We start from the raw sequence: 108,650 nt of genomic DNA, 5'->3' as shown, positions 1-108,650 counted from the left end.
TTAGTTAAATTTCAAGTTCAAGTTCTAAGTTTACTTCAATTCTAAGTTCAAGTTCATGTTCAAATTCTAAGTTCAACTTCAATAATAATTCAAACAAACCCCAACATTAAAATTTTCATTTCACAATCAACAAACACAAACTAACAATCAAATAATCCCTAATTCAAACTAACCATCAAAACCCTAAATCATTCACTTACTAACTAACAATCAATCAAACTAACAATCAATAAAAAAACTAATTCATTACACTAATTTCAAGTTCAAGTTCTAAGTTCAAGTTCTAATTTCAAGTTCAAGTTCTAATTCTAAGTTCAAGTTCTAAGTTCAAGTTCAATTTAATTTCAAGTTCAAGTTCTAATTCTAAGTTCAAGTTCTAAGTTCAAATTCTAATTTCAAGTTCAAGTTCTAAGTTCAAGTTCTAATTTCAAGTTCTAAGTTCAAGTTCAATTTCTAATTTCAAGTTCTTGTTCTAATTCTAAGTTCAAGTTCTAATTTCAAGTTCTAAGTTCAAGTTCAATTTCTAATTTCAAGTTCTAAGTTCAAGTTCAATTTCTAATTTCAAGTTCAAGTTCTAATTCTAAGTTCAAGTTCTAAGTTCAAGTTCAATTTCTAATTTCAAGTTCTAAGTTCAAGTTCAATTTCTAATTTCAAGTTCAAGTTCTAATTCTAAGTTCAAGTTCTAATTCTAAGTTCAAGTTCAAGTTCAAGTTCAAGTTCTAAGTTCAAGTTCTAATTTCAAGTTCAAGTTCTAAGTTCAAGTTCAAGTTCAAGTTTCAAGTTCTAATTCAAGTTCAAGTTCTAATTTCAAGTTCAAGTTCTAAGTTTAACTTCAAATTCTAAGTTCAAGTTCATGTTCAAATTCTAAGTTCAACTTCAATAATAATTCAAACTAGTCCTAAATTCCAAAATTCAAACTAGTCTTAAAATCACAAATTCAAACTAGTGCTAAAATCCCAAAATCTAACTAGTGCTAAAATCCTAAATTCAAACAACTCCTTAAATACCCTAATTCAATCTAATCATACAATTCCAAAATCAAACTAATTAACTCAAGAAATACCGAATTTCAAACAAATCCTAAGATACCCTAATTCAAACAAACCCCAACATTAAAATTTTCATTTCACAATCAACAAACACAAACTAACAATCAAATAATCCCTAATTCAAACTAACCATCAAAAACCCTTAAATCATTCACTTACTAACTAAAAATCAATCAAACTAACAATCAATAAAAAAACCTAATTCAATACACTAATTAACAAATTCAATACTCAAATTTCAAGTTCTAAGTTCAAGTTCAATTTCTAGGTTCAAGTTCAAGTTCTAATTTCAACATCAAGTTCTAAGTTTAACTTCAAATTCTAAGTTCAAGTTCAATGTCACGCCCCGAGCCAACACCCTGGGCGGGATCGGCACTCGGAGACCATTTCTGGCCCCAAGCGAACCCTTGGCCTGGCTTTCTTAACTCAGCGAAACCTAACTCAACAGAAAACTCAATGCAAACGCAATTACAAAACAACTTAACTTATAAATCTGGCCACAATGGCAACTCGAGTCTCAAAATAGAATATTTACATATATACATACAAAGATGAGAGACTCAAAACTAACTGACTGATTGTCTGTCTATGAAGCCTCTAAAGTACTGAGATGGATGTTGGGACAGACCCACAACATCCTAATAAAACAAAAACTAAGAACAAATAATCGAGTCCTCCGGAAAGCAAGGAGGCTCACCACTGACTCTGAGTGCTCAGCTGGATCAACGACGTGCAGGATGCTGATCCGGGGTACCTGTATCTGCATCGTCATAAGATGCAGGCCAACTGGCATCAGTACATGAATGTACGAGTATGCAGCTGGAAAACTAAGCAACAAAGGCTAGAAGGAAATCTGGAAGAAACTGAATAGCTTACCTGGCTCAACTCAACCTGACTGACTTCTTTCAATATAAGGCAATTTAAAACAAGTGCGATATAAAGAAAGACTGCTTTAAAACATGCTATAACTCTGTGTGTATACAAAGATACAATAAGCCTGAAATGTATATAGAAATACAATGAACTGATGTATATAAAAATACAATAATCTTGTGTATGAAAATACAATAACTGCTGTGGGAGTTTCTCTAACCGACAACCATCACATAAGAGCTATAGTGATGATACAGCATCGACCTCACGCTGCCAGAGCATCTTATACCCGGCCAAAGGTATAAGACCTGAACTGCCTAATGGATCCACTAGTCTAATCTGAAAAGGATTCATCTAAAAAGTATGATCCTTTTCTACCCATGGTGGCTAACATGGTTCTATGGGGGCTGTGGGTTCTTTGAACGCTCCCCCAATTCGGTGCTCGATACTACTCCCAAAAATGTACTGGCTCTTATGTTTTTAAAACATATTTTTCCTGCTGATATGAGATAATTACTCAAAAACTAGCCCGAAGGCTCTTTTGGAAATCTCAGTTTCCAACCTTGTTTAAATGTAAAAACATTTCTTTAAAACTTCTTTGGGAATACATAGTTCCCTAATAACTTTGAGAAATGAACTCAACTTTATTTTACTTACTTGAACTCTATACTCTTTACTCGACTTGAAACTTGAGCCTTAGAATGAAGTTAAAACGTTCAATAAAGACTCTTGAACAACTCTAAAGACTTGCTTGGACTTACTTCTTAACTTGCTTAACTTGACTCTAACTTCACTTGACTTTGATCCAAACTCGCCTCGAATTGAATCATGGATTCAAGGTATATGATCGCATGTTTATAGATGAGTTCGGGAGGTTAAATGTACATTAGAGTGTTGGAAACAACTAGGAAACATAGGTAAAATACCTAGGAACATGCATGAGAAAGTGTGGAAAGAAAGGGAGAACATGGCGTCCTTGGCGCTCTGCAAGGCGCGGAGCACCAGCCCTGGAAGCTCAGAAGGCACCTGCTGGCGCTCTGAGAGGCGCGCCGCCCCAAGGGCTGGACTTCAGAGTCCCCTTTGGGGCGCGCTGGCAGGCGTGACGCGCCAGACCATTCCCAGAAAACCCGACTTTTATCCCTCTTTTCTTCCACTCTAAACCTCTCTAATCTCAATGGATTCAACCCCAAACACTGAGGATCATAAAACCTCTCAATATACAAGAGATTCAACTCAAATACACAACCAAATCATGTCCCACCACCAACAATAACTTCAACAACACAATCAAAAACTTCAACAACACAACCCAACAACTTCAACAACATATCCAATCTTTCTCAATAATAATGAGTTTGGTGTGTGGGGGAAAGGATCAACCCACACTAAGAACTCACATACCTTGATAGGGATCTCCCCCGACGAAAATCCATGCTGATCTTGACGAATCTTTGCTTGATCTTCCCTTTCTCCTCTTCTTCTCCTCTTATTCTCTTCTTCTCTTCATTCAAGCCCTAGCTTTCTCTCTTTTAAAATGGGATAAAATGATCCAAAATCAGCCTAACACACAATATAATCCCAAAATAAAAACTAGGGAAAAGACCAAAATGCCCTTAAAATTTCCGGACGGATCCCTGCCAACTTCCCAACTTTCAAAGGGCATAACTCACTCATACGAACTTGGAATCGAGTAATGACGCCATATCTTCAAAACGAACACTACAGCCTCTAACTCTAAGTCATGGGTTGGGTAGTTCTTCTCATGAACCTTAAAACTGTCTGGAGGCATAAGCTATAACTTTGTCATTCTGCATTAAGACACAACCCAAACAAACTCTAGATGCATCACAATACACCACAAAACCTTGAGTACCTTCTGGTAGCGTCAAAATTGGAGCTGTAATCAATCTCTTTTCAATTCCTGAAAGCTTTTTTTCACAAGCTTCAGACCATTGAAATTTCACTGTTTTCTAAGTCAACTTAGTCAAAGGAGATGCAATAGACGAGAACCCCTCAACAAACCTTCTATAATAGCCAGCCAAACTCAAGAAACTCATCATTTCAGTTGGAGATGTGGTCTAGGCCAATTCTGCACTGCCTCAATTTTCCGAGTATCAACTTTAATTCCATCACCGGACACAATGTGGCCTAGGAACGCCATTGACTTAAGCCAAAACTCACACTTAGAGAACTTGGCATACAACTCCTTATCTTTCAAAGTCTGAAGAACTGTTCTGAGATGACTAGCATGATTTTCTTCATTCCTTGAATAGACTAGTATATCATCAATAAAGACAATAACAAACATATCTAAATAAGGTTTGAAGACTTTATTCATCAAGTCCATAAAAGTTGCCGGTGCACTGGTCAAACCAAAAGACATGACTAAAAACTCATAATGACCGTACCTGGTCCTGAAAGCTGTCTTTGGAATATCACACTCCCTTACTCTTAACTGATGATAGCCTGATCTAAGGTCAATCTTTGAGAAGCAGGTGGCACCCTAAAGCTTATCGAAAAGATCATCAATCCTCGAAAGAGGGTACTTGTTCTTGATGGTAACCTTATTCAACTGGAGGTAATCTATGCACATCCTAAGGGAACCATCTTTCTTCCTCACAAACAAGACCGGAGCACCCCAAGGTGAGACACTCGGTCGAATGAAACCTTTTTCTAGGAGATCTTTCAACTGCTCTTTCAACTCTGTCAACTCTGCTGGTGCCATTCTATATGGCGGAATAGAGATAGGACGAGTATCTGGAATGAGATCTATGCCGAAATCTATTTCTCTCTCAGGAGGAATTCCGGATAGATCATCAAGGAAAACTTCTGGAAACTCTCTTACTATAGGAACTGACTTAAAATGAGGTATCTCAACACTAGAGTCATGAACTCGGACTAAGTGATAGACACAACCCTTCGAAACTAAACTTTTTTGCCTTAAGGTACGAATTGAAACGACCCTTAGGCACTGCTGAACTACTACTCCACTCTAAGACTGGCTCATTCGGAAACTGAAACTTGACCACTCGAGTTCTACAGTCTAACGATGCATAACAGGCATGAAGCCAATTCATACCTAGAATGACATCAAAATCTATCATGTCTAACTCAACCAAATCAGCCATGGTACTCTTGTGATCGATAGAAACAGGACAATCACAATAGACTCTTTCTGCCAGAATAGACTCCCCAACAGGTGTAGAAACACAAAAGGGATCACAAAGTCTTTCAGGAATAACATCAAACTTATTTGCAACATAAGGAGTTACAAAAGATAAACTTGCTCCTGGATCTAGCAAAGCATACACATCAAAAGCAAAGACTTTGATCATACCAGTGACAACATTCGGAGAATTCTCTTGCTCATGGCGACTGGTGATTGCATAAAGGCGGTTTGCTCCTCCGTCGGTACTAGAAGTAGCTCATCTAGGTGTCGTCATGTCTAGTGGAACAACTGAAGAGGATTGTGCTCTATTGCCCCCATTACCCTGCCTATTATTTGGACACTGTCGCATGAAATGTCCATTCTGACCACACCTGAAACAACCAATGGAGCCCTCTCGACAAATACCTGAGTGGTTCCTACCACACTTGGCGCAGGCAGGAGGCTTACTACTCCCTTGCGCCACACTACCCAAAGATTGTGCTGGACTAGCCCTGAAGTCCTTCAAATTCTGAACATTAAATTCACCTCTGTATCTAGGTGCAGGTGCTCTAGCAGATGATGGAGCGGGTCCCTTTTGCCTTTGCTGAAAGGAGGAACGGTTTGAATTACCTATCTACTGCTCGGACTCGTTCCCGGTGTTAGTTCTCTTATTTCTGAACTCTTCTCTGTCCCTCAGCTTCTCTTCCTCAACCTGCTGCACATAAACTATCAACATTGATATGTCCATGTCCCCGATAAGCATTGCAGCCCTACCTTCCTTGCTCGACAACCGAGACAGCCCAGCAACAAACAAGCTCATTATATTCCTCATGTCCGCAACCATCTCCGGAGCATAGCGGGATAATTGTGTGAACTTCAAACTGTACTCATGAACACTCAAAGACTCCTGCTTAAGTGTGAGGAACTCACGTACCTTGGCCTCTCTCAATTCTCGAGAAAAGAAATGCCCTAAGAAAGCTTCCTCAAAACCGGCCCAACTCGCAGGTGGTGCATTCTTAACTCTGCCCCCTTTCCACTGGTCGAACCAAGCTCTAGCAACATCCTTCAATTGATATGCAGCTAGTTCAACCCGCACAATATCTGCCACATGCATCACGTCAAAAATCTTCTTCAACTCTTCAATGAAATCCTCTAGATCCTCAGTAGTACTCAAACCCATGAAACTCGGAGGATTCATCCCCAAGAACTCACGAATTCTTGAATTGTCAGCTCCTTCATGTCGAGCTCCCCTTTGCTGACCCATCTAATTAGCTACAGCTTGACTCAACATCCTAATTGCCTCTCTAAACTCGGCATTAGAAACTTCCCCTTGATCTTACACTCCCGGGGCATAAGGTAACTCTTGCTCATCAGCATAACGTCTAGGAAGACACCCTCTACCAACTCTTCGTGGAGGCACGGCTATCTGAAAACACGCGCAAGCACGGATTAGAAAGAAACTTTTTAGAGATCAACTCTAACGCATGAAATGAGTGTGAAAGAAATGAGAAATCTTCCTAAATGTTACAGCCTCCCAATTATAGATGTGGCGCACTTCACACCGATAACTAGAACTCTACAGACACGGCTTCATAGACTCCCTAGGACTCTTGAACTATGTGCTCTAATACCAAGTTTGTCACTCCCCGAGTCAACACCCTAGGCGGGACCGGCACTCGGAGACCATTGCTGGCCCCAAGCGAACCCTTGACCTGGCTTTCTTAACTCAGCGGAAACCTACTTCATGCAAAGCAAAGTCATAAGACAACTTAACTGATACAAATCTGGCCATAAAGGCACCTTGGGTCTCAAAATAGAGTATTTACATATATACATAGATAAGAGACTCAAAACTAGCTGACTGACTTCTATGAAGCCTCTAAACAACTGAGATAGATGTTGGGACAGACCCCGCAACACCCTAATAAAACATAACTAAGAACACAAAATAATTGAGTCCTCCAGAATGCAAGGAGGCTTCCACTGACTCTGGAGTGCTCAGTTGGATCAACGACGTGCAGGATACTGATCTGGGGTACCTGTATCTGCATCGTAATGAGATGCAGGTCAACTGGCATCAGTACATGGAATGTACGAGTATGCGAGTTGGAAAACTAAGCAACATAGGCTGGAAGGAAAATCTGGAAGAAACTGAATAGCTTACCTGGCTCAACTCAACCTGACTGACTGCTTTCAATATAAGGCAATTTAAAACAAGTGCGATATAAAGAAAGACTGCTTTAAACATGTTATAAACTCTGAGTCTATACAAAGATACAATAAGCCTGAGATGTATATAGAAATACGATGATCTGATGTATATAAAAATACAATAATTTATGTGTATGAAGATACAATAACTGCTGTGGGAGTTTCTCTAACCGACAACCATCACATGAGAGCTATAGTGATGATACAGCGATCGACCTCACGCTGCCAGAGCATCTTATACCCGGCCAAAGGTATAAGACCTGAACTGCCTAATGGATCCACTAGTCTAATCTGAAAAGGATTCATCTAAAAAGTATGATCCCTTTCTACCCATGGTGGCTAACATGGTACTATGGGGGCTGTGGGTTCTTTGAATGCTCCCCCAATTCGGTGCTCGATAATACTCCCAATAATGTACTGGCTCTTATGTTTTTAAAACATATGTTTTCTTGCTGATATGAGATAATTACTCAAAAAAAAAAACTATCCCGAAGGCTCTTTGGAAATCTCAGTTTCCAACCTTGTTTAAATGTAAAGACATTTCTTTAAAACTTCTTTGGGAATACATAGTTCCCTAATAACTTTGAGAAATGAACTCAACTTTAAACTCTTTACTCAACTTGAAACTTGAGACTCTTTACTTAGCTTGAAACTCTAAGCTCTTTGCTTGACTTGACACTTAAGTCTAAAAATGAAGTTAAAACGTTCAATAAAGACTCTTGAACAACTTTACAACTTGCTTGACTTGCTTAACTTCTAAGCTTAACTCTTAACTTCTAACTTCACTTGACTTCTAACTAACTCTCCTTGAATTGGAAATTTGGATTCAAGGTGTTTGATCACATGTTACGGATGAGTTCTTGACTTTTAGAAGTACCTTGGAGTGTTGGAAACAACTAGGAAACATAGGTATAATACCTAGGAACATGTATGAAAAAGTGGGGAATGAAGGTAACGGGAAGGATTAGCGTCCTTGGCGCTCTAAAAGGCACGGGGAGCCAGCCCTCAACTTCAAAGGGGATTGCTGTGCACTCTGCCAGGCACCAGCCCTCAACTTCAAAGGGGACTGCTGGGTACTCTGCACTCTGCCAGGGGCCAGCCCTCAACTTCAAAGGGGACTGTTGGGCACTCTGCACTCTGTCAGGCGTTAGCCCTTAACTTCAATGATTTCAGTCCCAATCACTTAGAAACATAAAACCCCTCAACATACAATAGATTCAACTCAAGAACACAACCGAAAACATATCCCTCATCAACAAGAACTTCAACAACACAACCAACAACTTCAACAACCAAAATAAATCTTTTCTCGGAATTAAAAACGAGTTGGTGTGTGGGGGTATGAACCAACCAACACTAAGGATCATAAAATCCCTCAACATACAAGAGATTCAACTCAAAAACACAACCAAATCATGTCCAAAATCAACAAGGGACTTCAACAACACAATTAACAATATCAACAACACAACCAACAACTCCAAACAACACAACCAATCTTTTCTCAATAATAAAACGAGTTGGTGTGTGGGGGAAAGAATCAACCCATCACTATGAACTCACATACCTATTAGGGATCACCCCCGACAATTTCCACAACGATCTTTGACGGAAACTCCTTGATCTCCTCTTCTTCTTCTCTTCTTTCTCTCTTCTTCTCTTCTTCACTCAAGAACCCTAACTCTTACTCTTTTAAAATGGAATAAAAATGATCCACAATCATCCTAACACAACAATATAACCTCAAAAGAAATGATTTGTGAAAAGACCAAAATGCCCTTAAATTTTCGGACGGACTCCCTGCCAACTTCCAAACTTTCAAAGGGAATAACTCGCTCATACGAACTCGGAATCGAGCAAACTCTGTGGCGTTGGAAAGATCGTTCTAAGGGATTTCCAAACATAACTGGAACTACTCATGGCTCATCCTGAGCTAGGAGTTATGACTGCTCAAAGTTGGCCAAAAACTCACTGATTTCCACACTTTGCCAAATTTCCAGATTCTGAACTTTTTCCAAAAATGACTAATTCAAATTTCAAGCTTTTCCATAGTTATTTCAAATTACCGGATGTTACAACTATTTTGTTCATCGTCTACAACCAATACTCTTGTTGTCTTACACTTCTATTCGTTTGTGGTAAATTTCAAAGTGAGCCCGGGAGTTCCCCCAAACACTTCAGCAGGGCTTCTAACATCAAAGGAAGCCTTCATGAAGCGGTCAAGGGAACTCTAGGGAATACCTTCATAGATTATATATACGTGAATCATTGTGTTCATCATCTACAACCAATATTCTTGCACATTCTATTCGTTTGTGTAAATTTCAAAGTGAGCCCTGGAGTTCCCCCAAACACTTCAACAAGGCTTTTCAAACAACAATGTAAACCCTAATGAAGCGGTCAAGGGAACTCTAGGGAACACCTTGATAAACTTAAAAACCATTTTTGTTCATCATCTCCAACTAGTTAGTAGTATAATCTTGCATTTCTACTTGTTTGTTTGATGTTGTTACAACATACATTCCTATTTATAACATTGTTTTGCTAAGAAAATTCCATGCCAAATGTGAAAGTGGGGTTTAAACTAAGATATGGGGTGACACTATATTGAATGTGGCTACAAATATGGGTAATATTAAAGTTTCAGAATATATCAGGAAAAAAGTAATTCCTTCTTGTCTTTTCATCTCATATTGTACTTTTTCTCTTCTACTTTTCATCTCTTCAAGTTTGGGTAATGGCTTCACTTGCTAATTCTTATACCAAAGTTTTAACTTATGATTTTAAAATTTTGTTTAACTTGGTAGTTTTTCATTTGTATTTTCTTTAATTCGATTATTATTATCTAATTTTTCAGAATTTTTTTATATATATCAAATTTCTTTTAAATACATTTAAAGAAATATACAAATTCACATCGTAATTGACTTTTGTGCGATGGAAGGGTGTATATTTTTATAAAGATATTCCAGATATCTTGTCCAATTTGCTTTATGATTGATAAAATAAAAAAGTGTCAACAAAAAAGATATAACGTTCATCAGTCAATTTTATTTGTGCATAAAGTGTTCTCTCTTTATTTTTGTAACTAATAGATTAGACATGTAATTAGATCAGAGAATTCTTCTACATCTTTTGTAAATTGTTGAAAAGGATAGAAAGAATATTAGATGACCATTTATATTTATATTTGCCTTCACTTGGATAATAATGAAGACCAGGTTCAATTTTTAAATCTCAAGGAGTATATTCTTAGCATTATGAGCCTAATTGCTTGTTCCAAGAAATATTTCTTGTATTCATAATTACTCCTCCGTTAAATTTGCACGTTTCTTAAGAAATAATGATTAATATAAGTATTTTATATACTTAATGTTCATATTAATTGGCGTTTAGTTTTAATTTAAATTTACTAGGGAAATGATTAATGGGAAAACTACTTTATTAGACACACATTCTATACCATATATACTAAACTAGGGTACATAGCCGCGCTTTGCGCAAGGGTTAAAAGATATGTGTTAGAATATTTTTTCTTGTAGATTAATTCTATCATTGTATTTTCCGACCGTATCATTATCTCTTTATTTGAAATGATACATGCTCTATTAAAAAATTACTTTATTTCCATTGCACTGAATGGAGAATTGTTAGTATGTTTTGATGGTCCTCCTTGCTTTTTATTAAGATGCCAAAGAGATTGAACTTTTATATTGTAATATCTATCATAAATACTTTTGTGAATGTGTTTGAAATGTTTTTCAATGTAAAATAACAGTTAAAATATAAAGAAATACATCAACAACGTCCTATCATTTGTTATTAGATTGATTTTTAGAAAATATATTCTCTAATAAATTTTGTATATGTCTTTTAGATTTTGAAGTTATTTAATTATTATGAGTTATAGTACATTTTACGTATATGTTACTTTTTCTATCCCAAACTATGTGACATTAGTAGAATTTTGAGAGTTGATCAAATTTTTTGTATGCCCTTTAAATTTTGAAGTTGCTAATTATTGTGTGATTTGTAGTACGTTTCATGTTATTTCAAATAATATATGTTATTTCCTCTATCCTAATTTATATGGCACTAATAGATTTTGAGCTTCAACCAAATTTTATAGATGTCTTTATAATATTTTAGGGTTTAATTACCTCTTTTTGATTTTTAATCCATTAATATGTTTTCTTCACAATTATCAGTAGAGCTACCTTTCAGTGTTGATGGTTTAGCAACATACCCTTAAAAGATCATACCAATGAAAGCTTCCTCTTATTGCTTATTGTGCGTATTATTATGTAAAAAGTATTCTAATTAATTCTACTAAAGATTCACTAATTGAATGCTGAGAGAAATTAATTAATGTGAGAAAAGTACTGAAAGAAAGGCTTAATCCTACTCCATCCGTCCAATAATTATTGTCTATTATACTATTTTGGAATGTCCTACAATACTTGTCCACTTTATGAAATCAATGGATAGTTTACCCCTTATCATTAATTATAGTCATTTTTCAATTATATTTTTTAATACATTATATTTATTATATTTAAAGAATGATATAGTAATATTACTTTTTTATTTATAATTTCTTAAAAAATGTATAAAGTCAATATTGGAGAAATATTATTGGAGAGAGAATAGTTGATATCAGTCACCAAAACAATACAACTAAGTAGTAATAAGTGGGGCCCATGTTTTCAGAAAGTTGTGCGAATTATTTGTAGTTTTAAGGGGACAAATTAGTCCAATAGATACAAAAAATGAAATGCAGTTGCACTACTCCTTTAACTAATCAATTGAATTACATTTTTCATGTGAAATTACAAAAGTAACATCTGAGGATTTTTTTGTCAATTCTCATAAACGGGAAGTTCCTCACATTCACTCTTATTAATAGTAGTAATATAATAATTTTCAAAGTTAAATTAGATTGTATTAATTTGATATTTTAAACAAAAAATTTAAATATGCAAAATCTATACAAAAAGTACTATAAATTGTAATTTTTTGCATATGAATATGATGAAAAAACACATTGTAAAATATTAGTTAAAATTCTTATAGTTTGACTCTAAAAAGGAAATCATAACAATTAAAAGTGTATAGAGAGAGTAATAAATAGGTAATTAAATTTCAAGAAGTTTAAAATAAAAGGTTGAAAAAAAGAATAAGATGGACAACATATATTGAAAATTGAAAACATATAAATAATAAATGGCCCCAAATGAGGTCTAACTTTTCGGCTAATAAAGTAGTAGGTAATTTTAGGTAATTAATGGTGTTAAATTGTCCAATAATATAAATTTTAAAGGTACAACCATAAAAAAAGAATGTACAACACTATCTAAGCACATATCATCCAACACTTGCATGTGCTAAGTAGTAGATATTTTCACTTATTATATATAGTAATATAAATTTTTTGTCTAAGTTTTCATTATTCCCATGTGATCCTGATGTGGCCTAACAACAACTTGACATAAACTTTCTTGCCTTATTATTAGTCTTATTTAAAGTTATTTACCGTATTTTAACTAAGTAATCTTAGTTAGTTATCAAAGTGATAAATATAAATCTGGTCAAATCATAAGAAATCAAATCATAAATACACAAAAAGTGTGGGCGAGATCTCATTATGTAATTCAATCCTTTAAAATTTTCAAGTAAATTTCATTTAGACATTTAGATTATAATTTATTATAATTGAGCATGTACATAATAAAATATTGGTAAAACTACATAAATGGGCTATAAAACTCAAAATAATTACAAGTTCATACCCCAATCTAAAGTGATTCAAGAAATACCCATTCTCTCAAAAAAAAAATATTATAGCACATACCCCTCATTCAATAAGGTTGATAATTTTAACTTAACTGATACTAAATCAGTATCATATACTATGTTGGTATCATTACGGTGGAAAGTTTAAATAAAAATAATATGATTTTTAATAGTGTTATTAATTAAAGGGAACTCTAGGGAACACCATTTTTTTTGTTAATAAGATACTAATATTATGTTAAAATTCGGTCGTACAAGGTAGAGGCATGGTACTCATGCTATTACAGAGTTGTGGCGTGGGTGATAACCCAATATTGATGACGGGGGAGGAGGTAGGGAATAACTAGTATTTGTACAATCAGTCGTACTTACAGAGGCAACAGACTGCCTAGCAAAACATCCATTTACACTTATAGGGGCTTTAGTCAGTCTAACAAAATGAGTTCCAGCTATGTCTGCCTGCAACCTGTCCAAAATAAACACCGGTGGAACTTTGTAGCACAAAAAGGAATTTGGTTGAGTTAAGTTAGTCCCCTCATTTGCTAGTGCATCCGCCACTTGATTAGTTTCTCTAAAGTGGTGCTGGATTGGGGGGATCCCCAGCTCCATCAGTAGCTCCCTGCATTCAGATACCAAATTTGAGTAAGTAGGATGATCATGTATAATCAGGGTAATGATGTCCTTGCAATCAGTGTTGATTTCAAGTGGGATCAGATTGCGTTTGGATGCGATTTGGAGTCCTTGTAATAGAGCAGTTGGTTCTGCTTTGATAGGATTTGTAGTATAGATATTGCCCATGTATCTGACTATCCATTCACCTTGCTTACATCTAAAAACTCCCCATGTTCCCCCTTTACCAATATCACCTATTGATGACCCATCTATGTTTAGTTTGAAGCCTTTGTTGGGTGGTTCCCATTTTATGTGGGTGCTGATTTGGACCTTATTTCTTACTGGAAGATCTGTTAAGGAAAGAAATTCCATGGCGTGGAATATGGTGGTGTTTATGTTAATTTGCGCTCTTTTGTTGTTATGATGATTGTCATTTCGTGTTCGCCAAATATTCCAAATGAAGAAGGGGTAGGCATCACCCCATTTCAAGGATGATTTTCTAAATGACACCTCTAACTCTGTAAGTCTGATTAGCCAATCTCCATATCTATGTTGTATAATTTGATTTATATCGTTTATTGCTCCAATTTCTGTCCACATTTTCCTGACATTCTTACATTCAAGAAATATATGGAAGTTTGTTTCTGGGGAGCTAGTTACAGATTGGATATGATCTGTCTATATCTATCCCTAAGGTATTTAGATAGTTTCTTGTAGGGATTCTATTGTGTTGGTTTAACCAGATGAAGTATTTGATCTTATTGGGACAGTTTTGCTCCCATATCCGTTCTCGAACCATTCACTAAGATCGATGTTTGACTGGTTGAGATACATTACATTATTAACTTGATTATAGATTCTGGGAAGTTAAAATAGTGGAGGGTATATCTAAGAAAGGACCATTCAATTTTGTCAAATGCCTTTTCTAGGTCCAATTTAAGTATGAGATTAGTTTTCTTCCCTTTCATTTTCCTAAAGTGAGTGATCAATTCTTGTATAATGACAGCATTGTCTATTGCTTGCCTATTTTTAAGGAAGCTGGATTGGCAGGGCCCTATTAGCTTGTCCATTAGGGGTCGAAGTCTCTGGGCAATGATTTTGGTGATAATTTTGCAAGTTGTATTACATAAGCTTATGGGCCTGAATTCTTTGAATCTATTTGCATTTTTTTGTTTTTGGAATAAGGCATATGTGGGTCATGTTTATTTCCATAGGAATTTTGCCTTCTTTGAAGAAATCCATACAGAGTCTAATCGTTGATTCGCCTACTATTTCCCAGTACTTTTGGAAGAATAACGGGTGAAGTCCATCCGACCCTGGTGCTTTGAGGGGCCGGAAGCTATACACGATGTGTTTAATCTCCTCAAGTGTTGGAATGTTCCCTAGATGTGAGAGCTCCAACCCATTCGAGGAACACCCATGTGTATGTATTTTCCAGGATGATGATATTTGTTTTGTATAAGATAATTCCTTGAAGTGCATATGAATTAAGGCCAATATCTCAGACTGGTTGTATGACCATTCCTCATCATCATTCTGGAGTGCTATTATTCTATTCCTACGTCTTCTATTGAGGGTTGTTGTATGAAAGAACCTAGTATTCGAGTCCTCGTCATTGAGCCAATTTACCCTTGATTTTAATTTCCAAAATCTTCCTATATTTGGAGTATTTTATTGTATTCTTTTACTAGTTGTTGTTCAAGGGCTATAAGGAAATTACTATGGTGGTAATTGGTGATCCTTGAATTCCTTCTATTCTTTTTAGTAATTTCCTTTTTTTATAAAATATGTTACCAAAGGATGAATATGTTGATTACCTTTGAAGCCCATATCAATTAGTTCATAACTATTTGCCAGAATTCTTGTGAACGTGCCTGATTAATGGCTCTTCCTCCTTTTTTTTCAAAAGAGTGCAGGACTTCATTAAAGTCACCACCCAAAAGCCAGCTGCCATCAAAATTATCTTTAATGGTTTTGAGATTTTTGCATAGAATTGTACGGGAATCTCTATACGTACTAGCATATATACAACTAAAGAGCCAAGAATCATTTATTGTGCGTACCTTCACCATTGCATGTATTTCTTGCCCAGTAGTGGTCGTGTCATCTAGCTCCAGTATAGTGTCGTCCCATAAAACTGCTAAGCCTCCAGAATTCCCATTTGCAGGAACTTGAATCATGTTATTGAAGGTAAAGTCATCAAGTATAGTTTGGTGATCTTGCATTTTAGTTTCAACAAGCGCAACTAGAGGGGGTTTATGCCAGTCTAAGAGAGCCCTAAAACTTCTCCTAAAGTCTTCCCTATTATATCCCCTATAGTTCCAAATTATTATATTCATTGATCAGATTAGGAGGGTGGTGAGGGGTTCAGATTCATCCCTCGCCTCCTCAGGGATGGGTTCATTATTACTACGTAATTCCCTGCCCTTGTATTTTGGAGAATACGAATATCTAGAGAGCTTCTTCATAGATTTGGTGGACAGATGAGTATGTGTTTTTTTTTTAATCTGTATTTGAATACCATAACTTTTTCGTCTTTTACTACTGTTATTTCCGTACGTGTTTCCCTCATTTGTTCTACTGGTTCTGGGGCGTGGGTGGCATAGATAGTATGCCCCCCTAGGGTCACTGGATGGGTGTGTAGAGGAGTGGCTAATGAAGGATTCTAATTTTTATAATTAATTATTTTCTTTAATTCGACTATTATTATACGATTTTTCAAAAAAAATTATATATGTCAAATTTCTTTTAAATATATTTAAAGAATCATATACAAATTCACATTGCGATTTTTAAATACTTTGACTCTTGTACGGCGGAGGGGGTATACATTTTTATAAAGATATTCTAGATATCTTGTCCAATTTACTTTATGATTTATTAATTAAAATAAAAAGGTGTCAAAAAAATATAATATTTATGCATGGAATGTTCTCTCTTTATTTTGGTAGCTAAAAGATCAGAGAATCCTTCTAGATCTTTTGTAAATTGTTAAAAATGGTGTGTGTGTCGTGGGGGGGAGGGGGAGGGGAAAGGGGGGTGTTAAAAAGAACAGAAAGAATATTAGAAGACCATTTATATTTATATATATATGGCTTCACTTGAATAACAATGCAGGCCAGGTTCAATATTTCTTGTATTCATAATTACTCCTCCGTTCGTATTTAGTTTGGACTTTGCACACCTTTTAAAAAATAATGTTTAATATGAGTATTTTACATAATATTTATATTAATGGATGTTTTTAATTTAGATCTACTCGGAAAATGATTACCGGAAAAATTACTTTATTAGACATACATCCATACCATATATACTAAATTTTACCAATATATTCAAATAATTATATATCTTACCATTTTAATTAAGAGTTTTCTATCAAAAATTGAGGAAGATACACCTAGATACATGTATTTGTACTACTAGATACACTAAAATAGGGATAGGGCGAGTAAGATGGGGAGGGAGGCAAACTACATAGTCATGTATCTCAGATACATGTGAAGTATACTAGATACATATATATGTATGTATCTGGTGTGATTCGCATGTATCTGGGATACCAGATATATATGAGAGTATTGCGAGATGGGAGGAAGGCGAACAAAATTTTTCTATGTATTTTAGATACATGCAAAATCCACTTGAGTATTTATAGACATATTACAGTGTGTCTAGAATAGTGATAACTAACTATGCTTTGATAAGATCATCCCACGTGATTTAAAGTTGAAGTTATATCTTTGTACAAATTTTCATAAATAAACATTGATTTAAAATCAAAATTTGAAATCAGGCTTCCAAATTATATGCCTACTTAAGATAGTAACTAATATCCTTCCTGACAGTAAAAGTAAAATGTTTCATTTATCAATCCAATAAATTCAAATGAAAAAGGGGACTTAGACTTACCGTAAAATTTTATTTCAACAATTAACTTAGGATCCTCCATTATCGTTAGGAGTACAAGTTGGGCAACCTATGTTCCTATCAAACAATTTTTTCATACAATTTAAGTGAAACATATGTTTGCATGACATCTTTATAATTGAGGATCCTCCAAATATATCTTCTTCACATATTTTGCAATTCTTAGTTGAAATAGTTTTTTCCATGACATTACTATCATTTTCATTTATTTGCTTGTATATGTGTGACATATTAATCTTCACACCAAGTCCCAAGATATAACGATCATCAACGAGCACAGAACAATGGCTATATTTATGTGCCAATTCGATCAACTCATCAACAATCACTTTGAATTCGAAGATCAATGGAACTTGACAATTTCTTAACTGGTCGTGTATGGCCGGCTTGATGAGTCTTTTCTGGATTCTTGAAATCTTGAGATTCCATAGTGAAATATGTTGAGATTGGTGACATTCATGTTTGTATTGTTTACCAGAAATATCATACAAAAGATGTCCGATTTCGCAAATAAATTGAATTACTACTAATTCAAATGCAAAATAATGATCGAAATTTATGGGGGGGGGGGGGGGGGGGGGGGGAGGGGGTTTCTGGCCACCCTAAGGTGTAATACAAATTGGATTCTTCATAAGCAAAAATCTTCATGGTAAATTAATTAACTTGACTAAATATTATTAGATGGGTTAGGAATTTATAGATATTTCAATCCTAAACTTTCTCTGAAAAAGGATTTAAGTGTTTTACTATAATTAAACTTCGTTTAGTAATAGTTAACATGTACGTTTTCCAACTTGGTATTGTAGTTAACAAATTTAAGGTTATTCTATGTTGAAACAAAAGGTGTGAATAGAAAATGAAAAGTTGTGACTTTTCGAAAGGTTGTGACTTTTTCGAAGGGTTGTGATTTTTTCGAAAAAGTTGTGACTTTTCCAAAGGATTGTGAATTTTTCAAAAGATTGTGGCATTTTGGATAAGGCACAATAAACACTTATTCACACTACCTTTTGTTGCCTATAAAGAGAGGAGTTTCTCTCTTTTTTTACTAAGGAAAATCTGAACTAATTCTTATAAATCTTCTGCATAACAAAATGTATTTTTCCAATTCTAAAAAGGTAAAATGGGCTTTAGATGATGCAATGTTTCCTAAGTAAGTGTTAGAAGTTGAATGAGAATATCATGCAACTAATTATATTGTACTTAATTATCACTCATTATTATTATCAAATTATAAGTAAAAATGAACGGCAAAAAAAAAAACTTACTATTTATGGAATTCAAAATATGCTTTAGTTTTAAGTCACAACTGGGGTTATAATATATGAGGAAGAATTATATGTTCAAGTGTGAGGCAATTTTAAAATAGAAAATATTCTTATGATTAATGCTGTTAAATATTCACGCTAAGTTCATTTTGTTGCCATGATTACTAGAAACAAAAATAGTTAGATCCAAAATAATCCTACACGTTTATTTTGTTGTCATGATTACTAAAAACAAAAATAGTTTATTTAAAATATTAAGATAGAATTAATTATTTATTTTATTTTAACTTTTTCCTCTGATAAATGTGGAGAGTGTGGTGAAAGGAAGAGTGATGGTAATTGAGATTAAATAATATTTTTTCTCTTAAATTTTCACTTGTTCACTATATAAAAAATAATTTTTAAAATTTATTTATTTTAGCAAATATTTTTTATTTTACCTTAACGTTAACTACTTCTTGTTCATCTTTTATTTTGAGCTAGTTGACAGTAGCGTTTACCAAACATTTGTTTGGGGAAGAATGGTCTTTAAGGTTTCATTAAAGTCGATGTACGATAAAGTAAGAAAAACTAAAAATATGTACAAATTTAGGGGTCTACCACTTGCATTTCATAAAGTGGTCAAGGAAACTTTGGGGAATACCTTGATTGAGATATATACGTGAATTATTGTGCTCATCATCTCTAGCCAATACTCTTGCACTTCTACATGTTTTTGCAATTTTCAAAGTGAACCCGAGAGTTCCCCCAAACACTTCAGCAGGGCTTCTAACAACAAAGCAAGCCCTCATGAAGCGGTTAAGGAAACTCTAGGGAACACTTTGATAGATTTATACGTGAACTATTGTGTTCATTGTCTACAACCAATACTCTTGTTGTCTTGCACTTCTATTCGTTTGTTGTAAATTTCAAAGTGAGCCCGGGAGTTCCCCCAAACACTTCAGCAAGGCTTCTAACATCAAAGTAAGCCCTCATGAAGTGGTCAAGGGAACTCTAGGGAACACCTTGATAGATTATACGTGAACCATTTGTGTTCATCATCTACAATCAATACTCTTGCACTTCTATTCATTTGTGTAAATTTCAAAGTGAGCCCCGGAGTTCCCCCAAACACTTCAACAGGGTTTGTCAAACAACAATGTAAACCCTAATGAAGCGGTCAAGGGAACTCTAGGGAACACCTTGATAGACTTAAAATACATTTTTGTTCATCATCTCCAACTAGTTAGTAGTATATATACTCTTGCATTTCTACTTGTTTGTTTGATGCTGTTAAAACATACATTCCTATTTATAACATTGTTTTGCTTAAAATTTCCATGCCAAATGTGAAAGTGGGGTTTGAACTAAGATATGGGGTGACACTATATTGAATGTGGCTGCAAATATGGGTAATATTAAAGTTTGAGAATATATCAGGAAAAAAGTAATTCCTTCTTGTCTTTTCATCTCATATTGTACTTTTTCTCTTTTTCTTTTCATGTCTTCAAGTTTGGGTAATGGCTTCACTTGCTAATTCTTATACCAAAGTTTTAACTTAGTTTTTCATTTGTACTATTTTATTTCGACTATTATTTTTAAATTTTTCAGAATTATTTTATACATGTCAAATTTCTTTTAAATGCATTTAAAGAAATATACAAATTCACATCGTGATTTTTAAATACTTTGACTCTTGTGCGACGGAGGGGGTGTATATTTTTATAAAGATATTCCAAATATCTTGTCCAATTTACTTTATGGTTGATAAAATAAAAAAGTGTCAACAAAAAAAATATAACGTTCATGATTCAATTTTATTTGTTCATGAAATGTTCTCTCTTTATTTTGGTAATTAAAAGCTTAGACGTGTAATTAGATAAAAGAATTCTTCTACATCTTTTGTAAATTGTTGAAAAGAATAGAAAGAATATTAGATGACCATTTATATTTATATTTGCCTTCACTTGGATAACAATGAAGACCAGGTTCAATATTTAAATCTCAAGGAGTATATTCTTAGCATTATGAGCCTAATTGTTTGTTCCAAGGAATATTTCTTGTATTCATAATTACTCCTCCGTTAACTTTTCACGTTTATTAAGAAATAATGATTAATATATTTTGTATAATATTCATATTAATTGGTAGTTAATTTTAATTTAGCTCTACTAGGGAAATGATTACTGGAAAAACTACTTTATTAGACACACATTTTATAGCATATATACTAAATTCTACTTACACTTTCAAAAATAATTATGTATTCTACTAATTATTAGGAGTTTTCTATCAAAAATTGAGAAAGATCCCTAGATAAATACATGTATTTTACTACACTGAAATAGAGAAAAAGTCGAGCGAGATTAGTTGGTCCAATAAATAAATAATAGGCGTCCACTTGATGTATGTAATAGTACTAATCCGCTAAACATCACTAGTAGGCATTCTACGATCACTACAACAAACGCAATTTTTAGCGATAATAAATAGACACATTAATAAAAAGTCCTAAAATCTTTACCGGCATTAGCTAAATTCAATGTCGCTAAAGGCTTTAGGAACATATATAAAAGGTGTTAATTGCCGCTAAAAATATCTATTTAGCGGCAATTGAACTATTGCCGTTAATTAATTGTCACTAAATATTATTTTTGATGCAGTGAATACCACTTCCCTATAATAATGTATTTACGCATATATAACTAAGTAATATATTTACTCTGCTGTTTGATAAGATCATTCCACGTGATTTAAAGTTGAATCTTTGTACAAATTTCTTAAACAAACACTGATTCAAAAAAACTTGAAATTAGGCTTTCGAATCCTATAATTAATTAAACGCCTACTTAACAATTCAAGAGGTAAAAAATGCATTTTTGGTAGATTGAACCTAGTCAAACTTTTTAAAAAAAAATTACACATGTGGAAGGCGTGTGTGTACAAACATAATAACTTGGGTGGTTGAAGGTGCCACGTCAGCATAAAAGTGTACAAAAATATATTTTTTTTAAAATGAGTTCGGAGATAATAGGACCCTAGTTAAGTTTAGATGTGTCTCTAAAATTTTGATCATAGTCTAGAGGTACTTATTTCTTATCTTATCAATCTAACAACCGATACAATTTAAAAAAAAAAAAAAAACTTAACACAAGTATAATCACCGGTAAAAGTAAAATGTTTCATTTATCAATCCAATAAATTCAAATGAAAAAGGGCACTTAGACTTACCATAAAATTTTATTTAGACAATTAACTTAGGATTCTCCATCATTGATAGGAGTACAAGTTGGGCAACCTATGTTCCTATCAAACAATTTTTTCATACAATTTAGGTGAAACATATGTTTGCATGACATCTTTATAATTGAGGATCCTCCAAATATATCCTCTTCACATATTTGGCAACTCTTAGTTGAAATAGTTTGTGCCATGACATTACTATCATTCTCATTTATTTGATTGTATATGTGTGACATATTAATCTTAACACCAAGTCCCAACACGTTACGATCATCAACGAGCACAGAACAATGGCTATATTTATGTGCCAATTCGATCAACTCATCAACGATCACTTTGAATTCGAAGATCAATGGAACTTGACAATTTCTTAACTGGTCGTGTATGGCTTGATAAGTCTTTTCTGGATTCTTGAAATCTTGAGACTCCATAGTGAAACATGTTGAGATTGGTGGACATTCGTATTTGTATTGTTTACCAGAAATATCATACAAAAGATGTCTGATTTCACAAATAAATTGAATTACTACTAATTCAAATTCAAAAGAATGATTGAAATTTATGGAGGGGTTTTCTGGCGACCCTAAGGTGTAATACAAATTGGATTCTTCATAAGCAATAATCTCCATGGTAAATTAATTAACTTGACTAAATAATGTTAGATGGGTTAGGAATTTATAGATATTTGAATCCTAAACTTTCTCTGAGAAGGATTTACTATAATTATTAAACCTAATAATTAAACTTGGTTTAGTAATAGTTAACATACATGCATGTACGTTTTCTGACTTGGTATTGTAGTTAACAAATTTAAGATTATTCTATGTTGAGATTGCTGGGTTTATAAGATGTGAATGGAAAATGAAGATTTGTGACTTTATGAAGAGTTATGGCTTTTTTGAAGAGTTGTGACTTTTTGAAAGGTTTGTGGCTTTTATGAAGAGTTGCGACTTTTTGAAAGGTTTGTGGCTTTTCTGAAGAGTTGCGACTTTTTGAAAGGTTTGTGCTTTTCTGAAGAGTTGCGACTTTTTGAAAGGTTTGTGCTTTTCTGAAGAGTTGCGACTTTTTGAAAAGTTGTGTAACTTTTCCGAAGGATTGTGAATTTCCAAAGGGTTGTGACCTTTCAGATAAGGTACAGCAAGCACATGTTACACTACCATTTGTTGTCTATAAATAGAGGAGTTTCCTCTATTTTTTAATCACGAAATTTCTGAACTTCTTCTTCTTCACAACAAAATTTAGTATTATAGTGTACTTTGGTCCCGTTGATGACACCATTGATTTTGGTGTTGATGCATTGGTGAGTAAAATCGCTTTATCCTGAGAGGATATATTCCTTTAATCTCGAATATTTGAGGGGATAATTTCTTTAAGGACACATTACACATTGGCTCAATTTTCTTCTACTTTTCAATATTAATTTCTGTTTTTGTTACGAGATTCTGTTTTCCTTGCTAGTTTCTTTTTAAAATAGTTTTTATCGCTGTGTTTTGTCAAAATAAAATTCTCCTCCTAATGCAGAATGTTTCTTTTATTTTCTTTTTATTATATTTTAAAAAGAACATCCTCCGTATAAAAAAAAATTAAAAAGAACTTTTTTTCCTATATTTATGGACAAGATCATAATATGTTTGCTAAGAATGTGGGATATCCAAATATGAACTTGAAAAAAATAGAGAGAAGAGAAATGAAGAAGAGCCGGATTCACAACCAATGTCATAAGTCCAATAAATTAGTAACCAATACTCATAACAATCCATCTAACAAAAAATACAAATAAAAAAAAACATATATATATGTACAATCAATAGTAAAAATAAAATGTTTTATTTATCAAACCAATAAACTCAAATAAAAAAAAAAGGCACCTAAACCTAATTAGGGTTTCCATTATTGATAGGAGTACAAGTAGGGCAACCAATATTCCTATCTAACCAATTTTTCATACATTTGAAATGAAACCTATGTTTACATGACAAATTAATAATTGAAGATCCTCTAAAAATGTCTTCACATAAATTGCAACTCTTATTAGGAATATTTTTTGCTAAAAAGTTCCTATCATAATTCTCCTTTATTTGCTTGTACTTGTGCAACATATTAATCTTAACACCAAGTTTCAACATGTAACGATCATCAACGAGCACAGAACGATGGATATATTTATGTGCCAATTCGATCAACTCATCAACCATCACTTTACACTCGAAGACCGGAAATTGACATTTTTTTAACTCGTTGTATATGGCTAGACAAGTCTTTTCTGGATCCTTGAAATCTTGAGATTCCATTGTGATAGACGTTGAGATTCGAGGACGTTTACGACTTGTCTTGCTTTTACCTGAAAGATTACGCCAAATATGTTCAGTTTTGCAAATCAACAAAATTTTGATTAATTCTAACGTAGGACGACGATTTTGGGAATTTTTGGAATTTTTGGGTTTTGTTTTAGACCATCCAAAGGAGTAATGCAAATTAGACTCTTCATAAACAAAAGTCTCCATGGTAAATTAATTAACTTGATAAAAGATTGTTAAGTGGTTTAGGAATTTATAGATGTTTTAATCCTAAATTTTCTCTGAAAAGGATTAGGTGTTTTACTATAATTAAACGTACTTAAATTTGGTTTAGTAATAGTTATCGCTTATCATGTACGTTTTCTGACTTTTAAAATATAATTATGATATAATTTTAAGCTAATTTTTTAAGAAATAAAATGTACTCATTTAAGTTATTTTATTGACCGGCCCCACTTAAACCGACCTGCTGCTAAAATTATATATTCAGAGATCTTGTATTTATTAGTGATTGAAAAAGGGTAGTTTTGTTTTTTGTGAAAGAAATTAACATTTAGATCTATGTTAATTAGTTAATAGTAATTCGTAACCTTATATAATTAGCCTACTATCATAGGTTAAACTTCTTTTAAAAAGTTAATGTAGTAACTAAGCCTTCTTAAACACCAAATAATCATAGTGTTTTTTGTTTAGTTTAGATGGTACAAAATAAATCATAGTGCTTTCATCTCTTATGTGTAAAAATAAATTTTTCTCATAAAAAGGACATAAAATTAATTGCAACAACACTACAAGAAAACGAAATCATTCTAAAAGTGGGGGAAGTATGCCTTACTTGCTAAATCCCGAGGCTTGCTCAAGTGGTTGAGCTCCTTCACCAGATCAATAGGTTAACCATTCAAATCATGTTGAAGGGTAAGTAAGAACACTATAACTCGTTTGTATTAGTATTTTTGCATAATCAAACATTTCAAAGCAAACATTAACTTAACATACAAATAGATTTTGCCTCAAAACACACATTCTATATCAACTCAACAGACAACATGCCTAGAACTTAACAAGACAACCCTATATCTAAAGTTTAGCAGGTACAAACTCTTGCAATATTTCCCAAGCAAAATGAAAAGACAACAAAAGGCACACCATCTATCTATATCTTATAATTTAGTTCCTTTCTAACATCAAAAGTAGGAATATGAACATAATGAAGTTTTGTTCTGTCAGTGATCGATCCCCGGGTACTACTTTCCTGCTACATCTGAGATTCTTGCAGAGTTACCGCTTCCATTCTGCTCGAGTCATCTTATCTGAAATGATAAAGGCAAAAGTTACATGCGTAACGTCAAGTAGATGCATTGTATATGGGTTCACAAGACATACATTAATCTCTTGATAGAACCTAGGACCAAATATGAAATATTTTTGGTTAGGCAATTTTTCTATCGTTTGAAATTAATGCACAAGTAGTTCACTTCATACTCCACAGTGAACTACTTCTCTGTTTCAGAACTCTGTGTCTAATCAAACTAAGACAAAACATATTGAAATGGACGAAGAGAATGAGTTGGCACTTAAATACTCACCAGTACCATCCCTTGAAGATGATAAAGATCTATCGATCTTGATTCCTTCTTTGGCACTAGCTTGGACCAGCCTCTGTACCCGTGGTGATGGTGATGAACTCAGCTTTCCATTCATAGGGGACGGCAAAGAATGACGTCTGGTTACGGCATTCTTCTCAGCCACATCTTGCCCAAACCTTGGTGAGGCTTGCTCTTTCAGCTTAGCTTTAGCAGACTTGGTTGGAGCCATGTAGCTGGGCACCTTTCTTGTCGTTGGCGTAGTTGGCATACTTGCATCGACATCATGCTTTGCAGGTAAAGAAACTCTTCTGTTAACCTTGTTGCTCTCATTCCCCTCATTATTATCATGGTTAGTACAAGAATCCTCATTTGCAACAGGAGTATCATCCTCTTGGTTATCAGTGATTGGTTTTTGATCCGCAGCATCAGTAGTTGATTTGTGAAGAGTATCAGATACAGAAAGGATATCCAAACGAGAGATAGTATCATCCACCACTAGCGTTTCTTGAGATGGGGCCACATTAGTAGAATTTTCAACTATCCCTTCTGAATTTTGCAATGGTTCATCAGATGTCATGCTTGATAATTTGTCATGACTTTGCCTTTTTCGCTCGGTATCAACCTCAGACTGAATTGGTTTTTCCAATATAGGGCTGGACATTTTCTTTACACTATGTTTCACCTTCTTAATCTCACTTCCAGGATTCTGAAGAACAGAGTTTACCAGATGACTTGATTTCTTCTTTTCTGACCCTGAAGAAGTGGAATGATTTGAACCGTTCTGCATTTTTCTAGAATGTACTTTCCTCACACTGTGCTTTGACATAGCAATGTCTGCTTCAACATTTTGATGTTTTTTTCTTGAAAGTGTTTCCGATTTAGGTTGTGGTTGCCAAATCTGTGATATAGTCCAACGGACTAGCCATTCCTGACTAGAATTTGGTTCCTCTGGACCATAATGGAGGTGTAGAGGCATTACAGTAGGTGATGAAGCAAGTAGCTGAAATATACCATATGAAAAGATTGTTCAATCAGTGGATCGGTCAACTATAGTAACAATAACCAAGTAAAAACGAGAAAAGTTGGTTCTTTCAAATTCAAATGAGACATTCTTTTGCACTTAATGCCTCAAAATCTAAAAAATACTAATTTTAGCAGTAAGGGGAGTTTTCATGTATGCAAAACTTCAATATCTGGGTATCAGCTTTTGGTTATTTAGGGATAACCACTTGTCTTATGGGCATATTCTTCCCTCTAGGTCCAGACAATGCAGGAACAGTACGGAAAAAAAAGTAAGAAAAAATGGCGAGAAGTTAGATGTGTACCTTTGTAGTGAATTCATTCCTGGATAGCTCCCGTGCTAGTTTGGATGCATTAGTTCTCTGATAATCCAATTGTTTAGCATCCTAATGATGAAAGGTACCATAAAAAACTATAAGCCATTGAGCAAGTCAAGACTCATAGCAGAACAGTTATAAAAAATGGTACATTGAACACCCTTGGCAGCAAATAGTCTAAGAAACTTGGATTCCTAAACGTTGTAATTTCAAATCACAATAAGCCTTGATACCATTAAGTCAATTTGGCTGTGTTGGAGGATAGCTCACAAGGTGTGAGCCCCTCATCCTTCACCTTAGATAGTACCCCCTCGCACTTCCTTTTCAGTGAGTCCCGAAAAGAATGACATTTTTATATTAAGTGACAAAATAATTTTAAAATTTACATTTTAGCCTTGATGAAATGATTTATAGCTACAGAAATTTCTCAGGCTCGTTTAGACACAAATTTCAAGAGTCTTTCTTTCAAACACCTTCACATAAATTGGGGCATAAGGAGTAGTAAATTTTAAAAAGTCAATTTGATAGTTTACCTGTTTTTCAAGTCCTTGTTTGGTTATCAATTCACAACCAATACTGGAACGTCTAATAATCTGGCCACGGATATGTGCTTGAAGTTTGACAATGCCATGTATACAGTATAATGTAGCAACAGCCTGCCTTCTGACCAGATGGCCACGTACTGCAGCTTGTAGCCTTATGGTCCCCTTGAGCCTGAGAAATGCTCGGCGAGCCTTCAGAGAGACCATATCAGCATTAGTACAGGTTAAATGTTCAAGTTAAATTAGATATCAGCCCATTGTCATAGAAAATTTTCTTAAACATCAAAGGTAGCAAGATCATGTCAGAGGTAAGTAGTCAAGTCCTTTCATAACACTCAAATCATTTGCAAAATTAAGGAAACACATGAACAGAGAAAAGGTTAAACTATCAGTCACATAAAGTCTAAAATGCATCCATCGGGAAAGCACTATTCAAAGCCCTTTGGTGAACATTATGAAGAAAACCATTAAGACCTTCAAGGGTTGCAAGAATCCAAATGTTATCAACACGTAGATTCAAAGTGACTTTGGAGCCACTTTGTTGGTAGTATAAGAGCTTGCTGATGATAGTCATTTTCCAAGATTTATGTCTCAGAAGAGATCGTTTTCTAGCAATTCTAATGTAGCATAACTTCCCTTCTTAGGAAGTTGTTTACATCTTTACAATATAGTCTTGTAAAATTTTCAGAATTCTTCTGGCATTCTGCACCTTTGTGCAAAAGAATAGTTTATATAGACAAACCCTACTAAACAAACATGGACAATTGCATGTCTTGTTTAGGTTAAACTATGAGAAAAACTAGCAGATGCTACAACTTCCAGTCTCTTAACATCTAACACTTGTCAGTTGTCTCTAACCATTTTAACAGAAAATCAAGACCTATTCATATATGTTGCTGAAAGAACAAAACAAATAAAATCAGCACGTACATTCATTAACCACAAGAAACGAGCATAGTAGAGTTAAAAGCTGTGAAAGTAACTTGCTGCCACAATATTGAAGTGGAAGGGGAAGACATCGAAAGGTAGAAGACAAAGCTTGCCGAAAACAAACATAATTCCTCAAATTGTAATAAAGAACACAAAAAAAACCAAAAATATTTTAAGACACCAGTAAATCTATATAGTAAAGTAATTACCAGATAACCCCTAACAATAGCTTGTGCCTTCGTAGCAGCTTGCTCAAGCCTCATTTTCTCAGTATCCTCGGGTAAGGTAAGACAAGTATTTTGTTCGTCTCCATCTCGCTCGATAGAAGGGAGAATCACCTCATCAGTGACCTCTCCTTTCTCAAAGTTCAAGTCTTCTTTTATTCCACCAGAATTACCAGCAACTGGTTCAGATATCAATGGCAGATGGACAGACGAACCGGACAATGCCGCATTGGTGGAAATTACAGATGCTTTCTCATTTGAAGATTTCTTTAAAGAAAGAAACAGAGATTAAAATAACTTATTAGAAATAATATGAATAAAATAAACCCCACACGGGAAAGAAGGATAAGCAGAATGAACAAGTAATGCTTGTGGAAAATTGTTCTCAAAGAAACATATCCTTTACAAGTTGCCCTGTTCAAGTTTGTTGCATTGTGATGATAATACTGTTTTCGTGGCCACCTAGTGGGATTTCACTGGGTATGTTGTTGTTGTTGTTGTTGTTGTTGTGGCCAGCGACCATAGGTATTGACATTAGGGCAGAAGACAAGGTTCATTTTCATGAATGTTATTCACCAAAGTAATTAGACAGCTCGCCTTATGGCTTGCCTCAAAAGAATGTCCACTTCCCCAAAAAGTACTACCATGGGTTACGGCCTTACGCCATGCAAAGGTTCTACAGGCAACAATTTTTATTTTTATAGTTCTTGATGAGATGAGGAAAATTCTAATGGCAACAATTTTACATTTCTCAGTATAAACCTTACCCAATTCTATTTCAGAAGGAGCAAAAAGTTAGCTACTAACTTGTGAATCCACTAAACAATAAAGTAGTAGCAATTTCGCACTAACAAAAGTACAAAACTAGCTTTTAACTCTTGACAAACCAAAGTGAAATATGGACAAATCCACTTTACTATAAAGCAGGCAGATAATAAGCAAAAGGCAGAACCAGAGGGATAATTCAATTCAATACAAAATTGGATCGTATCTCCTACCTTTGATGTGCCAGATTTGGAAGACTTTTTCCCTGGCAGCAATGACCTGAGCCACTTTCCAGGAGATTTTCCCATAGTAATAAGTTTGATGCCCACAACGTAAGAACCTTGTGAATAATAAGTTTGGAAGGTTCAAAAGAGCTCTATATCAAATAAGCACATGCAAACTTGCTGCAGTAAGTAGCCATTGAGGTAATATAAGCCATTGATGGGGTTAAAATGTTTATCTATGTGTTCTTTTTTCCAAAACTAAAGCACAATTGTGATTCTGCATATATAAAAGTGAAGTTGCATAACAAAAGTCTAAAGATCCGACAAAAAGCCTACCATCAGTGATCAATTTAGTGGATTAAAAGAGATTGTATGGTCAAAATGAATGTGGTAAAATAAAGATGATTGATTGCCAATATAACCTTTTCTTTTCAAGGATCTAGAGCCTAAAGCCTAATTGGTTTATCAACATGCCAACAAATAAAAGAAGAGAAGCAACAACTACGCCTCAGTACCCAACAAACTCTCACTTACTATGTTTCTCCAATTAAATTCATCTCAAACCAACAATATACAAAATAAAATAAATAAATAAAAAATAGTATCAGTTCTCTATATATTTTATCTAAAAGACTCTTAGAAAGCATAGGACATTAAGTAAGCATAGTAACATGACTAAAACATACATAGACATCTTTTCATCCACTGTGGCCTATCTTTCTCTAAGCATGCATGGATTCCAAGAGATTCAGGTTTTCCAGACAACTTTTTTCCATGTGATTTGAGTTTACCTCGTCACATGTAACATCTTCACTAACTAAGGTCACACATACAAACTGGTGCATCTAGAGATCAACACGGACATGACCAAACCATCTCAAGTGATCTTCTCTCATGTAAGATTCATGAATTCAACACCTATCCAATGGGACTCTACAAACAATCTCTTCCAGAAGAGGAGAATTAGATGCTTCGCAGACTTGATGAGTGTAATAGAGAAACTTCCTTCCTCTAACGTTGTGTCAGGGGCGGATACAGCAAGCATGCAGACACTGGGTTCATCTGAACCTATTACTTTGACACAGAGTGTAAATTTATATGCAAAAGTTTACTAAAATAGTAATAAATAGTAGATCTGAACCCGTAATTTTAAACAATGATGGATACTAAAAATCTTAAAGATTGAGCCCATAGATTTTAAATTCTGGATTCGCCTCTAGTTGTGTTCCTTTCCTCCTTTGTGGTTCAGGAATGGAGAAGGGAAAGCTTTACTTACTCTAACCCTTGTATCACCTATAAGGCTATAACACATTGGATGAAAAACCCAATAGAAATGGATACACAAGAAACCAACAACGCGATACTTTTATTTAATTCCTAAAAAAATTTAGCAAGTGTAGCAATCCCCTTCAGCAGAAAACCCTACCACCAAAGCACTCCAGCTACATCTTTCAGCTATGTTGCTCGGACTCTTCAAAAACATCAAAAGTTGCATGTCGGATACTCCAAAAATACACTATTTTTGGAGAATCTGACACGGGTAAGCAACATTTTTGTAGAGTCCAAGCTACATAGTCTTTCAGGACATCCAATTTCCAATAAAAATCAGAGCCCCAAATGCAACAATGTTGAAACAGTTGAGTATACACAGATTAAACCTTGCACATATAATTAACAAACATTACCAGTAACATCTAAGATTAACTATTTTACAAAAAAAAAAAAAAGCAATCAGTGTTCTCTCCATTAGCTTCAGAGTAAGCTCAAGAATCCAACATTATAAATCAAAACCTGAAGTACATTGGATCTACAACTTACCTCAAACAGAGCAAAGATTGTAACTTTAACAAAAACCCTTGTTTAACTGCAAGAAATAAAAGTGAATTTAGCAAAAAGAAGTCCAAAAATGAGAAGGGTCAAGAGAAAAAGTACATAAAACCAAAAAAAAAACAGCTAAAGAATCAAACTTTATTTAATGAAAGATCTGAAAAAAGAGTTAATAGATAAGTATGAAGTTATGAAGAGAGAGAATCCACCATTTTTTGTTCATCTGCATCTTCAAGAAGAAGAAAGTAGAGAGAAACAAACGGCACTCAACAACAAGCAGGGTAAAGTTTGTTTTTTTAAAAACACCTGGAAATTTGGTACTGTCTCTGTAGTCTGTGTGAATTATTTTTTGTTTGTTTCAGTTTTTCAAGATATTTGAAATTATCCCAAATGCCAAAAAAGTGAATTTTATTGGGCTCGGGTTTTTCTTTAGGGGAATTTTGCGAGCAAACATGTGATATGTATTTATAGTTTGGAGAGAGAAAAAAAGTTTGTCGAGCAAATCAATTGTGATTGTATCAATTGATATATTGAAATTAAGTCAACATATATAATTTATGTGATTTACTTGTCAAGATTGTGTGCATTAATACCGTTATTAGAATGAATGAATACAAGTTAGTAACAATTGTGATAGTATTCATGTATACCGTCTTACTGAGCGGACAGGTACATCATGACTTCTAAATCAAAACAATAACTACAAATGGTAATTATGTTTCAAACTAGGAAAAATGGTCTGAAAAATACTCCAATTTTGGCTGAAATTATTGTTACGATACCAAACTTTATGGAGGACCGTTTACCCCATGCACTATTTAATAGTGTATTTTAAAGGTATATATGTGTCCACATGGACATGTTACTATTTATAATTATGCAATATTTATGATGTCCATGTGGGCACATATATACCTTTAAAATACACTACTAAATATTGTAAGGGAGTAAAAGGTCCTTTCCAAAATTTGATATCGTAACAGCAATTTCGGCCAAAGTTCGAATATATTTCCGACATTTTTCCCTTCAAACTATAGTAGTTTATGAAATTTCAAAATATAGCAATTATGTATATACATATAGGAAAAATTTGCTATAAAAAAAATGTAGCTTTTGTAATAATTTAAAAATATTACTATACTGATAATTAGTGGACTTAAATTGTTATATCATATAATTTTCCCTTTTCTCTCTATATAGCCTTTAGCTATGGGATTCAAACTAATTTTCTTGCGCTCAACCTGAACCGCTATGAAATATGTATCATATGTGTTAAATTATGTATAATTAGTATATAATTTATGTATATTGAATAATTAAAAAATAAATAATAAATTCGATCCGCTATGGGCTTTGGCTATTATTGTAAAAAAAAACTTAAATCCTAGTCCAAATGATTGAGGTCTCATATTTTGGCCCAATATTGAAACTTAACAAGTACAAAAACTTCTATGAGACTTAACATATACTCTTTCGTCATGCATCATTCGAAGTAGTATACAAAATATTCTCATCACTAAGATCATGTAAATTGAAATTTTAGTAGGTGCTTGGAAATAATTTGGTTGAGATCTGGGGAAAAAAATATTTGAATCAAATTGAAAATTAATGTTGTATTTGAAAACAAAATTGAAGTTTTATGAAAGAAGTCACTTGAGTCAAAAAAAAATTCAAAATAATCCAATTATCACTTATTACGTAAAATGGTCAGTCAACCAAAGCCTCTAAATATTGAGATGAGCTCACATCTAAATTTCGAAATTGTTTACAAGAGATTTGAGTTGATTGGATAGAAAACAAACAAGTATGCAATGTATAAATAATGCATATACACATCTTTGATACATAGTTATTATACATATAAATAACACATTATTTATACATTATGTAAATAACACAAAGTATATACATCTTTAATATATAATTATACATTATATACACATGATTATATACTATTTATACAATAGCAATATATTATTATATGCATATCGATACATCATATATGCATATCAAGTCTGTATCAAAAATAATTTTTGCCACATATATATATTGATAAATAACCTAAAAATAAATTCTAAAACTTTTCTTATAAATTTGAAGTTGAAATATTGGTCATTGGTATATTTAAACTTATCTCTCGTCAATCTTCACAGTTTTTGGGTACAGCTGGAATAACTTTTAATGAAATTGAATATAGAAAGAAAATGTTTTATTCTAATAAGGGAAAAAAAAAGGAATTTCCACTTTTTTGGATATTTATTCGATTTAAATTTGGCTTTTTTGACTTGTATGTCCTAAAAACAGCTAATGTTGTTTTATTCCTTCTTGGATCATTATGACTAAGATATATGAAAGAAATAAATTATTATTCAATCACAACTTGTATATGATTTTCAAAATTTATTTCAAATTTACATTATACATCTAAGAGATTCGTTATCTATTTCAAAATTCAAAATGTATATAAATGTGAATATTATATAATTGAAGGAACTTATCAGTAATTAGAGTCTAGAGATCAATAATTGAATTTCAGGTAAGATAACACGTTTAGGATATTTCGTGTAATTTTTCTCTAAATATGATATCAAAAAGAGTTTATAAGATCTCAAGTTGCATTGCCACGACCTTTGAACTAGGTATGCCTTCTTCGATTCAATCAGAGGCTAATTCGTTCAGTGAAGCGATTGTTTTAGTACTCTTTAATTATGATCATTTAAACTGATTCAAAGTAAGTACTCCTCTATTATTAATCAAAGGTATTGAGTTCGAATTCTGGGCATGAAGTCGCATTTGATAGGAAGGGTTTTACCTCCAAAGTGGAATTCCTTATACAAATCTGAGTGAGTCAAATCCCAAAGTGATACTTGATGAAAAAATTAAAAAAAATGTTGATACAAGACACTTTCGATCTCGAATTGATCCACTAGTTCTTCTCCAAGTTCAACCGTGAGAAGATTTAGTCCTATCAAAGAGCTATCACCCCTTACAATGTCTTCACATCATGTTCGCAGGGTAGGGCGGGTTATAGCTTTTGCGGGTTTGGGGCGGGGCAGGGTGAATTTAAATAAATATTTTAAAATTCTCGTGGGGCGGGGCACGGGTTTGAGGTGAAAGTCTTTTAAATTCGCTGATCTACACTAACTTTTGCATCAATTTTTTATCTGTTTGATCACTGTTTGGTAAATTTTTTTCCTTTCAGATGAAAAAATATTTTTGAATGGCCAACAAATTAGAAAGGAAAAAAAAAACTAGTTGACATATTTTGTTTCTTTTTTACTACATTCAATAATTTGTTGATTACGTCATATGTAATCAATTCAAAATTATCAACAAAAAAAAGTTACTGGTGATTTGGAACAGTATAACATATTAATTTTAGAGGTTAAAAAAATATTAAGCAATTAAAATAATTAAATTTTTTTGGTTAAACACTTATTGCATCTAATAGTTAAAACTTTTTACAAATTATAGGGTGCGGGGCGGGGCAAAGCGGGGTTTATGTAGGGCGGGACGGGATGGATTGAAACCAATAAATGATGCTATGCGGGGCGGGACGGGACGGGCGGGCTATAATTTTAGCGGGTTTGCCCACAACCGTCCCGCCCCACTCCATTGTCATCCCTATTCACATGAACTAAATATTTATCAAATTTTCTTTTTTTACGTGCCTATCAATTGACAGTGAAAATAGGTTGCTATATATAAATCTAAGTTCAATTTTCAATGATTCCCTTTTGCTTCCTTGATCAGCAGTATGATTTTATAAAACTTAAACTAAGCTTGTTTTTTTTGTTTTTATCCAATTGAGAAGTAGCATTTTGACTTATAAGAAACAGCTAATACTATTTTTGTCCTTCTTGTGATCATAATAACAAAGATAATATAAGAACAAATAAATAATCCATAGTTTCAACTAATCAAAGATCCATGATTTATTTAGAATAAAAAATATTATACACATACAAAAGTGACTTTAGTAAGGTACTAACCAATATATAAAAAAAAAATTCTCTACTCAAAGGAATCTAAGTAATCAGAGATTATGGGTGACAATTGAACAGATTAACTTAAAATTAGACTAAAAAGTCTAATAATATTTGAAGGAAAGTCTCAAAGTAACACTTTGTAATTATCGCAAAATCCATAAATAGCTACATTTTAATCCTTATAGTTGAAAAATATTAATACTATCACAAAATTTTAAATTTTACATATGTAACTTTAAAGATAATATAAAAAAATTCACTCCAATAATTTAAAACTTCGTGAGACTGACAAGTTTACATCCACATCATCATACATCTCTCAATCAATTCGGTGAAAAATGATAAATTGCATTAAAAATGCAAATAACAAATTGTTCTTAATTAAGTCCAAACTTTTCTAAGTTGTGAAAAGTTCTCTAAGTGGATAAAACTATATTCTTTTCATTTAGTTTTACTTATTCATTTTGAACTTTACACGTATTTTAAGAAATAGTAATAATTAATATGAATATTTTTATCACAATATTTGTATTAATTGATATATAGTTTCAACTAATGAGAAATGATTTAGACAATAAATAAATAATCTTATGTGTAAAATAGAATATATTTTTTTAATCATGTTTTGATATATTATAAGTGACAATTAAAAGTAAAAAAATTATTTTTTAGAATAATGGACAAGTATGAATACGAAACATATGAATACCGATCTAAAGTCTAAACGTATTAAAATACAAAAGTGAAAGAAAACAAAAAATACAGATAGATGCATTAAAAGAATGGCAATACTACAGTGAGTACAGTAATTGTTTTTTTTGTTTTGTTTTGTTATTTTTGGAAATAATATGTATATGTCTTAATTACTCAACAAAAAGTAAATTATTGTTTTGCTAAATGCCATAAAACAAGATGAGAAGATTAGGTAGGACTAAAACGTCAAACTACACCGACACAAACACCAAAAAATCCAATATTAAATGTGACTTGTCACTTTTTTTAAAAAAAATAAATAAATTGTTTCGAGAGGAGTTTTTAAAAATATTATCTAAATTAAGATCGATATAAATAAAAAAAAATTATAATAAAAAATTAATTAAGATCAACGTATATATACAATATAACTTTATGATAAAATAGTGTTACTTGATATTTCTTGAACAAGCATAACTTAGCCTGAATCCATAATACTAACACTCCATTAATATGTTTTAATGCGTTTTTAACGAAACTCAATCTCAAACACACTTTTCAAAACACTACTCTATTTGCTAAGAAAGCGCAAAAAAAAGCGAGTGATGAATTTTATGAGTAGGTACATGAATACTTTGCATTAGGCAAAAGTTTGAATATTCAAATGATTTATTTATTATCTATGTTGTTTGGACTCTTCAATAATGTCAAGGGATGCGTGTCGGATTCGCCACTAGTGTAATTTTTGGAGAATCCGACATGAATACGACATCGAAAGAGAAGAGTTCGCACATGTTAGTCCATTATTCAGAAAATAGCTATATAAGTCTTTTCCCCCCTCTTAATCATCATGTTTTTAATTACTGGCCCACCTAATCCGAATGAAGAAAAGATTATCAATATTTTATTTATTTTATATAGACTTCCTATGACTTTTTAACTAATCTCCTATGAAAATGTTTGTATAGTTAAAATAATATTTATAGTGAACAATAAAATCAAAACGTTTTTAGAGTTTTATTTTGATTTTTTAAAATTATATTTGAGTTTTTATTTTTTTATTGAAAGACAATTAAAATATTATCATAATTGCTTTTATATTTTTTTCTGAATATAAATCCCTAGGTTATTTTTTATTTAGAGGAAAACTTTTAACTTCTATAAATTTAAGTTATTCTTCTCCTACGAACACAATAATATTTATACGATAGTCTTTAAAAGAGTATTGTTTAGGAGATATCTCCTCTCTCGATTTTATGTATTTTACATTAGCTTTTATATTATGTAGGTTATTTGATTAAATTATATTAAATATTACGTATGTTTTTTAATATGATTTTTTTTGTTATCTAATTTATCATTATCAAAATTTATAATTATTAGCTTTTACGAGACATCTGATTAGACTCGTTACAAATATATGATAGAAGGGATGAAATTTTTCCTCCATAAACAAGAGAAATCCATTTCATATTATATTATATGAAATCAATAAATATTTAATTCTTTTTTGGATGTGGAATTACTACTACTATTTAACCAGGTGTACAAAAGCATTCATTGCGATATGATTTTTGGAATTGAAGTTTTTTATCAAAAATGATTATTTAGTTTTGTCCTTTGTCCTATTTTTCCTAAATTTAATGATTAAAAAAAAAACATTTTTTGTGGTGTCATAAAAACTCTCAATGGGCATGGCCCGACCCTATTCCAGGGACCCGCTTCCCTTGTCTAAATATCCTTCTATCTTTCGAGATATTTTATTTTAGTTTTCACATGTTGTTCGATTTTTTCATTCGGCTAGATAAAATTTGAAAATTCTTGATGGGAGTGTTTCCTCCTTAAATAAAATTCTATAGTGTGTGAATTTGCACTAATCAGACTTTAATGAGAATATCCAATATCGAAGGTGAAACCAAGAAGAAAGATTAAATTATGAAAAACTTCACTTATAGAGTTCATGAAATTCATAATATTTATGTCTCATCTTTCAAGTTTTGTCAATAGTTGAACTTACTTTTAAGTTGGGAGTCTTAATATTTAGCTAGGGCCGAAATTATAATGTTATGAAAAACTTTTTCCGTCTTAATTTACATAGAAGTTTAAGAAAGTAAAAAATAATAATTTGATTTTTAAACTTATGATCGAAAATAAGTCATAGATATTTGTGTGACTATAAATTATCTCAGTAAGGGTTTAAAGAGCAATTTAAAATTAAATTATTACTAAGTATATAAATATATTGTTGTAAAATTAACTAAAAAGAAAAGTGTAACCGAGAGAAAGTAAAGTTTTCCTAAGAAAAAATTGCATATATATGCACCTCACATTCCTTTTATAAGTTAAAGAATTACACTTATATAAATGCCATCATTATTGTTAATTCCATCCATTCTTAATTTTATTGTATATGTATTCTAGCTTTGATTTGCATAAACATGCTTATTATTATGTCTATTTCTTATATTTTAATCAAAATTTCAGAATTAATCAGTTATATGTAGGGTATGATGAATCTCTCTATTCAACTGTTCTCAACGATTGCAAAGTTTATAGTGATTGTCAACCTACCATAACAATTATTGATTTAGAGTTTGAAAATAAATGTATTTTGCATAAATCATATAATTACAGGAGCATTTATTCAAGCTCCAATTAAAACCATATTTAATTTCTGTCAAAAAAAAGGAATTTTTTCATATCATAAATTCATAATAATGATGTGCTTAGGCAAAGGAGGGTGTTTGAATCAATTAGTTTCAATTAATGGTAGCTACCATTCTACACCTCTTTATCATAGAATTATTGGTTGTACTAGACCCTTGGATAGTGACAACAAAAAACTTTCACTAAGACTTTTTTTCTTCTTTTACGATCTGAGGTGTCTGATATTCGTATTGGAATTTCCAGAAAGAAATAACAGATTCGTATCAAAGTTTCTCAGAAAAATTTGAATCTTTCATCTATTTTTGAATCGTTACTCGGGATGTCTCGGCTAATGCTTTCAACTTTCAAAGTTTGATCTTGAGTGTTCGTTTGATTTTTTTACTCAATTTTTAAACTAAAATTTTATATAATAATATGGATGTCAATAGACTCGTATATCCATGTAGAGTAAGATTTTGATTAATCTCATTCTGGTTGTTTTAATTGGAGAGAAGTATTTATCTAAAAAATTTATTGTCATCTCATCTATGTGAGCATTGAATCTGATGGTAGACGGTTGACGATACGATCGATTTTTCACCCAATTCTTTGCATTATATATCATTGAAGAAAAAGGAGAATGCTCTTTAAAATATGATATCATCAAACACTTCATTATATTCATATTTAAAATATCTAACTAAGTATAAAGAAATCTTATGCATCACATCACGATACTTTATCGATCAAGATAGACTAAGTCATAAGTCAAAGAACTTTAATGCGAAGTATAAACAAGACAAACAAGTAGAATACTAGTAGTAAGTAAGGAGTAATAATACATTAATATATGAAGTGTTTTGATTTCAGAGCCCCACTTTTGACTTTTAGCATGATCACTTACTAACATCCATGCAAAATGGTATATAATATAAGATTCAATAATAATAATAATAATATCTTATGTTATATACAAAACAAGTTGGAATTTAATAATTTAGAGTATAGTTAGCGCAGGACCAGGGAAATGGTTTGGCTTTATTGTTTTGTACATAAGCACCGACTGACAGATACAACTACACCATGTTACCTTAATGTCACATTTGACACTTCACTTTCTCATTTAATTCTTTTCTAAAGCCATTTCTCCACACATCTTTTTGATATCTGTGATGGGTGGATCGTTTATGTGTATTTTGATTAATTTTATGAGGTTATTTTTTAGTTATGTATATATATCGAGTATTTTGTAGTATGTGAATTGTTTATGTATGATTAATTTTATGAGGTTATTTTTCAGTTGTATATCATATATGGATAGAGTATTTTATAGTGGAATGTTTGAATGTATTTCAATTGATTTTATGAGGTTATTTTCTAGTTGTATGTGTATAGAGTATTTTTGCTTTTTAAGGCTTGAATATATAAGGAAAAATGATTACGAAATTTTGCCTTTATTGTATTTTGAATTTGAGATCTTATGTCCACTTTATTCGGTACTAGATCACATTCGTAGGTGCTCTATCAAATTTTTTTAATAGAAATATGCGTATTTTCGAATAAATTGAATTGAAATGTGTTTGTTAAAACACAATAGAATTCATCGAAAATATGCTTTCTTCTTTCTTTTTTAGTTTGTTCAATAAAGAATGATATCTTTATGTATTTAATATTTAGAGCTTGTTTGAATTGATTGCTTATAAGTCAAAAATTTGTCTATCTAAATATGTTCTTACTTTGACTTCAATTTTTTTATTTTATTTTTAATGAGATGAATTATATTCACAAAATTTTTATAGCTTTCCAAAAGTTCTCAATTTTCACTAAAGTTCAATCAAACACCTTCGTATGATTGTGACGAAAAGAATATTATCATTTAGCTAATGTGATAAAAACAAAAGTAATTTGTACGACTCTTTTAATTCAGGAACAAATTATCCAAAAAATTATATCTCAAAATCATTATCTCACTATATCATTACGATCTCAAAATAACTTATCCCAAAATAAGGTATTCCAATTAAACATGAGATATTACATGTTATGTATACTCAATAATAGTCCATGAAAATTATACTCTTTTCACTTCTCTCTATCTCACTCTCTTCACATTCTTTTCTACCAAATGTGATGAAGTTATATGGAATCCTTGTCACAAAAATTGTACAACTAGACTAGCTATAGACAAACACATCTGTACTCCATTATTTAATCTCATCATTTAAAATCACTTTTCTCTATGTATCATTACTCACTCTATTATAGATTCTTGAATTATTTCATTCCACACTTCTCTTTAATCACTTCAAAAAAACAAAAAAAGTGCTCACTCTTTTGTGAGCTCAAAAGATTTTTTTGGGATTTTGAGTCTTTTAGCTATGAAGGGTTTCTTGTTTCTTGGTCTGTTTTTGTTTTTTCTAGTTCCATTTTCATCATCTCAGTTAGTTCCTGCAGAAAGTAGAATCCTTTTTCAAATTCAACAGTTTCTTGAAAATCCACCTGTTCTTCAAGAATGGAATAAATGGACAAATTTTTGTTTTCTCCCACAATCTCCTTCTCTTGTTATCACTTGTTCTGGTAATCATATAACTGAGTTAACAATTGTTGGTAACAAAAAATCCCCTTTTGAGTCTTTAAAATCCTCTTCTCCACAAGCCCTTTCTGGGAAATTTTCAATTGATTCATTTTTCACTGTTGTTACTAAGCTTTCTAGTTTAAAAAAGTTGTCTTTAGTTTCTCTTGGTTTGTGGGGTTCATTGCCTGCTAAGATTAGTAGGCTACATTCACTTGAGGTACTTAATATAACTTCAAATTTCATTCTTGGTGAGATTCCATCATCTATAGTGAATTTCAAGAACCTGAAATCTCTTGTTTTGGCTAGAAATTTGTTTAATGGAAGTGTACCAGATCTGAAAGGGTTAAAAATACTTGAAGAGTTGGATTTGAGTGGTAATAATTTAGGACCAAAGTTTCCATCTTTAGGTGATAACAACAACAATCTTGTTTCACTGAATTTGAGTAACAATCTCTTTAGATCAGAAATACCTAATGGACTCAACAAGTTTACTCATTTGCAAAATCTTGATTTGTCTTCTAACAAACTTGTTGGTCCAATGCCTTCTTTCCTGTTTTCACTTCCAGCAATTCAGTCTATTAGTATTGCTAAGAATCAGCTTAGTGGTTCCCTTCCAGGAAGTGTGTCTTGTAGCAACAATCTGAAATTTGTCGATTTTTCGAGTAATTTATTGATGGGAAAGTTGCCTGCTTGTCTTGGATCAAGTTCAAGAAACAGGACAGTGATTAATGTTTGGAATTGTTTGTCAAGTACTAGCACTAAGTCTCAACATCCACATACATTTTGTGAGAAACAAGCTATAGCTGTTAAGCCCCCTCCAAGAACTAGTGATGAGAAGGAACAATCCACAGTTAAGCTTGGTGTTGTCTTAGGACTCATTGCTGGAATTGTTGTAGTTGTGGGTGCAGTTGGTTTCCTGATCTTTTTCATTGTCAAGAAAGTTGTGAGAAATAGAGATCAAGGATATAAAAATGACAGCTTTGCTTTTGAGAAGAATTCAACCCTTTCCAAAACTGCTGATGGAGGTAAATTTCCTTAATGATTAGGGTCTATCAGAAACAGTCTCTTTACCTCTCAAGGTAGAGGTAAGGTCTGTGTACACTCCCCCACTAGACCCCACACTGTGTATATTGAATCTTGAATAGTGATAGGGGTCTATTGGAAACAACCTCTCTACCTCCCGAGGTAGGGGTAAGGTCTGTGTACACTCTATCCTCTCCAGACCCCACTTGTGGAATTATGCGGGGTTTGTTGTTGAATCTTGAATAGTGATAGTGCATCATTATGACAATTTTATTGATAACTTGATTTAATCAGGGAATGCAAGGAGGACAATGAGGATGGTATCATTAGGACTTCCACCATATCATGTTTTCACTTTAGAGGAAATGGAAGAAGCAACAAACAGTTTTGATCCAACTAATCTGGTTGGAGAAGGTTCCCAGGGTCAGGTAAAAATGTTGATTCATTATAAATAGCAAAAGAAATGATATTTATTACTATATCCTGTTCATATTAATCGTCATTTTGGACGCCGAACGATTCCATTCTAGTCAAATACATAATCTACATGAGTATACGAGTCCGTAGATACTCATATTGCTATACTTCTAGTCTAGACCCAAAAAGTCACCCTATAAGTCAACCCGGACAACACTTTGACATTTTAGAAAAACTAAAGATAGTAATATGGATATGCTTTTCATAAATCTTGGTGAATACAAACTTGTGTTTTGAACATTGGGATTGATGTTATTATTTATGACAGCTATATAGAGGTTGGCTTAGAGATGGATCAGTGGTCCTAGTGAAATGTCTGAAATTGAAGCAGAAGCATTCACCTCAAATTCTGCAGCAGCACATGGAGATGATATCAAAGCTAAGGCATCGACATTTAGTCAGTGTAGTTGGACACTGTGTTGTTACTTACCAAGATCATCCAAATACAGCTAGCACTGTATTTATTGTGCTTGAAAACGTCGTCAATGGATCACTAAAGGATCATCTTAGCGGTAAGCTATTACGAGTTGATTTCTCTCATGGCCACTCAACTAATAGTTATTACCTCAGAAGTCACTTTCGAAAAGGTGACTTCTGAGATAATGACTATTAGTTGAGTTACTATCTAATAGTCATTACTTTCTTCAGTCGGAACGATGAAGGCTGAATTTTATATTCTGGGATTCGTTCTTTGGCAGATTGGAGGAAAAGGGATGTATTGAAATGGCCACAAAGAATGGGAATAACGATGGGCATTGCAAAAGGAATTCAGTATTTGCACACTGGAGGAGTCACTGGAAATGATATAAAGCTTGAGAATGTTTTGTTGGATGAAACTCTTACTGCTAGAATAAGCAGCTACAATATATCGTTACCACCTAAGGTAATGCTAGTAAATCACAACGAACAACACGTTAATCTTGGAGAAAATCTCATTTTTAACCATCCAAAACATTCGCAGGTTGGTTCAGAAAGTCCTCTTGCTGGACCAGACAATTTTACCAGGTATTATATTACTCTGCAGCTACATTCACCTTACTTTCTCTGTTTCCTGGCTATCATTTCTGAATTGTCTGCTAATATAAACTTCATATTCAGCGGGAAAGAAGCAGAAAAGGACGACATTTATCAGTTGGGAATTATTCTACTAGAGGTTATTATTGGTAGACCAATCAACTCTCGAAGTGAAGCAGAAGACCTTAAGCTTCAGGTATCAATAACAATATCCTAATAACACTCTAAAACGATAGAAATATATCAGATGGTCACTCAACTAATAGTAATCATTTCAGAAAGTCACATTTCTTCTTGATTCGGATGTTCTTTTACAAAGAAAGTGACTTTCTGAAATAATAACGATTAGTCGAGTGACCATCTGAGAAATCAACTCGAAAAATAAGAGATACGCTATAAAGAATTAGAAGAATCACGAATTACGTGATATGAAAGAACACACATTTCTTCACATAATGCATAAGAGCCTAGTCTATTTACACAATCTATCAAACAACCTTGAACCAAATTGCCTTTTATGACATTCAGGTGGAGACTGCCTTAGCGGAATCACCATCAAAGCTACGAGATTTAACAGATCCTTGTATACGAGGTACATTTGCATATGACTCATTGAAAACGACAGTCCAGATAGCAATAAACTGCCTTGAAAAAGAACCAAGCAGGCGGCCATCAGTCGAAGATGTTCTCTGGCATATGCAATACTCAATTCAGGTTCAAGAAGGAACAACCAACAGTGGAAACCTCAGTGGGAACCAAAGTGGGAAACTCAGTGGAAAAATAAGTGGAAATCTTAATAATAAGCTTTACTGATAATAGAGATCTGTCATTATATTGTTATATCTTGTTGTTTAGTCATTTGTATGCATCCATCTTGTATAGCAAAGTTCAGTAGCTTACTGAATAAATGTTTTTGCTTTCTACATCACAAAAATGTACCCAAGTTTACAATACAAAGCAATTTTCATGTCGCGAAAAACTTATCAACACCCGGTGTTTACATCAACTCAATGAAGACATAAAGTGTATCTTCATGTGCTTTGTTATCGCTGAGTGTAATCACCCCAACAACTTCATCATCAATGATTTTCAAAATAACTAGCTGAAGATATAATTATAAGTAAACAACAATGCAGTCTCTATGGTCATGATATGATTCAATATTGTATCAGAGCAGGCAAAACCTCCCGGTTCATGTCTCACTACCAGAAATTTCCATGTGCTTGGCTTATTAGGCCTTTACACAGGGTTATGTTGAGGATATAATTAAGTAAAAACTAAAAGTATTGTCTCTCCAGCAACTTACTTAAACTTTTAGATGAAATGCTCACAACATATCTTTATACCATTTTCAGCAGCTGCGCCTGCCACGGTGGCTGCAGCAACAGCAGAATCTGCTGTTGCATTCATCGTTGGTGCTCCAAGAGCACCGACATCAATTACCACTTCCAGCCACAACAGCTGAATTGGCTGATCAGGCTGCTGCTTCTATCTCTGCATTCTCCAAAACCAAAGAACAATAGCAGAGTAGTTAAGTATTCCCAAGTATCTCTCTCCAGCCATTACTTTGTCGACACTACTAAAAAATCACTATTTTCTCCAAGAAATTTCTCACTGATATTTTAATTGAATCGGTGAGAAAAGAGTAATGTTCTCGTACAAAAAAACTAGAAAGTTTACCACTATTTCATTGAGAATCTGTTTCCCACCATGCATATTCCCAGTGAACTGATTTGGTGGAAATGAGTGGAAAAACATGTTCTATAACACAAATTTCTCACTAATTCACCGTGGAAAAAATCTATTACTACTACTCATCATTAGTACTTCATCCGTTTCATCTTATGTTGAACTTGATTGATTAGGCGCGGCTAAGAGCAACATGGGAAGTTTTAAAGTTAATTTTTTTCCAAATATAGAAAAAGACACTTTTTATAACGTACTAAAAAGAAAATAGTGTTGTATACATGCAACTATTAAGGATTCCTATAAGAAATGATCATGGTTGATAAAGAAATCTCTTTCGCGAAAAAATTATATTGTACAAATAAAATAAAAACAAAAATATTCTTGTACACATATACATTGTTGATTTCCTTTAATATAAAAGAAGATTCTACTTTAATGTACAAATAGTAGTCCAAAATTCATTTTAGGTCACATGATCAAATCCTAAGTGTGACACTTTTGCATATTTTTGAATCCATTCGTCATCAAAATTTCTGACTCCTCCACTGTACTCGTTGATCGTATTTTGATTGTTCTTGGAAGTAATAAAAGGCTGATTAGAATAACATGGCCTCCCTAGATATGAAGAAGGTCCAATTTCACTTTTGAAATTATTACACAATGTAGAGTAGGAATTGAAGGATGATGAAGAAGAATTAGTACTTGATGAGTTTGAAGTGAAATCAAGAGTAATTGTGGGGTGTGATTGAGAAGTGGAAATTGAAGTTTTTGGCAAGTGAAAAGTTGGTGCATTATTATGTGTGGCTAATAATAAGTTATTATTGGTAAAGTTGAATTTTCCATGAAGATTTTGATCAATATTTGGTAAAAATTGTTGTGATGTTGATGATGTTGAGGTGCATCTTAACATAGAGGCTGCTGCGGAGGTTGTAGAAGCCATGGCGGTTGCGGAAAATGGAAGGGGGTGATTATGTGTTCCTTCGTATGTGGTGGTCAAAATGGACATGTCTTTAGAACATCTTTGAACCTATCATGAATCACAAAACATGAAAAGAAAAGATCAGAAATAGGCGTTTTATCTGTTTGGACGTGATTTCACTTTAAAAAATCACTTAAATTTTGTGATTGGAATGAAATAAAAAAGTTATGTAGTTTGAAAAACTTCTCAATATCCAAACTTTAAATTCTTTATTTCAAGTTGGAAGTTTAAAATATGAACCAATTTGATAACCAAAGACCAAAACAAATCATTTTAAAAAAAAATAAAATAATTGTATGGACAATTTCATGATTATACACCACTAACTAATGGAAAATTTATATATGCTGACGGTATAAAAGAAAATTAATTATTAAGAAAAAGTTATCGTACTTTTTTACTTATTCTTTTTCTTATTATTATTACGTAGAGGACGGGAAAATGATGGAGGGAATTACAAGGTTAATCAAAAATCAAATGCTCATCAATAACGTAAAAGTTCAAGTATATAGCTAACCAACTAATCGAGCTACTAACTAGTAGTACCTGTTTTCTGACTGGGCATGATGGGGAAACAGTGCAACGATAGTAAGCCCTAGGGCATGGATTCCCTTTAGCTATTTTTTGTCCATATTTTCTCCATTGACATCCATCATTCATCTGCATTTGCAAATTTATTATATCGAGGTATGTTTTAATATAAAGAAAATGATAATTTAGGTAGGGTAAATAGATCAATGAACAATTATAGCAAAACTCGTAAAAATATGATAGTTCAAATGTGGTTATGACAGTTAACCCTTGAACTTACCGTAGTAGTGCCACACACCGCTCTTATAGATACCCTAGCCTTCTTTTGAGGAATTTGCTGCAAAAAATCTTCATCGCAATAATCCATTTTTGATGGAGGATAATTTTGTACCGATACTGATCGTTCATTATTTATATTCTCCTTCTTTAATTCCTCAAAACTATTTTCTTGAGTGAATTTACAATCTAATCCAAGCTCAAGTCCATCAAATAATAATTTACCATGCTTTTTATTACTTTTATTTTGATCATCATATAATAACTCCTTCTTGATCAACTCTCTTGAAGTACTACTACTTCTCCCTAAGCTCAAAGAAACAAGTTCCACTAGTTCTTTTTCTTCATGAATATTATTACTTGTTGCAATAATATTATTCTTTGAATTTTTTTGAGTTAATATGCCTTGAAAATGCATTTGCAAAGATTTATAATCCTTCATCATTTTAGATAGCATCCTCTTTAGCCTTTCATTTTCTTCTTTGGCTTCATATATCTCACACTTTGTTGAATTTAACTTATCTTCATCCTGATCACAATAAAAACATGTACACAAGTTATAGGCATTGCATTGTACTCGGGAGTCGGGACTCGAGAGTCAAACTTCTAATTTTGATCGTAAAATAATACAATAAGTCATAAAAATTGACAATAAGACATATATATTTAAAAAAATCATGATCAAGGAAAAACTCGTTTGACTTTTGAAATCTGAAAGATGTCACATAAATTGGGACGATTATACACCTGATTCTACTTGTAGGTTAAGCAAGAGTTAAATCTCAGTTTTTGATCATAATAACAAAACCATTAAACCACTTACTTATAATATCCGGTCGCAAATTAAAGTCTTTAATTAGTTCATAAAATTCTTAATTAATTAAGATGAATTGTTGATCAAAGATCTTAACCCCCCCCCCCCCCCCCCCCAAATTGGTTGCGATTAATTATTTGAGCTTTTTTTTTAAAACCAAATTTGTAATGAATTAATCTTGTAATTTATGCATATCAACAAAAGAAGAAACATAAAAACGATTATAATGAAAATTAATTTCAAAGAAAATATAGCTATTATAATGAACTATTATAGAGAGATTTAACTGTATAAAAACGATTATTCATATAACAAGAACTAAAACACGAAATTTTTTATGAAAAATAAAGATCTTTATAATAAAATTTCAATATATTTTTACCTTCTTGGTAGAATCCATTGCTCTATCTTTCCTTAGCATGGTTTAATCTTCTTCTTTTTTAAGCATCTGCAAGATTTTCTTCTCTTTGGACAAGTCTTCTTATAGGACATGAGCCACTATAATTTTTTTAAAATTATAAAAAGGGTAGATGAAAAAATATATATAAAAGTCTAAAATTAGAGTTGTTAACATTGACATGTTACACATGACCCTCTATAAATAATATGTCAACTAGTCAACTAACCTAATTTTTCAACTCTTTTCTTTATCATCCATGCAAATTAATTCAAATGGAAAATTGATTTTTTTTAAATTCTAACTTCCAACGCTTTGGATAGGGACAAGACAATTTTTTTCTTTGCCGCCATTTTAGAGCGGAGTTAGAAGGTTATATATAGTTTTATCGAATTTTAAGTTATTTTAGTTTAAATTTTGTATTCGTATAAGAAATTCACTAAATATGTACTACCAAACATAAATTCAAAACTGAAAAATCCTCATATTGTATCCCTCCTTTAGAAGAGAATCGAGCATTAGAGCAACGGTAAAATTGTCTTCGTGTTATCATCAAAGATTCATACCATAGAAACAACCACTAGTGGTCACTATGATCATGGCCATTAGGGCACGACCCTTCTCCAGACCCTACTAGTGCAGAATGTTTTATGCATCGAATTCTCTTTTTCATTTTTACTAATTTAAAATTTAAAACTTATAAAATTCAAATTTTAGCTCCGTTTTTTTTCCTCTCCACCATACTAAGGTTGTTTTGAACAACCACTCTTAATGGAAAAATTCACACACAAATGGACGTTACTCCAACGACCTCTTATTAATTTCCGTCAAAATCAACTACCCCCTCTTCTTGACTACATGCATGGCGTCTCTTAAAAGTCATTTTTTTTCCATATAAATAGCATTAAAAAAAATATTTTTTTTTTCTGTCTCAATTTATGTGCTACAATTTGACGTGACATAAGTTTAAGAAAAAAAGAAAAGACTCTTGAAATTTACGATTTAAAATACACTTCTCGACCATTTGTATGACTATCTATAAGATATTTCATTAATGTAAAAGAAGAATTTTGAAATTAAATTGTTTCCAACTATAGAAAGCTAACATTCTTTTTAGAACAGACTAAAAAGAAAAATATGTCACATAAATTGAGATAGATAAAGTAATTAGCGTCTTTTCATGTTTGGTAAGCTATCTTTTTAAGCTAACAAGTCAGGTTATCTTTCACTCCTGAAATGAGCCTTTTGGCGACTCTTGAACAATAATAGGTAGATCAAAAATTTATATAGTCGTTACGTGCTTGTTTTGTGCACTGACATAGCAGAATTCGAATTTCTTAGCTCAGATGAGTCACTCTAGACTTTATAAACATATACTATATGGTTAGTAAATATATTTTTTCGGATATATTAGCAAATCGAATAGTATTTTGATGAAATTTTTGAGTATTGAATATCTGAATAATAATGTTGAGTGCTACTTGGAGCAAATAATAATATGGAATTAGAAATTAGAATATTAGTCTTAAAGAAAATAATTTTCGTGCAAGTGAGATTAGTCATTTGTTTCCTATTGGTGGAAAATATTTTCCTTACATAACATTTACATAATCAAATCTCAGAAAATGACTTTTCATGAAAAATTATTAATTCCTAAAAAAACTACTACTATTATCATAATTATTCATACCAAAACCAAACACACCATTAGCTGGAAAATTAAGATTCTCTCTTCTATTTTTTTGGTTTTAATTTTCACCGCATTGAAGTTCCGATTAAAAATTCAGATCACGCATTTGAAACATTCTTAAAAGGTTCAAATGCCACGCATGTGCATGATATATGGACTATTATGAAAATCGAAGTCCTAAAACTAGGTCGTTGAAAACTTAGTAAATAAATTTCTCCCTTTTATACCTTTCACATGACAAAAAAATTAATATTTTTAAAATATATTTGTTATAATTTCTAACCTAATGTAGTGCTTGATATATGATACGAGGTTGATAAATTCTACATTTTGTCAAAAAAGAAGAAGAAAAACTAGGTCTTTATTGTTTGTGTTTATCTTTATGTTGTTTATGTTTATCTCTTGACTCTTGTCTTTTAAGATTAGGTTATTATTTGGATATATATATATATATATACTTTAAGAGACTAGTAGTTTGATTTATACACTTTGACTAAAAAAAAAAGTTTGATTTATACACAATTACACATCTTTTAAGTAATGTACAAAGAAAATCGATAAATCGCAGCAAATTGATAATCCAAGTTAAGTCAGAAAAGAAAAATCGACTTTTGACTCAATCATAATTACACATCTTTTGATTTGGTTTGATTTTTATTTTTTTTTAAAAGTCAATCAAGCCTAATCAATTTATAATTTTTTTTATGTAATTCATGAATTTTGTTAAACCTTTTTATAGTTATTTTATCTTCTGAGTAACGTATTATTTCAAATTTGGACTTAGAATTTTGAATGATCGAATAAGTTTTATAGCTCATAGGTTCATATTATTAACCTAAATAAATATTAATGCTAGCAAAAAGAAATAACTTATAGTTGTATTATTTTCTTAATTAAGAAATACTTTAGATAGTTATGTTAATTACTAGGATTAAAGAAATATTACTATATAATATAATTTAATAAAATATAATGTAATATATAATGAACAATATGTAACAATCATTCAAAGAGAGACTAAAGAATCATTAAGATACGTAGATTAGGTAGAATTTGTTTGGATTAGTAATTAAATAAATCAGTGGGCGTTTAATATTAATCAGAGTGGGTTAACAGATGCTGATTTAGTAAAACAAAAATATTGTTATATTTAATCAACATGACTTTTTCTTAATCATATTATTACGTAGGTTCTTTGCACATATTAGTGTACTTTTATTGTAAGTCACGAGATTTTCTTACCTTATTTGAAGTTTATTTTTTCCTAAAAGAAAAGACAAAACATTACCGTAAATGTTTTTATTTTTCGTGAAAGGAAAATATAATTTTCTTCCATATTTGGTTTATTCTTTTCAATATAGAAATTTTTTGGAGATCTATAAATTGAAGATCCCAATTCTCATAATAGCATAACACAAGAGCATCCACAATGTAGTCGTTTAGAGAATATAGTTTATGGGGAGATTTTCTCCTAACATATTTTAATGTTTTTATTAGTAATATGTAGGCCAGTTGGCCAAATTCATAAAATAATATTTTAATTTTAGTATAAGTTTTTGTTATCTGATTTATCAACCATATGATATGCAATTGTATGCTTCCGCATGACCCCTAATCACCTTCCTAACCCAACAACTAAACATGAAAAATTCATATATTTAGTATTATTTTTGGAATGATCAATTAGAAAAGGTAAAAAGTTTGATATCTGAATTATTTTTTAAGTTATTTTTTTAAAATTTCAAATTCTTTAAACGATGTCCGATATATGCATTTAGGCTACAGATTTGTGTCAAAAAGTCTCATATTAAAAAATAAAACGCTCTTTAATAGAGGCGATTGACTCTATACACAAGACTCGAACCTGAAACCTAAATCTTCGAAGTTCTATTTGATTTATTATTATATACATATTTTTTGAAATATATATACATGTGTAATTATATACTACCTCCGTTCACTTATAATTGTCATAGTTTCCTTTTTTAGAGTCAAACTATAATAACTTTGACTAACATTTGGCGATGTATTTTTTCATCATATTGATATGCAAAAAATTGGAATTTATAATACTTTTCGTATAATTTTTTAATATCTAAATTTTTTGTTTAAATATCAAATTAATGTAATTTAATTTAAATTTGAAAATTAGTCAGATTGATTTTTAAAAAGCGCAACATGACTAAAAGTGGAGGGAGTATAATTTTAGTTTTAAAAAGAGAATTTGATTCATGAAGATTTTAATCAATAAATCAATTGAGGGGTCGGTGTAAATTACAATAACAATTTGCACATATAAAATTAAATTTTAATTAGCAATTTGCACTCATCTTATTCGTTCTCATGGATCCAACTATTAATTAAAAAAAAAGTAAAAGTTGTTTCATATTTTTATTTACTTAGGTGGGCAAGTAAACCTAAATGGTTAATTTTAATCCGTTATACTATAAAGTCTAACTTTTTCCTAATTGAAAAAAGATAAAAAATTATAACATATGACGACTTGAAGTGTGATGGTCAATGAGTTAGTAGATCCTACACTATATTTCAACTAATTGTAGTATTACAAGTAAGCTATTTGTATAATTAATCTTTAATTTCAACTAAATCACACTTCTAATTTTTTTAATTACATCTAATAGAAACCATGATGCTTGAGTGATACAATAACATATGCAGTGGAATCTGAGATGGTGTGTATGCAAATTTTATATTTTGTGCGTATAGAAATATTATTTTCAATAGACTTTCGATTTAATTAAAATAAATTAAAAGAGGTAACGAAATACAATAATAAATAAGTTAAAGATAAAAATACCGGAGATAATGTTTGAGTGACGTGACTAAGGAAACAAAAAAAACATATATATATTTTTCACTTAAAAAAATAATTATTGAGCTCATAATGTAAAGTAGTTGTAGAACGTGAAGTATGCAAATCATTTTCTCATTTTTTGACTTTCATCCCAAGGTTAAAAAGTTGGTGTCAACAAGAATATTTTTTTACTGAAGTTATGGCCTTGACAAGGGAAACAAAGTGAACAATATGCACATAAAAGGATAATAAAAGAGCCAAATACATTCACAAAAACTAGACTGATTTCACATTCAACAGAAATCAGGATAATCAGTTAATGAGTTTCTACTGCAATGTGGACTGCATAATAAACACAACTAACAGCAAATCAGCATTACAAGAAGAGAGTTAATACTACTATCGCCGATTAGAACTCCTTGTCAAATCATTGGAGGGTGCAAGTGAATGATGGTTCATACAAAATGTCGATCCAGGGGCTAAAGGAACATCTTGCCCCTGCAATCGTAGTACAGGCAATGTGCTTGTAGCTTCACCAGAACTATCGATTCCATTCAAGTTCAGCACCTGATCTTGGATTAGCATTGTTTGAGCGACTGGCATCTTCAGGCTTGAAGGAATTTACGGCAGTGTGCCAACCTAAAAGGTATGGCATAACAAACTGCATAAATTCAGCAGAAAACATGTTAGAAGAGGTAACACTGAGTAGAAACCAAGAAGAGAATAAGCATCAACCAGAAAGAACCACTGTGAAATGACAACACCAACAACAATCTCAAAGAACTGTTGTTAGCAAAGATTTATATGGCCTGGTTCATATTGGACGCCTTGTAGATAGCTTCGTTCTAATATGGTTTAACTTGTAGTATAACATGAGCCACTTTTTTTAAAAAAAGGTTTAGCTTCCACTGCATATTTTTGTTTCAAAATGCAAGAAAGTAACAGGAGAAACCTCGTCGACTCAAATTCAAGTTTTTCACAACAAAGCACAAGGTGCACCGCGATGGATTCTAGCCACTGGCAAGGTCCAGGGGTGACTAAAAAAAGCAAGCAATTTCCTAAAATAGGAAGATTCTAAGTGACTCAACTAGGAAAGCCAAGTTTAAGCTTTCACAAGTTGCCTCTGATCTCATTTCTTTATCCTTTCTCATCCATGTCAACATCAAACTATGGGGCTATCAATACTTATGGTCTAAACTTAACGTCTACTCCTGATTAGGGAATTTGAGCGAATATTAAGGGAACTGAACCTATACACTGCATAAACAGCTAGTTATATGTGCGCACGAACTTTGGCAAAATTCACTCTTTAGCATTAATGGTATACATAACACGGGTGAGAAAACAAACGAAGACTATACATCAAGAAAGAAAACAAGAAACCAGCTTCAGCTTACATTGAATGCTGAGACAAGAACTGCAAACTCTGCCTTTGTAACCGGAATGTAAATATTCTCGTCCAAATTAATAAGCTTGTTCTGAACACCTGCATTCATTTAGGATGGAAGGCAAACAAGTCATGTTCTACAGTTCAAAAATAAATGTCCAATTTTCACTGTAATAGAGTGAAGGAAAAAGGCAATTACTGAGATTAAAGAAGTGGCCAGAGCCATCTGGAAGTGGCTCAACCTTCAACACTTTCCTGACTCTACCTTCATCACTGTAAAGCACACATAAAATGCCTTCTTAGAACTTAAACTGATGATAATACATATTAATTCCCCACTGATAGGATCCTATCAATTAAATATATTGATCTCAAAGAAGGTAATAAAATAGTGTATGTTTAGCCTACAAATACATTAAGATCAACAAATCTAACCAGGACGGTCTATAGATGGTAACTGGAGCTAATTGCCGAACAGTGGGTACTAGGTTTTATGACCACGCAAAATGATGTAGGTTTACCTTCTTCCTTTGTTTGGATCATGGAAAAACTCACATGAATCTTTTGCCCCAAGGCTGATAATAGATCCAATTTCAGTCACTGACAGTGAGAAGACCTGAAAACACGCAAATACTGAGAAAGGCACTTCAAAATCAACATAAGGAGAGCAGAAATCATGGCCTGATTACGTGGCACACACACTGTGTTAGCTAAAAGTGTCAAGTGCACACCTACCACAAAACTACTACATATCTACTATCTAATTTATTTTAACAAAGCTTATTCTCACCGCAATTCATTGATAAGAGAAGCACATAGAAAATGTATTCAGCAGTGGGTCAAAGAGAGAAATTAAGGTAATGATTACCTGTTTTCTACTCCAATCATATTGACGAACACCAGCAGCTGGTGCAAATTGAAGCATCACCATACCCTCTCTTGACAGCTTGAAGGCCCCTGACTGCTCCATAATTTAGAACCGCCAAAGCAGCATTAAATTACAATTTCCTCAATGACTAATACAGATTAAACAGAAGAGCAACAACCAACACACATGAGGAAGCATACATCTAAAGGTGAGAACTCTGGCGACCGAGGCTCCACAGTGAGAGCTGCCTTCCCTTTGTATATTGAGTATCCAACAAAAACCTTAGGCGTAGATGCCCCTAAAAACCAAGGACATTTTTAGTTCTACCACAACATGAAATGAAAATAACAAAATTGACCAGACAAAGCAATTATTTAGATCAAATATACCAAGACTGTTCTTATTTGTGTTCTAAGAACAATATACTAGAAACTAGAAAGACAAAAACACAAGGTAGCAGGGAGACAAAAAAATTTCAATTTTTATTTGTTGATGATGACTAGTATTGAGAAACTAAAAAGTACTCCTTTTCCTTTTCCATTACAAACACTTCATCAAAACACATCCACAAGACCTTACAGGCAGAGCATATCAAGTTCAAGCTATTCACATTTCACAGTGGGTTCAACCACAGCTACTGTTCTCCATTTGGATTATGTATACATATGACCGATAAAATTATACATATAAATAGATTACAGTCAGTCAGCACCCATTACAAACCACAGTAAATCAAACAAAAATTCACTATTTTGAGTTGAACATATGAAGCAATTAGGGAAAAATTAGCAACACTACTTCACATTGCAGGAAAAGCCATTTAAACCTCTAGCACCCAAAACCAATCCACAGTAATAGCTACAATTTTTTGCTTAATAAATAGGAAGATAAAATGGGAAATACTAAGAATATGCAAAACTTAATAGAGTTTACCCTGTGGCTGTTGTTGTTGTTGCTGTTGGGGTTCAAAATAATCAGAATGGCGACATGTTAAAGAAAGATTTCTAGGCAAAGCTGCTTTGTGGGTCAAACCAGAAAAGCTTTTCGTTGTGTTGGAACTTAAAGGAGCAAAAATGGTATTAATGGAAGAGGAAAAAGAGAGATAAGAGGTTTTAGTAGGGTTTTGGAGGTTAAGGCTAAAACCTGAAGTAGGTGAAGGAGAAAGAGAGAAATTGGACATGGCTTCAAGAGATTTTTGGCAAAAGGGGTAACAAAGATTCAATCTTTTTACAAGAATTTTGCTGAACCAAGAATGGAATTTGGAAAGGCCTCTTCTTGGAGCAAGCTCTCAAGAGTTTTCTATTACCCCTAGTGTTTAAACAGATACTTTGAGGGGAAGTGTGTTAATAGAAATGAAACTAAATTAAACTTCCAATTGGATTTACTTACAGGGAAAAAGGATAAATATACCTTGAACTATCGTATATGATATGCAGATATTTTTCGTCATACTTATGGGACATTGATGTTCCTGCTGTCTAAAACATAGAGCATATATACCATTTATACTAACGGATATACACGTGGCATAATCTTATTTATCGACCCGACATTTATTAAATATCAGTTCGATGGATAAAATTGTGTCATGTGTCCCTATTTAGTTTTTCGTTAGAGTGAAGGGCATATATGCTCTAGTTTTTGAACGGCAGAGGCACAAATGTCCTCAAAATATGACGGAGGGTATCTACATACCATTTACAATAGTTCAGGGGTATATTTGTCATTTTCCCTTTACTTATATAACAGATAATTTAGATGTGTTTGTTGGAAAGGAATTTTTCATGAAAAATGGATTGTTCAAAAATACGTAGTGAAGTTTATCTAAATCATGTGATCAACATTGATAAATGGACGAATTGGTTAAATATAAATGAGTTGAATAGATGTCAACATAAAATAGGTAATAATTACATTCACATATATAGATAAAAATAAATAGAGTAAAATACGGATTGATACATATCTATCATATTTTTATGAGTAAATGATACTATATTTTAAAATTTAATGTTACATGTAGAACTCGAGTAATTTAATAATTGACTTGCAAAAAATATTTCACATTATTATTTATTTGCATTACTTATGAAGTCAAAATACAATCCACCACCACCCGATCAAAAAATCCATCATGAAATCGAAAGTCGGGTCTCAGACTCACTTCCATCAAAACATTTAACAAATTTCTATTGCTAAATTTAACAATTTCAACAAACCATTTCATTAAAGACTACAATATAACATTAACAATAGATATATTCGAAGTTTCAAACTTCACCTCAAATTAAAATTGCACAAAAAATAATTATAAATCACAAAAATTGCACCACTAAACGTGAGTTCATGTTAAGTCCTGTTTATTAAATATTTGAGATCACTAAATCAACCATCAGAGTTTATTAAATATTTGATCGAGACCAAAAAAGGTCACTTAAGCAAATTTAGAGGATCAGAAGTACACAAAAATATACTTAATAGACTACTTTGAACCAATCTCAAATATAAAGGGACCATTTTTGTAATTTTCCCACATTATCCACACACAAAAAATAAAAAAAATGAGACCAAAAGCATAGGATAAAACAATAAAATCTTGCTGTCTTCTCTTCATCCACATAACTCCTTAAAAAACATCAAAAAAAAAATCTCCATTTTAAGTTACTCCTTTGCTCTTTCAATTTCAAGAAAATCCTATGTACAATGTCAACAACAATATGGTCATCAATGTTGCCTCAATGGAGATATTGTAACAAGAATTTGCATTATTGGATATTACCACCTTCAAAAACTAAGCTTAGCTTCTTTTATTTACCCATTTTACCTTCTTTCACTAATAATGATGATTCTGTATCACCCATCAAACAAAATCAGGTATTGAGATTTTTTCCCTTTTTTTTCTTCTTTTTTTAAATTAAAGTCACAAAATTATTTTTTGTCACACTAAAAAGGATGACATTATAGCTACAAAATTGTAACTTTACTTAGTGTTAGTATAAATCACTAATGTATAGTGAGTAAACTTTAGTAACTTTACTTAATTGTGACTAATGTTCATTGAATAGTGAGTTAAGTTCAACAAAATTTAGTTGTGGCTTTAGTGTTAGTCGGAAATAACTTTTCTACCTCAGATAAGGTTAGCGTACATTCTATCCTTTCCAGATACCACCGGTGGAATTACAGCGGGTATATATATATATATATATATATATATATATATATTGTTGTTGTTGTTAGGGGCTTATTTGATAGCTAGTAAAGAGGTAACTTATTTATGTATTAATCTTTACATAAGTTATACAATGTTTGGTAGATAGTTATTCATGTATAAAATTATTATGTTTTGTAATTTAGAAACTTGTATAACTAATGTTAGTATATCTTGCATTACTAATAGTTGCATAATTCTAACCAGTTACCAGACACGACCCCCTTAGTGTTAGTAGTAAAGTTTAACTGTTATATTGAATAAAATTAAATTATTTTAATGGCATTTGTGACTTTAACATTATAGTATATAGTTAAATGACCTAAGTGATATTAACCTGTTATTTCTTGGAACACATTATCATAAGAGGGCTTACATTTAACTTCTTGTATTGATAGGCTATGTATGACCCTTCAGAGGAGCTTTTTGGACTTGCTGCTGATTTACAGCCAAGGTTTTAGCTTTGTTCTTTTGTTTCTGTTTAATTGCTTGTATTAAATCATGGGCTATATCATGTTGTTGCAGTAGAGTTTCTATTTGTGTTCTCTGTTAAGTTTTTAGAGTTTGTTAATGACCTTATGTTTTCTTTCTTATTGTTGTAATTAGGGGTGTACAAAACCGAACCAAACCGCAAATCGAGTTAAACCGAAAAAAAACCCGACTAGTGGTTTGGTTTGACTTGGTTTGGTATTGGAAAAAAAAACCCGACTATATTTGGGTTGGTTTGGTTTTAACTAAAAAAAAACAACCCAAGACCAAACCAACCCGATATTATATATGTAATTTTAAAATTTTATTTTATACATAAAAATATTTACTTTGATATAATTTTAAAATATTTCTTATACTATTTCATAGTTTTTATCTTTTAATATATTATTTCAAGTTTAAAACTTAGAATTCGGAATGGTCCAATAAAGATTATAGTTCATAGATGTTGATAATTATAATAAAACTTAAAAATCAAATTAATACTAATGCAAAAAGAAAATCAATTCAACACTAAGAATGACAATAATATTGAATATTTGTTCTTTAGTTTTACATTGGTTTAGACAATTAAAATACATAATCTAATTTTAATTTTCCTTAAATATTTAGTACTTTGCAATATTTATTTGATATGATGATTTCATTATTATTTTTTATTGAATATTTTAGTGTCATCAGTACTCGTCTCATATTTTGTGTTATTTTCTTAAGAAACACCTTAGATAATTGTATTTTGGTTGGACTAAAGAAATATTTGGAGCACAAGTTAATTATATGTTTGTATGCAACGTTTACAAAAAAATCCAAAAATCTGAAAAAATCCAAGGTTTATTAGTTTGGTTTGATTTATAAATTTATAAATTCGACACAGTGGTTTGGTTTGGTATTTGAAAAACCCGAACCAACTCGAGGTTGAAAAACCCGAAAAAATCCGAATTTTATTAGTTTGGTTTGGTTTATAAATTAAAAAATTTTACACAAATGGTTTGGTTTGATATTTGAAAAACCCAAACCAACCCGGTTATGTACACCCCTAGTTGTAATATAGTTTCCTTAAATCTATACTGGTAGTCATAGTATTTCTCCTATAGTTTCTTGTCCTTTGATTTTTGTTACTGTCTATTGTCTCTTGTACTTTGATTATCACACTATTTTGTTGTAGTTACTGTTCCTTTTTTATCCTGAATGCTTTGCCATGATTTCTTCACTTCCGTTATTTCTTTTTTGATTTTCTTTGATATGCCTTTTCTTGAGCCGAGGGTCTATTGAAAACAACCTCTCTACCTCCCAAGGTAGATTTGTGTACATGCTACCCTCCCCAAACGCCACTTGTGGGATTACACTAGGCATGTTATTGTTGTATTTTCCTTAAATCTATATTGTTATATTTTTGTAATTTTTCCTAACTAATGGTAATTCGTGTGCTGAATTATGATCACCTTCCTTTTTTTTTGAATGCGGAAATTTAATTTAGAGTGTTGAAGTTTGCTCCTTGAAACAACAATACTTTTTGTTCTTCTCTTGCTAATAAGACAGGGAAAACTACATAGACTGGATATTTTGATAATTGAAGAACAAACTATATACCCCATCCTCATGATAAGAAGCCCCCTTTCGTGTATTTACTCGTAATTATCTCCTGAGCAAGTTAACTATCCATCTTTGATCTGTATTTTTATCATTTTCCAGGAAGGCCATATCTAGTGCATCGAGTCCGAGATCATGGTTTGGCCCAAATGGCCAGTATATAAGAGAATTGCCTTGTCCAAGCTGCAGAGGAAGAGGCTACACTCCATGTACTGAGTGTGGAATAGAGAGATCCAACTTAGATTGTTCGTTGTGTAACGGAAAGGTAACTTCTTTTGTAGATCATGTTTATTGAGCTCTAAATTACCTGTATATACACTTGATATGTAAGTTGGAGTATCGTATAAGATTTATGTCCTTAGTATAAGTTTTCATGTACGGCAGGGTATGATAACTTGTCATCAGTGTGGTGGTGATTGTGTCATTTGGGAAGAATCTATCGATGAACGGCCTTGGGAGAAAGCTCGATCAAGGTAATTTTTCCCGCCTCAAGTTTCAGTTAGATTCCAGTTTGCCAAAACCATGTGTTCTCGTTGTAATATTATTACATCCGGCATGTACTTTTGCTCAATAATCAAGTTTTCGTCATTGTGCTACTCTCAATATATACCAACATGTTCACATCGCCACATTTGGCTTAAGTATGGCATTTGGTTTTATGTAGTCGAAGGAGTTAAAGTAACCTTTGTTTTATATTCTGCACTATACATCTTGTGTTATAATCGTCCTTTCTTTCTATTTATAGTATAGAAGCAATGGTTCTCTGCAAATTTAGTTAATTTTGCTATATAAAAAATCTACATGATCCTTTTCAGTTCCCCTTTAAAAGTAAAGGAAGACGATGAAGTGGACGACTTAGACATAAAGCTTGACGCGAAGAGAAAAACCAAGCGTGTCTACCAATCTCCCAACACAGAAGTCAATTTGAAGATCAGCAGATCACTAAAAGTTAGTATTCATTTTTCTGTTAGCACCCTCTTCGATCAAAGTTTAGTCATTTGGTTTTCTTGTTTTGATGTTTCTATTTTACCACGATTGCTTGGACAATGTCGTGAACCTTTCATTTGGATGATCTTTGGTTCCTTATGCGAAATGTTAAAACTTTTTGACGGATTTTCCATTTCTTGAATATAATCTTTTTTGTTTAGTTGGATGATTGCAGAGCCTAAATGCCAAGACTGGATTATTTAGTAAAAGGATGAAGATTATCCATGGCGATCCGATGCTTCATGCACAAAGAGTAGCTGCTATTAAGGTTTGACTTGCCAATTTCATATCTGAATGATGAACCTCTAGCTATGTGTAACTATAGCTTGATATGCATCGCTCTAATCCATAAGCTCATAGTACATTCACCTTCTTGCCATGATACTTGTTATGCAGAAAGCAAAGGGGACACCTGCCGCTAGGAAACGTGCCTCAGAATCCATGAAAAGTTACTTCCGCAATCCAGATAACCGCCGCAAGAGAAGCATATCCATGAAAGGTCTATACAGTTTTTGCTCATGTCACGCTTAAATCAATGGTGTTTTTACTCTGTTCTTTGGATATATATCATAGCTTTAACGAAAATGTCAAGTGCCACTCCTTGAATGCTTCTCTAAGGGTCTTGAACTGTTACACTAAAGAAAATGATTGGTGTAAACCATTTTATAATGACTCCATACAATTGGGCTACCTGACTAGCATCATTAGCACAAATGTACAACACAACAAACTATACGTGCAAGCTAGATTACGTTCTTCGTGAGCTACATCATGGTCTCTACGCTTGTCTGTATACAGCACGTAAAACGAGAAGGTATAGAGAAAAAGAAAGAAAAAAACAATGGAAAGATTTTACTCTTGTTTCCCTTCATTTACTAGTCACAATAAGTTGAGTTCACCATTTGGCTTGCTGCACATAATTCTTGATATTCTGGAGCAACATCTTACTGTCATTTTCTAATTGCAGGGGTGAAATTTTACTGTAGACATTGTGGACAGGAAGGGCATAGGAGTAACTACTGTCCAGAAATTCGAGACAATACGGATAGACATTATAGATGTGGATTATGTGGAACAAAGGGTCATAACAGAAGAACTTGCTTAAAGTTGAGCTTAATTGTACCAAAAAAGACAGTTAAGGTTAATCATCATTGCAGCAAGTGTCAAAGAAGTGGACATAATAGAAGAACATGCCACCAAAAGAATGAATTCGACACTAAAGTTGTTGCAACAATCAAGACTCGAGTAAAGAGAACTTATAGCTGCAGCGTGTGTTTAGGAAAAGGACACAATACCAGGACATGTCTTCATAAAAACAACTCCAAAAGCAGATAGTTCTTTGTAAGGAAATCCCTGATGTTTCGACTTTGTTCACATATCTCGTTTAATCCAATTTTCTGGTTTTCTTCATCTGTGCTTGTACATGTGATCGATCTCCCATTCAATTCTGATATTTCTTCGTTTTAACTGTTTGTTCGATTGAAAACTTTGGATCAATTTGCTTTAAGGTTATGGAAAAATCTATCTTGAATATAAAACTGTTACAAATATCATGAGTATTTGTTGCATGAAAACATGTACTCCCTCCGTTTCAATCTGTGTGCCTATGGTTAAGACCACTAGATTAATGAGCATTTTGTTACATTCTAAGTATCTTTAGATGATTCAAAAGTCTTCTTTACTTTCATGAACTCGGTGCTAAGTCAAAGATAAACAAATTGAAATGGAGGGGGTACTAAGTAATAGAAAAGGTTGTATTACAATTAATTTCACTCTTGGGGAGACATGTAGCCTATATTGAAATTTAAAGAGGGAAATTTACATTTATTAGAAATCATAAATCAAAACTTCTGTTACAAAAAAATAAACTTGAACTCTTGAGAACCCACTTTTTTCCTTTTCTTCCCCCTCCTCACTGTTTCCTCTATAGAGTAAACCAGCCAGGAAGAAGAAATAAAGCAAAAGTCGAAAAAACCAGAGAAAACAGATAGATGTCTTAGCCATTTTCTTCTTCTCTTACTGTAAAAAAACCCCCAAAAAAAATGTTCGGCTCCATGTCAACCCCAAAAATGAAATGTACAATATGTTTTATGTATTATAATTGTTATTATCATGTACATATAAATTGCCTAGCATGCTTTTCCGATCTTGCACTGGATTACACCAGCCTTGCGAGTGAGTCTGCCTACAAATTTAGCAGGCTCAAACTGGATTGTGGTATGTTCTGTGAATGGAGTGCTCTTGATTTCTGGTCCAGACTCCCTAAAGAAGGCTCCGTTCTTGAACAAATCACCCTCGGATCTCCATTGCCAGTTTCTCCACAAAGCTTCTGGGGCGCCATTCCGGTTTGTCACCTTCATTTTAGCATACGTTATATTAGTAATTGACAATGCAATAAGGCGAGAATGTTGTTTTAAGTGTGTTTATGTTGGCCTTATGCTACAATCTAATATAACATATCAAGAACTGTGATTGAACAAGAAAGTTAGGTGATCTCGTCACATATATGTGGTATCTATGCTGATTGGAGGTAGCAGGTATTTGGTGAAATAGTCCAGGTGGGTGCAAGTTGACCCACGGACGCCACTTCTATGAAAGAAAATGTGATTGAACAAGAATGTTAAGTGATCTCGTCATATATGCTTAAGCCTTGGTAGACATATATATACTATCTGATATATGTGTTGATTGGAGGTAGCAGGTATTTGGTGAAATAGTCGAGGTGGGTGCAAGCTGACCCACGGACACTACTTTTATAAAAGAAAATGTGATTGGAATGTTAAGTAGATATACCTCTTTAGTGTTGGGATTGTCGGCAGCCTTGAAACGGTTACCCTGGCTAATGATGGTGGGGTTAGCTGTACCACCAATAGCATACATTTCCCATTTGGCGTAGTCGTTGTTGACAACATGGAAGAAACCCCACCTGCACCTTGGCATCCTCTGGATACATCCCTTTCCAAACCTATTGAATGCAACTGTAACTTGCATGATTTTATCTTGAGGGAAGGCATCGTTTGCTCCCAAAAGCATAACCTGAATAGTCATTTGTTGTTATTAGCTTAAACACATTGACAACTCCCTATTGAGGTCTGGCTTATGAACATAGCTGAAAATGTTGAGATGAGAAAAACTTACGTCGTTGTGATGGTTGAATTTGCAGTTAGAAATGGTGATAGCAGTGGAAGCCATGATAGCATCGACGAGTCCATCAGCACCCTTGGTTAAAGTACAATGATCTATCCAGATACGGTTAGCACCGAAAAGGGAAATAGCATCACCATCACTCACTGTCCTAAGACCAATATGTTTAACAGAATCTCTAATCATACCACCATCCTTAGAAAGGATGTGATGAACTCTAATGTTGTGGACAATAACATTGTGCACAAATTGTAAGGTAAGTCCAGCTCCATATGCAACATGAACAGAGACTCCTCTGCCATCAATTGTCTTATCATTGTTGATCATAAGTTCTTGTTTCAACTTGATAATCATCGACTTCTCGAAGATGATCCACAATGGCTCCTCTTGGATGACAGCGTGACGTAGGGTCCCAGGAACAGGTTCCTCCACGTTGTTATCCGATGGATCGGTTACAACATAGAATTTACCATCTTTACCACCAGTTGTACCATGACCAAATCCCCTAGCACAATCTGCTAGTGCCTTCCTGTTATTAGCCCAGTTTTTGTCACATCTCCAACATTTGTCAATTGGATTGTATGCCTTGCAACCATCAACACTTTTTTCATCTCCTTCCTTATCATCCTTTTCAACCTTCTCATTCTTGTCCTCTTTATCTTCTTCCTTCAAATGCCTCCTTGTGCCATTGAGAATTGTTCTGCAACATTTACACAATAACTCATGTTAAAATAGGATCTTTTGACAATCTATGCAGAGTGAACGCTCTATTCAACATACATCCCACAAGTGGGGTCTGGGAAGGGTAGAGTGAACGCTCTATTCAGCATACATCCCACAAGTGGGGTTTCGGAAGGGTAGAGTGAACACTCTATTCAACAATTCAAAATGTCCCTACATAATCGGAATGTATACTTTATGTATTATGATATTGACAATCCTCTCCTTATCAGGGATTTGATTAGACACAAGATTCATTTCTTTACAATATTCTAACCTCGTGTCTTGAAAAAGATACATATATACATGATTTGAAACGTCAGATCGATATTTTAAAAGCACTTACTCTCCAACTTCTTTGTTGAAAATTTGAGTGACTGCCTCAGGATTTTCATTATAAGCAGCAAGAGAAGATTGGAGGGCTTCTTCAGCTCTTTTTTCCAAATAAGGATCAAAATCAGCAATATTGGCATATAATTTTGGGATTATAGAAGCAAAACATAAAAGGGAAAACAGAAAAATAACTGAATTATTAAAACTAATAGAGGCCATTATTTTTGGTAGCAGAAATATTTTTAAATTTTTTTTTTCTTTTTTGGTTTTTGTTTGTCTTTTTTTCTGCTACCACCTGCAGCCTTGGGGGGGAAATCCCAAGATTTGGTAGTTTTTATTTTATTAACTGCAGGTGAATTCCCAGAGCTTGGGAATAAAATGATACTAAATAAACACATATATAACACTAATTTTTGCGGGAAAAAAGGATGTCCAAATAATAATTTGAGGTTGTAATTAACTGTTTTTACTAACTAACTTTTGAATTATTAGTTTGAAAAAAAACAAAAACAAGTCAAAGGATGTTAATAAAATGGGAAACAATAAAAGCGGATCTATGTTATTGTTCTAACGAAATAATAAAAGAAATTTATAATTATAATAAACATATGTTTTTCGGCGATTCTTTTATATTTATAAATGTATTGGTTTTGTTCACGGTAAAATTTGTGAAAAGTCAATTTTATCATCCGTTATATTATCACTACAAAAAAAACCCTTGATGTTACTCAAATATAGCCCTCCTCTGTTAGAGTTGTTCAAAGGTGGACAATCAATCCTATGTGACACTATATTTTGTGAGATGGACAACACGTGACATGTCACCTCGCCGTCCCAATTTATTTTATTCCCTTCCCTCTATTTCTTCTTCCACCATTTCATAGGCTCCTTTTCATTTTAGTACTACATAATTATTAAGACTTATTGAATCAATATTTGTTCTAAATCAACCATTTTGAAAGAGGATATCTGAATATGTATATAGCACCTTCTAACACATCTGAATCTTGAACTTCTCTTCACAGTTGGTTCCTATGGTGGTGCTAATGATGGTAGAAGAGGTGGAAGGGAGGGGTAAAACGAATCGGGGCAGTGTGTCTACTACACGAAAATGTAGTGTCACGTGGGATTGAGTATCCACCTTGAACAACTCTAACGGAGAAGGGTTATAATATTCAAGCTACTTGAGTAATGTCATGGTATTTTTGTACTGATGGTACAAAAAAGTATGATAAAATTGATGATTTTCATATATTAGAGGTAAATTTAACCCTTCTCCCGAGTTTCTTTCATCAAACTTTTGAACTTTCACAGGTGAATTTTGTATAATTAAACAAGAAAAGGGCTAATATTCATACGAGTAAACTTTTGGACCCTTTCTTGTTTAATTATACATTCTGAACCCATAACTCTAGATCTTGGATTCACATCTATATTTCCTCAGTTTCTTAGACAACATTAGGAAATCCTTTAAAAGCTAAACATATTCAGTATACTAATCTCATCAAGTGAACTCAAATCTGTACAAATTCTGTCCAAATAAGGCTGAAGACTTTTATTCAGTAGCTGAACAAGCAACTCGATTGTTTACATAACGATTGCTTGATAGTAATACAAATACAATACATCAATAGGTACATTCTAGTATTTATACGATAAAAGAAGTGTCTATCGCCAATATGGCGAATAAGTTGTATAGAAGATCTTTACAATGCCTCTTTATCTTCTGAAAAGGCAATACAATGTAGTGGTATCTATCATATACAATCTTTACCAGACTATGTATAGTGTACATCTTTGGATTTCTCCAAATACAACAATATTAATAGCAATTATTACCAGACTATTCATACTCTTGCTATTTTTACTCCAATAACTTCAGTTTGTGTTGCAGCAAAACTAGATACATCCGCTGCAGTACATCATTTCTTACGGCATTAACTCCTTCCATCTCCAGTCACTTGGCAAATAAATTTGCAATTGCTTACCCCAAACATTTACGAATAGTAGTATATTGGAACAGGGAAAGAAGGCGATTGTTTTCATGACAATTCCCAAACCTTGTAATTGTTACCCTCAGCAGCCATTTTCCATCTCTGATGCCCACTTGGAGGCTCATAGTGGCCTGGACCTATTTTAACAGCCACCTTATCATCAATAACTGCTGCATAAACATCTCTTTCAGCCTTTGTTATTACCACCTGATCAGACAGAAATCGTAGCATATTAGGAATAGTATTGGTCCTGTATCCAGGAAAGGATATCTTGATAATGTTCATACAGAATTTTGCAGCAAAAAAGCTCGTTTGAGAGTATTTAAGTATTCGAATTACTAAGGAATTATTAGTAACTGGGTACAGAGAGAAAAATGATTGCAGCTGAACTGGCAAATACCAGTTCTACTGTTGTTAACATTTTGAATATATGTGTCGAATTCATCAACAAAAATACCATCCGAATGTACTTTCTTTAAGATATATAATTCTTCACCTTACGAAAAACGTATAACCTGATACTTCCCAAAAATGCATCAAAGGTTCCATCTATTGCATGCATGTAATATACATTTGTTAGTTTTTCAAGAGGTCCTTTTACTGTATCATAGAGCAATTCTAAAAATGAGTTAGTTTCATGTTTGATTGGTCAGAACAGAAAAGAGGGGAAAGGAGTATGTTAACTGAAGAAATATGAAAATGTTTGTTCTCCTCTTCTCACCTTCCTATTCATTCAAAATCAATCAACCACTTAACTTTTCAGATTAAGCTGAAATTAACCACAGAGGTCAAAAAGAACCTGCAGCTCAACATAGTTTTTGAGACTTACCATACTCCGACAGCTGATCTTGTTCCGCTTTCTGAGTGATATAAGATTTCCTATTTCAGATTGGTAACCAGAGAAAATGTGATCAAAGAAGACTGACGGGGTTCCAGGGTGAGTCAGGATATAGGCATAACCTTGCATCTCTTTCCCACCAGGAAATCTCCAATGACCCTTCAAGGAAAAGCCCAAGATACAGAAAAAAATAATAAGGATGAAAAACAAGTCAGCTCTTATGCTCAGTGTTATTCCATGATTCCAGTTATTACAACAATCAATTACAAGTCTATTGAGGAGATCATATGACAAGCCCTAAAGAAGTGACTAGAGGTTCAGCATGAGAAAGAAGAATATGGAACTAAACTAAGGCCATGTAACCCAAAAAAATAAAGAGAAGAGTCCCAATTTTATTTGATTGCTCCAGCTGAGGACTTCTAAATTTGCAACTACAAACTCTAAATACTTTGTGAAAATGTAAAGAAACATTTGAAAAACATCAATAGAAGAGTTTGGAGTGCTACCTAAATTGGGAGACAAAATCCATTTCAAAATTTACAATCATCCCATTAGTTCATATGCGAATCACTTTTTCAGCTCAAATGCATGGATTTTAAGTCAATGAGTCCAAATGGAACCTGAGAGAGATGTTCTGTACCAAAAAAAAACGCTGAAGAATTTTACAGCCTTGTGTTTGCGAGAACGTTTGCCAATTAAGATATCGACAAGCAAATTATGGAACATCAAGAGCAAAGAAACCAAAGAAAATCAAAGTTGACGACTAGGCTGGACTAGGATTTTAGTTTCTTCACTGATTTCCAAGGAGAACTATTCTTCCTAATGGTGGTCACAGCTATGCACTAGTGCCAATAGAAACGCTACAGGGGTTACATTTCATCATGATATCTAACTGTAAATAGCATTTGTAGGTAGTTCCCAGGATTCAAGAGTTCATTTAGCTCTCATGCTTGAGGGATCCAACCACACTAAGCAGGAAAAAGGTAATAAATTAACTGAATGACCAAGAAAGGCATATAGTTGGTTCAGGCCAGTGGATATGCTGAACTATCTGTCTCCTCATAAAAGCCCTTTTATCATTGATCAAGATTAAAAGAGGAGCCTCTTCAATCCTCTGATAACTAAAGAGCATATTTTACCTGTGTAGAGCCTGTATCATGATTCTCTATAAAGGTAACAGCACGAGATGGCCACCATCCAACAACGCCGGGAGGTTTTCCCTTCTGATCGGATAGTCGCCAGTATTCACATCTTTCAATTGCCTAATTACATAGAATTTGAAAGAGAATGCTGTTAACACTAAAAAACTGATTTCCCAATCCTTCCTTTTATTAAGTACTGTCGGTCAAGTATTGCATCCACTGTGCAAGGAGTAAAGTTTGAAAAACTTACAGAATGAAGAATTCCCTTTGTTGTCACATCAAATGCTCCTGCAGTTCCATTAGTAGCATTAATCCAGTCAATAATTCTCTGCCGATGCGGATCTTGATTGTGATCCATCTCTCCGTAAGTATAAACGAGGGAATCCCAAAACTCGCCCACAGCGAAATAAGGTTCAGTTGCTTCCAAGTAATCCTTCACATAACCACCCCAAAACCCACGAACAAAATCAAGCCTCCATCCATCATAACCAATCTCCTCTCTGCCAAACCAGCATAATCATAAAAAGTTGTTACAAGATGACCTTTGAAGTTGGGACATTCTTGAGTAACACATGGGAAATAGAAAGACAAGACATATAAATTGTATTGTATGGCAAGTAAACAGCATCTTAATACAATGAAGCATAAATACCCATGAAACAGATGGAGAAATACCACTTTCTAAGCAGTTTAACAGTTGTGCAACTTCACTGTCTTCTTTATGAGCGGGTGCAATGCAATTATGCAAAGACAGTTAATTCCAGAGGAATGGGTGGGATAAAACAAGAACATCTGGTGGACATGGATGAGATTCTATTTCGCTCCTATATGCAAGTGACTAAAGTAAGACCTGCTGATACTGTTTTTCTGTTTCAAAAGAAATGGATAGTGCAGTAAAGAAAGCAGTTATTGAATCTTCAACTATCAATCAAGTATAATTGAAATGTTCATAAAGGATATTTATTGAACCTCATTTAATTTTCACATTTGGAATCAAAGCATTAGTGTGGCGTAAGTAATCTAGTCCCTTTGCCAACCGCAATCTCAATTTTAACTGCCTTCAATTACCAATGTTTTCCCTTGAGATCGTGGTGAAGTTCTTTCGAAAAATGACATCTAATGTCTTCCAGAGTGACAGCAGTATATTTTGAATCTTCTCTTTAAGCACTATCCAATGTCCATCTGCCATCTCTTTCCTATTCTTTCCACAGAATGCATCAATTCCCGAAAAAACAGAAGTCCTTACTGAATCACCTGATATCTGTATCCTGTTGGCTTCCTGTTCTAATGTGCTTGACATAGACACAGTAGATAACCTCTTCACTTTTGCTCAAAATGCTTTGCATTTTAATATGTAGTGCTAAATATGCTTGGTCAATTAAAATTTAACTCTGGATTGACAGACACCAAATGATATATATTTTGACAACGCCTATGTAATTATTGCTAAAGAACCTAGGTCGTTAAAAGCTCAGGCATTACAAGTACAAGGATGACATTCTCTTGATTTAACCATCAAAAGGTGTTTCAAATGAGAATAAACAGAAAAAAAGGAAGACCAATATAGGTCAAAGCAAAGAGAATTGAACCTCAGCCAGAGTAACCATTCCCTGATATCCTTTCTCACAAATTCCTGGGAATGATCAATGTTAGGAGCAGCATGGAAATTATCTCCACTACTTTTGTTGCCCCTTCCCTGTAGAAAAAAAAAGGTAGTTCAGACATCTGGTTCAACAGATCTTGTAAAACCAGTCAGTATCTCATTAAGGGAAAGGGAAGCAAAAATGTCATGCTAGCCACAATGTCCAAATTATTCTGGAGTTGTAGAACATTGCTGGTGATCAATAGATATTTTAAAGAGTAAGCCAGCCAATTTAAAAGCACAAACGAAAATCAAACGAGTATAGGAAAGTGTACCTCCTCACTTACGCCATCTACTTTTGGAAGTAAGCAAATAGAAATCAGATAATGCACTCTGGAAGGAAGATAAGAGCAACATCCAACAGGTAAAAGATGACGATTTTGGACTCTCTTTGTCTGCTTCACCCAACCCCCAAGGAGTTTAAACCATATTTATTGGTTTTTCCATAGTAGGTTAGCATTGTCTCAATTTTTTCAATTCTCAAATTTTCCCTTAAAGTTACCTATGCCATTAAATCATTTTAGGGTTATTTTTTGTATGTTTGAGCAAACAATCACCTACTTATTTCCTCTTAAGTTCTCTTTTTTTCTCATTCCTCTTTCCCTTTAGTTACTCTCTTCTTCTTTTCAAATTTCTCTCTCACTTGATAATTTTGAGCATCAATGATCCAATAATAGCAACCACATTAATCATTCTTCTGTCTTGGACCATTTCCAATTGCACATATTTGTGATTATTTCAAAGACTACAGCAAGCAATGAATGTTAAAAATGTACAAAGCAAAAGGGTCAGCCATGGGCTTCCACTACTAGTCCGAAATTGAAGCTGGTGTTGGTGGAACCAATGGAGTTCGGCCATACGACGGTAGTATATCAAATGGATAGCACCACAGATCTAATGATGAAGTTATACCCAGAAGAAAAGGGAAAAGAAAAAAGAAAAAAGAAATGGCAGAGGAAAACAAGGAAGCAGATGCTGGAAATCAAATGGGGAAGAGAATATGAAAGATATTGACAGGAAGGCTTTTCTGAAGAATGAAATTAAGAGGAATGCAAAAAGAGGAAAGAACAGAGAGGGACCATGAGAAGCAAGGATCTGTTTGGTATAAGTGTAAAAAGGCAAAGATATCCTTATTATGAAAGAGATAGTAACGTAACTAAGATGAAATATTTGAGAATAAAAAATGGGAACAATGCTAACCTACTACAGCCATATACATATATACACACACAGTGTTCTTAGTGCTTCATTCAGTTTTCAAGGTCTGAATGTGTTCTAAATGATATATCGAGCACATGGATTCTAGGTTAGCATATTAGAAGGCTAAAGAACCATAATATTAGTTTGAGCAAGAATCTCAATTACTCCTACCACTAAGTGCCAACTGATCCAACAAAATTATTAGTGCCACATACAATGAGTAATACATAGAGACAATTGGCCTTTCACCTTTTCCAACAGCCCTTTGAAAAACCTTACTTGTTTTGACATATTAAAAATATTTTAATGTTAACTTTTTTCTCTGGATTAATATCTCACTGCAATTGATTTCAAATAACAAAGTAAGGAAGGGGTATACGATTAATCCGGTGGGGGACAAGAAAATTCTCAAATATTCCAGTTTGCTATTTTGCATCCTCTCTGAATTTGTGATTATTTCTAATTCTGGTGAAGGACAAGCATCACCGAAAAAGTTCATTTTGCTAGTACAACAGCAAGGAAAAATCAAGAGAAAAATACACACCTGGAAATGTGGATCATCTGCAACAACTGCACGCTCATCCCAATTTAACCGACCACCAAAAATATTCCATATACCATTTTGATTCCGTTCACTTGCACATCTATGATTTAAGACAACATCACCAAGAACCTTGATGCCCACTTCATGGAATTTCTTTACCGTAACTTTCAATTCATCAAAACTACCATATCTGACAAAGATACAGAAAACCACACAAAAATTAGATACACTAAACAAGTACAGATAGAAAAGCACGAATCGAGAGAGCAATAAATTTGCTTCATGGAAGTCTCATTTTACCTAGTAGGGACTATCTAATCAATGTTCAAAATGCAGGATAAATTAGATGCTAAATTATGTACCAAGTAACAATCTACTTGAAACCAGAGAAAGACAGAAAGCAGCTTCAGTAAAAAACAAAATAATGAAACAGATGTTCTTGTGGCAACTAATTTTACATGTTTAATCATAACAAACGAGTAGAAAATGAAGAGATTGGGAAAGAGGAATGACGAAGTACAAGTTATGTTGCCCTTCTTAATTGTTGGCATATCCCCTATTTTAACTCCAAATAAAGAAGCTAATAGCCAAGAGACATTGAATTCTCATCAGTAAAAAACTTAAAATGACACTGCCCCTTCCTGATAATTGGTGCATCTCCTATTTTAAATTATAATGAAAAAAAATAATTAGAAATTGTTTGAGATACTTAGAACTTCATCAGATAAATCCAGATATGATATCCATGACTTACACTATAAATTAGACCCAAAATGCATGATTTACACTAACAAAAATGAGAACGGAGAGAATTTTTATTATAATACCTGGAATTTAAGTTATATAAATCCCTAGGCATGTATCCCTCTGGTGACACTGAGTCAGTTGGTGGAGGTAACCAGATCACACTGAATCCAAGTGAAGATAACTCTGCAGCTTTTTCATGTAGCTCCTTGTACCATCTTCCAGATTTATGAGATTCCCAATTAAAACCCTGGCACAAAATCTCAAATCCTGTACCAGTTCCTGATGTTACTTTCACATCAGGTTGTATAACCTCAGAATCAGAAACAGCAATTTCTGGTATTGTTGGGATTGAACTTCTGAATATACCATAAGCTTCCGCAGCAAGCTTCTCAATTTCTTGAAGAATGGTTTCCTGTGTCACCTTATTTTTTGTCTTTCGGCTCTTTTCAGAAGAAATGTCACTCACCAAACTCCTTATCTCCTTTATTATTTCATCAGTATACACAGAGCCTTCTTGGCTCTCCTCAGGCAAACGATTGGCTAGCTGGGAAGAATTTGACTCCTCGTTTTGTTTTCTCTCCTCCAAATGTAATGTGCCATTTGACAGAGGTACATAAAAGTCGTCTCCGTTACAATTCAACCACGTATTTTCATCTAGCTTCACCACAAAAACAAATCCGGAAAGTCCTCCATCCAAAGTAAACAGTCCCGAAGAGCCATTGCCTCCCTCTTTTCTCTGTCACAAGAGCATATATCATCAATATGTAGATAAATAGCTGGTCTTAAAAACAAATGGTTACTTAATTTTCCGGGATACTGAGAAATTTTCCAAAGAGAATCAAGAAAAGAAAAGTGAACAAGATGATAATCCAATGAGAGAGAGACCCACAAGTATGGCATTGCAACTTTGTTTCAAACATGGATCCATTCTAAGTTGCAGATTTGTGTTGCATAAACTCAAATTTTAACTGTGGAGAAATAAACTAGTATTTGAAAAGAATCCTAGATGCATGTGCACCACTCTGCCAGACCCTTCCATCATAGGAGATCAGGGCAAATCTAAAATACAGCAGTTATTGAAGGGAAAAGATTCCAAACTTTTAAGTGCTTGATGATAGTAGCAAACTTATTTGCCCAGGTTAGCCTTGTCTTGCATGAAGTCATGTTTGAGCCTCCCCGTGAGAAACATAGTTCAGAATATGTTCACGTTCCCAAACGGCAACCTTCCTTGTAGTTTCTTCTCTAATCACAGTATACAAACATCAGGCATCATCTCTATTCACATTAAACATTCAACTGATAGCAGTCTGATTCTAAGTTTCCCTAGAAAAAAGCAATTGTTCTACATTTTCACTACATGTAGGAATTCCTCTCTTACATATAAAAAAAAAACAGGTTAAAATCTTGGGAAAAAGGAGGCCAAACATCCTGTCATGATCTGGTATATAAATGATTAAGGAGCTGATTTTAGTTATATTAATAACACATATAGGGCTGAGATTGTGAGTTGATTAATGAGCTCCGAACGCTGAGATAGTGCCATCTCACTATCACTTTTGGTTGCTATATGTAATAACCAAGAGAGAAGGAGCAGGCAACGAACCTATGGTATATTCTCTTACTCCTAATCATATGACCTTCTTCTTTCATTCTCCTTCTCTTCTATTCTTCATTCTGCAATTCTATGAGTTCTTCTTCCTTTTCTCATGCAGCTCCAGAAGTCTTCATTGGAGTGTCAGTTATTTTACTTCCATTTTCCCATTAATTTTGTTATTTGTCTAGTTCGTAATCCAATTTCTTTCCATTGTCATTAAATCAGAAAATTGTCCCCAAAAATGTGTTGATTCATTTAATCTCCAGTTATTCGATCACTACACATCTCTTTATTCATTAAAGAAGAAGAGAAAGACTAGTTGCTTTGATGTATATGTGCTAGTACAACTTGCACATTTTAAGCAACTCGTAGCCCCATTTCATGTCCAGACATATTCAGCAACTTTCACTAAGTAGACGTAGAGAAGGCAAAGATTCCATTTTCCGTGGCAACTAAGATGTTAAGCAATATAGCAGATCAAATGATAAACAAGTGCCAAATGGAAAAGAAAAGAAAACAAAAGAGTACTCCCTCTGTCCCCCCAAAAAATGTCTTATTCCTTTCAGACCGTCCAAAAGTGTGACCACTTTCTTAAGAAAAAAAGTTCTTTTACAGTTTTTTTAATAGTTTGTGCACTCTAAAAATCATGTAGGAACCCATTTTACACTTTAGAATACAGTGTTTACTCTACTCTAATCTCTAAACCACAAAAATCTTAACATATCGCACCCACTTAATCCCCCATGAAATGCTAAACAATTTACATCTAACATGCTGATTTACTCTAAGACAACTGATTTTAAATGGAAGGAGTATCAATGAAGATCCAGGCTTTAAGCACTTCACAAAATCCGTGATCGGAGGTTATGACAGCCACTAATCAAACTAGCAGGTTAGAAAAACATGCCTGATAAATTCCAATGACTTACTGGTCAGAAGCAAATCCACACGACACTTCCATGTTTGCTTTTCATAAGTAAGCATTTTGATCAAGATAGTGCTTACAAAATTGCATCAATAACCTAGAGTGACTCCTTTACATCAATTCACACGGCACTTTCAATGACTAGAATATTAACATTAAAGGCATGTTACTTGGTAGACTTAACTGAACCAGACAACTAACGTAAAATTGGACCAACAGATTAAAATCTTAAAATAGAAAGGCTATAACGTCCCTTCATTCATTAAAGAAGAAGAGAACGGTTAGTTTCTCTGAATATGCACATGCTAGCTATTACAGACACACAAGCTTACACACTGCCAAAAAAAAACCTGTTTGATGTCAGAACTACTGTGCCACTTTCAAGGAGAAGATGTAGGGAAGCCAAATTCCAATTCCCAAGGAACTCAATACATTAAAAGCAGTAGTCTGGCCAAGGAATACTAAACATGTGACAATGGAAAGAATAAAAAAAAGGAAGAAAAATAGTCTCCCTCCCTCAATCCCAAAAAAAGTAATCCTACTTCCCTTTTTTGGAGTACAATGTTTGCTTGAGATGAATTTAAGTGGGGGACATGATGAGGTAGTTTTTATATAGCCTAGCCCAACTTGTTTGGGACTGCAGCGTAGTTGTTGCTGTTGCATTTCCCTCTTTTGGACTGTCCAACATTGTGTCCAGAAAAGCTTTGACATAGTTTAGATATATCGAACAAGTTATGTAGGACCAAGATTTACTCTCTAAAATAGTAGACCAATTTACCATGTCTCCGTCACTGACACACAACTTATACTCTATTCTCTGACGCCAAAAAAGTCATCATATTAGGCCTACATGTTCCACCCACCCTAACAAATACTAAAGACTTAACATGCTCAACTGTTCTCTAAACACACGAAATCCAACTAAGACTTCTAGCTCGGGGGGAGGGAGTATATATGAAGATTCAAGGCGCAAAACACTAGTAAGAATCCAGGATTGGAGATTTCCAAGACCACTAATCTACAATAGCAGGTCAGGAAAAAACTGGTTGTACAATCCAATGACCTGCTGACGAAAAAAGATTAAACAGCATTTTGATTGGCTAACATTTAAGGCATGAACTCTTGGTAGACTCAACTGAACCACACAACCAAGGAATTGGTTCGTTAGTCCAAAAGAAAGTACCTGCAGCAAAGTCCGCAGTGCCTTATTCTTGAACACTACTGTTTCCGCTGGATATGGCATTGCAGGAAGTTCCCATATTTTAGTATCACCTTTGCAGATTCCCCAGTGAAGAATTACATTTCCTGGTATGTCGGTATCTATACACAAAATATTCTTAGCAGTCTCTGGACACTGCTTAACAGAGACATTAACTATGTTATCAACAAGAGTCTCTTTTACTATGACATGTTCCTCATAGAACCCTTCAAGGCGCCTGTTTTTCGCACCAGACCCGTCAATGCTGCTTGATTCCCCTTTAGAAGGAGAAGCTTCTGGATTAAGGAGGATATTCGACAGCTTCCCTAGTGATCCTGCAATGCAAGAAGAACAACTGAACTTTCACTTTCTTTTCTCAGTACAACTTGAATTTGTCACAGAATTACTCAAATAAGATAAAGACATAAAGGATCTTTCTGTCCATGCTGATATATCAGCTAAGCAGAGGAATGGTTTACTTAGAAACTATTACAGTATTCGAACTATTATAATACAAAATATCTTGTAAGTACATAAGTACAGTAGTGCATCCACCCCTACCAGCCACCCACCCCCCCTCCCCCAAAAAAAAAATTTAAGTTTGTTTTTAAAAAATATTTTCAATTTCAAAATTTCATTTTTTCACCCCTACCCTCGACCCCCAACCCACCCACCCCCTACCAGCCCCCCACGTCAACAGATATTCCATAAACAGATACAACCCTTCTTTAGCCTTGGTGAACAATCTTCATTGTTAGAAAAGATATGTTTCAACATATTTGAGTCATTTTCTTCTCTGGAGAAAGACAGTCAGGTTAACATGAAAGAGATGACGTGGATTGAATATAAGGGAGAGGCAAGAAATATGAACATTTGGTATGCATTTCACAACAAATAGTACCAACCTGACCATATGTTCGACTCCTTTTTAACACCAATGATATTAGCATCATCGTCAAGGCAGTCAACAAGAGGAATCTTGAAGTCCCGCCCTCTGTGCTGATACCAAACTCCAGTTTCCTCATCCTGCATCATCAAAATAAACCAACACCAAAGCATCATCACCACCAAAAAAGTGAAAACTAAAGCGATCAGAGCAGCAGCATACATGAATATGCTTTTTGTTGAATGCATCGTTAGCAGCATAACACGTACAGAAGAAAATTGAAACATCTAAGCACAGAAGCTCACCTTCAACACAAAATTTATAGCTCCAATAGACCACTTAGAACTTATGTCGATCTTCACCTCTTGAAATGCCTCTCCTTGCAAAGGAGTTTCAATTGCATAATCCTGTAACGACAATGAAATTCACATTTAAAGAAAAATATGTGAAAGAAATAGACACCTTCATGAAAATTGAAATTGAAGCATTATATCCACATTCAAGAAGAAATATTAACAGAAAAAGGGACGAAGCAAACTAGCTAGAGGGATGTAGTAGCAGACACCTTTATGGCCATTGAACCTGGCGGCCGCATCTCTGGAGGAGGTTGATCCCATTCACTGCCAGATTAAAATATAAATTTTAAAAACAATATATTCAGAGTCTTTAGGATATCAATAACTATTACACAAAAGTTGACGAGGTATAAATCTCCAAACCAGAACTAAAAAGCTATTTTCCCCATCTTAAAGACTATAACTTGGCATTAAAGCTAATTCCTTTTCTATACATGATATTGTAAAATTTATTCACCTAGTTATTCCTACCTCCAAAGGTCAAAAAAATAGCAGCGCTTCCATTTTCAAACCAGACTAACCTGCCAGTGTCATCCGTATAATGGACCCCCCAGTGAAGGATCCATTTCCCTGGCAAACTACATCCCACAGAGAGGTGCCAATTCTCTTCATCCTTCCCCTTATCCAATCTGATGGATATTTTTCCTACAGCCTGCAATATCAAAACAAGACAATCAGTCCTCAACAGCTCTTCATTCTTTCGCCATACCACTAATGGGCTCGCCAAATAACACTTACACTTTTATTAAAGAAATGGAGGAGATTCAAACATATTAAAGAAAACTGCACATCTATAAATGACGGCGGAATTTTCAGTTACTCTCTCTAGTCTCTACTTTTGTTAGCTTGATCAATCTTCTTCTTCCTTTTTTTCCCCTTTATGAAAACATATAATATGAATAGTTGTGCAGGCCTAGTGGTCTGGGTTGAAAACCATCAAAAAAATAATATGAATAGTTGCTAAACACTGATTCAAACACATATTAATTCTTTTGAACCAAGAGAGAACACACCACGCCCAATCATGCAGAGTTTGCTTTTACACTTAACAAACAATCCAAAACTGCTTGGATTAATTAACAAAAAGGAAATTCCTCACAGAAATGGCGGGAAACGCGAAAAAACACAATTCTTCAAGCTTCAAATACTCATTAATTCCTATAAAAATCTCTCATTTCTAATGATCCAATAAATATACACACGAATAAATATCAAATACAATAATTTACCCTTTCCGGTCGTTTCAACGAGAAAGTCTCCGTAAAAACGACGTCCAACTGTTCCGACGTCTCAATGACGGCAGCATCAGTGGATCTAGCTCGGATAGGTACCGTCCGGCGACGCCGATAATCGCAAAATCTCAAAGTTGCGGTACCAGAGAGTGGCCTCCGAGAGTAGTTTAGAGAAAATTGAGAGGTTTTTTTCGGATTTGGATATAGCTTTGGGCTTCGCTGGAGATAATGGCCGGCGAGAGGCTCTATAGTAACTGTCGACATTTTTTCCGATCAGTAGATCTCACCTGAATAGATTTTGGTTTGTCAGATATTTATAAAGAGCACGTCATGGATAATTAATTATTCGGTTCTTGCGGTTTGAAAATATTTTCCCACTCGATTATTACTAGTATTTATTTTGAAGTTCGATTAATTTACATGCACCAAAAAAATCATTTTGTAGATTAAAATGCTCTTACTAAAATTAATTATTTATCCAAAACTTTGATTAAGAAAAAAATATATAATCTTTGATATTAGTGAGTAGATAATAGATATCTTCAATTACAGAACAAAAAAAAGATTGTTCCAATTACGACTGGAGTCAAATGTATAGTTACTATTCGATAAAATTTAATAATTTTAACTTAAAAATTATATATTTGTGTTAAAAAATTAATTAATATATTCAAAATTCAGTAATCAAAAGAAATTATAATTCAAAATTCATTATCTAAATGTTAATTTTGTCTTTTTGATTATAATAATACTCTCAAAGTTCACTTTTACTTTTAGTGGCTTACTATGTTTGAAAATTTAAATTTGACTATTAATAATTCATTTAATTTGAAAAATTATACCTAGTAATATAAAGATTAAAAAAAAAATCTCTCAACTTTTCAAAAGGAAGAGCTATTTATATAATATACCATACCATTAAAGAAAAACGTAAAGAATAGCTTATAATGCCAAATAAAGGTCGACTTTTAGTTTCGTAAACTCTTGCAATGCAAATAATGGGAAAAACAAAAAGCTATTCCACACTATCCCTTCATAGAATAAATCAAAAAATATTTCAATCAATGGAAGTGTGATTTTGAGATCATATTTTTATCCGTCTCAAATTATCTATCGTGATTTTTAAAAGAAAGATTCATTCCACACAAGATCACATTCGAAGGAAAGCGTTTTCTATTAAGAATTTTTTCATATTCAAAACTTAAATTCGAAACTTTTAATTAAGAAAGGAGTAACTTTATCCGCTATACGAAAGGGGATACACTTTCCAATTCCATCGGATACGGAGAGTACTTTATATTCTAGTATAAAAATACTACTTCTAGGCAGCTTTAACTAGATTCAAAGTTTCTCTCTGTCACACATAATTCTGTGGTCCTAAAGAAAAATAATATCTAATAAAATATCTTATTTATTGGCTTTTTCAATAAAAAAGGTATGTTATTATTTTAACTGGTTATAGGTTTTTTCAAGATTTAATTTCTAATGGAGTATGTATTATATTTCACATTATGAAAATAATAAATGTAATATATTCAGTTATGTACATAAACTTCACTTGAAGATACAATTATAGAAATAATTATGAAAATAGTTGATATGTATGTTATGGGAAGTGAAGACTATGCATAAATAGTTATCTTGAGCTAAAACTTTCTGAAATTTCAATTTTGTTTATGTGATACAAATATATATATTTTTTGGTTCATATGTATCTAATTTTCCTTCTTCTTTTTTTATCAAGAACTTTTCCCTATTTTTGATTCTTATATTCTAGAGATGAGGACGTTGAGATGGATGTGTGGGCATACTAAGAGAGATAAGATTAGGAATGAAGATATTCGAGACAAGGTAGGAGTGACCTCGATAGAAAATGAAATTATGATGATTTGGACATGTGCAGAGGAGATCCACAAATGTTCCAGTGCGGCAGTGTGAGAGGTTGCCTAGGGATGGTTTCAAGAGAAGTAGAAATAAGACGAAGTATTGGGGAGAGGAGGTTAGACAGGACATGACAACAACGTCAGCTTATCGAGGACATGACCTTATATATCTAGGAGGTTATGAAGGATACAAATTAGGGTAGGAGGTTAGTTAGATAGCTGAACAATATTGTCTCACTTATTCTTCTGTACTATTAGTCGTATCATTAGTCATAGTATTACTCTTGTAGTTTCTTGTCCTTTGAGTTTAGTCATTGGCTATGAGTGTTTTACACTTCTATTATTATTTTATCTTATTATGACTATCGTGTAGAGTAATTTAATAAATTATTTATAGCATTTTGTCAGGACTTTCTCCATTTTCGTATTTAATCATGCTTTATATTTTTCTTAACAGTAATAGAGACGACTTGGCAAACTATATAACATACATTTTCTTTTTATAGTACTATTTTTCTTCCTTTTTTTATTTTGTTTTTTAGAAAAGAATTGGCAATCAATCAACTAGACTTAATTTTAAATTAATTAGTGCATTTAGCCGACAGATCAATTTTGCACGCAATTAGCTTATCTATTGTTATAATTACAAAAAGAAAATCGACATCTGTCTATCAAAATTTAAGTAGATAACTTACCTGTTGTCAAAATGGACTTTAATTATTTGAATTTGGACTTTTAATTTTCGTATACAACTTAATCACTCAATTAACGTGTTTAGTACAATTAAGAAAAAATAATGTGTTTAAATGTATCTACCTAATTTATTTGACTGGTCCACACAAAAACAGTTACTTACCTTGATAAATTAAATCTAAAAAATCAAACTTAAAAATAGCATCGTCAAACATAAGCACAGTATATAAATTCATAAAACAAATATGTCATACTTGATTTGACATATCTTTATAATTCAATGATAAAATTATATTTTATTATTTAGTCGTATTAGTCATAATTATTATAATTCATTTAATACTGAAAAATAAATTAAAAATAATTAATGCATAAGAACAAAAATAAATAAGTATAAATAATAATTTATTTATTTATTGTGCAATTTGAACAAACAAAAATATTAGTACGGTGAACATGTAAAAATGAACGTAATATAGAATAAATATTTGTTTTTTTTCTAGAAAAATATGTTTGTTTCTACAAAAGAAGTGTTCAACATTTTTCCTAGGCATAATATATAAATATACATTTTAATTTGATTTTACATTTATGCTCCTCATATATATATAAGTAGATACTTAAACTGTTATAAAATTGAACAAAGAGACACATACATTATAGTATAACTTACATAAATTTCATAGTGTAAAATCTAAATTACATTATATCCCTACTTTTTTCTATTTTACAAAAATCCCTTAAAAAGAAGTCATCCGGATACATTATATGTGATACTTGCAAAAGCTGGCAGTAGCACCTTTTAAGGAAAATAGTTGGTGTTGCGCTTTATTAGGAAAATTAACCTAAAATTGATTTTATATCCCATGATTCAAGCATAAGTGATTGTTATCAATCCATCCCAATCTGTAACAGATTCATATCTTTCAAAATTCAAATTTCTATAATTTCCATCAAGCCGCTATTGCAGCCCAAATCGTGAAGAATTTAAATTAATCGACAATATTGACTGATACAATATTAATATATATTGATTTTGTTGAGAGAATCAGAAATTTGGGTAAGCGAGATGAGTTATGAAGGTTACAAAATTGATAAAATTGTTGTTGGACAATCGATTTCATTTATGAATCTCAAAGCCGACATTCAATCGAGTTGGAGATCGATGAGATTAGGTAAATCTTCAAAATCAAATACATCGTCGAAGGTAATAACTCATCTCCATTGAAAATTAAGTAATTAAGAGGGGATCATTGACAGGTGCTCAGGTCATCATCATGAATTATCCTAATCAGATTCGAATTGGATATTCACTAGTGCTCGACTGCCACACTTCCCACATTACTAAAAAGTTTGTTGAGATCTTGACCAACATTGACAGGTGCTCAGGTAAGGAACTGGAGAAGGAGGTGAAGTTCTTGAAGAATGGTGATGCTGGTATAGTTAAGATGATTCCCACCAAGCCTATGGTTGTTGAGACCTTTGTTGAGTACCCAACATTGGGTCGTTTTATCGTGAGAGACATGAGGCAATATTTTGATGTCGGCGTTGACAAGAAGGACCCAATTGGTGCCAATAAACAAGATACATAAATAAACAATCAATACATTACTATTTATGTACCTCGTTTAAATTGATAAGTGTTGTATCTCTACTAGATACATGAAATAAGTAATTGTTGTCCATAAGATGTTAGGTTTGAGATCGATACATTACTTTGTGGTAGTTGCAATGTATTAGATACAATTAGTATAAATTTGAATTTACGTATCATGTCTAAAAAATTGTGTATTTGTTCATGCAAGAATAGAATATTGTGTATCCGATACATTATACCATGTATCAGTTATATGGTTTAGTAGATGTAATATTGTGTTCCATAAAATTGTGTATCTAACACACAATTTGTACAGTTGTGTTTGATAAAAAGTTTGTATTTGATATTAACACTGTTTAAAAGATAGAATGTTGTGTACATGATTTAATATGTATTAATGCGCTCCATATTTATTGTATCAGATACATAGCTGGAAAATCTTCACATTTTGCCTCAAACTAAACAAACTTTTGATAATAACATTTACGTAACACCATTTATGAATCTGATACTTACTTGTGTGACACTTTAATGTATCATGTACTGTTTACGGATACATACCAACACTTAGATACATGATAAATGATACGTTTGGTTGAAGTTTTGTATCAAGTATCAAAGCTAATTAAGTTTATGTATCAAAATTTGAATATATCTAAATTTGAATAAGATAGAAGATACATAGCAACACCTAGATACATGTTTAAATTGATATGTTTTGTATTTATACTAGATACATTAAATAAATAATTATTGCCCATAAGATGTTCGATTTGAGATCGATGCATTACTATGTTGTAGTTGCTATGTAATTGATACATTTAGTATAAATTCAAATACGTATCATATCTAAAAAATTAATGCGTGATACATTACTATTTATGTATCTCGTTTAAATTGATAATATTGTATTTATACTAGATACATTAAAAAAGTAATTGTTATCCATAAGATGTCAGATTTGAGATCGATACATTATCATGCGATAGTTGTTATGTAATTGATATATTTAGTATAAATTCGAATTTACGTATCATATTTTAAAAAAAATAGTGCATGATATATTACTATTTATGTATCTCATTTAAATTGATAGGTATTATATTGTTGCCCATTAGCAAGCTCCAAGGTCATGCATGAATCCACAGACTAAATACCCTTTCTATTCTAATCCCCACTTTACCTTTACCATCACAGGCTTTCCAATCAAATTGATCAAAAAAGTCTTCGGATTAATTGGTATTGTCACCATTGAACCTTTTCGAGGTTTAGGGTTTCACAAGAAGACGAGAAAAAAAACTGATTATTACCAAATAATAACTACTACTGTTACTTCTTTTTTTTTTCTTCTAATTTATGTTTTAGTGTTGAAAATTTGAAGTTCACTTATTTTATTGTATTATAAATTTTGGAGTATTTTTAAAAATAGGTAAAAGACTCATAGATATCTTTTTTAATTTTTTTTTTGTCTAAAAATATCCTTAAAACTATAGAAAGGAGATTGATTTGAATTTCAAACATGAATGGAAAAATAACTATCAAGATTCTGTGACTAAAAATAAGGAGAGATTTGTGGAGTGAAATAAGGAAGGGATAAATGTTGGTTTTGGAAGTTAGGATTTATGTATCTAGCAATTGGGAGTAAAATAAGGGATTTTGGAAAATTTTAGAACTGGTAGGGAATAATGGGAATTATGGAAAAAAAAAGGTGTGCATATAGGCAATTTATCCAATATCCTACATTATCTATGATAAATCTCACGTGATTTGTCATATGCATCTAATGCGAGACGTTGTGTCTATTTGTTCAATTACATATTTTGTTCACTCAAAATTGAAGAACATAAATGTCAACTAAAAACAAGTTATATAACACATTTATATATTACTCCTATGTTCATTAATCTTTTCTTTTAATTTTCTATCTGATTTTTAATACCTATATTAGAATATAATTATTCTATATTTGGATTAGTTTCATTCAAACTCAAGATATTTAATTAAAAGAATAGCAACCTTATCTGCCGCCCCTCCACATCATTTATCCGCAGTCTTTTCGTTAACAAATCAATCATTTTTATTTGTGTTAATCCAAATCCAAAACAACGTGTAAGTGAGTCCCAACAATTTTCTTGATGACACAAAAACGTCACACAACAAAACACTACTCATTCCGTCTTATTTTATATGATTTACGTTTTTTTAATCCGTTTTAATATTTTTAGATATATTTTTACATTTAATAATAATTTAATTGTAAAATGCTTAATTTATTTTTAATAAAATAACTTTTAGCTACACAAATATCTAAAATTCATTTTAAAAATCTTTTTAAGTTAAACTAACTCATATAAATTGAAACGATACGATAAAATGAACAATTGTTCTCACTTGATAAACCCCAAATAAGGAAACACTAAACAATAAAAAAAGATGTCATCAATTATCAAATTCCCATCTTCCATGTTTTGTGTCTATTCATCTTCTTCTTCTTCAATCAAATCATCAATTTTTCCAAAATCCATCTCTTTTCCCTCTAGCCATTTTAATAATTTCAAGAACCCTTTTTTGAACTGTAAAACTCCAATGGAAAATCAGAGTTTTTCAGTGTTATCTGCTTCTAAAGCTCAAAATGGAGGTGTAATTCAAGATTCTTCTTTTCAGGTTAATTTCATCAAACCCCTTGTGTATAATCATTGATTAGTTGTTGTTAATTATGGTATAATCTCATTACTATGTAGGATTTTATGGATTTTTTATGTGGTGTACTGGCTCATCTTATGATTAAAAAAAAAGGTTTTTTCTGTATAGTTTCATCTAGTAGCTGTTAAAAAGGAACAATCTTTTTGTTTATTTTAGCCTTTTAGGTTTGTATAAGTTTTTGTTTTTAACCCCAATAGCTCCTGCATTTTTGCTCCTATTTATAACCTGGTCGAGGGTACTTACCATTCGAGCAAAATGTTGCTTAATTGAGGACCCAATTCTTTTTGTGGGCCAATACTTTGGAAATATTTATATTGATATGGTTGTAGGGCATAATACAACAACATATTTGATGTAGTCCCACGAGTAGGGTCTAGGGAGGGTAGTGTGTACGCATAGCTTACCCCTATTTTGGAGGTAGTGAGGTCATTTCCGAGAGACCCTCGAACTCAAGAGAATTGGTTGTATGACACAATGAAAGGAAAAAAAAAAGTGATATACTAGTTGAGAATAGGTTTTAGATTTGTTAGAGAACTTCAAATATTATTATTATGATGATTATATGAAATGAGCTTAAATGAAGAAGTGGGACTGATATTGCCGACCCCGATTTGTTTGGGGCTGAGGTGTAATTGTTGTCGTCGTGTCCCGGTTGTAAGACCGGAATCTCAGTTTGCTCCAACACCATGTTGAATGAATTAGTTATTTTGAGCTTGCAACACTACTTTCATCTTCTAATAGGATTTAGTTTTTTCTTTTTTGAGTGATGTTGATTGACTAAATTTTTTGGATTTGAGTATTCAGGGAAGTGAATCATTCTTCAGGAGTGTATTGGGGAACATGGAAGCCATATATCTGAATAAAAACCCCACTGCTAAGGCTATTTTGGAGCTCGTTCGTTCTGCTGATGGTGATCAGATTTGCTATGATCATTTTGCATTTAGGACATTTGGGGTACGGTTGTTCTTCTTTAATGCAAAATTTGAGATGGAATCTGGAAAAACTTTGTTTATGTGAGCATACTAATAATTACATTTTTTTGTGGTGCTGATCACTGCAGGTAAATGGTCATGGCATTGATTCTATGTCAAAGTTCTTCTTGGATTTTGGTTACGAACGACGAGAAGAGTTGAGATTCCCTGCTAAGAAGTTGAAAGCTTTCTGGTTTTCTCCTCCGAAGGTTTCAACTTCCAGTCGTGGGAGTGGGGTTAATGGGCCATTGCCAAGAATATTTATATCCGAACTTCTTGTCGATCAGCTTAGTCCAGAAGCTCAGGTTTTTCATCAGCTAGTTGCTTTACATAGTTTTTTGTATGCTTTTAACTGAATAATTTCTGGTCTAATGAATGAATTTCACATTTCAAAAGTTCGGTTTTTTTTTTGTATGATATTTCTTTGAAATTTTATACCCCGTTTACTTTTCAAGTGTCTATTTATTTAGATATTCGACTTTAATCAGATATATTAGATTAAAATAAGACCAAGAAAGGGATATAGTTCAAAAGGTTTTGTAATTGTACTGATTTTAGTAGTCCTGATATCGCTGCACGGCACCTTGATGATAGCTTTTGCAGTCGAGGTATTGCTTTTACTTGGTACCTGACTTACTTTAACTGTTCTTGAATATGTTCCGAATTCAAATTTGATATATTTGGCATAGTGCAACATTTCAGACCTTTCAGTTCTTCAAAGTCACAACCTCTCAGAAGTAGAGAAAGAAATTTCATGTTTATCCTAGCTAACTTCTATTTTTCTCCAGTGAAGGTCACTTCTAAATAATCTCATAGATGGTCAACTTTTTAGTTACACGGATACTCATTTTTTTTCTTGTAGGAAATAATCAAAAAGTACACTAACATTTCACACTGCGGAAAAGAGTATGCTGCACTTGCAAGTGCATTCGGGATTTTGACATGGGAAAAACCCTCGTATTCGGAATTTCAACAACTGGCTAGGTACTGGGCATTTTCCTCCGCGTTTTAATTTCATGACGTATTTTATATGTCTTGCGCTAGCTCGTGGATCAAATTGAATAGTAACATTTCAATAGATTGTAGCTTACTGGTGTCATTTAGAGAGCGGGAATGATATTATACATCTCTAGCAGAATTCATACCATTTTACTTTTTTACAACCAACTGAACTATTCCGACACTAATTAATGAGCAGCATTGTCAAATTAATTATTGTTATTTCCGTGGTGATTGTTGAAATTGCTAGGGAGAGTGAGTATGCTGCCTGGACACTTGTCAATGGATATGCATTGAATCATGTTACCATATCTACCCATCGGTTGGCATCAAATCTGAGAAGCATCGGAAATCTAAATCAATTTATCGAAGAAAATGGTTTCAATTTGAACTCTGAAGGGGGTATTCTGAAGGGTTAGTATAAAGTAACTTTATGTATTACTCCTCTTTCCTTTTTTTTGGCAACTCTTTAATTTTAACTTTTCATTTGACACATTTTACATATCTTTAGTTTAAGACCACGAGGTTCAAAAGTTTTCTTTACTTTTCTTAAACTCCGTGGTAAGTCAAAACCAGGCAAACAAATTGAATCTGAGAGAGTAGTAATATTGCACACTTAATTGTAGCTGCATCATATCATATATAATGTAACTTTAAAGTACACTATTTATTTGCTTGCTTTTTGACTTAATCTGTTCTCAGTAAGTTCAGCGTTTATCAGTCCTGCAACCGTTCTGAAACCAAAATCTTGTAAACTCTTTTTATTAATACCTGTTAGTTCACCAGAAGTAAAAGGTTTTTCCCTGCCTGCAACTCCCAACTTACTGATTTTCTTCTTCCCAATATGCGCACCTGAATAAGTGTAAATTAGTACGTAGAAATAGGAAGATTACAGCTCTCGCTTTAATAAAACATTATGCTGTGATCTTCAAATTTTTGGAAACTAGACTAAGATGTTAGTCGATAAGGGATCTAAAGGACAAATCTTGGTGTATCTGTTTGGTACTTCAATGAATGAAATCCAGGTTGAAGAGCTTTTTGGTGCTGTGTTCTGTTACTTCTTTTTGCCTCAGAAAGTTAATGCTCATCATATTCAACTCAGAAAGTTATTGCTCATCATATTTTTGAATATTTGGAACATGTATTGACGTCATATAATTCATTTTCGTCAGAGGGAATCTTTTGATTTTGAGATCTTGTTCTTTTAAGAGATAACTGTTCTTTTTTAAATGGTCTCTGGATATTGCAAAGAAGTTTTGATTTTTCTCTTTCTCTCCAGTGAGCCCTGATGGTCTTTTGCTGCAAAGTTCAACTGTAGCAGATTCTACCTCTTTCGAATTTTCAGATGGCACTACAGAAGCAGTACCTTGTTCATACATTGAATTTGCTGAGCGACTTGTACTACCGCAATATAAAGATTTACCCACAGAAAAGGTTAGTTCTAATTATCTCTCAATTTTCTTGCATATTTCTCTGCAGTAAAAGCAATAAATCGATAACATGGACTTGGTTCGTCCAACACCTGTTTATAACCATAGACGAGAATAAAAATATGTGTCGTCGCCGTTTCATGTACCCTTTATGGCTGTTCAAATACTTATATGGCTATGTAATTGAATACAATGCTACTTATTCTTAAGCGCTTTAAAATGGAAACCATTTGTCTGTTGAGTTGAAAAACTAAAAAAGACATGTTTTGTGATTGGATTCGAACACATGCTTATTGTAATATCCTAATTCGAAGTGGTCTTGAGGTTTTGGTTCTATGCTTGGGGCTTAACTAAATTCCCAGTGTTGCATTTTGCATAGTATAAATCCATTTGTTTTACTTTCAAGTGAAAACCATATGGGAATTTAAGATTTATGCTTCTTTCAAAATCCTATGGTAACGTTAAGATGTAGCTTGAACATAAGCTAGATTTTTTACACTTCGATGAAACGCCTCTTTGATCAACAATATTTTGAAACTTTCTTAGGTGGAGGAGTTTCATAGGCGGGACGGGTTTGAAGTTGGAAATGCTGACAAGATATTTGAGAGTACATCCAAGGATCAATTAACCCGTCGTGCTGCATGAGAGCAAGCGCCAAGCAGTTGGACGTTTCGACTCTGTGAGCTAATTCTTGGCATGTTCAGCTGGATGACTACTCCAAGATTAACTGTTGGAAGAAGATGATATTGTAGTATTATTATCTGTAACTATCACAAATTTCCTCTTGGCATATACAGCTGATATGTCAAGAAATTAGTTTGGATGATGAGTAGATAGATGGACTAATTAAACACCAATATTGATGTAGTCAGAGCAAAAATAAAGTTGTCAATGCAATCCATCTTATGATTTTCTCTTGACAAATTGTAATGACAAGTGTAAGGTCCTTCACCCTTAGATAAAAAACAACACCACCAAAAGAGTTTTGGTGTTCGAAGCATTTCGTGTTTATATCGAATTTAAGATTCAAGTGTCACATCCTAAGGGGGTCTTAACACAACAATTAATGGTTGATTTCACAGTTTAAATTTTAAACCACGATCTATTGATCATACAAAGATAGCTTTACTGTTAGCATCAAAATTACCCTTCATTTTTTCCAATCACTAACAGAAACTGAAGACTTTCTTTGGTAGTGGTTATATGCTTAAAGGGGAAAAAAAGAGTATAACAGACTATACTGCATATATCGTTTCTGTTGGACAAATCTGACCATTTATCAAGAACAGACTATATAATTATTTGGTAAATGACCCTCTTTTTATTTCTCTTAAAACTTATGGACCTTTAAAATCGCAATCTTCTTATGAGACAATGTTAAAACGACAATTTAAAATTTTGTAAATAAGTCGTCCCAAACATATAACAACACTCTTTTAACATTTATCAATAAGGTTGACAAATATATGAGCAGACATTAAACCCGAATTTAACATATAATTTTCCGACCACTATATTTGCACAACTAAAAAGAGGAACTAGATCAAAATATAGGCCGAAAAATAGGAATATTTGCGAAAATCAGATGGCGGAGAGGTACATTCGACACAATATTTACTCCATGGACTTGAGCTCCGCTTACAATACATTCTTTTCAAGTGGGAGTTCAGCATTTTCAAAGATCACAACTTAAGTTAATTGTGCACTCCTTCCCTTTTGCCAGTTCATCTAACGACAAAACGGGAGGTGGCCAACAAAATATATTCATAGCTGGGGAGAAAACGAAAAGAATGGTAGAAACAGATTACTTGTCAAATCCAATAATACTAAGTTTTGCCGTTTGGTTTTGGTGAGTTCTGAGGGAATTGCTGATGGTATGGAGAAGCATGAGAACCATTTGGGATTGAAAGACTTCTAGGATGTTGTTGTCCATTCCTCGAGAACGATCCCTGTGTTCTAACGCCATTTTTGGTACTTGGACTTGATCCAACTCGGTCGGCTTGCATTGTCTGGAAATAGTAGGATGAGCTGGCCATGTCTTTAAGATTTGGTAATGGCTTCAAGGCTTCAACCACATCACTCATCATAGGTCTAGCTTTGGGATCACGGCTAAGGCAACGAGCGGCCAACTGTGCAGCTTTCTGAGCACCTTTTATTGAAAAATGACCTTCAAGTCTAGGATCTACCAATCTGTAAAACCTTCTTCTTTCACCAAGATGAGGTCGTGCCCATTCAACAAGGTTGTGCTCCCCATTTGGTCGGTTCTTGTCCATCGATCTCCTACCTGTTATCATTTCAAGTAGAACTACACCAAAACTGTAGACGTCACTCTTTGACGTTAGATGCCCTGAGACAAATGAGTAGGACAAATTACAATCAGTAAGAGAGGTACTTACCAGCCATCCTATGAAAGTTTTAGTCAACAAACATCAAACATATTGAAAATTCTTCAACTGTGACTCAGGTTATGGAGTTGTACAGAAAGGTATTCAAAGCAAGTTTGGTGTTTTGAGCAGAATAATCTCCAACTAGATTAGACTTAAAAGTGCCACATAATATTGATAAACTGGAGTCAACAATAAGGGTAACTATTGTAGGAATTATGAGATCTCAGCCCTACCTGTCATCACATACTCAGGGGCTGCATAACCATACGTTCCCATGACACGTGTGGAAACATGTGTTTTATCACCCTCAGGACCATCTTTGGCAAGGCCAAAATCAGAAAGTTTGGCATTGTAATCCTGAGAGAAGAGTATTTAGAGAAAAAAAAACTCAAAGAGGAAAGGTCTTTCTTTTTTCCAATGTATTGAAACATACCGCGTCTAGTAGAATGTTGGATGTTTTGAAATCACGGTATATTACTGGTCTTTCTGCTTCCTCATGAAGAAAAGCAAGACCTTTTGCAGCACCCAGAGCAATCTTCATGCGGATAGACCAAGGAAGAGGCATGGATCCTGCACATAAAAGCTTTATTAGCAGAGAATATGATGAACATAAAGATTTTCTGCAGAAATTACAATATATTAACATAATGATTTGCACTAAAATTTCAGACGAGTAGGCACTATCACTAAACTTATTCAGACAGCATTCTTAAGTGGGGGAAAGGAAAATTATAGAAGTCTTCATCTTTTGGTTATTCTACTGAGCACGGAAAAAGAGAAACCAGGAAATATACGTATGATATCATTTATCTTCACCATGAAACACCTCCCCACAATTTCACTTTCATCTTTCTAGCCCATGGCTACATGCATTATGTATTGTGTGTAGTAGAGAATCTGGATGCCTGTGGTCAGGGCCGAGCTCAAATTAGTACAATCTCCCAAAAAACAGAAGTTGAACCTGAAGTTTTGAGCTCAGTTATATACAACAAACATCATCACTTTTCAAGATTATCACTTAGAAGTGAAACATATTTCAAAGGAGGAACCTCTAGTACGTCTCACTATTTAAGCATTATTTATACTTGGTTTGCAGGCAGTTGATACTCTAAAGAACCACATTTGACTTGATACACCATTGAAATGTTTTAAAGAGAAAAACCAAAACAAGAGAAAGAGCAGCACAATCACTCAAACCACTGCAGGATCCTTCTAAACCACCGAGTCTGCAAGGCCTCAATCATATCTAGCATGGTATCTACTTCATTTACAATGGCCATGTTGCACCAAAAAGCTAGCAAAGATATACAATTTTGTTTAACACTATGTATGTTGCTATGTTTGCCTTCAAAAATTCAATTTTTTTCCCCATCCAAAAATTGTCTAAGTGATGATTGGGATAGTATTCCAAAGCTTTTGAGTCTTCCTATTTAGAGCAGCTATAAGAAATCCAAAACTGAGTGAGGCATTGTCCATGACATGTCCAAAATGGCAAAAAGCATGCTTCAAATCCAATAAGTGACCTCACATAAAGTGCAACATGTAAATCCCAGTAAAAGATTTCTCTAACATTTTATGGGACGAAATTCTAGAAAACGATGAAAAATCTTCAATCAAGCTTCTTTATCCTACTAAATCAACCGAGACATATTCTTCTTCCTGTCTTGAAAAAGTGGTAACTAAACCTACCAAATGTAATGTAGGACTAACAGAAATGATAAGTCCCAGAAGAAAATAACAAAGGAAAACTATAAAAAGTTTCTTCCTTAAATCATATATCCCATAGGTCCTTCAGCTGCCCATGGCTTTAATCTGGTATTAACATGTGCAAGAAAATCTAATAACCCAACTAACACTTCTATGTAATCCTGCATCACTTCAATCTGGGAATAAACAATGAGCAATGATCTGATTATATATCAATGGTTGCCTTGCTAATGGGGATATCCCATTTACCATTTGGATTTCAAAATTTACAAGGCTTAGTTACATTACATCATAGTAAATCTTCTATTAAAAAAATAGATTTATCGCATGCTACAATAGCTTTAGAGCTTACAGAGAACCCAAGCTCTATTCCACAGGTAGAGACCTTATGGAACTAAAGCAACGCTAACACATGATACCAGCAATATGCATGTTAATAGTTGGTGTTTCCACTTACTCTTGCAAGATTAGCTAGTGTATTCAGAAAATGCTCAATAATATGGACAACATATTACTCGAAGATCCACTAACAATGTTTTTTCCTTTTTCAAAGATTGATCAGAAGCAAATATATTCAAGAATACAAAAATGAAGAGTCAGTTACATACTCCTGAACAGATGATTTTCCAAGCTTCCTCGAGGCATAAATTCATAAACTAACAGTCTCTGATCATCTTCAATGCAGTAACCAATCAGTTTAACCAAATTAGGGTGAACAAGATCACCCAGGAAATTCACTTCAGCCTGTCAAATGGACAACACTTAATACAAAACCAAAAATGAAAGTAAAAAGAAAAAGAAGATAAATACAGAATTAAGGTTTAATAAATAAAAGAAGAGAGCTGCAAACCAGCCATTCTTTGTGACCCTGAAGTCCATCATGATTCAGTGTTTTCACAGCAACAGTAAGCCCTGTCCCTGGTTTAACAGGTGCTGTGCCATTCTCTTCGATCCACCCCTTGAAGACACATCCGAAACCCCCTTCACCAAGAAGGGACTCTGGTCTGAAGTTTCTTGTTGCCAACTTCAAATCGTTAAATGCGAACTTTCGAAGCCGAGAAGAAACTTTAAGCTCCTCTTCAAGTTTGGAGGTGGATGAATTACTTTCCGCATTGCTGGTAGTTGTAGATGAAATAATTGGTGCAACAGGTTGGTCTCTGCTTGTGTTCGTAGATTTACTTTCTGCTAAAGCAATGCAAGAAGTTAGAACATAGGTAGATTTATCTTAAATGAAAAGATAAGAAGTTAGAACTGGTTTTTCCTAAAACAAAGCTTTTAAACAGGGCAAAAATTCAACAGCTTTTCTTCTAATAGCTTATTGCTTTTTTCTGCTACTTATTTCTGAGTTTCAATTAGATAGCAATTGTGATAGTTTTGCTATGCCGTTGCATAACTCATCCTTGGTGATTAATAAAATGTTAGTAACAAAAAGAAAAGGGTTTAAATAACTACAAGCAAAATGCATACACGATGCTAGTATTGGCATAATAAGAGCTACAAGTTCACAAGTATTCCAGCAGAAAATAAGTCCACAAGGTCATCAATTATTTATCGTTATGTTATCGTCATGTCAAGAGATCTATGACTTCAACTGCATAGTTATTTTGTAAAAATATTTGGTTGATTCTCCTATCAATTATAGATAGTTCGTGTGATTAAAAAAAAGGACATTGAACCTAACTCAACCTTAAAAGCTAGCTCAATCGGTGAATATTATATAAGACCATACAAAGAGACAACAACCCCCTAATGCCAAGAACTGGACTTTGTAGCATGGACATAACATGGGTGCCCAACATTGGAAAAACACAACAACGGTGAAGGTGTGGCGCTGATGCCATGATAAGAAAACGGACCTTGAACCTAACTCAACCCCCGAAAGTAAGCTCATAAGGTGATAATTATAAGAAGGCAACAGTTCAACAATTTAACATCCACAAACAAATTTGCATTTTTTTATGCTAGAATTTTTCTAATTTGCATTACTGAAGCCAGCAACCTAAAAAGGGGAGATATTAACTACTATTGCAACCACAATACTGTCCTCATACAGTGAACTAGCGTTAGCAATCACTAACTTGGAAAGACCCGCAAGAACACCAAAAGACAGAAACCCAAAGACTAGGGCAAGAAGGGTGCTAAATCAACCCTAAAGTCAGCTCAAAGTTCTCTCATTTGTGAGATAATTGCTCCCCTTGCGGGAGTCATATTCACAGAGAATAAGGATGGGGATGGTATATAAAAGAACAGTGTTGTTTAGGTGATTGCAAATTAAGTGGCTCTTTCAGCTTCACATTATACAAGTTAATTCTTAATTTTTGGCTATCGAATTAGGCCATCCACATGCAAACATACAAGTAAAGAAAACCCAACCACAGCGACAGAAATTAGCTGCTTAGTTGCACCAACATTTCAATGAGAATACTGACATTATCACCCTAACAAAAAATGTGCCTTTGTAAATGGATGTTTGAGAACAGCTTTCGAGTTTTACACGGGAAAGGCCTCTAGCAATTTTCCAATTTCAGCTTCCATCTTGAAATTTTTTAGTGTGCCCCCATTATTACCCTTTTGAGTTAACATCATCAACTACTACACAAGAAATATGTGCAAGCCAACTTTCCACCTCTATTTATCAACAAGTGATTAAATAACAACTTACCAATCTCAAAAGGCATTTCAGTAGATAAAAGCATGAGACTAACACTTCAATAACGAAAACACTAGACATAATAAGACTATAAAGCAAATTTCTCCAAAGAATTCAAAGAACAGAAGGTAATTAGACTTTCAAATCATAACATTTTTCATGCAACTTTTATTCAAAGTGAGCAAAGAGTTACCACAGTGAGTGCTGATGCCACTGATGGAGCTATCAACTTTAGATCTTGAAGAAATACAGCTACCAATAAACCACAACTTAGTCCAACATCCAGTTTCCTCTTCAGCAACCTCTTTCTTCTTCTTCCCCTTTGATTTCTCTACATCCCAAGACTCCCCCTTTTCACCATCACCACCTAATCCCATATTTTGCAATACCTAAAATCAAACTCAAATATCATGAAAACCCCACCAACAACCCAATTTTCAACCCCACCTCCCTCCCACCCACCCTCATCAAGCTCCTCAACTCCAAAAAAATGTCAACTTTTCTCTACTCTTCACCTTAAAATCACCAAAAACCCCTAAAATCAAACAAATAATCAAAACCCAACTTCCCTAAATTCACTCAAAAGAAGGAAATACACAAAGGGGCAAAAGAAATTTCCAAAAATATTCACCCCACTTCTCCAAGACTCAATTTTTCAACAACCCCAGAAGAATAAAAGCAAAAAACAGATAAAATAGCTCAGACCCAACTGAAAAAATCAAGAAAATATGACATTCAAAGTCTCAAAAAGAGCTAAACTTTGATTCAGATCACATGCTTTGTTGTCTTGACCTTACAAAGCAAAAAACTTGGAAGCACCAAACACTGTGGAAGCAAAGCTGGAATCAGATAATCCCACTTCAAAAAAGTGCAACCCCCAAAAATGTCTGCTCCCTCAAAGATATTGAAATCTCAACAAAAGACTCAAATATTCTGAGTGCTGACCAGTTCTTGGCTTCTCACAATAGGAAAAAGTAAAAAAGGAAAAAACAAAAATACAAAAGAAATGATATTTTATTTATATATAAATTCACCCATAGTATATATTTATAACTAATATGGAATATATGTTTGTGTGGGGGTATATATTATAATAAAGGCAGATTATTACTCCTTCATTCTATCTCGTATTATTTATCCACTTTCTCTTTTACACGTTCACCTTTTTCAATATGCTCTAAATTCATATTTAGTTATTTTGTCTTATATTACTTATTCACTTTCTCTTTTACATATTCACTTTTTTCAATATGCTCTAAATTCATGTTCAGTCGTTCTGTCTCATATTACTTATCCATCTTCTCTTTTACATGTATGTTTTTTTCTCAATACGCTCTAAATTCATATTCTGTCGTTCCATCTTATATTACTTATCCACTTCCTTTTTTACATGTTAGCTTTTCACAATACGCTCTAAATTCATGTTCAGTACAGTAATAACGAAAAAACTTATTTAATACTTTAAAATATTTATAATTTCTAAAAAAAAAAAAGATAAGATGGAAAAAAATTAAATTAATCCTATCTTAATTTTACAAATTAATAATAATTTGAAATATACATTTAATAATAATTGGAAAAATGAAAAAATGAAACTATAAATAAAATTAAATTAAATTTATGAATTATCGGCGCTCTTTGCCTTTTTTCTTGCAATAGAATCGAAGACCGAGAAAAGCAAAATCGGAGAGCTGACCGGAAAATACGGTCAGGAATGTTGAGCTGCCCGAATGCCCATGTGGAAGTTGACGGTATTTAAGGAGTATTTTGGAATGAGATAAAATGTTTTTTTTATTAAAAAATATTTTACCATGAAAAGCATCTTATCTTATAAAAATATTTATTTGATTATTTAGTAGTAATTGATAGGAGCTAAAGACGTGTAACATATGCTTTTCTTGGTTCAAATTTATATGATGGTGTTATATTTGAATTTTATGAAAAATAAATAAAATAAATTTATATAACAGTATTGTCTGTTATTTTTGTACTAGATTATTTTATTATGTTATTCTAGTCATGATTTTTTATCTTCGAAATACCTAGATATGTTTTCTGTAGTATTTTATCATAACTCTTCATTTTTCTTATTTATTTTTTCGACCTATGTTTAAATTTTAGTTCGAGGCAAAAATCTATCAAAAATAATCTCGTTATAGCTATGTACAACTGAAAATAAAGGTGATATATGAGTGGTAATTCAGGTATTTCGCATAGAGAATGTGACGGTGCGGGACCCACTTGTTGACGTGTCAATTTACTGCTTGCCAACTGTGATAGTGCTATTTCTTTTCTTATTATTTTTGTTTACTTTTTATTCACTATTTTATTTGATGTATTAAATAATACGTGCTCCATAATTTTTAGGAAAAAAATGTTTATTTACCAAAAAAAAATCTTATATATAGTAATTTTGGTATTACATAATTTTTATTTGATACTAATATCTTTAGTTTTTATTATACATTTTATTCAGTATTATTTTATATTTGACAAATCATAACTTTAATATTTTTTAAATAAATATTTTCCCCTAAAAATTATGTAACATATAAGATTATTTTAATAGAAAAGGGTTATATTTTCCCTTTGTCGTATTTTTTTATAACCCTTAGCAAATATAAGCTTTTTCTAAGAGTACAAAAGCAAATATGACCCTTTTCCGAAGATACTAAATAAAATAATGAATAAAAAATAATATCAGCATAATTATTATCAACATATAAAATTACACTAAATATATTATTATCGTAATCTCAAACATTATCTATACCTCCTATTTAATAGTACTATTTATATATACTCAATCAAACGAAGCCTCTTTTTTAAATGTGCTCTTTGAGGATTTTAATAAATTATATATATTTGAAAGAAGTTGATTATTTATTCCTATACCATCTCAAAAAAAAAAGTTTTTGGAGATATTATAACTCTCCAACCTTCTCAATATTAATTGGTATTAGATCAAATAACATCGTGATCTTGTTTAATTTAGATTATTTCATCTTATTTAATTAGTCCTTTGATTAAATCAATGATTCGATCTCTTAATCATACATCGTGTTTGAGTAAGCGCTAATGACTAATTTAACCAATTTTTAGCTTGCAAATATCATATTTTAATTATTATTATAAGAAGTCATAGTATTATTATAAGGTCACTTATCCGTTAAAAAATTAAATAAGGATGAAGTAGATTATGCCTTAAAATTCTATCGTTTACCAAGCAAACAAATCTATATGATGCTCAAATAGTAAACACTTTCCACTTTTAATTTTAAGAATGTAAGATTGTGAATCCAAGTTTTTACCAAAAGTCGAATTATTATTATAATTATAATATTATTATTAATATTTATTTATTTTTGTAAATATGGTGTGCGTCTAGCTTACATGTACCTCAATGTAGGCACCAAATATCTATCAAAACTTGGACAAATGAGAAGAATTCACTTAATATTTTTATTTTTATGGAAAATAAATCGATGATATTCAATTCTGAGTGATCCCTTCAACAATTAATAGGTCACTCTCACCAACGAGAGTTGTGGTAGAGTGGTAAGTATTCATTCATCCTTAATCAAAGGTCTTGAATTCGAGTAATACCGAGTGAAAACAAAAAAAATTACTAGGTCACTCTTATGATAAGATTTTTCTTATATTCAAAATAAGTGGCTAATTAATGATATAACCAAATCCCAAAGGTACCGTGTTGGATAAAATATCCCTAACTCATCAAATGTTATAGTATTATTCGAAGGAGCTAAAATTATAATTAAAAAAAATAGTTTATTAAGTACTAAAACTTTATTTAAAAATAGACAAAGCAATTAAAATTTTGTAAAAATTGAGCGAATTTGGTGATGACTCGTATATTTTAATCAATTTCAGCAGAAATAACTTTTGATCGGATTAATAAATCGGTCATTTTATTAACTCAACTTATTTTGCTCCGCTCAAATTTAGTCTAATCCATTCATTTTACCCCACTAATATATATTATATATTATTTGTATTAGTTTAAAAGTTGGGATATAAGTATATAAATTAACGGATGGTTTGGATTAGACTATTATTATTATATTTGTTAATTAGTAATTTTTAGTATTTAATCTTGAAGTGATATTGAAAATACTAATCTGAAGGTATGATTGTACTGAAATATTATTTCTACTCTCTAAATCTGTAACTTTCACATTTAAAAAATATATATATATATATTATCAAAGAAAAGCTCACGTTTACAATTTTTCCACCACTTGCTTAAAATAGTTTTGGGTAGTTTGCACAAAAGGAATACTTTGGTGTTTGTATTTAAATTTTGTCTTTATTGGATAACTCTTAAATCATATCAGATCGTAATAACTATCATAATCATAAAACGAATCAACTTATATCTCAGAAAAAATATATCATTCATCTTGCTCGTAACAAAAAATTAATTAATCACTCTTATTTTAGCAAGAAATAAAAAAATAACAATAAAGAAAGTGGCTCATAAATACCCAGTGGCGGAGCCACATGAAGTTGTGTAGCTAGACTAATTTTTTTTTTTTATGTATATATATTACATATTGACTCCTTGACTTCTACGCGATTTTACTTCTTTATATTTTGACACCCCTTTGTCAAAGTTCTGGCTCCGCCATTGTATATACCCTTACCGTTATATAAACGGCTCACATATACCCATACTGTTACAAAATGAGCTCATATATACCCTTCATTTAACGGAAGTGAAAAATTTAGTTTTAAATTTATATTTTTGACTTTTAATTTTCTTAAAAATTATTTAGGGGTATATATGATTCTTCTAGCAAAGTTCAAGGTATATTTAATCTTTTTTAATTATTTTTGACTTCTTTTATTATAATTATTTGAGTTTCTTATTCTTATTTTATTTTTTTCTTTCATTCCTTAGTGTAAAGAAAAAAATTTAAAACTATTTTTTGTGGCTATATTATAATTTAAAATTACTTTTTTTTTTGTCTATACTGTAATTTAATTTTTGTATTTGAAGAAAAAAATTTGGTCATCTATAATAAGTTTTACAAGAATATTAGTGAAACATAAATAAATTTGACCATCAAAATAATAAATCTAAATTAGTCATTGAAACAAAAAAAATAAATAATAATAATAAAAAAAATAAAAATAAATAATATATATATATATGTTTGAGGAGGATTAAATATACTCATATGGGATTATATATATATATTTAAATAAAAAAAATTTTAACCTGAAATTAATTTTTTTCATTTCCGTTAGAGGAAAAGGGTATACGTGAGCCATTTGTATATAAGTAGGGTATATATGAGTCACTTTCATAACGAGGGGTATATCAATTCTAAATGACAAAGTTGGGATTATATCAAACCCTTTTCCCTAAAGTAAATAACAATCTCGCAAAAACTCTCCGAATAATCTCTACCATAATTTTCTTTTAACATATCAACTCAAATACGCATCTAAAGGCCTACCAAATAAATTCATCTTACAACAAATTCAAACCATTAGCTAAGTAGTCAATATTCTAGAATATAAAATCATTAACCGTACAGTACTTGATAAGCTTATAAATTAGGTCAATACTATTTTTTTCTTTCTTTGCACAATAGAAAATATTAAACATTACACTCGTTCATAACCTATAGTAATATTTGTCACGAATAAAAACTCCATATCTTTGATCATTTCGTTTCATATTAGCAACTCTTTTTTATATTTATGATCTTCAGTTATTTATCAAAAAAATTTCTCTCAAACTGTAAATGATATTTATCTATATATATGATTTTTTAATTAGGTCAATATTAGTATGAGTATCTAAAGGGTGTTTATAAATCAGGGGCGGCTCTATGCTTTGGAAAATAAGGCCTTTGCCTTAGGCCCCTAAATTTCGGGGGCCTCAAATTTTTGTCAAGAATGAATTATGTGTTAAATTTTTTATAGAAAAATTAATTATTTATGATAAAAAAATAAATATTTTTTTAAAATAAATTATTTATCCACTTTAACATCTTTTGTACTTTGTTAAAAATAAGAATTAATAGTGAAAAATGTTGAACAAAGTGAATTATAAATTCTTTTTTATTTCTTTTTAAATTTTAGTTTCAAGCATTACTATAAGCATATTAAAATGAGGTATACCAAGTCATCAACTTCTTGAGTCAAATTTTATGGTTCTAACTCTTACCTTTATTTAATATTTATCAACTTATTACTTATAGCATTATGTTAACAATACATGTAATAATTGCCTCACTTAAAAGATGTTTTTCAATGTTGAGTTGATAAAATCTTACCTAAAACTAGTAACTGAAAAAACAGTATTAAGTACTAATAATTTTCATCTAAATAGTATAAAAAAATTTTATGAATAAATACGTATATGAAGTGTATTTATATTTTAGACCACGAATTGAAATTTTGCTTTAGGCCCCCAATTATGTTGAACCGCCCCTGTTATAAATAAGGATAATTTAAGAAAAGAATTAATAAAGTTATCCTAAAGTGTGAGAAAAACTAATGAGAAGCAAATATCAAAACAAGAAGACCTTTTTTTATTTTATTATTTTTATAATATATGTGTGACATATATAGCCACTTAAAATTCTTATTTGTTTAATTTAATCAAGACATGACACATATACTTTTAATGGTGCGGCTAATTGTCAACTCTTTTATGTTCACATTACTTTTGTCTTAGTTTCAAACAGTAATAATCTTCAACAATAACCTAACATTATTGAAAACTTAGTACTAATATATGATGATCTGTCCTTATACTTGTCAACAACATAGACGAAATTAATACTTCATTATATATAAGTAAAATCTCACTAAATTAATATAGATGGGATCATAAAATATTATTATTTTAAGATGAAGATGTATTATTTAATTAATAAATTAATGTATTTATTAATTTAAAGAGTGTTTCGACATAGTAAAATGCGTTGGGGATGAAATCTCAGAAAATTTAATAAATAAACTCACTCATGAAAACGCTATTCATGAAACATAACACAATAGAATCATATTTCACTAAATTGTCTTAGATATATTTGTACTTTTAAAGAATTATTAATTTATAATATTAATGTGACCATATAATTATATAGGGGTCTTCTTAAAATATATTATCTTATTGAAATGAGTGATTTTTTTCGTTGGCCCAAGTTGGGACCGGAGGAAAATATTATCTTAGAAAGATTATTAATTAACCGAGTATTAATTTAGTGAGGTTTTACTGTGTAATAATTTAGTGTAATTTTTCATGGATATATAAATATAATTAATAATTATATATACAATAAGGTTTTAGTCAGAAATGAAGTTGGAATCAATAATTTGCAAAGGTGTTACATATAAACATTATTTAGTGACCACTAATTAAGGCTTCTTGTGCAATTAATCATCTTGATTGAATATGTTTCAAAAGATGGAGGATAAAATTAGACTAGTTTGTTCATGTCTCACATTGACTAATTAAGGTATGGAGCATGAACTCCTTATATGATCCTCAATAATTCTATTCAAGCTAACTTTTGAAATTGAGTTAGATTTAAGATTCATTTTTAAAAAAAATCACAAATCACCTGTATAATGGAGCATAGCGCAATACTAATTCAATCTGAGGTGTGAGGCGAAAATTTTATGAATATTTAATTTTAAATATTTAATATTAAATTTAATCAAAAATGTCAAACGTATCTCAGTTTTATCTTTTAAAACATTGATTCTGCTTATTATGTAGCATGAAATTATAAATAAAGGGTTATTATAATCGAAACGTGGCTAAAATTACAATATTAATTTTGTCAAAGGAAACAAAAAACCACCTTAATTTAATTTTTCTGTTACTCTACTTATGGCCCAATTAGCTCTTCTTCTAATGCATAGGTCAAATTTATCTTTTATCGATCGGCTGAGTTTGATGTAGCGCGCGTGGTATCCTAAAAAAAGTGTTCATATACTGAACTTATCTAATATTATTTACATTTATTATATAATTTGTGAATTATTATACAAAAATAAATTTATCTAATATGCACATGAAGAATAACGATTGCAAGTTTGCCTTCAATTGTCAAAAACTTATAGAAGAAAGAAATTGGACAACTATAGTGAATGGAAATTAAAATGTGAACTCTATATGGGGAAATCTCGTAAAAGTGGAGCATTTTTTTTTATCATCAATGTTTGACTAAATGAGATGAAATATGTTTTTTTTAATAAATATAATTTAAAAGTATGTACCTAAGTTTTATTTTTTTGGGAAAATGAAAAGCACAAGGTTGTTTCACACTAGTGATAATTTGATAATATCGACCTATAAAAAATATCAGTTAAAAGGTATGAAATTGTGGAACTTATAAAAAATGTTAAAGCCAACAATTACTCTGCAAATGATATATAATAATGAATATGAAGCAAAAAAGACAACCACCTAGTAATAAGGTACGTAGACTTTAAATCATATGTAAATTATCTAGACAATTTATTTTTATTTTTTTTTATCAAAGGGTTACTTAATTTACTAACAACAGAAAATTTTCGATCGAAGGGGTTCGAATGATCCCTTTACTTCAATTTGACTTTGTTTGTGTTCAAAAATACTTTAACGAGACTGAAAATTGAAACCATTTAATGAAACTATTTTTTTTAATCTGCATTTAACAAGATTACAAGAGATTCCTTATGCTTTTTTCTTCTTTTCTTTTACCTTTTTTTTCCTTCATTTTTTCTTTTCCTTGTTTCTTCTTTATTTTATTTTTATCTTTATTTGTCCTTGACACTTTTCTCCTTTATGAGTTTCTATTGACATTTCAAATTTTATTAATTCATGCTTCTATTTACTATGATTTTCTATTAGTTTTAATTGTCTACTTTTGAGAATTGAGTCGATAGCTTTAGAATATGAAAACTCGTCAAAAACAGATATAAATAATATATATTTTTAGTGATATTCACGACACTATTGAAGTTTTATACTTTGTTCAAAATTGTTATAATTATTAAAAAAATTCTTTTGATCGACTCATCTAAATCGAATTCAAAAAAGATAAACATCAAAATTCAAAATACTATAACATCTGAAGCCTCAGAAATTCTAAATCCGCCAAAGTTAGTGGGAGTGGCACAAGAGGATATCCCCTAAATTCATGAGGCTTTACGTGTCTTCGTAGAAAGTTTATAGTTCAACAACAATTAACAAAAGAAAAAAAAAGTTTTACTATCTTTTATTTTGTTTGGTGTGTGTGTATTAGGAGGGATGAAGTGCTTGACTGCCTTTTCTTTTGTTAGGTGTAAAACGGCAAACACAAATAAAAAATATTGAGCCGTCAACAACAATAATATATTCAATATAATTCTATAAAGCAAGATCTGGAAAGGATATAGTATACACAAACCTTATTTTTACCTTAGCGATAGAGAAATTGTTTTTAATTAACCCTCGGGTTAAGGAAAAAACAACGACTAACCCCGTCACCCCAGATAAATCAAATTTGAAGGATAAAGTAATAAACATGTTTAACAATCCACAAACAAATAAAACCTTTGAAAATATGTTAGAATAGCAACTCAAATGCATCAATAGTTCAAAACATCTTCTTTTTTGATATAACTACCTATATTTAGCATTACTTAACTCTACTTCACATAATTATGTTAAAGTATCCTTTCGTCTTTATAATCAGAGGTCTGAGGTTTGAGCCTTGAGAATGGAATCGTCTAGGTCTCTAGGACACAGTTTATCCAAGTATCATATATTGTAAATATTGAAAGCTATTCGTACGTACACCTCTATCGAGTTATCTGAATATTGTTTCTAGAGAGGAAATATATTAAGTTATCAACTGTATCGTTTAGATCAGTTTTTTTGTATGGATGAACCTCTTAAGAAGGAATACCCAACTTCTGGGGTCAGCTTCGATCACGAGGAGAGAAGAGCGGACCATTGAAAGTCTCAATTCCTATCCGCCCAAGGTAGAGAGTTCGATTTCAAATCCAACGATTTATAAGTAAATAAAATCCTTCCATTCCAAAGCAAAAAATTAAAAAAATATTAAGTTATCGACCATAGGACAATTTCTCGACTTAGGGTAAACTTAGTAATTGGTCCTTCGTGACATATCAAAATGTGGTAGCTAGGTAAAAGTTGAAAACAAAGAAATACAGAGACTATACTCATAAGAGGTGTCAGTTAGTGATGGAGCCAGAATTTTCACTAAAGTTTCAAAATATGAAAAGTAATTACAGAAAAAAGCCAAAGGGGTTCAACATTTACTATATATACATATATAAAAAAAATTAACCATATATCATATAAATTTTTACCGTTGAATCCCCCTTAGTTCTATCTAGCTAGCTAGCTCCACTCTTGATGCTAACTAATTAACTAGATGAGCCATTAGTTCACTACTACAAGATCATTATTTTTCCATTGAAATTTTCCACTGAAAAATGTTTAGGCCCAAATATTTTGATTGAATTAGTGACAAAAGAAAAAAATATTATTGTTTTCACGTGGAAAAATTTAACTACATTTGTTCCTTTAAGTCATATATTAAAAGAACACATGCAACAACGAGGGACAATATTCCGCCCACTAACATAGTTCTTTCTTATTAATCTGAATTTTCATTTATATATATATATATGCATATAAACTCAACATAATTGTAAGTACCAAGAGATTAATAAGCTTCTTAATTTGTTCAATAACTATGTATAATTAAATCACATAGGCTCTTCAATTAGTCCATAATAATAATAATATTATATATCATGTTATGCAATATCATATCCAAATCAAACTACATATATGATTATAACATAATTATTCTTTATTATTAAGCAATTAATTCACTTTTAAGGATAATTAGAAAAGTCAACATCTCCATTGTGCCTACGTGATGGTCCAGAAGGAGGAACTGGAATCCCTTTTGGTAGCATATGAAACAAATTACTCTTTTGAAACATTTTCTTTTCATCGTAATATCTTGGAGATGGTTCTGAAAATAGTCTATAAGCGTCTTCCTCTTTTGAATTCATCGTCGATGATATTCTCACTGAAGAAGCATAGCCAAGAACAAGAGATAGTGTGAGAATTAAGTACATGAATTTCCATGAAGAATAATTAGTAGTAGAATA

General features: G+C 32.5%; 9 protein-coding genes and 1 pseudogene across 11 annotated transcripts; 4 read left to right on the top strand and 6 right to left on the bottom strand.

Moving 5' to 3' along the window:
- Window positions 1-25,321: 25,321 nt before the first annotated feature.
- On the bottom strand, window positions 25,322-31,971 carry LOC125830744 (protein IQ-DOMAIN 31-like). 2 transcript variants are annotated; one of them, XM_049509912.1, is made up of 7 exons: window positions 31,826-31,971; window positions 30,018-30,139; window positions 29,005-29,286; window positions 27,857-28,057; window positions 27,312-27,392; window positions 25,987-26,986; window positions 25,322-25,710 (listed from the first exon to the last, which is right to left on the bottom strand). In XM_049509912.1, the coding sequence occupies exons 2-7, from the start codon at window positions 30,090-30,092 to the stop codon at window positions 25,679-25,681; spliced, it is 1,671 nt and encodes a 556-aa protein (XP_049365869.1). In that variant the 5' UTR covers window positions 30,093-30,139; window positions 31,826-31,971; the 3' UTR covers window positions 25,322-25,678. The 2 variants fall into 2 exon arrangements, with proteins under 2 accessions (XP_049365869.1, XP_049365867.1); XM_049509910.1 differs by having other exon boundaries at window positions 30,018-30,124; window positions 31,827-31,916.
- A 9,424-nt stretch (window positions 31,972-41,395) lies between these two features.
- LOC125830741 (probable LRR receptor-like serine/threonine-protein kinase At1g14390) lies at window positions 41,396-45,122 on the top strand. The gene is made up of 7 exons (XM_049509907.1): window positions 41,396-42,763; window positions 43,056-43,189; window positions 43,507-43,750; window positions 43,937-44,121; window positions 44,200-44,243; window positions 44,337-44,448; window positions 44,781-45,122. The coding sequence occupies exons 1-7, from the start codon at window positions 41,542-41,544 to the stop codon at window positions 45,063-45,065; spliced, it is 2,226 nt and encodes a 741-aa protein (XP_049365864.1). The 5' UTR covers window positions 41,396-41,541; the 3' UTR covers window positions 45,066-45,122.
- A 1,343-nt stretch (window positions 45,123-46,465) lies between these two features.
- Window positions 46,466-48,976, bottom strand: LOC125830749 (WRKY transcription factor 72B-like; annotated as a pseudogene).
- A 4,692-nt stretch (window positions 48,977-53,668) lies between these two features.
- LOC125830757 (single-stranded DNA-binding protein WHY1, chloroplastic) lies at window positions 53,669-56,929 on the bottom strand. The gene is made up of 7 exons (XM_049509927.1): window positions 56,632-56,929; window positions 55,899-55,996; window positions 55,699-55,791; window positions 55,352-55,446; window positions 55,030-55,103; window positions 54,841-54,929; window positions 53,669-54,104 (listed from the first exon to the last, which is right to left on the bottom strand). Exons 1-7 carry the CDS (start codon window positions 56,876-56,878, stop codon window positions 53,985-53,987), a joined length of 816 nt encoding a protein of 271 aa, XP_049365884.1. The 5' UTR covers window positions 56,879-56,929; the 3' UTR covers window positions 53,669-53,984.
- A 1,370-nt stretch (window positions 56,930-58,299) lies between these two features.
- Window positions 58,300-63,439, top strand: LOC125830750 (uncharacterized). Its single transcript, XM_049509919.1, has 8 exons — window positions 58,300-58,572; window positions 59,305-59,360; window positions 61,088-61,250; window positions 61,370-61,458; window positions 61,801-61,933; window positions 62,148-62,240; window positions 62,369-62,471; window positions 62,940-63,439. Exons 1-8 carry the CDS (start codon window positions 58,402-58,404, stop codon window positions 63,305-63,307), a joined length of 1,176 nt encoding a protein of 391 aa, XP_049365876.1. The 5' UTR covers window positions 58,300-58,401; the 3' UTR covers window positions 63,308-63,439.
- Window positions 63,440-63,960: 521 nt separating this feature from the next.
- Window positions 63,961-66,495, bottom strand: LOC125830747 (pectate lyase-like). Its single transcript, XM_049509916.1, has 4 exons — window positions 66,183-66,495; window positions 65,111-65,816; window positions 64,766-65,008; window positions 63,961-64,326 (listed from the first exon to the last, which is right to left on the bottom strand). Exons 1-4 carry the CDS (start codon window positions 66,386-66,388, stop codon window positions 64,102-64,104), a joined length of 1,380 nt encoding a protein of 459 aa, XP_049365873.1. The 5' UTR covers window positions 66,389-66,495; the 3' UTR covers window positions 63,961-64,101.
- A 1,208-nt stretch (window positions 66,496-67,703) lies between these two features.
- Window positions 67,704-80,753, bottom strand: LOC125830739 (alpha-amylase 3, chloroplastic). Its single transcript, XM_049509906.1, has 13 exons — window positions 80,465-80,753; window positions 79,757-79,887; window positions 79,445-79,499; window positions 79,185-79,286; window positions 78,899-79,019; window positions 77,979-78,328; window positions 74,357-75,012; window positions 73,530-73,719; window positions 71,733-71,839; window positions 70,394-70,643; window positions 70,141-70,263; window positions 68,993-69,160; window positions 67,704-68,370 (listed from the first exon to the last, which is right to left on the bottom strand). The coding sequence occupies exons 1-13, from the start codon at window positions 80,729-80,731 to the stop codon at window positions 68,212-68,214; spliced, it is 2,679 nt and encodes an 892-aa protein (XP_049365863.1). The 5' UTR covers window positions 80,732-80,753; the 3' UTR covers window positions 67,704-68,211.
- A 3,359-nt stretch (window positions 80,754-84,112) lies between these two features.
- Window positions 84,113-84,635, top strand: LOC125830705 (elongation factor 1-alpha-like). Its single transcript, XM_049509884.1, has 2 exons — window positions 84,113-84,250; window positions 84,339-84,635. Exons 1-2 carry the CDS (start codon window positions 84,113-84,115, stop codon window positions 84,633-84,635), a joined length of 435 nt encoding a protein of 144 aa, XP_049365841.1.
- A 2,375-nt stretch (window positions 84,636-87,010) lies between these two features.
- Window positions 87,011-91,663, top strand: LOC125830813 (uncharacterized). The gene is made up of 7 exons (XM_049509987.1): window positions 87,011-87,304; window positions 88,148-88,297; window positions 88,404-88,619; window positions 89,177-89,298; window positions 89,564-89,727; window positions 90,593-90,747; window positions 91,290-91,663. The coding sequence occupies exons 1-7, from the start codon at window positions 87,074-87,076 to the stop codon at window positions 91,386-91,388; spliced, it is 1,137 nt and encodes a 378-aa protein (XP_049365944.1). The 5' UTR covers window positions 87,011-87,073; the 3' UTR covers window positions 91,389-91,663.
- Window positions 91,664-92,324: 661 nt separating this feature from the next.
- Window positions 92,325-98,496, bottom strand: LOC125830687 (serine/threonine-protein kinase PBL34-like). 2 transcript variants are annotated; one of them, XM_049509867.1, is made up of 6 exons: window positions 97,681-98,496; window positions 95,688-96,022; window positions 95,446-95,581; window positions 93,564-93,700; window positions 93,364-93,487; window positions 92,325-93,090 (listed from the first exon to the last, which is right to left on the bottom strand). In XM_049509867.1, exons 1-6 carry the CDS (start codon window positions 97,862-97,864, stop codon window positions 92,570-92,572), a joined length of 1,437 nt encoding a protein of 478 aa, XP_049365824.1. In that variant the 5' UTR covers window positions 97,865-98,496; the 3' UTR covers window positions 92,325-92,569. The 2 variants fall into 2 exon arrangements, with proteins under 2 accessions (XP_049365824.1, XP_049365825.1); XM_049509868.1 differs by having other exon boundaries at window positions 95,688-96,019.
- Window positions 98,497-108,650: the final 10,154 nt, after the last annotated feature.

This window comes from Solanum verrucosum, unplaced genomic scaffold (genome assembly GCF_900185275.1).
Source record: "Solanum verrucosum unplaced genomic scaffold, falcon-dt-bn FXZP01000154.1, whole genome shotgun sequence".
In the NCBI taxonomy this organism is placed as follows: domain Eukaryota; kingdom Viridiplantae; phylum Streptophyta; class Magnoliopsida; order Solanales; family Solanaceae; genus Solanum; species Solanum verrucosum.
The sequence above is the reverse complement of the archived record's forward strand: the minus strand, read 5'-3'. Positions and strand labels throughout refer to the sequence as shown.

Bases quoted from the DNA above. Each gene is read 5' to 3' on its own strand.
- LOC125830744 (XM_049509912.1), bottom strand. From the start codon at position 30,092: ATGGGAAAATCTCCTGGAAAGTGGCTCAGGTCATTGCTGCCAGGGAAA. The intron at 27,393-27,856 runs GTAAACTATCAA...TTTCATCATTAG, and splicing joins AACAAGGACTTGAAAAACAG to GATGCTAAACAATTGGATTA. The intron at 25,711-25,986 runs GTGAGTATTTAA...TTATCATTTCAG, and splicing joins ATCTTCAAGGGATGGTACTG to ATAAGATGACTCGAGCAGAA.
- LOC125830705 (XM_049509884.1), top strand. From the start codon at position 84,113: ATGAGTTATGAAGGTTACAAAATTGATAAAATTGTTGTTGGACAATCG. The intron at 84,251-84,338 runs GTAATAACTCAT...TATCCTAATCAG, and splicing joins AATCAAATACATCGTCGAAG to ATTCGAATTGGATATTCACT.
- LOC125830757 (XM_049509927.1), bottom strand. From the start codon at position 56,878: ATGTCCAATTTCTCTCTTTCTCCTTCACCTACTTCAGGTTTTAGCCTT. The intron at 55,792-55,898 runs GTATGCTTCCTC...ATTATGGAGCAG, and splicing joins CAGAGTTCTCACCTTTAGAT to TCAGGGGCCTTCAAGCTGTC. The intron at 55,447-55,698 runs GTAATCATTACC...GCGTGTTTTCAG, and splicing joins ATGATTGGAGTAGAAAACAG to GTCTTCTCACTGTCAGTGAC.
- LOC125830813 (XM_049509987.1), top strand. From the start codon at position 87,074: ATGTCATCAATTATCAAATTCCCATCTTCCATGTTTTGTGTCTATTCA. The intron at 88,298-88,403 runs GTACGGTTGTTC...TGATCACTGCAG, and splicing joins TTGCATTTAGGACATTTGGG to GTAAATGGTCATGGCATTGA. The intron at 89,728-90,592 runs GTTAGTATAAAG...CTTTCTCTCCAG, and splicing joins TGAAGGGGGTATTCTGAAGG to TGAGCCCTGATGGTCTTTTG.
- LOC125830741 (XM_049509907.1), top strand. From the start codon at position 41,542: ATGAAGGGTTTCTTGTTTCTTGGTCTGTTTTTGTTTTTTCTAGTTCCA. The intron at 43,190-43,506 runs GTAAAAATGTTG...TATTTATGACAG, and splicing joins GAGAAGGTTCCCAGGGTCAG to CTATATAGAGGTTGGCTTAG. The intron at 44,449-44,780 runs GTATCAATAACA...TATGACATTCAG, and splicing joins CAGAAGACCTTAAGCTTCAG to GTGGAGACTGCCTTAGCGGA.
- LOC125830687 (XM_049509867.1), bottom strand. From the start codon at position 97,864: ATGGGATTAGGTGGTGATGGTGAAAAGGGGGAGTCTTGGGATGTAGAG. The intron at 93,701-95,445 runs GTATGTAACTGA...TTTTATGTGCAG, and splicing joins GGAAAATCATCTGTTCAGGA to GATCCATGCCTCTTCCTTGG. The intron at 93,091-93,363 runs GTAGGGCTGAGA...CATTTGTCTCAG, and splicing joins CCCTGAGTATGTGATGACAG to GGCATCTAACGTCAAAGAGT.
- LOC125830739 (XM_049509906.1), bottom strand. From the start codon at position 80,731: ATGTCGACAGTTACTATAGAGCCTCTCGCCGGCCATTATCTCCAGCGA. The intron at 78,329-78,898 runs GTTGGTACTATT...CTTGCATTGCAG, and splicing joins GGAGTCGAACATATGGTCAG to GATCACTAGGGAAGCTGTCG. The intron at 75,013-77,978 runs GTACTTTCTTTT...CTCTTGTGACAG, and splicing joins CACTGCGGACTTTGCTGCAG to AGAAAAGAGGGAGGCAATGG.
- LOC125830747 (XM_049509916.1), bottom strand. From the start codon at position 66,388: ATGGCCTCTATTAGTTTTAATAATTCAGTTATTTTTCTGTTTTCCCTT. The intron at 65,817-66,182 runs GTAAGTGCTTTT...TAAATGTTGCAG, and splicing joins TTCAACAAAGAAGTTGGAGA to AACAATTCTCAATGGCACAA. The intron at 65,009-65,110 runs GTAAGTTTTTCT...ATGACTATTCAG, and splicing joins AATTCAACCATCACAACGAC to GTTATGCTTTTGGGAGCAAA.
- LOC125830750 (XM_049509919.1), top strand. From the start codon at position 58,402: ATGTCAACAACAATATGGTCATCAATGTTGCCTCAATGGAGATATTGT. The intron at 58,573-59,304 runs GTATTGAGATTT...TTGTATTGATAG, and splicing joins CACCCATCAAACAAAATCAG to GCTATGTATGACCCTTCAGA. The intron at 61,934-62,147 runs GTTAGTATTCAT...GGATGATTGCAG, and splicing joins AGATCAGCAGATCACTAAAA to AGCCTAAATGCCAAGACTGG.